The following is a 134966-nucleotide window of genomic DNA, read 5'->3' as shown; positions in this document are numbered from 1 at the left end:
TGTTGATATAAGCGGGATATAAATGCTTTATTTCATTTCATTTCATTTCATTTCATTTCATTTCATTTCATTTCATGATCTCAAATTTTTAGTGTTAAAAGTATTTAATACTATAATAATAGCTTTTAAATTTTTTCAGGTTGAATTATCCAACAGCGTAGTGTACAACGCGACGTTGTCTTACAATTAGGTAACAAGGTGTCTTAAACTGAGTTTCATGACAATTCAAAATGTATAAATCTATAGAATTATCCTCATAGATGGTTTTACAATTGGATGGGCAGGATGACTGGGGCTAGTTGAGCTGGTGTTGAGCTTACATTTAAATAAGATTGCAACAGGCTAGGTTGTGTGTATAAACGACTAACATGACTAGAATAAAGTGACTCAATTTCAATCTGTTGAGCGAAGGATTGGAACCGAGGCATCATACATTCATATCAAACTTCTTCAATATTAGCTGTTCACATTTTGCACCAATGAACAATTTTACGTTCTATGTTTTAGCCACTCGTAATTTTCATCGACTTGTCAAAGAACAGTTATAAGAGAGCACAATTTTTAAATCGATATCTCAAATAAAAACTATATGGTATGATACATTGCACTTGATTCTTCTGGTCCACTTCTCCACAAAAAAGGATATTAAATACGACCCCTTAAATTATAGACCAGTTTCATTAACTTGTATTTTGTGCAAAGTGTATGAAACGTTGGTGGAGGGCGTCCAGGCGTCCATGGACACCCTAAAATTATTTATTATATTATATCTGGTGACTGGTGCTTGAAAATAGAAATAGTTATTAGTAATAGTATTCGGAAATATCTAACTGCAATATAAAGCTCTTTATTCACTCAAACGTTTGAACGTAAGCACACGCATGATCATTGTGAAATTTTGTGTTGTAGGATGTCCAATCCTCGTTTGGACAACTAAGCTGCATAGTTTTAACACATAATTAATTGTAAATGGTACAAAGCACATCAAGCGCATCCCACTACAGGTTATCCATATGATTTGGTCGTCCAGGACACCTTGCAATTTGAACTATTGACTGCTATAATACTGCGCGGCTGAGATTGTGCACGTGTGGTGTCCTGTTTCACCCATGTTATAAGTTTTTGTTTTTGTTTGCTGTCGCCTGTGACACATTACATCAGTCAGTTAAACAAAAATTCAGTTAAACAAAAATTCAATTTTATGCCATTTATTACAGAGTAAACAAGTTTACAATAAATCAATTTGATATTTAAAGGAATCCTAATTCAATGTGTAGTATGGTTGTCACTCTTTAAATATATTAGATATAGGTTGACGGGGCAAAGGAGTGTGCGTGCTGTTCGTTATTGCTCACACCAAACGGCAACCTAGTAAATGTTTTGTATGGACACCGGTCTCCATCACGATACAAAATTAGGATTGTAGAATTTATTGTATAACTTTTAGTGCAGTGGAGGTAGCGGTGTGGTGAATTAATAGAGTGACAGCCTACTGATTTAGAGCTGTTTTTAAGTGAGCATAATGGGTATATTTTTGGACCTAAAGGCTTTACTATGGCGGGGCAACTTTAAAATCGGTTCTTTTAATCATTTATTAAATATCACTTACACATTACACGAGCCCTGTGCACATGTAATGTGCGTTGTAATATTTTAATTAATTAATCAACTCTCTGCTATGCACGGGTCCGTATATAGCCGATTTTGCAGATTTAAGTTACGGAAAAACTAGCGGACCTAGCGGCAATATCGGATAGCTAGCGGAAACTAGCGGGTGTGTTAATGAAGCTAGTACTATTCTCCGCTAGTTTGCGCGTGGCGTCCTCTATACTCCGCTAGCCATCCGCTAGGTATAAATGATGCATTTTAGTGTATCTCCGTTAGGCGCCCGCTAGCTTCCGATAGCTGACCGCTGGTTTTTCCGTAACTTAAATCAGGCAATACGGACCTGTGTATGGTAATGGTATTGTATGCAGTCATCGGTGAGATTAGGGGTAGGGGAGAGGAGCTTGGGGCGGCCCCTAAGCCCTCCGATCCCCCCTCCCCCCAGTCCGTTGCTTCACTATAATAGGACACCCAAACAAATCTGTCAGCCAGCTCCCACGAGCCACCTCTGAGGCAGATTAGTAAAATTAGGTGCCCTGAGAGAGCTGCATACGATCCAATGTTATTGAATCGCACTCAATGAGGCTTCTCACAGCGACAGATCATAGCCAAGACGAATCTTTTAGTACCAAATTTATAACAGTTAAAGACACAAAATTTGTAAAAAATGTGTACAATTTGTACAAAATTTATACAAGGGGGGACCCTTGTGTTCGAGCTAGAAAATTATTTAAGACAATTTGTCTTCTAAAATCACCTATTTGGTACTAAAAGATTCGTCTGCCATTTTTGACCCTTTTTTACGATGAATTTTACTAAGTCGTTTGAGGCCACATTTCATACCTTAAAACTCAGAATTGAGAGAAATCCTGTTCCAAAAAGCTTTCCATGATCATCAACTACACTCACAAGAATTTTTGAGGCGATATCTGATGACCTGGGCGAGTGGTAAAATGTACAACTTTGGTGGTAGGCCAAAATCCCAATTTTTCTTTGTCCACCTTGTTCGGTCTGTAACTTGGTCATTTATTGTTCAATTATATAATCCTTTATAGGGTTGTCTTGTACGGAGTGTAAGTAATATTCAGTAAAAAAATCAGCCAAAACACTTTTAAAATAGCCGAACTATCGGTATTACAGTGACAGACTTCTCCAAATTTTAAAAATTTTCGAAAAAGAAAATTTTTTTTTCTCGATGAGGGAATATTTTTAAAAAATTTTGAAGGTGTGCAATCTTATTCTTTTTGTCTATTTAACCATAATATAAAATAAAATCGATGTTCGGAGCAAAAACGTTTTTGGTGTATCTCCCCTTAATTAACGGGTGATACTCGTAAAATATCTGTTCCATATATTGGACCGTCGAAGAGTCCAACTCGGCGCGCGTCCTGGTAGGTTGTAAACCTACAATATATAGCCATGTGTATACGCCGCGCCTTCGGCGGTCGCGCGCTTCTGTGTACTGCAAGCGAGAGGGTTCTGGTTAGAGCAAGCTGCTCACTGCTGCTCACTGCTGCTCACTGCTGCTCACTGCTGCTAACTGCTGCTCACTGCTGCTCATTGCTGCCATGCTAACTGCTGCTAACTGTTGCTGACTGCTGCTAACTGCTGCTAACTGCTGATAATACTGATTGGAGTGTACGGTGTGCGGTGTGTTTTGAATTTGACTTACGGTTTACCTAGTTGTTATCCTAATTGTATTATCATCGCGGTACATACCATAATGACAAATAAACTACTGGTAAAATTAAATATTAGTGCAAACGTGTTCAGTCAATCGACCCGCTGAACAATTATAAAATTTTCAAGACCCTATTCTTTTTTAGCCATATATTACGGCACGATTGATTCGGAGATTGTAGGTTTACAACCTACCAGGACGCGCGCCGAGTTGGACTCGTCGACGGTCCAATATATGGAACAGATATTTTAAGAGTATCACCCGTTAATTCTGAGATGGCTAAACGACAAACGTTAATCTATACTCTTATAGTTATACTACTCTTATACTTATGGTTGTAGGTTTACAACCTACCAGGCCGACGCGCGCCGAGTTGGACGGTCCCAATATATGGAACAGATATTTTACGAGTATCACTGATCACCCGTTAAACTTATGGGCGTGGTCTAAAATATTCGAATTTTCAAATTTTGATGACGGAATCCTTGAACCAGAAGTACAGTTTGCCATTTGTGATCTGGAAAGCAACAGCTCTCAAATATAAAACACGGCGGAGCTATTAAAGTATTAAAGCCAACACTTACACATGCCCACTGACTTTTGGCTTCACCTAACCATGTGCTTTCGCCATTCACAGCACCGTGGGGCGGGCGCGCGCTACTGCAAGCGCAAGGGCTCTGGATAGAGCAAACTTTTGGCCCACCCTGTATTTTTAAACTATGAGTATGAGCTAGCACTTTAGTCTAAAAATACACTTTTTATATTACTCCTGATTTTTACATTTCACGTAAAACATTGTCACCATAGGTTCAGGTTGATCAATGATCATGAAGACTAACAGCTTTATTTTTTGGATCCCCGGTGGGCAAACGCTCGTCACAAAAGGCTACAGCAAACCTTTCGACGTTTCACCATACGAAGTAAGGAGATTCAAACGCATACTCAGCTTACAACTTTACCCATGGGACGAGACGTTGTGACTGTGAGCCTCAAAATTCTCCAAAATATATAGTACCCGGTATATAGCACAGGAGGAGCAAAGTGCAAAGAAACTGTCACTAACTGCTACAAACTGCCACTAACTGCCACAAACTGCCACTAACTGCCACAAACTGCCACTAACTGTTACAAACTGCCACTAACTGCTACAAACTGCCACTAACTGCCACTAACTGCTACAATCGCGCCCACGCACTGCGCGCGCAGTTTTCAGCAGTTAGTGGCAGTTTGTAGCAGTTAGTGGCAGTTTGTAGCAGTTAGTGGCAGTTTTCTGCAGTTGCGCCGAGCCTTTTAGCAATTTGTCTTTGGCGCCTTACATGCCACATGACTTATTGACATTGTATAATTGGTCTAAAAACAATTTTGTATTATTAGAAAATATATGAATTTGGGACAAATAGTAGAGGCTCTTACGGGCATTGTCTGCTCGATACGTTAGGGACCCCAGATACACCTTACTAGACGTATTTTTGACCGTAGAATCGATTGAAAGTGGTTTCAAGATGATTGGACTGATTGTTTTGGGGTAAAATCGCAAAAAACCGATTTTTGGGCCAAAAATAGGCCAAAAAACCATGTTTTTTGATATTTTGAGCAAGTTAATTTTGTTGGCATGTCGTCAAAACTTGCATAAAGATAGCTAATAGACAGCCGCACAAGATTGTATAAAAATAAAACAAATCCCTCTATTTGTTCTGAGGTAAAAATCCAAAAAAGTGGTAAAAATTTTGACTTTTTTGCTTGAAGTTTGAATAATTTTTTGCAGTTGTATTAAATCAACCCAAAAATAGTCACATCGTGTTTGTCTAAATTTTTCCTTTCCGAGAAGTACCCACTTCATATACTTTATCGAAGTTTGAATATTGTCACTCCGCAAGCGTTTTTGCCAAATTTTCGACGCGCACTACGCGCAAAAGCATTTAGTTGTTATCAATTGGCACCCGCGCGTTCATCATAAATTTCAAACAGCTATAACTCAGCGAGATTATGTCCGTTCTAGCTCATATTTTCACACTAAATAGAAAATAATGTGATCTTATTGCTGACAAAATATGAATATAATTACTCTATTTGCCTTAGAGTAATAGACTGTCAAAGTTTAAAACGCGCATTGGTATAGCACGTGACTAATAAGGCCAAATTTATACTTCTTAACATATTATCGATCCTTAGACATCATACCATTGTGTCCAATTAGCGGTTAGGTCTCTAAACTCGTAGCAGAAAACACGTCTTTTTGCCCGTAAGAGCCTCTACTAAAAATAATTTACTATCGAAGGAAACAAATATTAACTTTTTGACAAGAAAAGCGATTACCAACTAGTACTACAGTTACACAAACACTGCATGGCAATACGATTACAAATTGTTTAAATGTTAAATCCGGGTATCGCTATTAGTATTGTGCTATTGTGCCAAAATTACAATATTATATGGTCAATCGTAATCATTTGCAATTTGGAAGACCCCTCTGCTGATATGTAAACGACTCCTTATACTAACTTGATTGTAGCAAACCGCGTGATGTTTATTGATCATCAGTTCGATAGGACGATAGTTATGAGAAAAGCTACAAAACTACAATTTCCATTACCAAAGTTTTAGAACTAAACGCTTGATTGAGGGTTCAGAACTTTATTTGAATAACAGGGCCTCCCACGGATTGAACAGTTTTGTGCGGAGAAAGAAGTGAAGAGAGTACGAAGCCAAAGAGTTCTCCGACAATTATTCCAGCCAGCCTCGCCGCAGCAACGCCAACAGCAAGCAGGGACTTATCCATGCAACATATATAAGTATATACAACGCTGACCCAGAATGGACATGCCACGGTACCACTATAATATTTGCTTCGATTCTCCGTGATACTGATAGCACTAGCAGTAGCAGAATTTGCTGCTTGTAATTCCTGGGCGTTGCTGAACCTGTCATTCCGCCCTATCTGCTATAGACATATTTTTAATCGCCATAATATGTTCAATGTTAAATCAATGTGTTTAACTTAATAAATGCAAAAGCCTGAGCGAGGTTACCCAGGTAAATTAATCTTTGCAAGTTGAATTTGCGTTTCTGAAACTACTCTCTGCACTGGTAATTGTATTTAAAAGGGAACACAAAATGATGTACGTGACCAAAATTATTCCCCGCGCGACGCGATAAGATTCTCTTTCAGCATTCAGTTTCAGTTAATTCTGGGTAATTCGCGCGTAAAATCATATTGGCACGTGTGCGTTCCATGTTCTCAGAATTAGGCAACGGTAAGTTTATAATCTTTAACTTTAACTGTTTGGAAACAGGTGTTGTTATTTTATGCTGGGAATCCCAAAAAGTGCTTGATCGGCCAGTTCATCATTGTGTCTCGCTAAATACTTGGCTAGTTTCATTATGCTTCGACTAATCATCACTGTTGGCTTGGGGATGGTATTCAACTGTTGAGGGCCTACTGTAACAGCCATTAATACGCTTATAGTTTTCAGACAGCTACTAACCGATATCCAATGGGTCTCAGCCATAGAATAATACAGGCTCAATTCGGTGGCTCGGAAAAGTATAATCTATAATATTGAAAGGTTCATGCGCAAATTTACCTAGTTTAGCCGTCATTGATTAGGTACAGACCGACGGAATTGCTCATCAGCAGATCTTGCGCTTCCGCTGCTGTATCGGACGTCTGTGATCAAAGCAGTAAAGTCGACCTCCCATAAATTGACAACAGGATGTCCCCTGATTCTCCTAGGTTTCTGGATAGAAGTCGACTATTTATGCTCAATTCTCGAGCCGATAATAGTCTTGCTTAGATTTTCAGACAATAGTCTTAAGATTCCTGTTGGTTTCATCGGTGTAATTTATTACAAATATTATCTGTTCACCTTAAAGTTAGCAAATTTTGCTTTTCGCAATTGAAACTATAAAAGCGATATGATTAGTCTTGCCAACAAAAGGTGGCTCGAGCTCCATTCCCCCCTACATAAACATTCAGTAGGGTTTTGTGTTCACCCGGCTTATATATCAGGGATATGATAAACACACGAATCAGGATGTCTGGAAGGAGTTTCTAGATGTCATGGACACGTGGTGTGACGGCGCAACAAAGAAGAAGATACTTTAATTTCGCAGTACACGTTCTACCGAGAGAAAAGAGGCTTATTCTCTACTGACGCTGCCTCAAGTTTTAGCCAAGATTCTGACGGTCCAGTCTCTTGGTGGAGCAACTTCGGTTGAGAGGTACCCGAACTACAGAGTTTTCCAATGAAAGCGCTGTCGCAATCGACATCAGCCTCACCCTGTGAGACGAATTGGAGCTTGTACGACTGGGTGATAAACAAAAAAAGAAACCGCCTCACAGTTAACAAGCAGCGAGACCTTATTAATATTATTATTTATGTTATTATATTTATGTTATTATATTTATGTTAACACAAGTTTGCGTCTTATGAAAAATTCACGAATTAAGGAGCAATAATTTTATTATTATTTGCTTATTGCTATACTAGTGACTTATTTTTATTCATTATTGTTTATTTACTGTCTAATTCCGACAACATAGTTTTATCTCATTGTATCCATTTAAAGTTAAAAACGGACATTAAAATGAACGCTCGGAGCCCGGAGGCATTCAAACGTTTACGTACCTACGGGCGTTGACTTGAACGTAAATGGGCAGACTATTTAACTTTAAGGTTAAACGGATATTAATATATGTACGCTATGCCCTAGCTGGGGCCTCTTCTCAGACTCTCGAGCGTTCAATTTGAATTGGTGTCGATTCAAAATTAAAGTTAATTAAAGTTCAATAAGATAAACTTATCATTGCTGGTTTGATTTTGGAACCTTCTCTAGACCTAGTAATTTTGGATTCGTAAGTTATGTGCGAGAATAGCTTCCCAGTCCCACGTCAAAGTGATTTATAGATTATCCTTATTTTTAAGGGAATCGTTAGGTATTCGTATACTTATAGTATAGTTTTATTATTACACGTACGTGACCAATATTATTCCCCGCGCGATGTTATTACAAATTAGATTCTCTTTCACTTTGATCAGTTTCTTTCAAAAACAGATTCGCGCGTCAAATATATTTAGTTTGCGCGCTTTTGGTACTCCCAAAAGTACGTCAAAATGCAATTCTGTGAATTGCATTATTATAAATTTATAGTCATAGGTAATAGGCTCCATGTCATTGTCCACAGGACTGGTCACCGTTAACCTTGTTTAACTTAAACTGGTTGGAAAACGCGGATGTGTTATGAAAAATTATGTTTATCGCTTTGCCATTCGGCCGGTAGAATTAGATCAGAAAATCATGCGGATACCGATAAGACGATAAAACAGTTATCGAATTTTATACCTTTACCTAAGGCTAATGGTGATGCAACGCTAATGGAATACCTTGATCAGAAAGAAGTAAGAACTTTTGCTTTTGGCAAATCTAAAAACCACGGAAATTTTCAGCGACATCAACGCTAAAAGTAAAATCGGAAACGATTTTCACTTCAAGATCTACTTAGAGAAAGGGTAATCTTACTGTAGTGCGACACGAACTGTAATGCGACACGTACTCTAGTGCAAAGTCCGCCAAAAACACCCTCTGTCGCACTAGGGTACGTGTCGCACTACCATCCAGGTAGCGTACTCTACTGCGACAAAATATCCTGACTTATTTTCAGGTCACATCCTATCCTTCTTATGGACCATTAAGTGATTCGTCGGGTCGGTTCACGTCACTTATTTCGAATTGATCTTGCGAATACGATTCAACGGTTCACATCACGTGTTTCGAAGTGATCCACTGATCACAATTCCTTCGGGTCAGTTCAAGCCACGTATGCAGTGTGTGATCCACCGGGTAACTCTTAAGCAGCATATGATCCTCATTCCTATCACACGTATCGTATGAAGGTATATCTCCGATTTGGATAACAAGTTCATATTCTTGGGCCATATATAAAGTCACGATGATTCTACCAAAGCATCGAACAACATCAACATGTATTCTTCAATCACCTCCATTCCTGGACGCACTACTGGTTCAAGAAACGTTATCCACGACGGATACCGCTACTGCCTGGATAATTAGAAGCGCGACGACAGGACCTACTGGCGATCCACTGGGAAGATCTGCTCCGGACGTCTCAGTCTGATGAACGACACTAGGTACTGTGACCAGTACGAAGACTTATTCCCACCCTCCTACTCCTGCAGCAAACTCTGTCCACACAGCAAAGCAGCATATGAAACGGAAAGCTTCCGATACTGACCTCCCTACGAAACACCTACCTAATTGCTGATGCTGTTGGACATTATGAAGCCCTCTTGGATGAGCTCCTTGCTTTTGGAGTCGACCCTCAATCTGTCATGAGTGACTACGAGAGAGCCCTGATAAACGCTGTGGAGACAACCTGTATACTACCAAGAGAGGATGCTTCTTCCACCACAAGCAAGCACTTTGGAGGAAGATGCAGCAACATGACCTAGTCCCGGAATACAACGCAGAGAACTCAGCAGTACGGAAGTACTTTAAGATGATCGGTGCTATTGCCTTCGTGGACCTAATCTTCGTGGACCTAATCTTCGTGGATTGTAATCTTTGATTTTATATTTAACCCCATATTTACTCATACACGACTACACTCTTGTCATTAAAACTTAAAAATGGAAAGTCAAATTTTTATTGCGTAAAGTGTTTTGTCGCACTTTAGTTCTTGTCGCACTACAGTCCAGGTAGCGCACTGTAGTGCGACAGTGTCGGCCTTGAAATTTCTCTGTCGCACTAGGGTACGTGTCGCACTACGATCCAGGTAGCGTACTCTACTGCGACAGTGTCGATCTTGGAGGTTTCGCACTAGGGTACATGTCGCACTAGAGTACGTGTCGCACTACAGTACGTGAACCGAACTGCTGAAGGTAATTCGTTAGAAGGCTTACATCTCGATCCCGGGGTGCGGATAGAAGAAAAACATTATTTATAGTCTTGGACACTTATAACTAGCTGATAGCACAGACTACGTTTTTGTTAGGAAGAATTAGGGTCCGCAAATATGATGTCATTGTCAAAGTATGAGTATTTACTTTGATAGACACCCGGCTTAGTTGTAGTGAACGTACGGAACGTTCACTAAAAATAGTTTGTGAACGCGTTCGCTAAAAGATTTAACGTTCGGAACATAAGGTAAAGGAACGTTAATCAGATTTGAAATATTAACACGTCGACACGCCATCGTTTCCCGCAATTTTACTTGTTCTAGATGAGTTAGAAGAGTTTTAGCGCGCGTGCATGCACGTGTCAGCAGAAAATATTTTAAATGCTAATAATTTAGGTATTTAATGAAAAAATATGTTAGTCTCATTATCGTATAATGGTCAGCATCCGCAATGTCTATCAGTACAGCATCTCTACGTAATTGTGTACACTGTATAGTACACGGAATGAAGTATCGAGCATTAACAGATATATGTGTCATCATTAATTATGGATGAAAATACCTTTGAACTATTGAAAGTTGATGATCAATAAACGTCATGCGGTTTGCTACAAGTACAGTCAAGTTAGTATAAGATCTGTCGAAATTCGAGTGAAATTATTTTCATTCCCATACATTCAAAAACTGAGCCAGTAAACCTTATTAAGGCCCCTTCCAGCCATTGCCACCTGCCACCTAATTTGGCAGGTTTTACATTAAGACTGATAATCAATTTGAAGTCTTAAAATGATTCCTGCAAAATTAACCGAAAACCTGCCTATTTATCGTATTCGTGCAGAGATTTATCTCACGTAATTATTTAATCGAGTTGTTGATTTATAGAAAAGCCTGCAAAATTAACACAAAACCTGCCTCACCTTTCACCTACTCTCGGCAGGTTTGCTCTATTTTGGCAGGTTTTCCGTTAAATATAAAGCCGAATGCTGCAGATTTAACGCAAATCCTGCGTAAGTTGAGATAATTTGAATCAACTTGTGGCGTGATTAAACCTATATTGGCAGGGGTTTTGGATAATTTGAGTGTACAATGTGGAATACTGTAATGATCGTATAACCTTATTACTAGGTAGGGTGTAGGACTGAGACTTGGTTTGTGCAAAGCTACAGAAGTACAGAATGCTACATGCCTACATGGCTCTATAGTTTATACTTTTATACATGTAGTCACTAGTCAGTGGCGAAACGACCGCCCGACACTCCGGCAACCCCTGCTATGCGGAAGGGGATGGGGGGGGGGGGTGCAGCTGCGGCCTCTTAGGTACGTTTCGCCACTGCATATTATCCACTGTTACCAACACGGGGTCTATGATAAGTTTGAGTATAAAAGTACATATAAAAACCGATTATTGGAAAATAACTGTTTGCTTAACTTCAGTTCTTAGGTTGCCATTTTAAGATTAGATTGCTATGTTCTTAAGTAGTGAGGACAGCACTTTTTCAGTTGCAGTGCCTCTACCTGTTCATTGTTCACATTGTAAGATTTAGTGAATGAAGTGATTCTGAAAGAATCTTCAATTACAATTAATATAATAGTTCTAAATATGCAGTTATTTTCAGATTATGAGATATTTGATCGGAAATTTGTCACACGTTAAAGTGACACTTAATAAGTTGGACCTTAATCGAAATTCGTATTCACGAATTGGAAATAGCTCGTACTATAATTTATAGGTTGACCTCCCACATATGCTCTAAGTGGGAGGTCAACCTATAACTCAAATTATTGCTATTTACCAATATTAATTGATCACTGATGTGGCACTTTCAGCGGAAAATTAGTAATAGAAAGCGGACAAACCAGTTTTGGTGAAGGATGTATATCTTATACTCTTATAGTAGTTGTACACTGTACAGCAATGCTAAGGTAATGAGGTAATGCTGTAATGGGACTACTGCGGACCCTCTACCGGCCAAACATATTATCTCATTATTGAAGGGTGTAGACTGTAATATAGATGTAAGAACTTGCTAAATTGGGAGGTGACTGTTTTAAAATGATCAGATGCTTGCTTACTAACTTATTAAGAATGAGAGGTGATAGTGATTTACTTTATCTTGACAGGACAGTTAAGTATTTAAGCTTAAGAAACCACGTGGAGCTAAACGGTGCAAGTGATATAATACTTGAAAATTGACCCCCCCCCCCCCCCGACAATTGACCAAACAAATATATTTATTATACTAACCCTAACAGTAACCCGATTGGGCGACATCTGTCCGACAGCGACATCTGTCCGACAGCCGAATTGGGGATTTCGGACAGATTTCGCTGTCGGACAGGAGTCGTTTTTGGCGACATCTGTCCGAATTTCGGATCATATTGTAATTTCGGTTCACATTCGTATTTCATTTTCACAAACTCACGGGTAATTTCGTGACGTTGCTCCCATTGTTCGAATGCTGATTTGATCCATTGAGATCTGATCCATCGATACGTGATTGACTATTTAAGGACAGGATTGTGCTAGCCGTACACTAACAAGCTGTCGATCACATCACAGGACACAGCCTACATGAGTACATATAGGATAGCAGCCGTATGGAGATCAGTTATCGCAATCCACAATGGCAACCAATCTTCAGTAAACAGACCCAGATCTGCAGCAAACAGACCCGAGAGATCTGGAAACGCTATCCATTCCTGCAAACTAAATCCTCTCTACCGACAACAGTCCAATGATGCTCTGGGACTCTGGATGGGACGAACAGACTCGTCGATCATTCCTTTGGGGGACTCCTAAGAACGCAGATCATATGGTGGACGCGGAGCATTGCGTAGTCAACGCCCAACGGTACCTTCAAATCCGCACCTAATCTCTTCCATCAGCTCTTCACAGTCCACGGACTCTTCCCTGACGGCTGGCACCTCCTCCTCTTCTAAGGACTCATTCCTGGAAAATCGACGACCCTCTACCGCAACATGTTCGAGGAGATAGACACCTGGGCTTCTGAGGCCTTGGGGCTACCAACCACAATACATTCTCATGGACTACGAGCTCGCCATTCACAACGCAGTTGCTTCATGCCTGCCTGCCTAGGTCGAAAATAAACTAGTAGTACACTATGGCTCAGATCATATCTCAAATTGGCAATGTTACGTATTCAAATTAACAGTTCAGATCACGTCTCTAATTGGAAATGTGTTGTATTGAAATCAGATCACAATTTCTGACAAATGTCGTTTTTTCTGGTACCCTGAGTCGGACAGATGTCGCTGTCGGACAGATGTCGCTGACAGGAGTCGTGTTACCCAGTAACCCTAACCCTAACCCTGACCCTGACCCTGACCCTGACCCTAACCCTGACCCTAACCCTGACCCTAACCCTGACCCTGACCCTAACCCTAACCCTAACCCTAACCCTAACCCTAACCCTGACCCTAACCCTTACCCTAACCCTGAATTGACCCCAGTGTAATTACATGGGGGGTCAATTGTCGGGGTAGATTGCATCAGGGGGTCATTTGTCGGAGGGGGGGGGGGGGGGAGGGGGTCAATTGTTGCGGTACCGTACTATATAAGTATATAGCGTACTATACCTCTCATTTGGAGATTCAGTGCCATGGTTGTCAGCTTTTTATCAACTCCGGCCAATTTCTTGACTGCGCTAATCAACTCGGTTTTATTGACTTTTAGTTTTGGTGCCAAATAAGCAAAATTCCAAATAACTTAAGAACTTAAAAGAAAGATAAAAGAAACCTGCCAATTTATAAATTTAACGCTGCCATAATAAGATTATAGCATTATAATCTATTTGGCATGGATTGATAATTTTATAACAAATCCTGCAAAGTTAATGGAAAACCTGCCGATTTAACTTTATCACTGCCGTAATCTATCCGGCAAGGATTGATAATTTTATAAAAAATCCTGCCAAGTTAATGGAAAACCTGCCGATTTAACTTTATCACTGCCGTAATCCATCCGGAAAGGATTGATAATTTTATAGCAAATCCTGCCAAGTTAATAGAAAACCTGCCAAATAACAAATACCTGCGCTGTTGATGCAGGATCACTAGTTAATTAGGCAGGTTTTGACATAAAAAATTAAGAGAAAACCTGCGGATTTAGTGTAATATACTGCTGATCTGGACAGGGTAAATTAGATTACTAGGCAGGAGTGGTAATTTCGCAGTCTTCGCTATTAACTGGGCAGGTTTTAGGTTAAATTCGCAGTGGCAATGGCTGGAAGGGGCCTTTATTAATATTTAGACATGATAAGTAAAAGTAACTCCAATCATTCCAATTTTTCGTCTGGTGTATGTGAGTTTTTTCCCTCCAAATACTTTACCGGCTGATAAACATTAATATATTTCATGTACACATCTGTTTTCCAAACAGTTTAAGTTAAAGACTAAAGTTACCGGTACGTGACCAGAACTGCATTGAGTGCACACGTGCGAATTTGATTTTACGCACGAATTAGTATTAAATGTTAGACTAAGAAATTGATCTAACACACAACTGTACTTCTGTACACTTCAATGATTGGGCTGATGACTCCAGTGAAAGGGCTGGTGACTCTAGCGAAAGTGCTGGTGACGAGGAGAAAGACCATAAACCAGGGATTCCTTCGGGAGCATGTAAGATTATATCCAAAGTTTGTTCGCCAATGGGGTGTGTCTGGGTGTCAAAGATCTTCAAGGTGGGTGCTACTTGTGATGAACTCTAGAAGGATGGGATGGTAATACTCGGTCTGGCCGTCTGGAAGCCCATATAATTCCAGTTCAGAAACCGATTAAGGAGGTGCGGCTACTGATGAGAAGTCTCCTTAAAGTTTATTTGGGTTAGAAACGCCATCTGGGTCCCTACCCTCGCACAAGATTATTCTCAATTTTCTTGTTGTGTTCCACAATTCTACCAATAAGTATACTTACCTTTATGTACATGATATCTTTCTATAGCATATTCTCTATACAATAGTGTTTCTCCTATAATAATATATTGTACATGACAGACATAGAACTTATCCTGACTGTCATCTTTTGCGGACCCTAATTCTTCCTATACTAACAAAAACGTAGTCTGTGCTATCAGCTAGTTATAAGTGTCCAAGACTATAAATAATGTTTTTCTTCTATCCGCACCCCGGGATCGAGATGTAAGCCTTCTAACGAATTACCTTCAGCAGTTCCATAACTTAAGGTAGATACCATACTATACTACTTGTATCACGTCGCGATCCCCACCGACATGTCATTACTTTCTCTAAGTAGATCTTGAAGTGAAAATCGTTTCCGATTTTAGCGTTGATGTCGCTGAAAATTTCCGTGGTTGTTAGATTTGCCAAAAGCAAAAGTTCTTACTTCTTTCTGATCAAGGTATTCCATTAGCGTTGCATCACCATTAGCCTTAGGTAAAGGTATAAAATTCGATAACTGTTTTATCGTCTTATCGGTATCCGCATGATTTTCTGATCTAATTCTACCGGCCGAATGGCAAAGCGATAAACATAATTTTTCATAACACATCCGCGTTTTCCAACCAGTTTAAGTTAAACAAGGTTAACGGTGACCAGTCCTGTGGACAATGACATGGAGCCTATTACCTATGACTATAAATTTATAATAATGCAATTCACAGAATTGCATTTTGACGTACTTTTGGGAGTACCAAAAGCGCGCAAACTAAATATATTTGACGCGCGAATCTGTTTTTGAAAGAAACTGATCAAAGTGAAAGAGAATCTAATTTGTAATAACATCGCGCGGGGAATAATATTGGTCACGTACGTGTAATAATAAAACTATACTATAAGTATACGAATACCTAACGATTCCCTTAAAAATAAGGATAATCTATAAATCACTTTGACGTGGGACTGGGAAGCTATTCTCGCACATAACTTACGAATCCAAAATTACTAGGTCTAGAGAAGGTTCCAAAATCAAACCAGCAATGATAAGTTTATCTTATTGAACTTTAATTAACTTTAATTTTGAATCGACACCAATTCAAATTGAACGCTCGAGAGTCTGAGAAGAGGCCCCAGCTAGGGCATAGCGTACATATATTAATATCCGTTTAACCTTAAAGTTAAATAGTCTGCCCATTTACGTTCAAGTCAACGCCCGTAGGTACGTAAACGTTTGAATGCCTCCGGGCTCCGAGCGTTCATTTTAATGTCCGTTTTTAACTTTAAATGGATACAATGAGATAAAACTATGTTGTCGGAATTAGACAGTAAATAAACAATAATGAATAAAAATAAGTCACTAGTATAGCAATAAGCAAATAATAATAAAATTATTGCTCCTTAATTCGTGAATTTTTCATAAGACGCAAACTTGTGTTAACATAAATATAATAACATAAATATAATAACATAAATAATAATATTAATAAGGTCTCGCTGCTTGTTAACTGTGAGGCGGTTTCTTTTTTTGTTTATCACCCAGTCGTACAAGCTCCAATTCGTCTCACAGGGTGAGGCTGATGTCGATTGCGACAGCGCTTTCATTGGAAAACTCTGTAGTTCGGGTACCTCTCAACCGAAGTTGCTCCACCAAGAGACTGGACCGTCAGAATCTTGGCTAAAACTTGAGGCAGCGTCAGTAGAGAATAAGCCTCTTTTCTCTCGGTAGAACGTGTACTGCGAAATTAAAGTATCTTCTTCTTTGTTGCGCCGTCACACCACGTGTCCATGACATCTAGAAACTCCTTCCAAGTAGTAGAATAATATTGATTGCTCAATGAAATAAATGATTACGATTAAAATGTGGTATATAAGTCGTTCGTTTTTGGTGAAGTATTATCAGTTGCCATCATCAACAACAACAACAACAGCTATTCCAATTCCTGACATGGTACTCTTCTGTCTAATGGACGAAATTAATGGACCCACCGCCTCCCGTAAGGTTGCTTAATCGTTTAATAAGCCTTGACACCACCGCTGATTGAAATTCGCGTGCGATGATGTGAACCCTGCTTGATTCAGGGGATGATGTGAACCCTGCTTGATTCAGGGGATGATGTGAACCCTGCTTGATTCAGGGGATACTGTCATTATGCAGTAATGATCTGGTAGACAGGTGTTCGTGGACAGTTGTCCGCGGACAGTGGTCGGGCTATCTCGATACTGCCGAAACCCCTTCCAGACATCCTGATTCGTGTGTTGATCAAATCCCTGATATATAAGCCGGGTGAACACAAAACCCTACTGAATGTAGGGGGGAATGGAGCTCGAGCCACCTTTTGTTGGCAAGACTAATCATATCGCTTTTATAGTTTCAATTGCGAAAAGCAAAATTTGCTAACTTTAAGGCGAACAGATAATATTTGTAATAAATTACACCAATGAAACCAACTGGAATCTTAAGACTATTGTCTGAAAATCTAAGCAAGACTATTATCGGCTCGAGAATTGAGCATAAATAGTCGACTTCTATCCAGAAACACTATATAGCGGAGTTTTAGGGCCTGAAAAGTGAAACGTGCATGCATGCGCGCTAAAACTCTCCTAACTCATCTAGAACATGTAAAATTGCGGGAAACGATGGCGTGTCGACGTGTTGATATTTTAAATCTGATTAACGTTCCTTTACCATTATGTTGCGAACGTTAAAATCTTTTAGCGAACGCGTTCACAAACTATTTTTAGTGGTCTGTACCTAATCAATGACGGCTAAACTAGGTAAATTTGCGCATGAACCTTTCAATATTATAGATTATACTTTTCCGAGCCACCGAATTGAGCCTGTATTATTCTATGGCTGAGACCCATTGGATATCGGTTAGTAGCTGTCTGAAAACTATAAGCGTATTAATGGCTGTTACAGTAGGCCCTCAACAGTTGAATACCATCCCCAAGCCAACAGTGATGATTAGTCGAAGCATAATGAAACTAGCCAAGTATTTAGCGAGACACAATGATGAACTGGCCGATCAAGCACTTTTTGGGATTCCCAGCATAAAATAACAACACCTGTTTCCTTACTGGGCCGCGCTCAGCCTGTCATTCCGCCAAATCTATATATGTTAATGAACATAATAGCCTGGGGTCCTCAGGTAACTGTTTCCAAACAGTTAATGTTAAAGATTATAAACTTACCGTTGCCTAATTCTGAGAACATGGAACGCACACGTGCCAATATGATTTTACGCGCGAATTACCCAGAATTAACTGAAACTGAATGCTGAAAGAGAATCTTATCAGTTATCGGCTATCGCGTCGCGCGGGGAATAATTTTGGTCACGTTCATCATTTTGTGTTCCCTTTTAAATACAATTACCAGTGCAGAGAGTGGTTTCAGAAACGCAAATTCAACTTGCAAAGATCAATTTACCTGGGTACGGTATAACCTCGCTCAGGCTTTTGCATTTATTAAGTTAAACACATTGATTTAACATTGAACATATTATGGCGATTAAAAATATGTCTATAGCAGATAGGGCGGAATGACAGGTTTAGCAACGCCCAGGAATTATAAGCAGCAAATTCTGCTACTGCTAGTGCTATCAAGGAGAATCAAAGCAAATATTATAGTGGTACCGTGGCATGTCCTGTGTCCATTCTTGGTCAGCGTTGTATAGGTTGCATGGATTAGGATAAGTTCCTGCTTGCTGTTGGCGTTGCTGCGGTGAGGCTGGCTGGAACAATTGTCGGAGAACTCTTTGGCTTCGTTCTCTCTTCACTTCTTTCTCCGCACAAAACTGTTTAATCCGTGGGAGGCCCTGTTTTAACGTTCCTTATGTTCCAAACGTTAAAATCTTTTAGCGAACGCGTTCACAAACTATTTTTAGTGAACGTTCCGTACGAATTCACTACAAGTACAACTAAGCTATAAGCTTATAAGGGCAAAATCATCGATTAGAGGCTTTTATCTTAAAGAGTGAACCGGAACGTGAAACAGATCCTATTGCACGGTGGAGAACCAAACTAGCAACTTTTCTATTATGAATACGTTCAGTAGGTGAAATTTATTGTCATTAATTTTTACCTGTCAGATACGTAAAATAACAAAGTAATCTCTCCGTTAGGCGTTCGGGTAGGAGAAATAAGCAAGCTGATAAGAGACAATAAAATTACAAACGTATGCAATTAGTGTGTGGCGTGAGGTATATTTACTTTAATTTTTAGTGCCGACTTTATGCTTTAGCTTCAATGATATCACCGCGCACCGTTAACATACTCATAGTCTGGACAGCACCCTTCTAAATCCGAAAAGTGTCATACTTGTAGTAAATATTTGGTAGAATTCGGTCCAGGACAAGCTATTAAATTTTTTGCTGCGCTCCGGTCTATCACAGCAGTTTTCCTAATACCGTAGAGAAGTTTTTTTTATTAACAAATAAAACTCGATTACTAGACTCCTAGCCTGATACGAACTAAATTAAAAATTGCTCATAATGAACTTATCATCTTATCATAAATAAAAATAAATGCTGTTAGCTGTGAGCTTTTGCTGGTCCCATGAATATAATTCAATGGATATGATATAATATAAATATTCATATACTTGCACATTTACGAGTCTTCTGAATCTATTATATTACATAATACACGACTTCTCATTTCATAATTCATATCAAACATTTATATACTCATGCAGCGAGAACAAAATATTTAGTGTCGAAACTAACACAAGCAGTCATATTGCCGTGTTGTAAAACGGCCGACCGTTTACTACAAGTTAAGTCAAGTCAAATCAAATCAAAACATAGTTTTAAAAAACGTATACGCTATCTGCAACATTTGACATCTAGCACAACGTGCACAGTCTGGTTTAGTCAACAATGTTACCTGGGAACCTCAGGCTATCATGTTCATTAATGAATAGAGATTCGGCGGAATGACAGGCTGAGCGCTGCCCAATAATCAACAATGCAGCTCTAAACGCTGCGGACTTGCTATTATAAAAATTGATGAGCGCTCGATTTGAAATCCCGACGCGCATAAAAACTGCCACTAACTGCTACTAACTGCCACTAACTGCCACTAACTGCCACTAACTGCTACTGTCGCGCGCAAATGCGTGGGCGCGATTGTAGCAGTTAGTGGCAGTTAGTGGCAGTTAGTGGCAGTTTGTAGCAGTTAGTGGCAGTTTGTGGCAGTTAGTGGCAGTTTGTGGCAGTTAGTGGCAGTTTGTGGCAGTTAGTGGCAGTTTGTAGCAGTTAGTGACAGTTTCTTTGCACTTAGCTCCTCCTGTGATAGGTTTAGGTGGAGATCTGAGGATGAACTCTTGGTCTGTTACAACCTCGACGTGATCTGATACGTCAATTTTATCTGAGTTTATTACAACCCAAAGGCCATTTCCACTACTGAATTTTCGCGGTCCCGTGGTGGGCTCTTTTACCATAGGTGTGTTTATTGTCAATAATGGTTCTCTGGACCCTTTTGGCCCTAAGAGCAGCTTGCACAAGTTCTGGGATTTCAGCAATTCGCACTTTCATTAAATTTATTTCATCTTTCATCTCAGTCAGCTGCAGTAGAGTTCCTTGTTTGACTTCTATAGTTTGCAGCAGAGTGTCCATCTGGCTTCTGAGCTCAGTTAACTCTGTCTGACAGAGACACACGCTCGTTTCCTGGCCCGCAGAATTGCGGTATTTACTGATCTTTGAATTTGCCTACTTTCTAATTATATTAAAGTATTAAAGATGAACGATGAGATATGTTGTTATGGTAATGCTGGATAAACTGAATGAAGAGATAGCATCACGGGCTCAAAAGTAGTGTCGAGAGCAAAGATTCGATCACGCAACTGATTAAATAAGTCATCACGTACTGTATATTTTTTATACAGCATATGGGGACCTGTTTACATGATAGGCTAGCAATATGATAATGATGTTAAAGCTTTATAACTGAGTTTAAGAATGATCCAATTTATTATATTTCATTACTTAAATCAGTTTAAGTTCCGCCTTTGACAACAGTGTTATATTTTAAATTTTGTGGATAGAGACCGTTGCTTTGACAACATTTGACATACCAGAGCAAACATTTTCTTGGTTGCTGTTCGACTGATGTCATCGAAAATTTTTAATTTTTAATGAATTTAACTTCCTTTTTATTCAAGCATTCCAAACTCTAGATCTACATTATTGCATTTCCTTTGTTGCGATATCCGATTCTATTGAAGAAATTTGTAGATATATAACAGGCCCAACGTTCGACAAATTGAGTAGATCATTGTGTACATAACACTGAGCTACCTGGTACCTGTTAGTTGTACGTCACACATCATACGATTAAGATATCGTACAAATACTCTGCCGTATAAATTTCCAAGGACTTAGGATTCCTATATGGCTAATGCCTGAATCCTGATGTTGTGATAACTCAATCTCCGTCAGACTGTAAGGTCCCTACTGTAACTAGGACCTGATTTTACAGGACAGTTGTTTAATTCTTTTAGCTGGTTTAACGCTCATGCCGTCCTTTAGTAGTCCGTGTTTTTATTTTCGCTATTTAAAAGACGCTATTTTGTTACATGTACATATTTTGTTTTGACCCACAACACGACCGTTCAGACGACTATGAGATCATTCATCGATAATCGTTATTCTTGATTAGGTATCATATCAACGAAGAACAACTTTCTGACATCCAACAATTAATTAGTTGCTAATTCAAATACATTGATAAACTAATACCACTCTGTTCAGATTGATCGATTAGTATGAAAACACGGCTTTCCAAATTCATCTCACAATGACAACTCCTAAACTAGTTTTTATAACAGATCAGAAAAATCAAGCATCGTGTCACGATTGCAGACGTGCAATGTTTTATGAAACGTATCACACTCACAGCCGATCACATACAATTACAAACTCGTGCTTGCTTAAAGTGAGAACGTCCATAAACGTTACTTTTCTTTTGCCTTTTCGCGATCGCATCGTCACTTTTGCTTTTCAGTTAATTAGGCAGATATAAACTATTTTGCACTCATATGTTAGTATCTTTTTATCCAAAGCTTGATTAACTTTCAAATGTTTCGTTTTCGAGGGCTCAAGTGCGCTCTACAGTTGCCCAATAATTTGTCTGTACGTGACTTGAAACATGACGTTATGAATTAAAGTATATTTCTTTTCCTAAAGCGGAACTTTGAAGGAAATGGCGGGAAAATGTTGGTTTCTGTGCCCTGAATTCGAAATTGATCCAGGGCACAAAAAATAAAATGTTCCCGGCTTTCCGTCGACAGTGATGAAGGAAATTAGGGCGGGAACATTTAAGCATGCATATTATATTTTATGGTGATAATAATATTAATATTATAAATATATACTTATAACATATTACGTGTCGTAGATTTGTACTCGATATTATTTCTGATTGGTGTTTTATCACAGTTTCTGTTGAACAAGTGTTGATCTTATGACGTTAGGCAGAGTGAGTGGTTTGATTCTCGGGGTAAGTTCCTTTCTTCAGATTCAATATTCGTATAATTTCCTGTAAACTGCTGATAGCTGTATAGAATTTAATTTTGCCAGCCCTGATTTTGTGGCAAGCAGTAACATATTGTTCAGCCAACTAGCCAAGTTTAGCTTCAAAGCAAATTGTGAAAATCAAACAGAGGTGCAAGTTCTAAAAATTATGCCACAGATTTGAATTCTGTCTACAATTATTTTATCTCAGGTCCTATTGCTGGGGCTCTGTCAGAGTGAAGATGCCGCTAGGCCCAAACCTATAATAGGTGAGGAAACAATAAACTATTTCTGTCAGTGATTACCCAGTTCTTTAGTTTCCTTGTTTGATTTTGAACCCTTTCATACTTCCAATGTTTTAAATTGAGTTCAGGTATCAATATTACTATATTACTTTCTAATAAACAACTTCTTCTACCGACAAGAAAATTCACAAGAATGCTCGAACATAGTGAACTGTATCGTTGACCCATGCCAAGTAAGCGCCGAGTGTCCCGGATATCCCGACGCGAAATGTGTAGCCAGCTACTGCGGGGGATGTTACACTCGTTTTGTGGACTCCAGTGGCAATGTTATTGAAGAGTGCTCCCACCAGCCTAACCAACGATGTGAAGGAGGACAGAAGTGGAATAAGTGTGGTAGTCCTTGTACCAAGTCCTGTGATGCTCCTAATCCTCTTTGCACGGAGGTTTGCGAGGCTAAGTGCGAGTGTCCCCCAACCAAACCTATTTGGAGAGATGGAAAATGTATTACTGAGGAAATGTGCCTGGAACCTCCTCCTCCTCCTGCAAAAGGTATTTGAAGCCCAATCCTTTTTACTGTCTTATCTAATTTTAAGCTTTATTTAATAGTTAGTGAAGCTTAATTTTAAGGGGGGGGGGGGGGGGGGGGGACAATGGATATTTTTTTGTGAAACTTGATTTCGAGATAGCAGTTGACCAACAAACTAAAACCAGTGACCGAACTTTTGAGGGGGTCCCGGACCCCAACCGCCAAACGGTGCCTGCGGGGCAGCCACGCCCATATTTGGTCCAAAGTAAAACAAATTTTTTTTTAGTAAAACAAATTTTATTTTATACCCACAATCAATTCATATTTAGTTCAAATATTTAAAGTCAAAGTAACCATTTCACATAAGTGGTTATATTATAATAAAATAATTTGTGATAAATTAATAAATTAATTTACACTCAAAAATGAACAAAATATACACAATTTTTTCCTAGTGCAACACTGGTTCAGCGCGCGGCTGATCGAAAAAGTTTGATTTGATTTACTAACTACAGTGTACAGCGTACATGAAAAAATTACTTACTGAATCTATTAATACTAGACACATTTAATTCAGATGTTGTTCAATGAGTTAGCCACAAAAATGTTCAAATTATGTAGGAGGGTAAAGGACACAATTGCTAGTAGTGCTTCTTTGTGCCCGTTGACTACAATGAACATTTTGCGGAGTTTCTCCAGACGGCTTTTATTGGAGTGCGTGTTATTTACTTGGTTATGCACAAGCCAGGCCAACATTTTGTTTTTGTGTCAGCCGTGCTACCAGGTTGCAGAGTATTATAAACACTAAACAATTATACACTATACAAATTTGCTAATACAATATCATGCAGAGTCCGATCTAGCTGCAAACGTCAGACACCACAGTTCAGCCGCCAAGTACCGTTTAAGTGAACACCGAAACACGAGGTTTAGGTGTCATTTTGTAAATCACTTTATGGATGGATAATTCAGTAATTGTTGAAGAAAATTACAGTCACTGCCACCTATAGCGTTATGTCATGGGTCTGATTAACGGTCAAGAATAAACGTACGTGCGCGCTTAAGAAACCCGCGCAAATGTTGAGGTAGGGAGTAGCTGCGGCGCGCTTTTAACATATATTACGTATAGCGCCGTACGGAAACGGCAATATTTAAGTATTTAAGTATTTGTTTACATAAATTCCACGTTTTTATCAATAATCTAGCATGGTCCAAAACTGTTAAAGTTGTCATTATGCCACTCATTATCGAACCTGCTTTGGGCATCTAGAAGAGATCGGTTTAGCCTTGATTTGATTGAGTTACAGGATGTGTTCACAAAGTCAGGTTTATTCTGTGGATTGGAGTCCTTGAATTGATTCCAAAGCCAAGAAGATTTATAAATAAAGTTATGGCTTGGCTTTGGTGGTATTAGACGGTCATCCCTCAGTTCAGACATGTTAAGTAAAGAGTAGAGAGATATGTAGTAGAGGCTCTTACGGGCAAAAAGACGTGTTTTCTGCTACGAGTTTAGAGACCTAACCGCTAATTGGACACAATAGTATGATGTCTAAGGATCGATAATATGTTAAGAAGTATAAATTTGGCCTTATTAGTCACGTGCTATACCAATGCGCGTTTTAAACTTTGACAGTCTATTACTCTAAGGCAAATAAAGTAATTATATCCATATTTTGTCAGCAATAAGATCACATTATTTTCTATTTAGTGTGAAAATATGAGCTAGAACGGACATAATCTCGCTGAGTTATAGCTGTTTGAAATTTATGATGAACGCGCGGGTGCCAATTGATAACAACTAAATGCTTTTGCGCGTAGTGCGCGTCGAAAATTTGGCAAAAACGCTTGCGGAGTGACAATATTCAAACTTCGATTAAGTATATGAAGTGGGTACTTCTCGGAAAGGAAAAATTTAGGCAAACACGATGTGACTATTTTTGGGTTGATTTAATACAACTGCAAAAAATTATTCAAACTTAAAGCAAAAAAGTCAAAATTTTTACCACTTTTTTGGATTTTTACCTCAGAACAAATAGAGGGATTTGTTTTATTTTTATACAATCTTGTGCGGCTGTCTTTTAGCTATCTTTATGCAAGTTTTGCCGACATGCCAACAAAATTAACTTGCTCAAAATATCAAAAAACATGGTTTTTTGGCCTATTTTTGGCCCAAAAATCGGTTTTTTTGCGATTTTACCCCAGAACAATCAGTCCAATCATCTTGAAACCACTTTCAATCGATTCTACGGTCAAAAATACGTCTAGTAAGGTGTATCTGGGGTCCCTAACGTATCGAGCAGACAATGCCCGTAAGAGCCTCTACTAATGGGTACCCTATATTTCACTATTTTAAAAAGTTCAGTTATAGTACGAAGTTTGTAAAGATTGTGAACAGTAAGGAGTTTATGACTGTTAAATAATGGTTTGGTTGATTCCTTGGAATAGAATTCAGCTCCTAGTTTTTGACAACATAAGGGTCTAACAAGTTTATTATGAACTACCGATTTAGAGCGGACACACTTTGCACATGGTTTAATACGTGGATTAACAGAGTTATTAACATTAGACTCAAATTAGGCCCAATTAAGCCAAATACCCTGAACATACCCAAAACCCAGATTTTAGGTGCTCTACTTGTAGCTAGTGGTCTCTTGAACTCGTATATGAAATTTCATCAAGATTGGACAAAAATGACTGAGTTATGGGCCAAAAACCATATGCCCATATTTGGGCATACGCACCAAATTTGGTAGATTTCGTCCCATAAATTGGGCAAATATCAATATTTTTGAATGAAACTTACTTTATAAGAAAGGTAAGCCTAAACTACATATTCTCTGTAAGTTATAGCTTTATATCTGTTTAAATGTGGATACTAAGGCGAAAAAACCTCAAAAAAAATTTGGCGGCCAAATTCTGAATTTGTCCGGGAAAATATTGGAATTTGGCCGCCAATTGTTTTTGGAGGCCTAAATCAAAAATCTGTTCTCAAAATAAGGTGGAAATGCGATTTCGAGTCGATTCCGAAAATTTCATGCAAAAATTTTGAAAACTGATTGAGTTATTACAATTTTAATGAGATCAATTCCGCGAATATCGCGAACCAAGATACAGGCAATTTAGTTTATTTTTTGTGGTTTTTTCGCCTTAGTATCCACATTTAAACAGATATAAAGCTATAACTTACAGAGAATATGTATAGTTTAGGCTTACCTTTCTTATAAAGTAAGTTTCATTCAAAAATATTGATATTTGCCCAATTTATGGGACGAAATCTACCAAATTTGGTGCGTATGCCCAAATATGGGCATATGGTTTTTGGCCCATAACTCAGTCATTTTTTCTCCAATCTTGATGAAATTTCATATACGAGTTCAAGAGACCACTAGCTACAAGTAGAGCACCTAAAATCTGGGTTTTGGGCATGTTCAGGGTATTTGGCTAAATTGGGCCTAATTTGGAACAAATATGGGCGTGGCTGCCCCGCGGGCACCGTTTGGCGGTTGGGGTCCGGGACCCCCTCAAAAGTTCGGTCACTGGTCCTAGTTTGTTGGTCAATTGCTATCTCGAAATCAAGTTTCACAAAAAAACATCCATTGTCCCCCCCCCCCCCCCCCCCCCACCGATTACTGGGCCAAAATTATTAATATTATTGTAAAGTTAAACTAACTCTTTTGTATAATGTACTAGAAACCCGCTAGTAGAAAGCTTTGTTCGAGGAAATTTTAAAAATCAGTTATGTTTTAATTTCTCTTCATCATATAGCTCTGTTATACTGTAGACATAATGGAATTTATCTAACAATGGCGACAGCGTTGTTAGTATTCGGATTCCCAAAACGATGCTTTTTACCGCATCAAAAAATACCAATCACAACCAAAGTTATGAATATAAGTCATAGCGTGAGCGTAAATGTGAGCTAGTTTGGATGATGATTAATCACTCTACACTCGACTGTCACGTGACTTTTTCAACCCTTTCTCTAGCTGGTTCTGAACGACTTTTCGAAACCCTAACCCTCTAATCTGATCCCAACCCTAACCCTAACCCAATCCTTAACAAAAACATATGCTGAAACCCTAACCCTAACGCGAAATTAGACTAACTTCCTTATACGGTCATATCACGTGATCGAGACAGTTTTTCGCCAATATCTCGTCAGGGGAGCATTTTAACCCTATGTCATGGGGGGTGATTCGGAATCAGCGTCCGAAAATACATCGATCGAAGTTGGTTACAACCGTCGGGGGCCCTTTTAGAACAATCTCGAAGATCGACTGTAGAGTGATTTAGCACGCTCGAGCTAGTTTTGAAATTATGACGTAGCATACAGCATAACAACGCGCGTAGTTAAGATGTTCTTGCTCGCGCACGTGCACTTTAACTAGGTAGTGCGCCATCGACAGTGAGCCGCGCGTGCCGACTGTAGGATGGTTTTTTAGCGCTAATTTCGGCCAGCACAATTTTCTTCAAACAAATAAATATTGAGTATCCTTCCCGACCTCCAATTGCAACAAAAATTGGTAAGCTTACTCATAAACTTACAAGGAAAGTGTCCCAAAAATTTAAAGCATATCCAATTAACAGAAACTATGTTACAGCTAAAAGCAGCGTATTTTGCCCCATTTTGATCACTATATCAACTCCGATATCCACCAAATTTTTCGGACAGTTGTAAAAGCCCTATTGGAAGGTCGTCGCCAATTTTCAGAATGATCTCATTTAAGGAACTGAAGATAAATCCGAATAATACGACAAAAATGGTCAAATTTGGACGAATTTGGTCAAATTACGCGACTTTTACAGCTACTTTTGCTCCAAAAGCCGCGCACCATCAAATATGGCACTGATCTTTCCAAAAAGGTATGACAAATTTGGTATTGTGAAAATTCTCACAGTCTCTAGAAAACACTGGTACAAAAATTTTTAAAATCCGAGCAAGTTTATTTTTATCGTGCACCTCCTACTTTAACGTTTCTACGCAACAGCGCAGTAAACCTTTGCTAAAATAACGCCATTATTCTAACGATTATTTAACCTCACTTCCGACGTTAATTATAAAAAATCTAAAGCCTAAATCAAAATTCTAAGAATGCTATAGCCTATTCCTATCCTTTTTCTACAACCCTGCTAAAAATGGCGAGGTTTCAACTCCATTTGCGAGCTGGGTTTGATTTCACCAGAGGGTCATTTTGAGGTCGATTTTCGGTGTTTTTTCTTCTATGTCCCCGTTGCCGGGGAAATTTCGTCAAGTTTAAATTATAATATAGATATATACTTTTTGACTTTGGGTAAATTTATTTTTTTAATTGGGTTAGACATTTCAATTGTAATTTGATTTTTGAATCGTTTAACCCGTTTAATCCTTTTAACTGGCCATATTGTCATAAGTTCAAATGTCCCAAGGGCTGTTCTTGGACATTTCGGAAGATGTTCCGCTCCAACATTAATATCAAAATTCTACCAGAGTGCAAGAGTAACCTTGAATACAATGATTGTGGCAGTGCATGTGTCCGACCTTGGCGCACTTGTAGTCATAAGGAAGACACTGAAGCGTTCTCTATAGCTGAGAGTGGGAAAAAGGAGAATAATCTCGACTGTCCTGCTGTCTGTGTAGGAAGATGTGAGTGTCCTAAAGATGCTCCTGTCCTTCATAACCGTGTTTGCATTCCTGAATCTTCTTGTCCAGAGGAACCTGGTAAGTCAATCTTTTTAAGCAGGTTTATGGAATGATATTGAACCTGATGCGACAACCATTTTCCATACATGAAATTTAATAAAAATCGTTGAAATAACTCTAGATTAATAACCAGATCAAAAATGTTTTAAAATTAAATGTATCATGTTTTACACCTCTCTTCGCCAGAGGAGTGCAAGGATTGGATACCTAAGTGTCCCGTCAACCCCTGTGAACAACACGAATGCTCCTCAAACTCGGACGCAACCTGTAAGCCCTACTACTGTGGAGGCTGTTTCGCTAACTTCTTCGACGGCGAGGAAGTCGTCGAAGAGTGCAGCGCAAGTAAAGAAACTTGTAGTGGTGGCCAGGAATGGAGCGAATGTGGGCTGGCTTGTCTGAAGACTTGCAACGACCCTGATCCGGTCTGCACCAAGAACTGTGTGCCCAGGTGTCAGTGTCCTGCTGACAAACCTATCTGGAAGGAGGGAGAGTGCGTGGCAGTGAGCCAATGTGACTCAAGTCAGTGTAAGAGCAACCTGGTGTTCAACGAGTGTGGAAGTGCTTGTACTCCATCTTGTAGGGATCCCAATCCAATGTGTACAGAGCAGTGTGTACCGAGGTGTGAGTGCCCCAAGGAACTACCTATATTCCATCAACGTGTTTGTACTATGGAGGAGAAGTGCCCGGAGATACCTGAACCTGGTTCGTTAATTTTTCTACACGTTTTAATCAGCTAAACTCATCCTTAGAAATGTTATTGTTCTTCATTTTGTCGATGAATCCCACATCATGATCATAGTCAGTCTATTAAAACCTTCCTATTTCAGAGTGCAAAGGAGGAATGGTATTTGAGGAGTGTGCGAGCAAGTGCACCCCAACATGTGCTGAACCCGACCCATTCTGCACGTTCGAGTGCGTGGCTAAGTGTACATGTCCTCCAAATACTCCTATTCTTCACAATGGGGAGTGTATGCCAGCCAACGAGTGCCCTGAGACGCCAGGTAAATAACTTTAGAGGTTTAGTTTAAAAGATGGTTTCTCCAAGATTGTAGAATTTAGTTTGGATGGTATTATATATTCTGCTCGTGTGTTCAAGAGTGAGCGGATACGAATAAGAACTTGGAAGCCTATTCGATTCCTAGTTAAATGAAATATATGATACTCGAATGGCGCCTAATCAGGTCCTAAAATCATAGTGGAAAACTTAATATATGACGATTTATTAAGTTTTAAATTTTTAAAGGTATTTGGTTTCTAATCATAAGTCGGGTTCAGAGATCCAATATCTGAAGTAAATTTATTCATCAGTCAAGATTCACTTATTACGAACCTCAGCTCCCGATTAAATATGTAGTATAGTTAAGTTTGAGATCCGGTATCAAAACGTGACCACAGACATGGTGGAATGTCTTCAGAATTAACACAGGGTTGAAATGATAATAAGATAATAGGAGTCAAATATCCTGACTAATGACTTCTCTCACGTCAACATTGTGTCTGGCTCATCTTGTTCCAACGAACCTAAACATTGAACCAAAACCCTCATATTCAGAATGCGAAGGAGGGACAGTGTGGAACACGTGCGGTATGAGCTGTACTATCACATGTGACGACCCCCGACCAATGTGCACCAAGGAATGTGTGGAGAAGTGTCAATGTCCTCGGTCCAGTCCCTTCCTGCACGAGGGACAGTGTATACCTAAGGACCGGTGCCCTGCTAAAGGTTTGGAAACACTTCTTTTCACAGTTTAATTGAAAAAGATGAGGCAATCACCCTGAACTTCATCATTTTTAGGGAAACTGTTTTGTGTGAACAATAGGCTTCATTTCACTGTAAAAGTCAATTATAGGTCAATGTGAACACGATGGAAACGTGTATGATGTGGGAGATGAGTGGAATACAGACCCATGTACTTTTTGCTCTTGTATGCAGAATGAAGGTAATGGACGTTCACTGTTAGGAATTAATTTCTATCTGATATTTTCACCAAAGATTTGACCAGTTTCAAAACAAATTATTGCTATTTATTTTTCACTCTGAGATTAAAGGCAATAACAACAAGTTTAATTAAATCTTCAGAAACAGGCGAGAAGATTGAAATGTGTGCCTCTGTTAAATGCGCATTCCCGATCTGTGAAACAGAGGTCATCTATCCAAAGGACCAGTGTTGCCCTATATGTGAGTTCCTGTGATTTCTAAAGTGATTTAATAATAATACATTGATCCCTGTATATGACTACATTTAAGTATTGACTAAGGCGTCTAATCGCACCGATTATTAAACATGTGACCACAAATTTTCATCAAGTTTAACCGTTCAGGTGCTAATCCGTGCAGTGTCAAAACAAGTGAGGGAGAAATTAAAGTATATGAAGCAGGAGACGAGTGGAGCCCAGACCCGTGCACAACTTGCCACTGTGTTGAAACAGGTACTGTGATTAACCTGGGGACCTCAGGCTTTTCTGTTCATGAACAGATTGAAGATTCGGCGGAATGACAGGCTGAGCACCGCCCAGTAAACTGTGATTAACATATCGTTCCTCATGTCTTATGTCGAAATTCCATCAATCAAATCTCAGACTGTTCTCAGTTTTAAAAAGGTTTATCCTTCAACAAAATGCGCCCTTAATACCAAAACATGCACTCAGGCGACGGTAAGATGGAGCAGATGTGTGCTAAGATCTACTGTGACATCCCCATTTGTGAGACAGGAGAACTCAAATGGAGTAAAGATGCTTGTTGTCCTTCTTGTAAGTTTAGAAATAAAGATCGGGTTCAAAATATTTTCAGCAATTCTGCTTTTAGTGTGGAAGATTCAGTCGTTGGTTAAAATAAATCAGTGTGTAACCCTGATAAAAATAGGTGCTGACGAGTGTACACACAGAGGAACAGGATACGAGATCGGTGACTCCTGGAAACCGGACGACTGTACCTCTTGCCAATGTTATGAGGAAGATGGTTAGTGGTTTCAAGAGACGTTGTTCTGTTAGGAGATCCTTACCTTGAGCCTAGTATTTAGTTTTCATGATTTAATATCCATATGTGGTTATCATGCGTTTAATGATCCCTAGCAATGTTTGAACGATGATAAATGCCGCTTGGACGTATAATTATTTGTTTGTATTTCTAAAATATATTTGTACTGACGTTTTGTAATAAGAAGAGCAATCTCTTACTCCCTTTAATCTAATTCTCTTCAGGAGAGAAGAAGCAGATGTGTGCCATGATGAGTTGCATGCTTCCTGGACCTAACTGTAAACCCTATTATGTGCCTGGAGAATGTTGTCCAAGATGCGAGGACGACTGTTCATTAGTGGATTGTGCCAGCACCGACGGTTGCCTCTGGGAAGTAGTACAGCTGAAAGGAGATTGCTGCCCACTTTGTCTGAAACCTTGTTACTCAGTCGAGGATGGAGAGCTGATTTTCCACAAGGAGAACGAGCCGTGGCAAGATACTCCGTGCCGTACTTGCACCTGTGTCCGAGATGGTAGGTAGATGTTTTCTGTACTCTAGGTTGGGAGCTATGTGACGTCATAGTGCTTTACTTCACGCTCATAGATAAATTAGCTGTGACGTCATGGGGCGTGTTTTGAGTCATACCATGAGAAGTTGATAAATTGTAAACATATTGTTATGGTCGATAACACTTTTATATTGATAGTTGACGATCGCTAAAGCCGGCAAAACTAATAATATCATCGATACGCCTCAAATATCGAAATTATATCCAAAGTTGGTACAACGTTTTACACCAAGTTTCCTTAATAACCAAATCTCCAGAGAAAACGGGCTACAGAAACGAGTGTATGGAGATTGCGTGTAGCATACCAATTTGTGGACCAGAATCAGAAGTTATTTATGACGATAAGACAACGTGCTGTCCGTATTGTGAGTAAAACCTTCAAAATACCTTCACTGTATTTCGTATAGCTTGTCAAAATCGAAAGTAAAACCTTGGAAGAGAGCTAAATGCGGCCTTTAATATATTAGCCAAGTATATATTAATATATGTATATGAGAGAGAGGGCGGTACAGGTTTATAGTTTAAATAGTTTTATATAATAGTATTATCATATTATAGTTGTACATATTTTTACAAATATCTGCAATCCTACCGCTATATTAACCAAGCTTATAATGGCAGGTTCTGATCCGTGCTCACTTGGGAATGAAACCTACGATATAGGGCAGTCTTGGAAACCAGACCGTTGTATGAGTTGCGAATGTATCGAGGGAGAAGGTATACAATACACATTTTAAGAACAACATATTTTTCCATGAAATAATTGCCTTTTCAATGTTCTATCATTGTTCTGTGGACATTACTTACTTGTACTTGATTAGGTCTCCTCAATCATTCGAGTGGCCTGCACCAATGAACTCCCGTTTGTGGCGTATCATCTCCCTCCAAAGTTTGCGGTCACTAGCCATCTCGCTCGCTCCTTCTAGGTCTATGTCAGTGTTTCCTGTAAACGCTGCAGCATCTTCCAGCAAACATATTCTCCAGTTCTTTCTTGGACGGCTCCTAGATCTTCTCCCATGGGCAGGGGTCCAATTAAGCAGGTACTTAGGAAGCCTAGTGTCTGGCATTCTGGTGACATGGCAAAACCAACGCAGGCGGTTTGCTCCTATGTACGTCTCTACTGGATTTATCTTTGCACGCTCCAGCACTTCAGTGTTTCTAACCCGATCGAGCCATCTTATCCTAAGTATTCTCCTCAAGCTACGCTGATGGAACACCTCAAAGCGATGTAGCTGCTTTTTGGTTGTGTTCCAAACCTCACTACCATATAACAATATTGTCAAAACCGCTGCCTTATAAATCCTGATCTTTGTATAAGACTGGATGTTGCGGTTTTTCCATATATTACTCAGTTGATTGAAGGCTCCGGAAGCTTTCTGAATCCTAGCTGACAGCTCACGGTCGATAGTACCGTCGCTGGATATAATTGTACCTAAGTACGTAAAGTCACTAACTTGCTGCACTGGCGTGTCTTCAACAGTGATGTTCACTGTGGCTTCTTTCGTGTATGGCCGTTGAGAGGTTGCTTTACCAATGACCATAGCCTCAGTCTTTTTACCATTGATTCTTAGACCTCCCTGGGTACCATACATACACAAAAGGTCAGTCGTTTCTTGAAGACCTTCCTCGCTGTTATCCAGTACAGCCATGTCATCTGCATAATCTGTATCTAACACAGTGATATCATCAACAAGCGGACTGATAGATCTTTGAAGAACCGCTCCATGGGACACCACTTTGTTGCTTTCTGTTCTCTCAGCAGCCATATTGAGGCAGACATTAAAAAGTGGGGGACCCTGAATGTCTCCTTGGCCACTGCCTGAACTTACTTCAAACCATTCTGATAGTTCACCATTGTGTCTAACAGCACTAACAGTTCCATTAAAGAATGCCTGTATTATTCGAATGTATTTACATGGCAGGCCATAATGACTGAAAGCTTTCCAAATATAATTCCTGTCAATGGAATCAAAAGCTGCCTTGAAGTCCACAAAATTTACATACAGGGGGATATTATATTCAATGCAGTTATGTATAATAGTGCGGAGTGAATAAAGCTGATCAATGCATGATCTGTTCTTTCTAAACCCACACTGATTGTCTCGTAGCAAACTTTCTAAACCGTCACTCATGCGTTGTAAAATGATGATTTGATACAGTTTAGATGCTGTATATCTTAGAGTGATCCCCCTATTATTGGAGCAATGAGAGGTATCACCCTTCTTTGGTACAATTATCACGATGCCTTTCAACCAGTCGTCAGGCACTGCTTCTGAATTCCAAACTTTAGAGAACAATTTCTCCATCCTATCCACAAGACCACTTGCCCCATACTTTAACTGCTCATTAGAGATTTCGTCGATCCCAGCGCTTTTGTGGTTCTTTAATTTTTTGAGACAGTTTAAAATCTCAAGTCTAGTGGGGGGACCATCACCATTACCAAGATAAGGAAAGCATGGAACCACTTCAAGATGGTCCAGGTCAGACAGATCCGCATTCGTGGGAGGAGGGTTTAATAGCTCCGAAAAATGTTCTCCCCATCTCTCTCTCTGAGCAGAGGGATCAGCAATCAACTTCCCGGATTTGTCTCTTACAGCAGTTGATTTTCGATTCTTCTTACCGGACAGTGTTTTTATCCGTTGCCATACTTCCCTTTGCCGGCCATGGACAGCAGCTGTTTCCAGATCTGCTGCAACTCTAAGAGCCCAATTCTTGTCGTCTTTGTGGACATTAGATAATTTAAATTTACAGATATCAAGCGGAGAAACTTTTTATGGCTGTTTGTTGCTATTTATCTTGACCGGTTGATGTTTTTCATAATTGGTGTTAGTAAGGGTTGTTTACCTTTTTTGATGTTTTTGTTGATGCACTAGTGTATTGCCGGAATGAAATTATTATAATATACTGACCGGTTTCCCTTCAGGAGGCATTAAACAGAAGATTTGCATGGCCATGGACTGTGCGCAACCCGAGGAAGGTTGCGAATTTGTCTATTCTGAAGACGCCTGCTGTCCCATCTGTGAGACTTTCTTTGAATAACATATTCAATTACCATCTATATTAATCATTCATTGTGAAGTTGATCCAATAATCACGACAAATTGCAGATACAATTAATAATTTAAGAATTTAGTTCAGTAATGGTAATAAGAATAAATACTTTTAGCCTTCTTCTAAAACTTCGTGTTCAATATAAAGTTACAATATTTTAATAATATCAAATCAAATTTTAATCAAAAATGTAGATCAAATTATAAATTCCACCCATATGCAGGTCAGAAGCCGTGTGAGATGTATGACGGAGGTAAAACTATCGAGTACCAGCCTGGTGACGAGTGGAAACCAGACGCTTGTACTTTCTGCTACTGTGGACTCAACGGTAACTTTATTCTCACGTTTGTGATAATTTTAAAGATATTGTATACCAGAGTTTTAGAAAACATCTTGCTGTTGGAACTTTGGAAGTTACAGGAACAAAACATTTTTCAAATATCCATATAAGGATATTTGAAAAATGTTTTGTATAAATAAATTGTATAAATACAATTTTATAAAGGGAAATTGTAACTAGTCGAAGGGGTTTCAGTACGACAGTCGAAATGAGGTTCAGTTAAGGAATATTAATAATGGCTGTAATCAGTTCTAAGCACTGTGATGGCACATATACAATCCCGTTCGGTTGTGGTTATTTGTCAGTGATAATATCAAAACGTCGCAAGCCCCTAAACAGATAATATTTAAAATATGCAGATAATATGCAAATCAGTCTATTTCCAGTGAGGGGGAGCTAAGGCCCTGAACTTGCCACGTCCCCCGAACTTTGGAAGCAAGCACTCTTCTACCCTCTTTATCGACTCCTCCCTCACCCACTTCTTTCCTGGTTCGGTCAGCTTTGTCTCCAGATTCATATACACTGGCACAAGGTATGAAGTTGCCAGAGCACTGTATTGTGCAGCTACTGTGTCGAGTGGCCGCCTGGTTAAGTTATCGTAGGAACCTCCTTGATCTGGGAATATGAGTTGTTTTCCCTTCCCCTCAATATCAACATATTCCTGCAGCTCTACTGAATCAAGGTCTCCGTATGCTAAGATTATCTTTCTGCCCCCATTTACATACCCATGTAAGGTAGGTCTAGCTTGCCGCCTTACAGCTATTTCTGCCAACTGAAGACAGACACAGTGTTTAAGATGAATCCCATAATGATGGTATAGGCATCAGAATCTGGTCTTGGGTCTAAAAAGATCTTCAGTACAGCTTCATCTTCTAGCATTTTCTTCAGACTTGTTTGACACTCCTTTGTATCTACTGATGTGGTAAAAACAGCCGAACCTAGCACCTGGGAAAAGAAAGGATGAAGTACGTTCGGCAAATTAGTACAATGGCACCGGCTATTATATTTATAGCCATAACAAAACACTTATATTTCGTATGAACAAATACTAATTCTAGTGTAATAATTACTGCATACTAATAAAACTTATATGCCATGCCTATTGTTTTGATAAAGTAAACTTACTTGCACATCGACCACATAAGTCGCATGGCTATTCCAACTGAGAGCAAGCAGAACCACAGTTCCGTCCCTTGAAGGTTCATCACCATCTACATTTACTGCAACCTGACTTGGATTTCCGTGATTGAGAAGCTGGACCATCTCTAGCAGCTCATTCTTGGTGGAGATTATCTTCACCTCTTTCCTGCTGATCTTCAGAGACATTCTGCTGCTGAATTAGTTAGACTAAGCTTAGACGTCATTTAAATTCTGCTATCAGTATGGAAAGAACAGAAATCAAAATAACGTGGACGGATAAAAACAACTTATATAAGCAAGCATGGAAAAATCAAAATGAAGGTCATGTGTGGGTTCGGCATGTGACCATTCGACATGTCTTCTCACGAAATTCGACCCCTGGCCCTCCTGATCTTCCATGAGACCTAAACCTCACTCTTAACACAAATATGCAGCACAATTAATTTCAGTAAATGAGTCATGGATATTAGCCGGTTCGTTTTCACTTTCAAGGCTAAACAAAAATCAAAACGCAACAAATCAACAACATGACGAGCTAATATCTCGCCGCATAGTTGTATATATATAAGGCAGCTGCATTCTGGTTCACGCGTTAGACAGCCATCGTGCCAGCCAAACGGGAAATTTCTTATCCACTGGAAGGCAGCTGCATTCACTCGTCAGCCAGCCATCGTGCCAGCCAAACGGGAAATTTCATATCCACTGTACCTTGAGTACATGTGCTGTTCCTGTTATCTGACACTCATATATTATAATTACACGGTTTAATTAATACACCAAGAGCGGGGGCGCGTCAAAATATTATGGCTAGCGTTTATCAACAAAAGTCTCAGGAGGAAATGAACCTACAGGATCTCTTTATGTAATTCACAGTTTCGCTCAATTACCTGCAGTACCACGATACTTTCATTATATCATTTACATGCGGTTATTATAGTTAACAGTAACTTTATAAATCTCAGTTAGTGAGACACTTTGACTTGTGAGAGGATCAGGAGCTACACTTGTTTCGCCTCTTTCTCGGAGTTTAGGTGTAAATATTATGTAGCCATATATAGTACTGTATGCATTTTTTAAAACGATCCTTATATTTGAGCAATTTAGCCGTTATAACTGCTCATGATTATTATTTTGGGCCGTTCATAGTTTTGGATGCCCAAAATTTGGACTGCTTATTGCTTTATTGTTTTCGATCCTAATTGTGTTAAGACAAAAGTGTCTACGGCACTCATTTCTTCTTCATTGATCGTTCATGATGTAACCGCGGCGAAATTCTGGTTTCTGATTGTTTTCCATTTATAGCTGGGCAGGAATAGACAAAAAGACAAAAGAATTCTATTCAATCTATTCTGTTGCAATATTTTGTTTTAAACTGATATTGATAAAAATATTTGTCAGTGATTTTTATAGTGGCGCTGGTGTTAAGTTTATAAGCCCACAACTACGACAAGCTACACTTTTTTAATAATTTACCCGTCAGCTGCCCTCTGCTCATATCAGAACCATCTTTAATCCAGGCTGCTCACAACTGTTTCCGAAAGAGGTTGATAAGTTAAGGGTAGTTGAAAACGATTACGGAAAATGTGGGCTTATAATTGAAAGTGATATTATTCAATGAACTCATGTCAGAAAGATTCCAATCCTGATCTTTTAAGGTTGGGCATCTATTAAGTCGATTATATGAGCTTATGAGTATTTTACGATAAACTTCCGGATCGTGATCAGTTTTGATGATAACCTGATGATTTTTTTACTTTCATAGTCTTTCTCTTATATTGTATTTTATACTGCAACGCGAGAACAGTACCTGTTCGTTTTAGAGTGACAATATGACGTTTTATAACACTATTATAATATATTTAATGTAAGCTTGGCTGATAGTCCATGGAAAGTTTATTAATGTGATTGATTGTGTGTTTGGGCCATTCATCATTTCAATAAAGCCAATGAAGCAATGATACTACACCAGATTCAGAAAAATACAATAAATAGATTCCAATTCGTCACAAACTTCGCAGCCTTTTATAAAATAGTTTCGTCTATCTTTATAAGCAGTCGTCATCAATAATCCAGCGGCCATGTTGAATGCCATTTACTAAAATTATTTGTTACATAGTAGTGTTGAAAGCATTAATCTATATTAATCTATAGTAGTGTTGAAAGTATTAATCTATATTAATCTATATTGTGGGGAAATTGGTAGATCACCGACCGGCTATAAGCCGGTTATAAGCCGGCTATAAACCGGCTTATAGCCGGCTACAATTTTTATAGCCGGCTATAAGCCGGCTTATAGCCGGTTAGTAGCCGCTTACATTTGTTGTTGAGCGACGGCTATTAGCCGGTTATAAGCCGGCTATTAGCCGTTTAGGTATCGGCTATAAGAAATTCAGTGAAAACGGCTATTAGCCGGTTATAAGCCGGCTATTAGCCGTTTAGGTATCGAAAGTGGTTATAAGCCGGTTACAAGATATTAACTCAACTTCATCGTACTGAACGATAGTCAGGAGCCGGCTATAAGAAATTCAGCGAAAACGGCTATTAGCCGGTTATAAGCCGGCTATTAGCCGTTTAGGTATCGAAAGTGGTTATAAGCCGGCTATAAGCCGGCTATAAGATATTAACTTAACTTCATCGTACTGAACTGAGTTAATATCTTATAACCGGCTTATAGCCGGCTTATAGCCGGCTTATAACCACTTTCGATACCTAAACAGCTAATAGCCGGCTTATAACCGGCTAATAGCCGTTTTCACTGAATTTCTTATAGCCGGCTCCTGACTATCGTTCAGTACGATGTAGTTGAGTTAATATCTTGTAACCGGCTTATAACCACTTTTAATACCAAAACGGCTAATAGCCGGCTTATAACCGGCTAATAGCCGTCGCTCAACAACAAATGTAAGCGGCTACTAACCGGCTATAAGCCGGCTTATAGCCGGCTATAAAAATTGTAGCCGGCTATAAGCCGGCTTATAGCCGGTTAGTAGCCGGCTTATAGCCGGTCGGTGATCTACCAACTGGCCATATTGTGTATTGATCTAACACACGCACGCCACAATAACGACATGAAAATAGGTGATTACAGTCATTTTCATTTTCTTTGTTTATTAATTACAACATCTCCGTCTAGTAGTAGTACTAGTACTGATTAACTAAATATCGTCAATTTTGCAAGAGCTTTGTTGTTATTTAATTAGTATGAACTTATGAACTGCTTCGTTGTAAAATAATAATATACAACTTTTAAAAATCTCCCTCTTTGCATTTGACCCGTTTAAACAATATAGTTATAATACAGTTTATGAAAGTTACAAGCACGATCCAGTTGTAAAACATTTTAAGTCAAATAACCGCCCCAGCAAAATTATTCAGCGTGCGTGTGTGATATTTTAAAATATTATGCTAACTGTACTTAAAAAATAAAACTGATAGTAGGTTAACGTTAGAATTAGCTATTGCCAGTATGTATTCACGTGATTTCGTGCTGCTTCTTTACAAGATTCTACAAAGGCAGCTTGACCTCATAGTCGTGTACGTCAAAATTAACGTTTATTATACTTGGGACAAGTTAATAAAGTCTGCGTGAGGATTTTCGATTTCAATTTCGTATTTTCATCGTGATTCTGTACAGCTATGGTTGTCCAACAATACAACGATTGTACGTAGTTATACAGTCGTAGGAGCCAACAGGCTTTTTAAGGCCAGTGACAGTAATTGAGGTCATACTATTAAATCCGATTAGCTTCCTCTATAAAAACTTTAAACTAATTCTGCAACTGCAAATAATTAAATTATTAAGCTATCGAATGTCTACTGTAGCTGACATTACCTGATGTGATTTGATGTGTAAACAGCCGCTATAATAATTGCACCCGAGTGTTAGACTAATTAGAGTACTATAGTTGTTGTGGACTGATATTTCACAGTACGAAGCTTTGGATGCTTTCATGCCGGTTTAAACGCCGCCATATATTATTAGAAGTAATACTAATAGCAAGACTGAGCAAGATTATATGGCTATTGTTATTTAAATGTTCATCTAAAAATTGCAACTTTGAAATTTTGGATCTGACTCTGACTCGCACCGACATTTTTAGAACCCATAAGCACTACTATATAACAAATATTTGATTTCTCTTGGAGAATTTCTCTTTAGACTCTTAACTTGCGAACAAATTGAAGCAGCAAACTTTAGGCTAGAAACTTTATTCTAGCCTAAAGTTTGCTGCTTCAATTTGTTCGCAAGTTAAGAGTCTAAAGAGAAATTCTCCAAGAGAAATCAAGTTCAAATGCGACTCATAAATATAGCCCCCTTGAACTATTTATAACAAATAATTTGAGAAATCTTTTGAGATCATAAATACGATGTTGTCACATTGAAACGTTGAATAATTCCTCTCCTGATATTGATAAGAGCCTTTTCCTTGTTGGAATTTCCTAAATTCTGGCCAGACTAACTAATTATTAAGCCCGGCTAGTCACTGACTAACTACTTCAGTTACATACTTGAGGTACATACTTGAGGTACATACTTCAGTTACATACTTGAGGTACATACTTGAGGTACATACTTGAGGTACATACTTCAGTTACATACTTGAGGTACATACCTGTAGAAATGTGTTGAAGTAGTTAGAGGTGCTGTTGTGTTTCAGGTCACCTAACGTTCCAAAATTTGATTTGATTTAATTGCATTCCATGTTTTCGTGTTCACTGTTCATTTTGACCTACCCTCGTAATTGAGACTATAAGATTAGATTAGGGCAAAAGGTTGACACGGATGATGACTCAAACTGCGTAGGACTCCACCTCCATATAGAGCATGGACTGACTCAGAAGAAAAATTTTAACAATAGTGTTTCAGTGTGTATCCTAGAAAATTCAAGTCCTAGTAGTTTAGATGTTAAGGAGCACCGATATATACATGCCTTAAATTCCCTCCGCCCCTCAGGAATGAATAGTACAAACCCTTTTAAGATTAGATTCCTTTATTGCATAATTGATTTTTATTTTGTCTGAGGGGCTTTCCATAAATTATTTTTAAAAATAATTGGTCCTTTTGTTGATGTTTCATATTTCACGGCAGTTTCCTTTTCAGAGTTTGAGTTTATATTTAGAAACTAACCATACTATCTTTTAGATTTATGTCACTTATGATGGCTCCGGCTGAAAGTACTATGACTCATTTTATCTAAAAGATTGTAGTTTCATTGCTTCTGAAGTAGCTATCAGTTCGCCGGTCAATGTTGGGTATAATACTCTTGAAGATTAGATTTATTTCAATCCAGTTTGAAACCTCATAGAACCTGAACAATGTTATATCATATAATTGTACTGACGACAGGAAGGAGAAAACAGAGCGGCCTCAACAACATAAAATGTACTACAAATACAATTAGAAGAGATCAAATAAGAAATCTTTCGTCACGTTACCTGATTGTGTTTATCCTTCTATTTTCTGGACATAGACAGCAGCATAAGCAGAAAGACAATCAGGTAACTTGACGAAAGATTTCTCCTTTGCTCTCTTCTAATTGTAATATATTTTATGTTGTTAAGGCCGCTCTGTTTCCTCCTTTCAGTTGTCAGCATATGATACAACTCTGCGTTATTTGGTTTAATACTTAATAGGTACTTTTACCTTCTCACGTGGCCCTGCAGACTGCTTTATGACTGTGCGTTTGTTTATGTCCCTGTTTATTGAGCAGTGCCACATCTTGTCTGAACAAATAGCCATCATAGCTTGTAATCTAGGAGTTCCTTTTGTTCATTAAAATTGTTAGCTGAACAAAAGGAACCCTTTAATCGGCCTTCGTTTGGTGGTATATTCATGAAATTCCTGGATCTCTGATGACTATTCATCGATCAGATCCGGATGTTATATCTTATAATGGACAAGAACACGGAAATTGCTAGAATTTAAGTCGCGATCCATTTTTAATTTACCTTAAGGCTTAATGACTTACGTTGCCAACACTCAACAGTACATTCGATTTTTAATTTTCACGGTAATTCTTTTTTACAGTATCTCTGCCCCTCAATCGTAAATTTAAAATGACATTATTCAATAAGCTAATAAGGTAACCTTGACAATTTTTGAAGGAATGTGGAATGTCGATGAGGAAAGTATCCTCAACCACACCGCCCTTGACAATGTATTGGGAGAGCACCACACTGGAATCAAATCCTTTCTCCTTGTTTACAACAGTCTTGTCATAATCTCCGGTCTGGGAGGAAACGCACTTGTACTTCTAGGATCCCTCAAATACAATGCTATCCGGATGGAGCCAAACTCAGTGATCCTGATCGAGCACGTGGCAGTGGCGGACATGTTGGCTACATTCCTCCAGTTTATACCAATGTTAGTTACCTTGGCAACAGAACGGTGGTTGTTGGGGACGTTTGTTTGTTACTGTGGGATACTCAGATACATCCCGTTTTGTTGTGAGGCTATGTTGATTGCGATCATGTCATGTCACAGGGTAAGGGTCCTGGCGTCCCCGCTGAACAGCCCCATGGAACCCTCACGTCTGAAGATGGTGCTTTCTGGGGTCTGGATATTCGGCAGTCTCCAAGAAGCTCGACTGGTCCATGGACCAGTGGTCCATGGACCACTATAGGTGGTCCATGGACCACTTCACCAAGGTACAGTGGTCCATGGACCACCATAAGTCAACTCATGAAGATTATATCTAATTTTTTATTATCAATTGAAATTGGCATCTTTATGATTGCAATATGTATAATAAGTATTACAAAAGTAAATAACATACAATTTACATAGATAGAGGGAGAAGGTCGGAGCTCTTCCTCATCTCCTCTGTCTTTCTGAGAGAGGCAGAGTCCTCAAATAAACAGTATTTACATTGATCACACAGCTTGGTTCCCTTGAACTGATCAGCTAGGTGATGATAGTGTGAGGAGTCGACAAGCTTCATTTCTGCAACAAAACGCCACTTGTAGAACGTTGATCTGGGCATCTGAATCTGCTGAATAGCCTGCCTTGCGCTCGTCCCACTCTTCACCATCTCCAAAACAAGAGGATATTGTTGATGGATTGCTGCTTCCATGTTCCTCCGTGTGGTATTCCTCCGTCTGATAGGTCCTGCCGAGCTCTCTGGTAGTGGTTGAGGAGGCGGTATCTCGATGAGGTTGAGGGGAGAGTCGACAGTTGGGGAGGTAGGTAGACGAGAGGGGTCTCTAGGTAGCAGGTTCAGTGGATTGTCACCACTCTCTAATCTTTCGAGAATCTGCTCAGTGTGCACAGACAAATCCAGGTCTGTATCTGCGACTTGAGAAGGAGGAGCAGAGGACTCTGGAGCTATAAAGGTTGGTGGGAGTGGAGGAGAATCCGGAACGTAGGTAGGGGAAGGAGGGGAAGGGGGAGGAGCAGTGGAGTCTCCAACAAGGTGGGTTGGGCAGAGCTTTCGTTCTGTGATAGTGACGGTTCTTTCGACACCATCAAGGACTGTAATTGTAGGACCCGTTCTTTTCAGCACTGTGCAGTCGGGGCATCTGGAAGGAGGGACAGGGAGAGCTGTAGAATTAGTTGGGATAGGAGCGTCTATGTTGACAGGATCCACAGCAGCGCAGGATATAGAGGCATGGCGCTCACCACAGTGTGTGCAGAAGTTGGGGTGTGCTCTGCTTACCACCAGCGGTCTGCCTCGTTGAGTCGACTTATCCAAAGGAGTAGAGGGTTTGCAGATTGGGTCACAGGAATTGATGCTGTTCAATCTCTTGTCCTTGTCAGATGTGTAAACCATAGTAGGGTAGTGGAGGGTACAAATATGTAGTTGAAGGATATAGTAGACTGTGGTCGATGGCAAAAAATCAATACTTCTCACTGTCTGTTGCCGGGTCCACGAACTGGATCGAGTGGTTGACGGTGTGATGAGTGTAGCCAGCGGTAGTTAGGCTGTTATAGGCTCCCCACTCGTCAGTATAGACAACAGAACCAGGGAGGATCCAGCGTCTAATCAGAGGGAGTAGTGTGGATGCACCTCTGCTGTTGTTCGGACAGGGTAGTAGGAAACAGTTACCGTTGCTCCGATCTACAGCTCCAAGCACCCACTGCCCTTCTCTGTAAGCTCCTTTATTGTACTTGCGTTTTCCGAACTTGGCCTCATCCATCTCCACGACAACACCAGGTCCACCGAGAGGAGAGGGATTGGATACCAGAAAGTCAGCTACTCTTGTATGTATCATGGTCTTCCAGTCACTGATGGTGTTCTCTGATACTCCTATGAGCTGAGAGATAGCTACATTTGCAAGGGATTTGATGCTGAGGTAGAAAACCAGCTGTAGGAATAGTGAGAAGGTGAGCTTCTGTCCAGAGAGAACACTATCCGTTCGTATGTTCCTAAACCTTGAGCAGGGTGAACACCGCCAGATGAGAAGGTCTGAGGACTTCTTAGAGGAGCAGGGTACAAGGTTCATAGCAGAAGAGCAGCCAGGACAGGAAAGAGAGGACTTCAGAATACCACGTTGAAAGAGGAAATCCCTTGCATGCTCATCAGTATTTGTAATCCGATGGATTTCGTTGTGTAGTGAGTGGCTCATATTGAAAACACAGTAGTGGTGTACAAGTATCTGTCTTGTATATCGAAAACGACGATGGCTGTGTACCACAATTCATCTTATATATCTCTGCGACGTTTTTCGTAGTTAATACTGACATCTTGCAATCTTAGCGAAGAAGTCTACCGTATGATTGGATCATATGATAATGGAAGCTAAAGTGCTTGCTGATACCATGGACCTTGTTAAAGTGGTCCATGGACCACTTATTCAGTGATAAGGTGGTCCATGGACCAGTGGTCCATGGACCACCTAGAGTGGTCCATAGACCAGTGGTCCATGGACCAGTCGGGCTTCTTGTAAACTGCCGGATATTCTACGTTACCTCCCTGATCGGTCTGACGGGGATCAAACCGACAATAAAGTACGAACCTTCACACTTGAACTGCAGCCCCTTCGATTGGGACAACATTGATAGCGTATCCACATACCTTCGGATATTGAGGATGATATCTGGATTTTATCTATTTATCCCAGCAATAATCACAGTGATAGCAAACATCATCATTCTCCGGCTAGTGTACGCTAATTCAGCTATCGTAGACTCTGCTACCCGAGAGAGTAACTTTAAAGCGGATGATGATTAATCACTCTACACTCGACTGTCACGTGACTTTTTCAACCCGTTCTCTAGCTAGTTCTGAACGAATCTTCGAAACCCTAACCCTCTAATCTGATCCCAACCCTAACCCTAACCCGATCCTTAACAAAAACATATGCTGAAACCCTAACCCTAACGAGAAATTAGACTAACTTCCTTATACGGTCATATCACGTGATCGAGACAGTTTTTCGCCAATATCTCGTCAGGGGAGCATTTTAACCCTATGTCATGGGGGGTGATTCGGAATCAGCGTCCGAAAATACATCGATTGAAGTTGGTTACAACCGTCGGGGGCCCTTTTAGAACAATCTCGAAGATCGACTGTAGAGTGATTTAGCACGCTCGCTTTAAAGCAGTGAAGACGATATCCCTGATTTGCTGGGTCTACATAGTATCATATATCCCTTCTGTTGTTCTCTTTGCCCTTCCGGTTGCCGGAGTTACAAATATTCCCCGCTACGTCAATGCTATGAACATGTACATTTTATCTTTCAACCTCGTTGCTAACCCTCTGATATACTCCTTCACAAACAAGAGGTTCGCGCTCTTTGCAAAGTTATTTTTGACCGGAAATATCAGGGACTATGGCCGTTTGAAACATCTGAATACAGCGACACGCGTGAGTTTGGTTCTTCGAAACCGTTTTAAGGCTCGGTCGTCGTCCCCTGCAATCTCTATACAGTCGTTGTCACATGTAGTTCCGGTCGTGCAAGCGTCTCCAAGGATGAAGAGATTAGTGACAGAAGCTAGCATAGGATGATTTTGACAGTCAGGCAAATACAGTCACAGATTTATCGTGATGTCCTGAAATTTGATGATACAGAAAAATTTCGAAATATTCTCTTTGAATGACTAATGAAGTAAACTGACTGAATAAATTAAACCAGCAAAGATTTTTCTGATCTCCGGAGACCATTGGGACTTTGTAGAATTTCGCTATTTTATGTTTACCACATGAGATTTTTACTGTCATTAAATGTTTAAATCAAATATGTGTCAGAATATTCGAATTGGAAAGAAACTCCTGATTCATGTTATTTTCATTTGTCTTGTAAAACTTTTCTATGCCAAAAGTAATGATGATTGTCATTGATCAATTCTGCCATGCAGTTCATGCAATTGTTAAAGTAATTGTGATGTACAATACTTTTATATCGACTGTGTGATTATACTCTTTTTATATGACCCAAAGTTCAGTATGGTAGTTCATTTCCAGAATCGAAAAAACGAGAGAAATATAACGCAATTAATACGATTGTAGTGTATTATTTCTAAGGTCGGTTAGTTGCCGTCATATAATAGCTGATTGTTAAAATTTCAGGCGAAGGGGAGAAGGAGCAGTCCTGTGCGGTAGCCGACTGTTGGCAAATGGAGGAAGACTGTGTACCTGTCTACAAGGAGGGAGAATGTTGCCCCATCTGCGAGAAAGAAGGTCTGTAACAGCTTTTAATCATACTAAACATGGAATAGGATTTAGTCTAAGTTTACTGTAAAACCATATTTTACAACTACAAACGTCCCCAGTATTTAGCGCACACCACCAGTTTATTTGCAGCTAACCACTTACTTCCCAGTATGTGAGCTAAAACCCTACATTGATAACGGCAAAGCTGTAGACAAAGCAGGGACAGGCAAGGACGCTAGTTACACCTTCAAGTGTGACGATGGCTACAGGCTCCAGAAGGAGAGTGGTAACACTGCCTTCTGCAACAAGATAGGCCAGGCTGTCTACCCTGTTTGTGAAAAATGTGCGTATTTGAACTATCGTAGCTAACTGTCATGTGCAAATGTGTTTTTAGATTGGGAGCATTTTAATCCTGTTAAAGTGTTAATGAACATAGAACAGAGCTGAGGATTAACAAAAATGCATACTTTTTTGTTCATGCTTATATCTATTGCAGTATTGTGAGGTTTGAATGTCACTATAACTTCTAATTTGTAAACTTACACTCCACGTAGTGAGCATCAGAACAAGGTTAGTGGAACAAGCTGCCCCTGGAACCTACATCCTGGAGATAGCCACACCAGACTCAACTGGAGCTGCTGATAAATGGGGACTGCTCTGTGATGACGGCTGGAGTGATAGAGAGGCTCAACTTGTCTGCAAACAACATGGATATAATGTGAGAATTCCAACTTGAATCGGTATCTGTTGAAGGTATCATAATCCATATTTATGTGCAAAATTGTGAGACCACAAAAAGCAGATTTTTATGCCAACGGAAGAAAAAAAGTGCGTCCATGCTCAAAAGTGAGACACACCACGTATTTCATGTAATACTAAAGTTTCCCCTTTCAGTTCGGCAGAGCTGTGTCTCTACAGAGTGACAGGGTGGACTTCCTCTTCACCCAAATGTATTGTCCTAGAGACGATGACTTCCTTTTCCAACATTGCTCTGTCACCCGCTACACTGATGCCAAGCTTCCTTGCGCCTTTAACGAAGTCGCTGGGCTCTTCTGTTATAATGGTAAATAACTTATCGGGCATAATTCTCACGGACACGTTTTTCACGGACCAAATTTTTCACGGACATAATTATTCACGCTCATGACCGCCCAAAATTTTCCAAAAAATTGTGAAAATTTTTTGGGGATTTTTAATAAGTGTTTTACTCTTTTTGCTGAACACTTGAATGTGACTGAGGAGTGATTATATTTGTCTTATAAGTATACTAATAAACTAATATAGTAATCGGCTACACATATATCTACGCATATGTAGGGACACCCATATTACAATTAATGGAAATAATTAACGGACTTTATTATTCACGGACCTTAATGCCACAGACATTATTTTCACGGACTTAATTATTCACGCTAAGGTCTTCAGCGTGAAAGCAATGTCCGTGATAATTATGACCGATAACGGATAAGGTAACCATAATTTTGAGATGAAATCATGTTTTGGGCCTGTGCTTTATTGACTTTGAGAGAAGTGAAAGTGAAACTATATAAGTTTGGTATGATGGGTAACCACATGGTAACTACATGGTAAGCACTGTATACAGTTATAACACATTTTTAAACTAATAATTTTACTTTCAGGCGGACGTGACTTGAGAATTTAACTAATTACATTAACTTCATATTTCAGCCGCATTTGAGTACAGGCTTAAGGACAATATAAAAGCAAGCTGGTCCAAAAAGACCATCTCCCTGATATTCGAAGTTTCAGTAAGTAAACGGAGTTGTGGTTAGATACACGGTTAACCTAAGTTAATACTTTAATAATACCCAGATATGTTGTTAATAAACCTGACCCATGGTCAATAGAATAGGTATAGGTTAACGTATTTAATCTTTTAATGACATTTCCAATTTTTACATATAATTATTAAAAGATAATACCTTATCGTACTAAATCATTCTTTGATAGGCGCTGAAATACGGTAAGCCACTGGACCTGAAGCGAGGTATCTTCAAACTCGATCCCTCTGACTTTACCATCAGCTCAATCAAGTCCTCCAGCAAAGCTACAAAAGCCAGGGTAAACCTATAAAATAATGAAAAGATTGTAAAATCAATTATAAACGCGTTATCACTTTATCGGCTAATTCTCACAGATATCGATGCGACAAAAAATATAATAATCATGAATTACCTAGCCGGGACCCCAGGCTATAATGCGGCGGAATGACAGGCTGAGCGGCGCCCAGTGAAAACATGAAATGAAGAAAGCATCAATCATCTAAGTGGCTATTGCTAAACATAATTGCAACGCAACTAGCCCAACTTAATCTTATGTACTTTATTCAGGTCAGAGTCAATAATGGTGTGGCTGCTGTAAGAATGAAGATGAAGAAACCAAAGAATTTCCAAACTTCCGATTGTATCTCCCTCAGAATTAAGGGACCATCTCCGGAATACGATTACTACGAGGAGAAGATCTGCAACAAATACTAATGGAATGTTGTAAAATTTTAAAACATTTTAAAAATACGAACATTCTTTTTGAATCACCCTGAAATGTCGAACCAAGAAATTTTGACAAATCTAGATTTTGATTAGTGGAAAGTAAAAACAGATCATATTATTGTAGAATATCAGAAGTACTCTCTGTTTTACCGATACTATACTATACGTTTGTAATAGTTTTGACTTACAGAGTTACAGATACAGATTTATTAGATTTATGTTACTGTTAGATACAAAAAGCATGAAGATGATGTTTATAAGTTGTTTGAGCTGACGATAGAATACAAATGATTAAAATGATAAAAGTTCAAGTATGTTTTATTATAATATCATGTTAGATCAGAAAATAAGACTTTTATATCTGTTGACGAGAGTGTTATATCACGCTTATATAATTAACGACAAAAGAAACGCCATTCTTGGACGTGAGGAGAGTTAGGACTCCTCAAACTACATTAAATTAATTCCTTTTGTAACATCCTCATTTACTATATGTTATCACGCTTATAATAAATGATTGGTACGTATATTTGTAAAGTATGACTCAAACAATTTTTGTTTATTCCGCTGAAAATTTAGAAAGTTTGGATTTCCAGATTTTATTCAGTCTATGTAGGGCACCCCATGGTTTTACCTTCCTAACCCTGATAGGGTTGTGGAAGGTGCTAAAAAACCTTCAGCTCAGGATCCCATCTCCCGATTTGTGGGATAGGCTCTGTCCTTGCCATCCAACTCATGGGGTGCAGAGTAGGGAAGACCAGCCATGACTTATGTTGATAGCCTAACTACGAGCTGACACGGGTTTCAACGACACTGGAGAAATGGGCAGACTTATGGCGGATAGAGTTCTATGGAGACAGCGCATCAATACTCAGACGCTGAAGCCGCCTTAAGTCAGTAAGTCAGTTGCCATCCAAATATTTGAGTTAAGCTCGCATCTCAAACACCGCGGGTAGTTCGGAACGGTTTGGTTAAGTTTTGCACAAGTTCCAGGGAAGTATCCCAATCTTCTGAGGGTTCCACCGAAATATCCAAACTTTATTAAAGCTGCAAAATTTGCCCTTCCAAGTAGCTGACCACCAACAAGTGTGGCATCGGTCGTGTCCAAAATGTCAATCATGGTTTGCGTTTGCATGTTTGTTGTGTTCATAAACATCACGTCGTCATCCAAAATGAAGAAATATTTTGTTTCAACCATTTTGAGGGCTTTGTTTCTCCCCTCTGCTATTCCCAGATCCTCATCGTCACTGACAACGTACGTCAATAACGGATACTGAGCTAACCGATCTCTGATTCTCTAATACCTCGAGGGTAATCATTTGGCCCGTCGTCGTAGCAAGCTATCGGCAAGTCATATCCATAACTATCCCTGACTGACTGAGCTAAACGAGCAACTAAATGGGGCCTACGGGCAGTTTTTACTGCTAGAGTTACACATTCCCAAGTAATTTTGTATTTGATCCGTTGGCTCTTTATCGGAGATATTCGTCTGTTGAACCCACAGGCTTTGAAGTCACAAAAATCTTCGCTGGGTGGTATCGCTGCGTTTTTCAATTAGATTACATAACAGTGGGTGGGCCGATTCATCTCTCATCCCATTTTCGGTCATTTAGTGCATCTTAAGAAGCCTCTTGAATTAATACATAGGCTAACAATTGATTCTAACTAGTATGTTGACAGAGGAAAGGTTTGTGATCTGATAAGTTAGTTAAGGAAAGAACTTTGAACCGTTCACCATATTCCCAGATGCTCGGTGAAACTGCTATGAAGTCAACGACACTTGTCCGTTGTACTGATAGCAGGTGAAGCTCACCAAAAATGCACCAATGAACATTGCCGTTCAATAGATTGAGGACACAAGCTTGCCCAGAAGGTCAAGGAATCTATTACCTCTTTCATATAGTACAAATCTTTACAGCTCGGCAAGGTCTGGGTGCATTCGATTTCTTCTTTTTCATCCAGTCTTTTGTCACTGGGATTAAGGTTGACACCACCTGTACGAGCATTTTAGGTCACCTACGAGCATGATGTCAGAGGTGACCAAGTGGCTCCCCGATAAATAGGAGAAGACTTCACGAGTATTCTCCTCAACTCCAAGACTCTTCATCCTGACCTTATAAGAAGAGTCGTAATTTTATCAGAGGTGATTGTTCTTTTCCGGCCTTTGTTAACGTTTTCGTTCCCGAAATGGATACTACGCTGGATGTCTGTTGAACCTGTTTTCGATTTTGGGTATGTACTTTTCGAACGAACCGTTGAACATCAACCAACTGATGGCATAGTCTCCTGTCTTGAGCCTTGATGATACCCACTGTTTTTGTAAAGCAAGCATAACAGAGCGGTAGTTGGGCTACCACTACGGGGTCTCCCCTTTATGGGGGTTTTTAACCTTCCCACATCTCCATGCAAAAGTCCAAACAGTTCAAAGTTCAAAGGACTCTCTTACTCAATTTTCAGGTTTCGGTCGTTATTGTACCTAAATACATGGTTTGGGGGTGTAGTCGAACAAATTTTTAACTATTAATTATAAAAACAAACCCTTAATTATTGCACAAGCAAAGTCATACTCTCCTTTTTTCATAAAACATCTTTACTTCTAGTCCACTAGTTGTTTGAATTCAAATTGAATTCAAATGCAGAACGCTAATTAAGCCTTAAGGGGGCCGTTTTTGACGATTTTTTGAAAGTCCAAGATAAAAATCAAATAAAAATGTTTAAAGGCCTATCAAAAAAATTTTGTCTGGCTCATCTCTTTTAAATGATCCGTAGAACATATTTCGAAAGTTTGATCAGGGTGATTGCTTTAAAATTGTAGGAGGAGATAAATTTGTAGACTCGATTTTCAGGACGCGCGAAATTGAAAATCGCTCGCGCAATACAATTACATGTATTACTATAACCTGCAACCTGGGGACCCCAAGTTATTATGTTCATAAAGATTCCGGTCGCGCTAAATCACTCTACAGTCGATTAATCTCTTATTTTCATCACTTTTAGTTTCGCATTGGATAGAGCACATGTTATTTGCGCGCGTTACGTGTGATCATATTTGATCCTGATTTCCCAATTATGTTTCTACTACATGCAGCTTACTTCTATTACAAATAAAAGCTATTTTATTTAACGACATTTGTTGGAGCTGTCATATTCGATAACAATTTTAATCTCACAATAATTGTTTATTGCTGACTGTCTGCTTTTTGTATTACATAACCAAGTTGACACAGTTGTCTGAATTGGTAGACCTAGCCTGACAGCGGACAACTAACAAATCCAAAGTAAAATAATTACCTGTAAGTAACTATACCACTTGTGTGAGCTAAATTTGAACGTGACTGATGAAGTACAAATTTATAAAATGTGTTAAGTTATGTCCCGAAATGATATTATAGTCTGACAAATGGAGATTTACTACAATAAATCTTGAAATAGAATTTCAGAGCGATAGAATGCATTTGCTGCGTAGTGCGTGGCATATGTTTTGTACATTGTACAATTTTGGCCATTGCGAATATATTTTCATCCCCTTTTTAGAAGATTTCGTAATCTGATCGGTTTTCCAGGTTCAATATTCTGCAAAATCGATAATCTACGACAATTTATATCACTTAAATTTAGATGTGGGTATTGATTACCCCCGAAATCACGTTTACTGTTTTAGTAGTGCATTAATAAGTCAGTGATAAGATCAAACCAAATATTTAAGAAAGCGATCAGCAATGTAAAAGATTTTCTAAGCTAAAAGGCAACGCTGATAAAACAGAAAGCTCGAGCAGCAATGTATAAGATTTTCTAAGCTAAAAGGCTACGCTGGTAAAACAAAGGCTCGCATGCTGTTCAATAAATACCATGTACTTAGCACATTTTGATGCAACTCTAATATATATATCTCTGAAAGATCAGAATCAAGGTGCTGCTGGGTATATTTATATATAGCTGACCATTAAAAGCGAGAACTTGAAACATGTAAAAGTAAAATTATTATAAAGAGCTTTGTATTTAGAGGTCAGATTTTCACGGCTGTGGTATATTATCGCCACACTGGAGAATGGAGATCGCTACAACACTGCACTGAAAACATGTCGCTTTTGCTGCTCCTCAGACACCGACGTCATGCGGTTATTCGAAGAAATACCATTCTTTGAAACACCAATCCTTTAAACCGAGGACCACGTCATAAATGAATGCCCCAGCTACAACTCCCTCTGGTCCAACCTCTCAGACAACCTTAAAAGCCTCATAATGCTCTAAGAATATGGGGCCATCATGAACTCATTCCATGCAACAGAATTTGGAAAGTACCTCACAGAATCCTTTCACCTTCGAAATCCTCCTGAAAAGAAGTCCTATTCATCACCTCCCGTCTCCTACTCATCTTCATTATCAAATCCCCATGACTCTTTTTAATCGTATTTAAATCATTATATTCGATTTTTGTCTTCTCTTTCGTGAATTTGTAACGCGGTTAATTTTTAAGATTTTATTTTTATAGCTTTCTCTCGATTTTTAGAGTTCTGATCGTCTTTATGAATTCTTGTATTACCAAAACGAGTTCGTTAGTGTTCTCCTTAGTCATGTCATGTTTAATTCCTGTTTCACGTTTAATTCCTGTTTAATTCCTGTTTAATTCCTGTTTAATACCACAAATATTAATTATTATACAGAAAGTTGACCCTATAAATCAAACTATCCCGTATAGTTTGATTTATGGGGGATATTTTCTGACAAAGAAAGTGACATGCGTCATTTGTACGTATACCTTATCGGACCTTATTTGGACGGAAATTACTTGAACGCTGGAGGCCCTAGCGTTCATCTTAATGTCCGTTCAAATAAAGTCCGTTCAATTAATGTCCGTCCAAGTTAAAGTCCGTTGAAATTTTTTCAAAACTTTTTCCATTTCGAACTTTTTGTCCAGAATATGACAACTAATTTGAGAACTTTATTGTGCCGTAAGTTAACGACGGAAAGGTTCTCCTTGGTCTGCCGGAGGCACAGAAAACTTTACTAGTATATAATGTTTTCAAATTCAAGGGTCACTTGGCGGAAAAAAGTCAACGAAATTATGGCACTCAACAACATAGTTCATGAACTAGTCCCCGCCAACATGACAAACTTGTTCCAGCCTCTAGATATTACGGTAAATCGTGTTGCCAAGGACATTGTCCGACGTTGTTATAGCTCATATTACTCAGGGGAGGTAATATGAAACAAAGTGCTGGGAAAGCTCCACGTGATGTTAAGGTTAACCTTAAGTTGTCTAAGATAAAACCACTTCACACCGAATGGCTTGTAAAAGTTAACACTGAAATGCAGGACCGGGGTAGTTTGATTAAAAAAAAAGGTTTCCCTAAAGCTAGAAATCACTGATGCTTTTAAGCATGGACTATTTCATGCACGAAAACCCATTTGATGAAGATGATATGTGATATATTAGACACTGATCATGTACACATATTTTAACATTTTTACTGCTTAATGACTGCTTTTCTTACTTACTGTATAAAAAATGGATTTAAAAATCATTTGCTGAAATTTAAAAAACGTCAAAAAATATTGAAAAAAATTCGGATTTTTGATGGCTTTGAATGCCTTCGAGCGTTCATATTAATGTCCGTTCATAATTGTGTCCGTTCATGTAATGTCCGTCCAAATAAGGTCCGATAAGGTATATCCTAATCCATTAACCAACATGCCTTCCCTCGTAAGTACTTAGTATTTAGTGGTCAGTTAAAACGAGGCAACATATCTTATTATATATCTTACTGCAACATATCTTACTATATAAAGCAAAACGATATATTTGGATCCGTACCATTTTACTGACACCAGGGCATCAACTTTAACGCGACTTTCTGCAAAAACCGTAAAACTAAAAGATATACAACTGAAACTTTTTTTGACTGGGTCAAATGCTTTAATGGCCTGCAAATCAGCATGAATAATAAAAAATTTACCAAGGAATAGGAGTTTTAGAGCCCAAAATTTGAACCCCCAAGTGGTGTCAAAAACGCGAAGTAAACAGGTAATAATTCTTTTAGTCTCTTGAGTCTTGACACCATTTTAGGGTTATACGGGTTCCTGCTAGTTTACCTAATTTGGCTATGGCTAACGTAAATTGTATACATTTTTAAATCGTGTTATTTGGCCATATGACTCAGTATTGGAGTTAGGTAAACTAGAGTGTGGTAATTATTGCGTGAAATTCTTGCTTTCATTTCTAATTTGAATTATGAATTAGATAACTGTAGGGCGTAGGTGTTCCAATCAATCTGATATTGAAATGGATTGTGGACGCTGTTGGAAAATAAAACTCAATGCCTGTTTTAAATACTTATCTGATCCATCAACCAACAAGTTGATGTAGGTATCAGTATCATTCACGGTGTTCCAGTTTATGCCAGAGTGTGTCAAATCTGCTGATTAATGTCCGAAGAAACATGCATATATTGTATAAGAGAGAAAATAAACGCTTATCTGACGGTAATTTAACATAGTTCTATGGTTTCCATGCTTCTACAGAATTTTAACCTATTCATTATGTTTAACCGCATGGCAGAATTTTTATTATTCTACCGTTTTCCGATATAACACCGTATACCACTATAATTTACTGTGTACGAAAATAATTTCAGCTAACCTTCTGAGTTGTGATCCGTAAAAGTGTGCTTATTAAATCAAAGACCCACGAAAAACGGAGCCGTTCTAATTCGTCAAGCAACAAATAAACCACAATATAATTTATTTGGTTTTGTAAGATTTATAGACAAGTAATGCGTGTTACGAAAACCAGATAAAATTACTGATTTGCTAGACTTGAAGATATGATGAAGTTATAGTTTGCAATTTTTGATATTGTTTGGCTTCAAAAACATGTGGGAGTAGCAACCGAAAATTTAAACATTAGAACTAGCAATACTATCTGGTTCAAAATTGTATGTATGGGAATACAATTATTTAATCAGAATTTGATAAAATGATAAATTTATATGTTGGTGAAATCATCTCTATTAAAAAAGTAAAAAGAATCTTCCTCGGTAAAAGAATATCTGACAGGCAAGAAAAGTAGCATTAACCAGTGCACCAAAATTAAAAACTGCTCCCTTTGAAAGATCATGAAATATAAAATCCATTAATATATTTATTCGAAAAGAGAATTGTGACTGGTGCAATAAATTGCGCTTATATTGGCTCTAGTATGTTAATTAACTCGCCAATATTTAATATCAGAGCCCTGGGCTCGTGAGGGTCTCCAGGGAAATCGATTAATATTCAGGCTCCCGGCTCCAATTCGTTTTTGGGATGATTTTTATTTAGTAATAAATAAAGTTGCACAATCTGTGATATTACACTTATCCGTCAACTCAGTACTGTCCAAATATTCGTCAACGTTACCTTTTACTCTACTGGCGCGCGAAAGAGTGACATACAACATTAACGTGAACTTAGAACTTAATCGATTTATTCATGTTTTTAGAAATCTCTGATTTTACTATTCTAATAAAATGATCTTACAAAAAAGGTTTGTACGGTATAATTTATACCATTACACTTTCACGCTGTAAGACTTACACTAGGTTAGTTCAAGAGAAAATGACAGATGTGAAGAATAATGTTAAGGATGCAGTTCTTCTGGCTTTATCAGAGGGGAAAATCACAGAAAAAGACAAGAAACTCATTACTGGACTTAATGAAAATAATAACCAAATGCATGCACATGTATTCAAACCAGTAGTCCCTTATGTGTACCCTCTATTTAAGCTGCATAAATTAAGTCCACAACAGATTGAGGGGAAAATAGTTCCCCCTACCAGGCTTGTCCATGCCACTAAGGAGGGCCCTCTTTACAGGCTAGAAAAGTGGGTTAGCCCATACCTAACAGATATAAGTAGGATTTATTGCCAACAGGAGTTTCTCCTGGATACACCAGACCTTCTCAGTAACATAAAAAACCTTAATGAATCGGCAGACATGTCAAAATATAGCACCATCAACTTGTTTACTTTAGACGTGATCAGTCTGTATCCAAGCATAAAACCTGAAATAGCTATGTCTGCATTGGAACATGCCCTGAACGGTAGTACTATGATTGATAAACGAAAGGCTATTCTGAAAACATTCACGGAGATTATCTTCACAAACTCCTTTGTCACTTTTCAAGAAAATGTGTACACAGGCAAAAAGGGTATCCCAACTGGAAATTGTATTTCGCGTCAAGTCGCTGATATCATGCTTCATTGGGTGCTATTCATCAACATCTGGCCTGAAATGATACAGCTATGGAGTCTTATTTTATTCTGGCGACGCTTCATCGACGATGTCTTTGGAATTTGGAAGGGCTCCAGGAGGCAATTTGATCTTTTTGTGTCGAAACTAAATGAAGCCGCAAAACGATTTGGAATTCAGTTCGGTGATTGTCAGTTTGGCAAATCAGTTAACTACTTGGATGTAGAACTCTCCCTGGGGGAGAACAACAACATCGACTACAGACTATTTAAGAAAGAGACTGATGCCAGGCTTTACCTTAATACTGATAGTTTCCACCCAAACCACGTCTTTAAATCAGTAGTATTCTCACAGATGATCCGAGTGATCAAGCGAAATTCGCAGGATCACACATGTGTGGAGGACCTGGAGGAACTTAAAGAAGACCTAATGAAAAGTGGACACAAGGAGGGGACCTTAACGGAAACAGAGCCTGAAGCAGTCTTGAGATCAATAGAACACGATTTGTATGAGAGGGAAGATAAGAAGCCAATCACTGACAAAGTTGTCTTTTCAGTGAAATTTTTCAAAGAGGTCACTGAACTTAGGAAGTTGGTACACTCTACTAGTGAGGACATCAAACTATTATGCGGAGACGTACAGATATTGTTTGCACTACGTAAACAGCCATCTATAGGCAACACAGTAGTGCGCAATAGAAAACTCAGTTCGTGCTCCGAAACGGATTCTTTCACCGTCAGCCAAAACTGTGGCGGGAGAGGCTGTGCAACCTGTCCCCAACTGTTCAACTCCAACGAAGTTATCACTGTCAATGGTTTGGATTTAACTCTGGATTTCCGGTTGACATGTAAGGACAGCAATATAATTTATGTCGCCCAATGCCAAATTTGTAATAAACTTCCCCAGAGCCTAAAAGACGATACCTATTTCGGCCAAACGGTTTCTCCATTTCATATCAGAATGAATGGACACAGAAACAAGTTTAAAATTGATAATGAATTGTCATTTGAGAAGTCGGCACTTTCCATGCATTGTTTTCTAGCGCATAAATCTGATTTCACTATGGGAGTTTTTAAATTAGGTGTAGTAAGAAAAGTCCGACCAACAGCACTTGATAGAGAAGAGAGCATTCTTATTTCAAAATTTAGAACTAATATTTTTGGGTTAAATAGGATTGTAGTTACTCGCTGAATAATCTGTTATGCTCTGTTGTCCATTCTACCTAGCACATTGAGCTCTTTAGTAAAGTTTCAGATTAAAATCTGTTTTAAATTTTCAAGTTGTTAACTTTTAAATTGCTTTCATTAGTCTAACCTAATTTTATTTTTATAGGCTAGTGATGTAAATATACGAAGAATTCACCTATATTTGTGCTGTCTTACTATGTGTCCAAACCAAATTGAATAGGTTAGTTCTAGTCACTCTCACCGTCCAAAATGAGCAGGCACAATATGTCATTATGTCCGACGACCCCAGGTCCAAATCTTTATAGGTATTCTTATTTTGAAATTCAAATTGGGAAGTTAGGTAAATCTCAAACGTCAACTTCGAATATGTCCTTTAAACTTCACACATCTCTCAACGATTTTCATTAATCATACATTACAATAATATTTTCTACCACCATCTACTTTATCCGAAAGGTACATAACAATATTACAGTTCTTAGGGCCTACACCTTACGGGCTTTATTCGGCGTTTTTCATTACTCTTGAGTGGTCACTAGAGCCGTGTACTGTTATTGAGGTATGTTAAGATGTTATTAATATTACACTTGAGTTCAGACTTAAGAAATTACTCAACACTCAACAGAATCCAGACTCAGGTAAACACAATTTTGTTTTAGTTCAGCAAAAATGTTGTTCAGTAATCAGACATTTTAAAGTTACAGATCAATAACTATCTTTATTATGTGACTAAACACGATCTCTAATCACGAAACGATGATGCTCTAATATTTCCATCTCCTGCAGCTAACCTGATATCTCCGTTCTAATTCTGTAATTAAGCACTTCCCCAAACACTGCACGCTCTCTCAGGTTATTTGAAACCACCCAAACTCACCTCTCTCTCTCTCTCCAGAGTCATGCGCCAGCAAAGTGCCCCCCTGTCCTTCATATCGAGTAGCAACATATTTACCAGCTCCCTTTGTCATAGCAACTTGCAATCACTAAGTATATTTTGGTATTCAAGTATATTTACCTCTCCTCTCCGATATAGGAGGTATATATACCTCTATATTCTCTATATACCGTGCTCTATTTATCTCTCCGTGGCCGTATAATCACATTGCAGACTAGCTGCTGCCTCCGATAGCTCTACTTTTAAATTACCAGTAGTCGCTATTGTTTCCTTGTTATATACACACAGCTTTGCTTGATAGTTTCAGCTTTGTTCCCGTGTTGTTCCAGCTTATCAGCTTTGCTCCAGTGATGTTCCACTCTACGTTTCTGGTTGGGTCGGACAGGTTCCCGAGGATGAGGGATACTAAGAGGGCTCAGAGCGCTAGATCAGCTCCTCGTAGTAGGGCGGCTAGTAGACCTGCTACATCTCCTCTACAAGGGAGCAGAGCAGGGATGCAGAACATCAGACCTGGGACAGAGAACAGCAGACCTTGGACGCAGAGCAGGACTCTGAAGCTACCTCAGCGACCAAAATCTGGTTAGTAATCGTCAGTAACTTTTAGTATTAGTTAGTAATTGAGAGTTATTTGTTAGTTATTGTTAGCTATTTGTTAGCTATTTGTTAGCTATTTGTTAGTAGTTGTAAGTTATTTGTTAGTAATTATAAGTTATTTGTTAGCAATTTTGAGTATTTGTTAGAAGTAGTTAGTGTTTGTACGTAATTGTTAGTTATTTGTTGGTGATACGGTAAGTGATTAGCCGATTACACTGACAATCAGGAGTTAAGTTGGGGGATTGGGTTTCGTGTTGCCCCGAATTATTGATCGGGGTATGAGCTCTCCCTGCAGTTCTTCAGCAGGGATATATACAGTAATTCAGGGATAATTCACTAATCATTCACATAATGGGGAGAGCATTAAGTATTTAACCGTTCATTGCACCAATTCTAATAATGTTTTATGCCGTGTTGCCATGGTCAGAGCCCATATAAAACTGTAACTTCATGCATTTTGGCAATGTTGATGCATTAATGCACGAAAATATCATTTTCCAACTTTATTCCGTTCGCTGAGATTCTCCTTTCAAATTCCAGTCATAATTTTACATATAAAATGTTTCCTGTGAGTATATGTGAACGCTATGTAGCACGTACAAAAAGGCCGAGATGTGTCATTAGTTGACAAGTAAAGAAATGAAAATGTATCTACAATTGCTAAACACTAATACTTAAAAAGTTAAAACAACAATTTGCATCAGATAATCGCTTCGTATATGCGGTTTTTTTTCTGCTTTTGACTATAATAGTATAATTTATACGGGCTGTTACATAATGGTTATCTGTTAAGACATCGGGTTTTACGTCTCGCTAATAGCTCTGGCAATAGAGGAAATGATGGGTGTAACCACGGCAACCTACGACATAACGTCACCCTTGTTATAATTGTATAACCTTTATAAAAACGTACCTGTTCTCCAACAAAGATCCAGTTTATGATCAGGCTTTTGTCCATTTTTCGAACCTACCCTATAAGAATATAATATAGTAGTATATGCTGTTAAGGTCTGTATCTACAGACCAATATCATTATCTTTTCAGTCCCTTATTTCTGCCTATCACAGTAAACATGTCATGGTATGTGAGTATGTCATAACTTTAAGTAACAACCTCTAAGTTTCATCTTAAACAGTGCTACTAGTGCTCGTGGTATCGTAACGTTTCAGAGCATCATAAACCGTGCTGCTCAAATTAACAGCTCAGCTTTTTAACATGGTAAGCAGGACCCGCTATAAGTTGTGATCGTAGCTTTTTCAAACCTGCGTCAGTAACTGACCAGTTGTACGTGGACAACTCACGACAAATGCACAACTCATGACTTTTAAATTAAAGTAGTTGATAGAGTGCTTATACAGCACGTTATCTCTCTCTCTCTCTCTCTCTCTCTCTCTCTGATTGAGAGTTATTTCTCTAACAGTATCTTCAGTCAGCTGCGATATTGTTGTCCTTTAATTAATTGTTTTTAGCAACCTACGTCAAGAGATATGTGCACTTTATTTCATTTGTCATTTGTGGGAGGCACCGTCACGATGTGTTTATTCTTGCTCTGCTTCTTAATGGACCAGTTTTGTGTTGACGCTGTGTCTTTAAATATTTTGAGCATTTGAGCATTTTTAAGTATTTAGAGCAGATGATTTGCTTGAGCGATTTATAGTGATATTATATGTTACAAGCCGCCAGCCTAGAGTAATCAATCGTGCTTTCCTGGTCTGAAATTTGAAAAAAACGTCTAGCGTTTTGTTTTACTCACATTTAAGAAGTTTTATTTATCTTACATTTTTTACAAAAAAGGGCTCCTGCATCCGGTGTTAAGTCAAGCATGCTAGTGACCTATCAATCGTGTTTGATTAATGCTGTGCAGAAACTTGATAAATCTTGCTTGATAAACTTGGTCCATGTGTTTGGCTCATTGAATGTTGCAGTAATCACTAAATCCAATCTGTATGGACGGTAGTAAATATAGCGACAACTTATGTAAAAGTTGAAGTTAAGAGTTTGTCAATATTAAACTAAAAGCGAACGGAATCACTATTTTTAGTTGAATTTATCTGTAAGCTTTGAATGAATCAGCCGGCGTCTATTAACTGACTATACACGTATTATAACAGTCCATAATTAAAGTAATTGACTGCTTAGTAGATCAACTAAATGCGAGCCTTTAATATTTGCCATCCTATGATATCTTACAATAGATAAGTCAGTCTTACTTAATTCAGATTGTTAAATTATCATGATGGTCTTCGAATAAAATGTTGTGTAGTTTTTAAGTTGTAACCTTTTTGGTTTTGCGAATCCCCTTGAATACAGTTTGAAGTTGTAACCTTTACAACACACTAACAGTCCCAGTTTCACAGTGATGTCAGCTCGATCAACAAACAGAATGACCAGCGGTGTTCCTATAAACCCCACACGCAGGAGGGTCCAGTTCGCAAAGACACCCCGAGCCAGCACCACCAACAGTGTCACCAGCACCACCCCCTCCATGCCCTACTCCAGCACTGCTATCTGCCCCATCAGCAGTGAAGACGAGGATTTGTTTGGGATGAGTCCAAATTATGGCTGGAGAAGAGCCAGTGCTGCGATTATCTGTGGTCTGGAGAACAAGAAGAAGAAGGTGAAGAGCTGGAAGAAGATAAGTGGTCGGATAGAGAAGAGGAGACAAAGAGAGTTGGATGATCAGATAGCTAATTTCAGTGAAGCTCACTTACCTGCTCTGGATAAGAACGCTGTTAAGCGCACCACCTGCAAGATAGTGGAAAGAAAAAGGATAAAATCAGCTCCTTCTGACAAAGTGGAGGAGCCGTTCCAGCCGGAGGATATCAGACACAGACCCTCCACAGAACTGAAGAACAGACTCCAAGAGTACCAGCTACCCATCAGTTACAACAACTTCATAGTAAATCAGCTTGAGATGAGGTTCAGAGGTCAGGGGTATGATGTGCTCAGGACCTCCTGAGACTCTAGTCCTGTTGTTCCTGATTGGGAACCTCTGCTGAGGTTCCTTGATGAGCGGTGAAATGAAAAAGACTGGATGTTATTCCGTGTACGATGTTGTGAAATGTTCTTGTGATGAATGTTTCGATGAGATTTGTCTGCATATTTTACTTGAAGAATGTGGAATCGTGCTTTGTGTACAGTTTGAAAAAAACGTGGGATGATCCCCCTCTGTTTTTAACTTAAAAATATTGTCTGATTGTGGTTAAAAACAAGTGTACAATTATTGATTCATTCATATCTAATAATTTCATTGTAAAAATTGCAGTCATGCAGTGTTCTTTTCAAATAGTCACGACACAAAGACACCATCAGAAATTCACCAAGCAGCAATGGTTTGCGCTCGCATAATGAATGCCTTTCATTGCTTTATAGACAATTAAATCCTCCGTTTCGAGCCTATCATTGAACGAACTTTCGATGCGAAAGAAAACGGCACACTTTAAGTTCTCCTCGAATACCATATAGTTTAACAAAGCTAATAACTAACGTTATTCTGTTTCTGCATGCGAGTAAAACCTACCTGTAAATTTTTAACTTTGTAGTCATAACCTTTGGGCTGATTCGCAGCTACCATTACACTTGACTTTAAATAACGAGCAGAGCGAGCCGTTATCACCAACTTGATTTAAAGTGGTAGCTAAAACAATCATAAGATCAAATAAAGATGAACTGAAAAAACAATTTTTTAAATTAGAGAAGACAATGATTTGAATGCAATCTAAAATGCTATGAATAATACTTAAATGTGTCCACCTTATCATGGACCACATTATAAACAGATAGCCATAAAGTTGCTTTAGTATGCAGCTCTTTTCATATGTCCCTCGTTCACATTTCTCATTGTTTATGAACTTGCTTGCAATTCGAGTGCACGCTGAACTGTTTACTAAGACTAGGAGCTAGCGCATTAACTTGGTCAGTGTTTGTTTTATCCGCTTACTTTTCGAGACTCTTCGAGACTCTTTGATCCTTATTAAATGCTTTTTATCGAACTGCTGTTACGTTTTGTCAAGTTGTTTGGATGAAATTTGAAAAAAAAAGGTTGTTTGTAGAACTAAAATAAACTCGATTTGACATGCCAGGTACTTAAATACTTTTTTGTCACAACTTAATATAATATTAATACATCATGTATATATTGTATAATACAGTTAGTAATATAGTTGATATGCGTCGTTAAATCTTAATAGTTATTAGTTGTCGCACTCTGCAATCAATGAACCGAACGTAGCATAGTACAATTTTACAATATGTAGAATTAACAAAAATAAGTTGACAAGTTGCTATGTAGTACACTTCATCGCTTTCGTATTAAGTTTAGAGCTTTCAGCCTCGTTAAAGTACTAACTATACTAGTTTTGATCATTAATATTATTAAACCCTCGAGAACTGGCCTGTGTGGCGTGTGCTAGGATTCTTCTCTATCTTACAGCGCGTTTACCCCCATAGAAACAGTGACGCTATTGCTAAATGTAGTTGATCTCAAATCTTCCATCAAATGGTGGACTACAATATCATTGCATCATATCACAATCACCACAAATTTCTTAAAATTCCATGCATGCTGGCTTATGCAGCACTTGGGTTATAAAATTAAATCACAAAATATTAAAATTTGATCATCATGCAATAAGTAAAGATATTCAAGCTTAGACGGATGAATATCCACGTTTCCTTACCTGCGGCAAAGATCGGTGCTAAGATACCACAGCACATGCTAGAATGAATGAACTTGTTAAGCCTAAGGGAGTATCACAATCAAGGGAGAACTAGGAAACTGTGGAGTGTCTTAAGATTACAATGACGAAATGACCAAAATCTCTGATAAGAAATCCTCACGTCACATTAAACGTCACATAGAACCAGAATTGCAATTAATTGTCGAGTCAACTTCAAGTATCTACTCAATAACAACCGCAGTTGATCTAAGAGTTGTCTTGGCACTAATTACTAGAAACTTAATAAGAAATTAAACAATTACAAGCCGCAATTAACTGCACTTCATTTAACCTGATCTCACTAACTTGACTTTCATTAATTGTTCTATGTTGACGTCATTAGTAAACCATTAGAAACACAGTATTTACTAGATACCTCGCTCCAGGCTCATATGAAACACAGTATTTACTACCTCGCTCCAGGCTTATATGCGGCAAAGAAACACAGTAACTACTACCTCGCTCCAGTCTCATATGCGGCAAAGAAACTCAGTATTTATTACCTCGCTCCAGGCTTATATGCGGCAAAGAAACACAGTATCTACTACCTCGCTCCAGTCTCATATGCGGCAAAGAAACTCAGTATTTATTACCTCGCTCCAGTCTCATATGCGGCAAAGAAACTCAGTATTTATTACCTCGCTCCAGGCTTATATGCGGCAAAGAAACACAGTAACTACTACCTCGCTCCAGGCTCATATGCGGCAAAGATATTGTATAAGATGTAACTGAATAATCTACATAATACGGTGCCCATGTCTGCGCGGCTCTCCTTAAAAAACTTTCTTTCCTCGTCGGAGCAAAGAGCTTAAGACAAACACTACACGGGTCTCATAAAATAAAAATACACAAAGAGTAAAAAGTCGAAGTAACGACCGGGCTTTTAAACATCATAAAGGTCTAAAAGTGAAGGTGGTAGTGGTAGGATTAAGCTCAAAATGACGATATTGCAAATGGTGTCGTTAAAAACGTCAGTAGATACCGTCAGCAATACCGCTCCAATACTAAAGTGTCCTGTAGATTTAAAGGAACTTTGTCACACAGCTAGGAGCAGTCAGATTGCATTCAATTTAGCTATGGGGTCTGAACTCTAAAACTCTAATATCTGTACTGATTATTATCCTACCAAGACAGGACGTTCCACTGTCACAATTAATTTATAATTGCAAGTTGACTAGTATGTCTAACTAAATGGTTTAAGTTAAGGCTGTGATGTTCTCTAAGTGACTGTTAATGAACTACTAAACTGGTGAATGGTTTAAGTTAATACTATCTTTGTCTCTAAATGACTGTTAAACTAACCAACCTCTTCCTCAGCTCTCTCTATCTCTGACGTCCCCCAAGTCTGTGACCCGGAGTACCACGAGAGACGTCCCTCGACCCGGGCTAAGTCCACACAAGCTGGGTCCCGCACAGTGTCCCGACCCAGCACGGTAGCACGACCCCACACGGTAGCCGCTACCCGGCCTCGCAGTATCTCCACCACCAGGACCTGGTACTACGGGAGACCCCCTCCTAAAGAGGCTCACGCAGCTGTCATAGACTGGAACAAAGCCAGGCTGATAAAAGCCCCCATTATCAGAAGGAGAGCTAAGAGTTCCAATTCCTGTAACAAGGAGGTTAATGAGAAAACCGAGGTTAGCGTTCTCCAGCCTTACCCTCTCAACTATAACGCTTTCCTTGTTCAGTCTCTGAGGAAGGACATGGGGAAGTTGTACTCTGTTCCCTCTAATATCATTATCAGACGATCCAATAAGTCTAGTCAGGACGGCTCTGAAACTTCTTCAGATGATGATGTGTCCATCGGGGCTTATTGTAATGACCACTGGAAAATGACCTGATCGCGCAAGAAACAATCATGTTTACCTCTGACTTCGATCGTCACTAATTTTATGTGGTATAATACCATAACACTATTGAAACAAAAAAGTATCTCAATCAGTTTTGCTGATAGTTAAGGACAATTCGGATGCTCTTGTGTACGATATTCTGATCTGAGAGCTGGCTTGTGTTTGACAGATTTTTGATAGTTATGCAATGATTTCAGCGAATAAAGTTTAGCCAGCTGTATTGGTAGAATATTATTTATACGATTATGTCGAAAACAAGTGTATATAGAACATCACGATACCTATTTTTAATAAACGGAAGAAAAATACATTTTCTTGAAGCATGGCAAACAAACTCAAATTAAGTAATTTGTGATTTATGAATATCAGATATGATTATTATGCTATTATATATATTGTGATTTGTACATACATTTTAATCAGAAAATTTGTAAAATACGAAATTTGACGCTCGACTTCCTTCTTAAGTTCTAACTTAAACAATAATTGAGAACGAGATACCACGATATATAATTTCATCAAATAAATAGTAGGAATTCAATATCGTTATTTTGAAAGCGGCCAGCGTCGTGAAATTCTATTGAATCATAAAACAAGTAAGCTGATCAAATCGTCCGGTAAGATTTTACGACGATTCATTCTCGATGGGTGGGAGCAGTGCTGCAGTGGGCTGAGAGAAGTTCTTGCCGGGCTTTTGGGATCCGTAAAGGTTGTTGAACTTTTTTATCGACAACCTATGTGGAGTCAAGTTAGTATTTGGAAAATTGGCAACGGAAATATCAAATCTTACGTTTGCATTAAATAATTTTTTTCCTCGCTACAAGCACTTTAAATCTATTTTGTCGCTCATTAGCAATGACTGAGTTAAGGAATCCCTTTCTTACCCCTTGAGTTTCTTGATGAAGTCTAGCTCTAGAGCGACCCTCTTTTCTCTAGCCGCCTTCTCTTTTCGTATTTTCTTCTCCCGACTCCTTTGTTGGTTGTGTTTGTATTGCTGCTTCTTGTGGAACGTCACATCCTTTTGAAACTGCCTATTAGCCTGTCCAAGTCTCAGACACGCCTCCTGCTTCAGCTCCTGTATTAGGTTTATAGTCAGAACTTGGTAAATATAATTTGTTTATCAATCATCAGGGTTTGATCACCGACACATAACATTGATACAATTTACCTCTTACACCTCAATCGCGAAACAAACCTTGAAGAAAGGCTTGTCCTGTTCAGCTTGTCGATCGTACCAGAACTGGGGGAAGGTACAGATGTTCGCCATATACCGCTCGTTAACCTGCCATTCATCCAACCACACTTCTTTGCAGTACCGTGTCCCTTGCGAGTTAATCCTCTTGTGAATAGCCTTGTTCTCAAACGCTATCTTCTCTAGTTCCCGCTGACGTTTTACCTTGTTCAGACTCTTGTGGATGTACTTGTTGTCTATGTGGTTGTCCACAGTTCCTTTTGTTCTCATCACGTTGCTCATTTTGTGGAGGAGTATTCTGTTGTCTCGCTCTACAGTAGCCAGCCGCTCCTCTTCCATTTGAAGCTTCTTCAGTTTCAAGTGGAGGTGCATGTAAGTCTTCGGGGCAGCATTGTCGATACGCCCTTCAGCGAACAGGATGTTCGTTCGGTGCTAAAATAGTTCATTACGTTGTAGGAACCTTAAAATTGATAATGGAGTATCGGTAAAGTGCGCAAATTTATTTTATTCTCAATTTCATGATCATTCTTAAATCTTAATTATGTCAGTGCAAGTGTCACTGTCACACAGTTCACCATGACCAAGTACTAATAGGTTCGAATTGGAGTAGATAATTAAAGAAGATGAATTTTTGTTTTTGTGCAAATCTTATACTTCAATTAACTAATTAAAGTATCGAAGAAAAATATGTTTCCATGCTCATGAGCTAAAACTTCAGTGAAAAAAGGTGGATGTAAAATTTTAAGCATAGTAAGACTCAAAGTAAATTACAATATACCTGATTGTAACGTGTGTCATCCCAAAGTTTCTTTAGAACTTTGTTGTTGGCGGGAGTGATATTTTGATAACCTCTGTGCATTTTACAATCGTTTGTTTCAACAGTTAAACGTGCAAGAAATGAAGCGCGCAGAGATTCATTGACAGAAACGGGGATTGTTGCCTTGGCAACGTAACGACCCCGCGTGCAGTTTAATATAATTGTTAATTTTGATTGCGACGCGCGTACTAGCAGATCAAAATTATTGTTTGCGGATACAGGATATTGCTCGAGCTGCATTATTTTTTCGATCTTCTCATTTCTACTCCACAATTTATATTCTGCTTCATTCATTTCCTTTTGTATTTTACAACAGAATACAAATGTGGTCATCGACCCAAAATAGAACACATGCGTGATGCGTTAGAGTGTCAGTGTCACTGTCAGTGAAATGTAACACAGTATGCCATGCAGTATGAATTAGTTAACGTAATATTTTGATTAATTACATTCTGTCTGGCTGCCATGAGATACGAACCACTCTCAGGTTTCGATATATTATGTGCATATAATAGTATTGCAGTGTTCCATATTCTTATTTATCTTCACTGAATCTGATCAAGTCATTTTGTTCTTGTATCCGAACCCAAAAAGAGAAAGAAAGCACTTTCACCAGTATAGCGAATCGCCACTAATATGATGTTGCTATAGTACCGCGCGGCCCAAGCATATTTGCAGGTTAAACTTCCAGCGTTTTACTTTCATCTCAAATTCGTTTTTCAAATTAATAAACGCATGACGAGATAAGCAAAATGCTCATTTCCCTTATTGCTCATTCCCCTTATTGCAGTGGTTTGGTTTGACAGGAAAGCCTCGAGATGTCCCACAACAGCTCCAATTTAACTGAACGCGGAGTTTCCACTAAAGAAGAAGTGTTCCTAATAATTTGGACTGGTTGGCTAATGATTATCCTCCTTGCCTCTTTAATGGGAGACATTATCATTCTCCTAGCCTCTATAAAATACAAAGCGTTTAAACTCCACAAGGTTATAGTGGTCTTCGTCCAGCACATCGCAGTGAGTGATATAGTGGTCTCTGGAACGTGTATCCTCCCTCAAGCAGTGTCCAGAGCAGCAGATCGGAACGTGTTTGGTAGAAACTTTTTGAGTTACATCCTGGCATACGGTCCTTACTACGGCTTCCTCTCCAGCAAACTCCTCATTCTCGCACTGATAATCATGAAGTGGCTGCTGATAAAGCACCCTCTGCGATCTAGAAACTGGTCTGAAACACGAGCTCACAAACTGTGTGCTTTCATTTGGGTTGTCAGCTTACTCTGCCAGGGTCGGTTCTTCATAGGGGGAGCGGATGACATCATATTTGACTACGGGATTTACAGATACAACTACGCCTACTCAGCACCAGTCTGGAAATCCTGGCTCTTCCTCACCTACTTCGCTCTCACCACCTACCTTCCAAACTTGGTGATATTCTCCATCACCCTGCTGCTTGTGCAACACCTGCTGAAAGCAAGGAAGGTGACAACTAGAAGTGGGGGTAACCTCAGGTGGCAGGGTCTCCTCACAGTCATTGTTACTGCGTCTGTCTACAGTGTCTCTTATCTACCTTACGCTATCTACTTTGCGGTTGGGGCCCACGTGAAGGGAACTTATTTCTACAGATTTGCAGCGACTTGTGGGTACTTCAACACTGTCGCTAACTTCTTTATATACAGTTTTACTGTAACCAGCTTCAACACCTTCCTCAAGGAGTGTATTCGGAAACTTGCTAGCTGCTCGGGTATGTCACATGTTATTATGTGGTTATGATTTTAGTCAACCATTTAAAATTATGATTTTCATACAAACTCTTCATTCGAACATTGCAACAAATTATCGTTGATATAGGTAGATTGGTTGTTACAATTCGGCGAGCTATACTAGTTTTGCGTGATGGATTACCGCTCATTTTCCTGTTTGTATTTTACTTTTTTCAGAATGTGGGCTAGGAAGGTCAAATGATAAAAATGAATTATTTTTGTATAATTCGACTCAGTTGACGATGAATTATTAAAACAAATCGTTCAATATTAAGTTAAGTTATCTTCAGGTTACTCAGGAGGTCGAGTTGCAGCATCCGGAGAAAGTAGAACAACAAAGATAACGAGGAACTACCAGGAAACAACCCTGTAGAACAAGTTTACGGAGATAGTAGGAGAATGAGAAACTGAAAGAATAGAACGCGGAAGTTCGGAGTCACGCAAAAGGTTATTCGGGTTAATTACATTGATAAGCCCGGGTTGGAGGACTTCGCCGCTTCGACGCGCCGCGCGAACTAGCATTCTTGCTTCGCAGAGCAACGATCTCGATGGGTTGACATCGTCAACCAAAGCCCGGGGAAAAAGTCTATCGTTGCTGATTCGGGCAAGATCTCATAATGATATATTGATATAGCTTCAGTTAGAGTACGTAGTTGTGGAAAAACTTTACGAACTCCGGCAGAATCTAAATACGGTACCTAAAATAGAAAAATAATCATTTTACTATTATATGTTTCAATTCGACTATACTTTTTTGTTTTCTGTTAGTTTTGTATTTAATGAAGTTATAATCTTAATTATTTGAAACTTGGAATGTCAGCGTACCTCTTGCATCAAAGATATTCGTCTATAATTTGCTTTGATTGAATAAATCAAGAAAATACCGATTTAACGGTATTATATTACTATTAGCTAAAACTAACAAAAAATGCGACCGCTTTTCTTTTAGTTTTGTGGATGGCCGTTCAATTTCCCGATCCGTGATGGAGTATTTTATCATATTCCATACCACCTGGGGACCCCAGTCTTTGCTGTTTATAAGCATGCAGATATGGCGGAGTGACAGGCCGAGCGCCGCCCAGTTGATAAAATTCCATATTGAATTTGAATGGTGTGTTGCTGTGACGGGCACGCATGGGAGTAACTACTACGACCAGAACGTCTGACGCTTCCAAGAAGCCTACAGTTTTTCTCTTCAGCTTTGTTTTGTTCGGTTTTTTTCACGGTGGCATCTCTCCACTTCGCCACATGGAATGTTAGAGGCATTAGTCAGGAACACTCGCAGCATCTAGCTGCAAATGATTGCGACAGATACAACTTGGATGTTATAGCCCTCCAAGAAACTAAGGTGTCTAAACACTCAGACACTGTTATTCCCGGCAACCACAGGCTTCTTTTGTTTAACCAGAAGTTGTCTTGGCATGGCGGACTCGGTTTTATTATCAACAGTAAATTTGTATCAAATGTTGTCTCGTACCATCAAATCAGTGACAGAGTAGCATACATGGACCTTTCTCTACCATCAAAGTGTCATGGGAAACCATCACTGAAAGCCCGTATTATAAACTGCTACAGTCCAACTAATGTCAAATCTATACAGAACCCACGCATTGCTGATGAGTTTTACTGTGGGCTCCAGGAAGCTATCAGAATTCCTGCCAGACATGAACTTTTCATCATGGGTGATTTTAATGCTAGGCTAGGGAAACGGACTAAATCAGATTTTGAAAGTGGTCTTCAAACTAACATGGGAAGACATGGTATTGGTCGGCGTAACGAAAATGGCGAAAGGTTGCTAGCTTTCATGATCACTAATGGACTCTATGCAGCCAACACTGCATTTTCACATGCGAGCAGACACACCAACACTTTTACAGGATGGATTAAAGACCGTAGATCCAAAAAGTCTGTACCCTGGTTTTCTCAAATTGATTATGTTTTATGTAGATCTAGAAGTACCCCTCTGCTTGTTGACGCTAGGTCTTACGCTGGTGCAAAACTTCAATCTGATCACAAAATTGTAAAAGCAACTTTTGACCTCAGTAAACGTTACAAACTTTACAGTACTGCCAAACACAAAGTCAAGCAGTATAACACCAACTCATTGGTTTGTAGCAAAGATGTTCAAAGTTCTTTTCAACAAAATGCTGCTCAGAAGATTGAAACTGATACATCTGCCCAGTCAGTCACTGAAAGTTTTAACAACCTTTTCGAGGCGGTTAAAATTGCTGCATCTGAAACAGTGGGTATGAAAGGAAACACAGCCAAACGTCACAGAACATCAGACCCACAAGTCGTCTCTATGTCAGAAAAGAGACACCAATTACTACAACATTTAAACGACAACAAAATGCGTGACAGAACTATCCTGCGTAAGGAAATCAACAGACTCAAGAATGACATTGCAAAGCGCCTTATTACACTTGAAACCGCTCATGCCGACCTTCTAGCTGAGACGATCAACTCCACTGATGATACCAGAAGAATGTTCGAAGCAACCAGAGCAATTTCAAGCACAAAGGACACTCCTCCTATTTCAGTATTCCTACCAGAAACAGAAGAACTTGCTCTCAATGACGAAGATAAGGCAGACATAGTCAAGAACATTAGATACGCCTATAACTGCACTTGAAGTTGAGACAGCAGCCAAGAAACTAAAGAACGGTAAAGCCGTTGGTCCTGACAACCTCCCTAACGAATTCCTTAAGTATGCACCTCCTTCTTTCTACATGAAGTTTGCATCACTTATCAATGAGTCCTTTGAAAAACAAGAGCACGTTCAATCGTTCACTGAGGGATATCTTACCCCCCTACAGAAGCCTGGAAAACCAAAAGGACCAGTTAAGAGTCTGCGTCCCTTGTGCCTTCTCAATGGAACTAGGAAAATCCTTTCCATGATAACACTCCAGCGTATTCAACAACAGATAGCAGACTACACTGGGCCATGGCAGAATGCCTATAAATCAGGACACAGCTGCTCTAATATTGTCTGGACACAAAGGGTTCTTATTTCTGTTGTCAAGGAGAAACATTGGGAGTTTAGTAAAATGGGGATAGACATGTCATCAGCCTTCGACACGATATGTCGGTCAACTCTCCTCAGGCTACTCGAAGATGCAGGATGCTCAGAAGATGACATAAGACTAGTTAGATATCTGCTCGCTAACACCAAGCTCAGAATTAAGATAAAAAAGACGACATCGGGAGAGTTCGAAGTCACAATAGGAGCCTTTCAAGGTGACTGTTTGTCTGGCTCGCTGTTTACCATGTACCTAGCTGGAGCACTCTACCACCTTAGAGTTGTTGTTATACATCTACGCCCAAATCCCCCATATCTGAAAGCTCCCTTCCTTTAGAATGGGAATATGCTGATGATGTGGACTTTGCTGATGAAGATGAGGATTCGTTACACCAGCTCCTTCCAATTTGCAAGGAAATTCTCTCAGAATGGAATTTGTTTGTGAATGAATCTAAAACCGAGTTTGTAAAGTGTTATCTGGCTGGAAGTAGTGAGAAGGACGAAAAAGGAGAACCTCTAAGAAATATAGAACCTTGGAGGAAGTGTGTGTCCCTAGGCTCTAAGCTATGTAGTAAAGAAGACATACAGCATCGTATAATCCTTGGAAATGTCGCATTCGAGAAATACAAGAAAGTTTGGATGCAAGGATCTAAGATTCATCTGAAGACCAAGATTAAGATATACGAAGCATACGTTACATCTGTTATGCTCTATAACTGCAATAGCTGGGCTACCCCTCAGAACCTATTTGACAAACTTGATGCATGTCATAGAAGACACCTGCGTCAAATATTGAAGATGACTTATCCCATTATTATCAGTAATAAAGCACTCTATGAACGCTGTGGTGTAACATCGTTGTCAGAGCGAGTGACATATGCTCGCTGGAAAATGCTTGGACATGTCCTTCGCAGTGACTGCTTATCACCAGCTCAGAGAGCTCTTCAATTTGCTGTTAATGCGTTATTTACCATGAAAGGACGTGTTGGTCGACACCAAAGTAATCTTTTAAAGTTTATTATAAATGATTTGAATAAAAGAAACCTACCATTACGTGATGTTAATGATTTTTATGATCTTAGGGTTACTGCCTCTAACAGAGTTTTGTGGAGAAAATTATTTACCTCATAATTAACCTTTATTTTTCAGAGAACTGTTATGTTTTTTTGGGCACTTATCAGTCTCTTAAGATGTTTCTTTACTATTTCGAGATTGTTTTAAAAGTTAGATAATAATAATTGAATTTGAAAATCGTGTATATTTCTATGTAACCATATACCGTATGTTTATTGTTTATGCAACCTGACACGGATCTGTGCAAAATAGTAATACTAACTCAAAATAATAATACTATGCTATCAATTAATCCCTAGCGGGATGCGTACATGGTGAAATTTTGCTCTATCCAGAGCCCTTGCGCTTGCAGTAGCGCGCGCCCGCCTCACGGCGGTAAAAGTTTTCTTGACTTGTGAAACAAGCGCGCCCGCAGTGGCGCGAAAGCACATGGTTAGCTAGGTGAAGGTGAAATTAACAATGTACTTGAACATTTCAGCACCACGCGCCAACAATTGTTTAATTCAGATGATCGCGCGAAATAACTTTGCGCAGGCAGACACGTGGGCGACACGTACGCTCGCAGGCACGCAGGTATAGTACGGACAAAAGCTACCATATACAAAAAAAACCTCGTTCGCTAACCCTTGTCCTTGACTCTTTTGTGCCTTCGGCACTTTGAGTCATGGATCGGGAAAACATTGGTGTAGCCTAATTCCATACAAAAATGAGTGATATATGAAATGAAATTATGAAATGAAATAATGTGCTTATATCCCGCCCATATGGATAGTAGCAGGCGCCAGGCACAAGTGCTATTAACCATATCAGAACGACTCTAAAGGGTGAATGAAAAAGGCTAGCATGAAAATGAATATGAAAATAATTTAAATCACTAAATTACTAAGAAATTGTCCTCACAACAAATAATACCACTTCTAATATAATAGCATCTATTCAAATCTTCCTTTGCCTTCTGTTTCATCTCCAAAACGAGCATATGGTGTCTGTCTTGCTCTTCAGGTGGCTTACTGGGCCGCGCTCAGCCTGTCATTCCGCCAAATCTTTATTCGGTTAATGAACATAATAGCCTGGGTCCTCAGGGACAGGTGGCTGGTCCGGAGAAATGAACACAGTAATACAAGTATCTACGATATAATAAAAAGTATTTTGAATTTGTCTCATACGTAGCTCTGCCGCAACTTTTTTTAATTTCAGTGAAAAACGTTAGTTATTTCTTCGCACTTTAAAAAACTCTTTGGTTGGCCCTATTTTCAACTCCTCGGATGTGTATGTGTGTACTCTGGTATAGTAGGGGTGGGTTTGTGACACCTTAACATGCTCAAAACCATGCATGTTATTATGCGTCCAATATTATCGCTCCCGATATTTCGAAAATATAGATTATATTAGCTAGCTAGCTAGCTAGCTCTAGGCAATTTAATTTAGCTATACTAGCGCGCTAGCTATATATATATATATATATATATATATATATATATATATATATATATATATATATATTATATATATATAATTTAATTAAATTAAATTGCCTAGCTATGGCGCACATGCATTTACTAAAAAGATGCCGCGCCTTCCAAACAAATATTAAGAAGACCTTTTCGCAGAGGATGTTTGAGGAGGTTTTCTCGGTTTTTGTGCCCCCCACCCCCCCCCCCCCCCCCTTTTGTAATTAGCCTATTATTTACTATCGAACTATTAACAGTATCATCCCACTTCATTCTGACTTCAGGTATTAACAACGACTTCAGCTATTAACAAATTATTGATCTCTATTATCGAGAATTGAGCATGTAATAAGCCTCGTGGCTCGTTATTAATTATTCAATTAATCAGTTATTTAATAAATTACGGCCGAGCTTGCCACCAATTGTGGTAAGCTTGCCCCCATCTATATGTGGCCGTTTTAGACTGGTTCAGTGTATGTGTTTTGGTAGAAAGTGGCCCATAAGTGTGATCTGAAAAAATATGTAAAGCAGATTTAAAATGACTAATTTAAAATCGCGTAAGCAAAATTGATTGGATAATCATATGATAGTTTGTTACGACACCCTAATTTGGCTTCCTGCACGATTCCCAAAGTGCGGATCTAGTCTAGTGTTAACTCAGTCACCTGACACGTCAACCGGACACGAGGGCGGAGGACACAAGGGCGGTACTCTCCTAAAGGAGTGGACACGGTACGAGGGCGAATCACATGGCTCACTTTAACATGAACTAGTAATAAACTTGTAACATCACACAATTTCAATTTGAGCTTAGCTCAAATAAATAATAATTCGATGATGACGAATGAAAATATTACACCTCTGAGGTTATCCAGATTTAAAAGTAAGATTTGTAAGACTCATTCGCAGTCTGATTACGGGAACTGATCACTGATGTATGGTTACTATGAAGTTTTGTAGGCCCAATAGAGAGGTGAGAGCAACATTACTCAAGCCTTTACTTGTAGGCCCAATAGAGAGGTGAGAGCAACATTACTCAAGCCTTTACTTGTAGGCGTAATAGAGAGGTGAGAGCAACATTACTCAAGCCTTTACTTGTAGGCCCAATAGAGAGGTGAGAGCAACATTACTCAAGCCTTTACTTGTCCCAATAGAGAGGTGAGAGCAACATTACTCAAGCCTTTACTTGTAGGCCCAATAGAGAGATGAGAGCAACATTACTCAAGCCTTTACTTGTCCCAATAGAGAGGTGAGAGCAACATTACTCAATCCTTTACTTGTCCCAATAGAGAGGTGAGAGCAACATTACTCAAGCCTTTACTTGTAGGCCCAATAGAGGTGAGAGCAACATTACTCAAGCCTTTACTTGTCCCAATAAAGAGGTGAGACTAACATTACTCAAGCCTTAACATGTAGGCCCAATAGAGAGATGAGAGCAACATTACTCAAGCCTTTACTTGTCCCAATAGAGAGATGAGAGCAACATTACTCAAGCCTTTACTTGTAGGCCCAATAGAGAGATGAGAGCAACATTACTCAAGCCTTTACTTGTAGGCCCAATAGAGAGGTGAGACTAACATTACTCAAGCCTTAACATGTAGGCCCAATAGAGAGATGAGAGCAACATTACTCAAGCCTTTACTTGTCCCAATAGAGAGATGAGAGCAACATTACTCAAGCCTTTACTTGTCCCAATAGAGAGATGAGAGCAACATTACTCAAGCCTTTACTTGTCCCAATAGAGAGATGAGAGCAACATTACTCAAGCCTTTACTTGTCCCAATAGAGAGATGAGAGCAACATTACTCAAGCCTTTACTTGTCCCAATAGAGAGGTGAGAGCAACATTACTCAATCCTTTACTTGTCCCAATAGAGAGGTGAGAGCAACATTACTCAAGCCTTTACTTGTAGGCCCAATAGAGAGGTGAGAGCAACATTACTCAAGCCTTTACTTGTCCCAATAGAGAGGTGAGAGCAACATTACTCAAGCCTTTACTTGTAGGCATAATAGAGAGGTGAGAGCAACATTACTCAAGCCTTTACTTGTAGGCCCAATAGAGAGGTGAGACTAACATTACTCAAGCCTTAACATGTAGGCCCAATAGAGAGATGAGAGCAACATTACTCAAGCCTTTACTTGTCCCAATAGAGAGATGAGAGCAACATTACTCAAGCCTTTACTTGTCCCAATAGAGAGATGAGAGCAACATTACTCAAGCTTTTACTTGTCCCAATAGAGAGATGAGAGCAACATTACTCAAGCCTTTACTTGTCCCAATAGAGAGGTGAGAGCAACATTACTCAAGCCTTTACTTGTAGGCCCAATAGAGAGATGAGAGCAACATTACTCAAGCCTTTACTTGTAGGCCCAATAGAGAGGTGAGACTAACATTACTCAAGCCTTAACATGTAGGCCCAATAGAGAGATGAGAGCAACATTACTCAAGCCTTTACTTGTCCCAATAGAGAGATGAGAGCAACATTACTCAAGCCTTTACTTGTCCCAATAGAGAGATGAGAGCAACATTACTCAAGCCTTTACTTGTCCCAATAGAGAGATGAGAGCAACATTACTCAAGCCTTTACTTGTCCCAATAGAGAGGTGAGAGCAACATTACTCAAGCCTTTACTTGTAGGCCCAATAGAGAGGTGAGACTAACATTACTCAAGCCTTAACATGTAGGCCCAATAGAGAGATGAGAGCAACATTACTCAAGCCTTTACTTGTCCCAATAGAGAGATGAGAGCAACATTACTCAAGCCTTTACTTGTCCCAATAGAGAGATGAGAGCAACATTACACAAGCCTTTACTTGTCCCAATAGAGAGATGAGAGCAACATTACTCAAGCCTTTACTTGTAGGCCCAATAGAGAGGTGAGAGCAACATTACTCAAGCCTTTACTTGTAGGCCCAATAGAGAGGTGAGACTAACATTACTCAAGCCTTTACTTGTCCCAATAGAGAGGTGAGAGCAACATTACTCAAGCCTTTACTTGTCCCAATAGAGGTGAGAGCAACATTACTCAAGCCTTTACTTGTCCCAATATAAATAGAGAGGTGAGAGCAACATTACTCAAGCCTTTACTTGTCCCAATAGAGAGGTGAGAGCAACATTACTCAAGCCTTTACTTGTAGGCCCAATAGAGAGGTGAGAGCAACATTACTCAAGCCTTTACTTGTAGGCCCAATAGAGAGGTGAGACTAACATTACTCAAGCCTTTACTTGTCCCAATAGAGAGGTGAGAGCAACATTACTCAAGCCTTTACTTGTCCCAATATAAATAGAGAGGTGAGAGCAACATTACTCAAGCTTTTACTTGTCCCAATAGAGAGATGAGAGCAACATTACTCAAGCCTTTACTTGTAGGCCCAATAGAGAGGTGAGAGCAACATTACTCAAGCCTTTACTTGTAGGCCCAATAGAGAGGTGAGACTAACATTACTCAAGCCTTTACTTGTCCCAATAGAGAGGTGAGAGCAACATTACTCAAGCCTTTACTTGTCCCAATAGAGGTGAGAGCAACATTACTCAAGCCTTTACTTGTCCTAATATAAATAGAGAGGTGAGAGCAACATTACTCAAGCCTTTACTTGTCCCAATAGAGAGATGAGAGCAACATTACTCAAGCTTTTACTTGTCCCAATAGAGAGATGAGAGCAACATTACTCAAGCCTTTACTTGTCCCAATAGAGAGGTGAGAGCAACATTACTCAAGCCTTTACTTGTAGGCCCAATAGAGAGATGAGAGCAACATTACTCAAGCCTTTACTTGTAGGCCCAATAGAGAGGTGAGACTAACATTACTCAAGCCTTAACATGTAGGCCCAATAGAGAGATGAGAGCAACATTACTCAAGCCTTTACTTGTCCCAATAGAGAGATGAGAGCAACATTACTCAAGTCTTTACTTGTCCCAATAGAGAGATGAGAGCAACATTACTCAAGCCTTTACTTGTCCCAATAGAGAGATGAGAGCAACATTACTCAAGCCTTTACTTGTCCCAATAGAGAGGTGAGAGCAACATTACTCAAGCCTTTACTTGTAGGCCCAATAGAGAGGTGAGACTAACATTACTCAAGCCTTAACATGTAGGCCCAATAGAGAGATGAGAGCAACATTACTCAAGCCTTTACTTGTCCCAATAGAGAGATGAGAGCAACATTACTCAAGCCTTTACTTGTCCCAATAGAGAGATGAGAGCAACATTACTCAAGCCTTTACTTGTCCCAATAGAGAGATGAGAGCAACATTACTCAAGCCTTTACTTGTAGGCCCAATAGAGAGGTGAGAGCAACATTACTCAAGCCTTTACTTGTAGGCCCAATAGAGAGGTGAGACTAACATTACTCAAGCCTTTACTTGTCCCAATAGAGAGGTGAGAGCAACATTACTCAAGCCTTTACTTGTCCCAATAGAGGTGAGAGCAACATTACTCAAGCCTTTACTTGTCCCAATATAAATAGAGAGGTGAGAGCAACATTACTCAAGCCTTTACTTGTCCCAATAGAGAGGTGAGAGCAACATTACTCAAGCCTTTACTTGTAGGCCCAATAGAGAGGTGAGAGCAACATTACTCAAGCCTTTACTTGTAGGCCCAATAGAGAGGTGAGACTAACATTACTCAAGCCTTTACTTGTCCCAATAGAGAGGTGAGAGCAACATTACTCAAGCCTTTACTTGTCCCAATATAAATAGAGAGGTGAGAGCAACATTACTCAAGCTTTTACTTGTCCCAATAGAGAGATGAGAGCAACATTACTCAAGCCTTTACTTGTAGGCCCAATAGAGAGGTGAGAGCAACATTACTCAAGCCTTTACTTGTAGGCCCAATAGAGAGGTGAGACTAACATTACTCAAGCCTTTACTTGTCCCAATAGAGAGGTGAGAGCAACATTACTCAAGCCTTTACTTGTCCCAATAGAGGTGAGAGCAACATTACTCAAGCCTTTACTTGTCCTAATATAAATAGAGAGGTGAGAGCAACATTACTCAAGCCTTTACTTGTCCCAATAGAGAGGTGAGAGCAACATTACTCAAGCCTTTACTTGTAGGCCCAATAGAGAGGTGAGAGCAACATTACTCAAGCCTTTACTTGTAGGCCCAATAGAGAGGTGAGACTAACATTACTCAAGCCTTTACTTGTCCCAATAGAGAGGTGAGAGCAACATTACTCAAGCCTTTACTTGTCCCAATATAAATAGAGAGGTGAGAGCAACATTACTCAAGCCTTTACTTGTCCCAATAGAGAGATGAGAGCAACATTACTCAAGCCTTTACTTGTAGGCCCAATAGAGAGGTGAGAGCAACATTACTCAAGCCTTTACTTGTAGGCCCAATAGAGAGGTGAGACTAACATTACTCAAGCCTTTACTTGTCCCAATAGAGAGGTGAGAGCAACATTACTCAAGCCTTTACTTGTCCCAATAGAGAGGTGAGAGCAACATTACTCAAGCCTTTACTTGTCCCAATAGAGAGGTGAGAGCAACATTACTCAAGCCTTTACTTGTAGGCCCAATAGAGAGGTGAGAGCAACATTACTCAAGCCTTTACTTGTCCCAATATAAATAGAGAGGTGAGAGCAACATTACTCAAGCCTTTAAGCCTTTACTTGTGCGCTTGAAGCAATATAATTACTTGATTTTCTGCACGAGCCAGTTTCATTGTCTTAAATCTTATAAAGGGAAAAGAACAGAGAATACAATTTCTACAACGATGCCTCATGCCTCTGCATAAAATCATGAGCTGAGGGAGAGCCTAGCTGATTGGTCCAATAATTCAGACCCCTTGTTTCAATAATATGTCTATATTGGGGATGATTCACAATCTATAATTCTACGCCCATGGGGCACAATTAGCTTTATCAGAGTAATAATTTTTTCACTTTTGTGAGAGTTTAACAAAATGTGTACTCCTTAACATGACTATACATTGAGAACAACCTTTCTTTCTTCCAGAATCAAACATCACCATCCAGTTTGTCAGAAAGGCTATGGAGTGAAGATAGCTCGGATACGCGCAAGGGAATTCAGCAATCTTGCTCACATGACATGGTCTCCGGTAAATGCTCCCTGTTTCCACCAAGGATCGGTTTCTTTGATTTTAGTCCGGGGCTGATCGCGGTTGTGTCTGTCGGGTGTTCTTGTCTTTTTATCGGGTTGTGCTACACTTTGCGGTCACGGAATGATAATAAATAAATTGCAGGAAAATCGTGAATAAGGGCAGTGAACAATCTCGGCCCATGTTGATGGATGACAGTTACTAAACTTTCTCTCCACAACACAGTGGGCCTAGGTGTAGCTTAGTGGAACACGATGCTAGAAAATTGGAGAAATACCTGAAACATTGTACATGTTTATAACGTTACCCTAATTTCGTAATTTTTATGATTAGTTTAAATCATCAGAATATGATTAAATAAAATTGGTTATAATAATTGGAAGGAAAATAACATTATTCACGGTTTTACGTTTTTAAGTTAAAATTTATAATAATATTATTATAATATCGCTTTTTTTGTTATACCGCTTAGGCCGTATAAGGCGACCAAAGTACCAAAAACAATGGAGTTGTTACTGGCCCAACTAAACAGGAAAACCATAAAAGCAAAACCGATCGAAGAAATTTGCTGTTCAATTAGGAATGCTTGATATTACCATTTAATGGAATCGTTACATATTACACAAGTCAGTGTTTATGGTTATAGAGTGCACCTACTGCCGAAAAGTGTGAACACTGATGCACTGATAATTGTATGTGTGTCTTTAGGACACTTTTACGGCCACCTTACGTTCTATATATTTCCACGCCATAACAGTTTCACTTCAAAAGTCCTTCTCCAAATAATGTCACAAGAACCTACTCTAACCAAGGAGAAGATGCTTCTTTTTATCACAAGCAGGCCCTTCTCGCTCCTTTGACGGATCCAACAAGATTTTGTCGGGTGCCCTTTGCCCAAAATTATGCTACAAACGTTTATCATCCTTGACTAGTCAAACTTCCATCAGGCGTATATTAACAGTAGGACAATGAACTTTATTAATCTGAGTAGACGTGAGAGGTGATAGGTTACTCCTTATTTCCTTTTGTCATTGTTTGACAAAATGAATTACCATAACTAAATGAATAGCTAACTAGACTTAAATAGACATTTTGTGGTATTCCGTTGGATTTAGATTGATTGCTACCATCTCAACGTATTTCAAAAGTACTGTAGATCTATGTTAAGAATTGACACTCTCGTGACAGATATGATATTTGTGTCCCGCAAGGCATCACGGGTCAATTTTTTGTTATGAAGCAAGCACATTCAACAAATTGTCATTTCTATAAAAAAGTAATCAAATCTAGCTTCTCTTTCAGTTTTCGGTCTCGTATTTCCTTAACTACTCAGTATTTTACGGCAGTTGTAGTTTACTTTTGTATCTACTGGTAGTGTGTTAGTTGAGTATGCACTTCGATGTTTCAGAATTTTTGACAACCCCCCACCAGGTAGGGTCCTTCGTTAGATCATTTTGCACCTAAAATCAATCCAGGTACGCAATCTTGAGGGCAAGGTGGCCTGTGGTTAGCGCTTCCGCCTTCTGCAAAGAAGGTCCAGGGTTTCGAATCCGGCTGCACTGCTCGTTACCTAGGATAAATTATGTCCCACGAATCTTTTGGTACACAATTACTGGAGCTTAACTGTTGGTTTTCTCTGTTTCTTAGTAAAACAATTCTGCGCATTATATAATTGATGTCTACAGTGTTCTTTAATTTTCGATAAGATAAAACTACCATTTTAGCGAAAATTTTTCATTTAATTTAAAAACATGTTTTATTTACTTTTTTTTAATAATATGTAGGTAATAAAAAGGTTAAGAAATCATTGGTAATTTCAGATTGCTTTTCTGGTTTAAAACACCTTAATTTTAACTTAGGTTGCGAAGGTTCCATGTTGAAGGAAAACGTTTCACTTGCCTTTCCTACCATTTCTCGATAATGGGTATAGACCAAATTTTGCCGCCCAGTCAAACAAATCTAGCATCTGATGATGCGATCATTTTCGAACGTGATGACACCCCAGAGCCTTGCTTCCAATAAAGAACAAGAGCCCGCTTGGATTCTATCCCGGGACTATAAGTTTTACAGTATCTGGGAGGGAAAGAAGTGTGCTGGAAATATTGCAAGGTGATGATGGAATGCTCTTCTTTCTCCATCAATCTCACCTCACTACATGTCCACTACTCGGACCTGATGGCGTACAACAACAGAATCTCACTTCCAGGATGAAAATCTGTTGGGTTAGGGTCAAAGTCTGCGTGTGTTAGGGGTTCATCAGATCATGTCCAGAAGCGGCTTCTTTGGCGGAGGTGACGTTCTGGGGAGGGAATCATAATCCATGACTTCCATCAGCAATGCTTGACGATCACGGAAAGGCACATAAACGTGCCGATACTACGTTTCGTTTCATTTCATGGAATAGGTGTTTACCAATGCAGACCGTTGGTCTATTAATAAGCTTGAATTAAAGGCACGGAGTACGTGACAATCTCACTGGAAGAACTGTGATGAGGTGTTAGGACAAGGTTTACGAGCAATGATGTTATCCAACACTTAGCCCTGGCTCCCTGCAAAAAGATGCCCCTCTCAAAGAAATATTACCTGATCCACTCCAAACCTTTCATGTGTTTTCTCCCTCCATAGATCCATTACTATAAAAAAAATTGAAGGAACTGGACAGGACTCGGAATGTTTATATTCAAAAGTGGTCGGTTGAACCAGGGTTGCATTACCTCTTTAGATTAGAATATAAGTGAATGGGAAGAACCATGCCGAATAAACATCGGTAAATAGCGAAGGGTGCAGTGACTAACATTGAAGTCAATCCTTTCTTTCTTCCAGGATCAAAACATCACCTTACAGTGTCCGAAAGGCTATGGAGTGGAAGATAGACGGATCGCAAGGGAGTTCAGCAAATATTGCTCACAAAGATGGTTCTCGGTAAATGCTCCCAGATTCCACCCAAGGATCCGGATTTTCTTTAATTTAGTCCGGTGCTGATCCTCAGTTTTTGTCTGTTGGAGTTCTAGTCTTTATATCGGCGCTATAGTTTGCGGTCATTGGAAATGATGAATACATAAATCGCAGAATATATCGTGAATCAGGGCAGTGACCGATCTACAGCCCACAATAATAGCTTGAGTTCTCATACGATCAACACAGTGGCCTGGTGTAGCTTAGTGGAACCCAAACCAAGACAATTGGAGGAAAACACTGAACAAGGACCTCATCAGTTCAGGTTTATGATCTAGTTCAAACCTTATTCGGAATTGATATGATTAGTTAAATATCACGTTATCAATATGTCAGATTTCACGCTGTGTTCAGTGTTTCAAGTTTTAATGCCATCGGGAATTTAAGGAATTGTCATTTGCGTCAGATTAATACACGTAGGTGTTTCATTTGGAAAAGTTTCTGTCCCAACTTATTGGTCTTTGCTTTAGAGAATTAATTTTACTATAATATTAAACCTGGCTTCCTTTTGTTTTTATTTTTCAGTTTTTCAGACAGATTAGGCCTGATGTGCTATTTGATTTTGTAGCATTCGTTGTCGTAATGTCGTTCAGAAACACTGCTTGGTCGGTTTTTTTAAAAAGTTTGTGGTTTTATACAAAATGATTCCCCTGACCATTTGAACAGATGTTAACACTCGGCGACCAAATTCAAACAGGTTACCATGCAGAAATGTACTTCTGTTCAATCTTTCAAATAACATAAATGAGGTGGAACGCAATGATACGTGTGGCGCATTGCAATCAGCTTTCGTTCAGCAGAAATCTAAATTTATAAAACTAGCCTGTTGCGAGAGTAGCAAGACAAGGTATCGGTAGATTTATTTTTCATTTAATGTCTAGGAACTCTATGATTAAAGGCAGGAATATGCTCACACCTTAAAAAGGGAGCAATTATTAGGGGATCGTAACTCATTATGTTATTAATACAAGCATTCGGAAAAGATAGTATTTTTCAATTTAATTGTGGTCGTGCACAGGATATCGATGTTTAAATCTTGGTTATCTGACTTATTTTAAAACTTTCAATAAAACATGTGTAATAGTCAATAGTGATCGAGAAGTTTTTGTCGTTTCGAATCTTTAAATTATTTCGATTTACTCTATTTAGGTAATTTCGCTGACCATAAAAATGTGATGTAATGTTGTAATGTTCAAATTCTGCGCAAATTGTTTTGTGTTTAGACTTTTTTTGAAATGGGACAAACATAACAAAGAAATAAGTGTTATATAAATTTCACCTTATGTAGGTATTCACTACACATTGGACAATTTGTAACTTATATATCATAAAATTAAAATTTCTTGACCCGTTATTAAGCTTATATTTTTTGATGACCTTGGGGACATCGCCTAACGATTACCTATCATTACGATGGGTTGACATCGACAATCAGGCATGGACCACCCCCACTTTCTTATTCAATAAATTAAAAATTGAGAAGGTATTCAGGGGTGTACGAATGATTTTTACTTCATGGGTGGGGAGCGGGGGGGGCCATAGAGTGTCAAAAATCGCGAAACATTCATTGTCTAGACAGGCTTGCATATAATAAGTTTTAAGTTTATGGCAGGACTGCGATAAAAAGCTGCGTCCTGTCCAATTTCTGTTAGCAGTTGTGTATTATTGGCCGAACATTGCTCGTGGCAAATGTAGTTAGCAATTTTGGCACTAGAGATCAATATTCAACACAGTTTTAAGTAACGATTCAATTATTTACGGTTTAAATGCAATATTAGAGCCTGCCAGCACGCTGTTGGGCTAAATATAAGTGTGGTTCGAAAAAATGGATGCATATTTGTATTATTTAAAAGAATTTCAGAAAGTTTGCTTTCAGGATTTTAATATCTAGCATTTAAATGTGTAATGATAAATTCCAGCAAGTTTTGGCTTTGCAGTTTCCAATTTTAGGGGTCAAATGTTAGGTCCTGCAAATTTTGAAAAATATTCTTACAGTTATAGGTCTCAAAAGGGTGTCAAAGAGAAGAATCTGAACTTTTTTTGCTTTAATATGAATGATTTCCAAGAATGAGGAATTTATCGTTTTTACTACACTTTAACAGTAAAAAATTTGGTAATAGCAATGACGGAATTTTTGTTTTTTATACACTTTATCAGTATAATGATAATTTGGATTAATGCAATGACGGGATAGGCCAAATTAGGCCACCAAAATTTTGGCCCCTTTCGTCCTTCCCGAGATTATATGGGGGGGGGGGGGGGGGGGGGGGGGGGGGGGGGGGCGGTCGGTAGTTGGTACAAAGATGAATAGGGGTTTTAAAACTTTGAAATGTCTGGGCGATTGCTTATGACAATTGTTGAATTTGATTAAAATCACAATTTTGCTCTCTTTGCTAGGTGTTTGCTTATTAACTGCAAACTTATCTTTTTAAAATTCATGATTTCTATATAAGCTCTTAAAGTTACATCAGAAATGAATAATAACGTAATTATATATCTTAGCACTATCTTGTCCTGTCAAAAGTCGATGTCCTTGCACATGATATATTAAAAGGTCACCAAACGAAGATTGGGATTAAAAGATGTATATTTAAACACAAATTAATTTATGGGAGGAAAACTTTGGGATGTAGCTTTGGATGTAACGTTTTCCCTTTCGAGAATAATAAGTTTACCATTTTATTTATCGGAATGTTAGGCCTCATTAAACTGTGACTCGTTAGTTTTGTCACTCTGGTCCTCTTGCGGCGTGCCCCAGGTGACCCCGATACGTTTATTCAGTGTTCCAGTAAATGTGAGTTAGAGTAACCGAAACCCTTCCTTTTCAGACCAAAATATCCTCAATATAATCTCTTAAAGCTGAGTAGAACTGAGGTTTAAAGTACCGATATGAAATACTAAGCAATATGGCGGTAACAAAAGCAAAGTGAGTTCGACAAATGCAAACTGTTACTGCATTTGTGTGAAGGAACCACCATGATCATTCTCATTTCTAAGAAGCGGCCCCACCCTTCTATAAGATGTCTCGGTATATAAATACTCTAATCTAGGTTCTCACCTGTATCTTCAAGTTTATCGAAGTATTTTCTATTTTTAGTATTCGACTTCGCAGTTGTAGTTGGACCCCAACAGCAGTTGTAGTTTTGGTCCATCGAATCTTTTGGTGCCAACAAGTTGCCTGTAAACTGCTGGCGGTTTTGGCTGTTCTAGTAAAAAATCCGTTGCATAATATTATAATCGTTTATAATTGTTGGCCCAAGAACGTGATATTTATTTTTATTTAATAGTACTTTAAAATGTCTAAAATCATGGGTCTATCTTGGGTTTTGGCTGGGGCCTGGGTTTTATCCTTTCTGTGAATTACTATACTAACATCACAGCAGGGTTGATTCGGTTGAAGTATGTTGAGAGTAACATTTTCACTAGACTTTTCTGCCATTTCTGGATAAAGGGTCAGACCAAATTGCTTGTCAAACAAAAGCAAGCACCTACCGTGTCTGATGCTATCAATTCGAAACGTGATGCCCTCACAAAGGCCCTTGCTTCTTTTATTTCAAAAAAATGCCCTTCAAGGGGTTAATTACCCCGCTCAGTGTGTTTTACAGTACTAGAAGGGAAAGCAGTGCTGGAAATACTGCAAGCTGATGAAGGGGATATGCTCTTCTTTCTCCACATTCAATCTCACCTATAATATGTTCCACCTATTCGGACTGATGGTGTACACCAACGAAGATCCCAGTCATGATGAATAAAACAGCTGTGGTGGGTTCTATAGTCAGCGTGTTGGGGTTCGATAGGACATGTCCGGAAGCGGCTGAAGGAGCACGCTCTCTGGCGGAGGTGGCATCTGGCAGTGGACTCAGCATCAAGACATTCCATCCCATTGCTTGACCGTCCTCGGACTGGCACATTAAAACGTTGCCGATTTACTAAGTTTCGTCATTTAATATCATGGTATAGGTGTTCCAATGCAGGGACCGTTGGTCGATAAAACAAATAGTAATAATGATACGGAGTACGTGAAATCTCACTGGAAGGAACTGATGGACCCAGTGTTTGAACATGGTTTACGAGCAATGTTTGATATCCCAACACTGCCCTGGCTTCCCTGCAAAAAGATGGACCCCTCTAAAGAAATATTATGATCACTCAAGCTTTTCTTGTGTTTTTCCCTCCATCAATCCATTTCTAATAAGTAAAGTGCTGGAAAACCCCGTGTTGGAAATCCTCTTTCAGATTTAGTAAGAGTATGGGAAGAGCGTGCCGTAGGAAACATCTGGAGTTAGCGTGGGTGCAGTGTCTAACATTGATAGACAAACTTTCTTTCTTCAGGATCAATATCACTTCCAGTGTCATAAAGGCTATGGAGTAAAGATAGACGGGATTACGCAAGGGAGGTTACTGCTTCTTGCTCACAAGTCATGGTTTCGGTAAATGCTCCCTGATTACTCCAAAGGTTCCGGATTCTTTTGATATTAGGGGGTCCAAGTGCTGTTCGCGGTTGTGTCAGGTCGGAGTTCTAGTCTTTATATCGGGTGCTACACTTTTTGGTTCTCGGTATGATAATAAATTAAATGCAGGAAAAAATCGTGAATCAGGGGCATGTGAACAATCTACGGACCATGTGATGGGGGACTGGTACCAGTTTGAGTTTCATTATATTAACAACAAGCAGTAGCCCTGGTGTCGCTTTAGTGGAAACCCAAATCACTGAGCATGGATCATTACTAAAGGTTTATAAACGGTCAACTTAATATGTTAATGATTATGATTTAGGTGAACATCACGCACTCTGTTAAAACAACGCGAACGTATAATCTGTTTTAGAATAGTAAATCATATTAGATGTATATTGTGGAAAAATTAATATTATTCAGTTGTTTTTTAAAGTTTAATTTAATTGTAAGATACCGGAAAACTGTTAAAAGCCAAAACCAGTATCCGACTCATGTCGGACAAGCGACTCTTGTCCGAAAACGCTAATCCGGCTCTCGGGGTCAAGAGTCGCTCTCGGACAGGAAGTCGCCCAATTTGCCAAAAACGAGACGATATTTTTGTTCAAATTGGAAGCTTACCATTTGGGATCGTTTCAAATAAATTTACAAAAGCCAGCTTAGGGAGGGGGGGGGGGGGGGGGGGGGTTGGAAATGAGTACAAAGTGGGATGTGGGCGTTAACCCTAAGTAAGAGAGAGGGGTGTTTTAAATTTGCCGAAATGTGGCCACTAGCTATTTGCGCCAGATGGTTTTGGTTCCGTTCTCTGAAAAAAAGAGTCACAGATCATTATAAAGAGAAACGCCATTTTTGAAAGTGAGGAGAGTTAGGACTCCTTCAACTACATTAAATCGATTCCTTCTGTAACATCCTGAATAAATATAGTTACGAAAACAAAATTTACTAAACATTTTAAAACATTACTGAACACCAAAGTTATATTACTAATGCAAAGATACAACAAGACCAAATAATAATAAATCAAAACAAATATCAACATAATATAACATTTATTATATTATGCTATTTTGTAATGATATCACACATTTGAATTAAAACTCGACTAATTTATTTTCACCTCCATTTCATCTCCATACTTATCCATACTTATGCTTTACACCTGAGCTGGCATGGTGTTATATACAATTATATAAATTCAATGGATATGGGCAAGGATCGACCGCGACTGAAATCCTTCTTTGGATCAGATAAGGACATCCAATCAGCAACGAAGACGACGATTATATTTAACAATTGCAAAGCTTTAAAATTTCATAGCTTTGTTGATCCCTTCCTTTTAAGAATCTCTGTGAATGATAATATTTGTAACTGCTATTGTTTCTACTTGCCATTGTTCAAATTATTGTAGGGAAGACTTGTGGAATTAAGGGACAGCAGTCTTACACAAATAATGCCAACAATACCACCTTTAAATTTTAAGAACAATAGACCTGCACATATTATACCCTCTTCAAGATCCATCAGCACCAGTCAGCGTTTATTGTTGATACTTTGATAATGTTTTCACGCTGTCAATTGTATATTATATCTGATCCCGGTCGATCCTTGGACATGGGTAAAAATGGGGAGGTAGTTTTGTCATACAGTGGCACTAGTTAGTGGACTTTATCGAATCATACTGTGACCTTAACGTGTATTAATTATAATCGCTCTCAAGTGTCATTTGACTTACCTTCTCCTGTTCTGCTACATATCTGACTTGACATAGATTGAAATGTTTACTGAACTTTTAGACATTTCAAATATCCTGAAATCCCAGAGGCACATATTAGGTGCGATGGGTGCGGAATCGCACAATTTACCGTTTTCCGCACATTTTCGCATAATTATTGTTTTTCGCACATTTCCGCACATTTTGTAATTTTCTGCATATTTCCGCATAATAATCTAGCATTTTCCGCGTAATTTCGCATATTCATAATTTTGAAATTTTCGCGTTAAGATTTTCGAGTGTAAAAACCAAAATATGTTAAAAGTCGGGCCCTTTTAGGACCGTGACCCAGGCCCTTTCGGGACCCTGACCCAGGCCCTTTCGGGACCGTGACCCAGGCCCTTTTGGAACTCATGCCTAGGCCACGTGACCTGGTTACCACGTGACCCAGGCCCTTTCGGGACCGTGACCCAGGCCCTTTCGGGACCGTTACCCAGGCCCTTTCGGGACCGTGACCCTGGCCCTATCGGGACCGTGACCCAAGCCCTTTCGGGACCGTGACCCAGGCCCTTTCGGGACCGTGACCCAGGCCGTTATGGAACCCTCGTCGTTACCGTACTTCGATTATAGTGTATCAGTAGTCATTCGTAACTTCACCACATTATCTGATTACTCTATATCACATCACAACGTCATGGACCGTTTCCTAAAGAAACGAACAGCTACAGACAGTGACCCATCATCAAGCTCACCACACAAGAAACAAAAGATACCTGCATCAGCAAAACAAGGGGATATCTCAACAGCATGGCGAGCTCAAGAGTTTGGTTCAATCATGGTCTTAGTACTAAAGAACTACACCCTCAGTAACACATAAACAGACCTATTTATGATAAGAGCGGCGGTTATACATTTAGAATTTCCAAAGTCCTTGAGAAAATGCAAATGAAAACCGCACAATTCCCGCATAAATTTCGAAAAATTGCCGCACATTTGCCGCATAATTGGTATAAATTTACCGCACCTTACCGCACATTTTACCTTTATAGTCGGGTGCGGTACCGCATAATTTCGACTTTTTTACCGCACCTAATATGTGCCTCTGATTAATCCTGTTATTGTTATTAAGATAAGATGATATGTATTAATATTATAATGTTCTGTAATTTTCGTTTATGATTTTGTGATTTGTAACTGCTTTTAAGTTATTCTCTTTCTTCTTGTGTACCATGATATCGTAGTTGTACTCAAAACCTGTCCCCAACATATACAACAACACGTCTCTTCAAAGTTTTGGTCGATCAGTTTTCCGCTTTGTTTTCAAACTCTAGTCTTTAATATTAGACATCGGTTATAACATCATCTTCTTTCCAGATGAACAAATATGACCCTTCAAATTGCTGATTTATATTGTGGTACTGGATGGGTGAATCAAATGGTTTGCTAAATGAATCAGAGGACTTAGAAAATCTTGTAAGTACTGAGGATGAACTTGAGGCTGAGCGGAAGAACATTACTCTTTGGAGAAGTCCTCTGAAAACATTTTACTATTTTGGCTGGCAGACGTTTGATGAACTTTGTAAAGGTTTTAAGTTGTAAGTATTTAGTCTCGTTCCCCCCCCCCCGGCCCTCCCCCCCCCCTCCGGATCTCGTGTTTTTTGTTTTTGTTGATTTTAAGTCCACACATTACACTAGTTACCCTTACTACTATTAGAAGCTACCCAGACTGCATCTTTGCACAGTAGATAATAACCTTTTCTGCTATAAATACATTGAAATTACCCTATTTTTATGATAAGCCCCCCTCACTCCTACAGTGCAAAGCTGCACAAGTTAAATATAGCGGTGACGGCTGGGGTGACTTTAGCAATCTTACTGTTCCTCAACATCCCTGGAGCTCAACAAAAGGTCAGTTGATCCAACATGTGCGATATTGAACAATACTGAGTACTATGATAATACTGAATATATTAAAGCTTTGTAATACGCACAGTCACTACTGCTGGTGTTTTACAAAATTTGTGTGATCTTGGGGGGGGGGGGGGGGGGGGGGGGGGGGGGGGGATATATTGGAGACTATTATCTTATAATATTAGGATGCAGTGAAACTATCGGACGACGGACTACGATGTATGCCAACCCTGACCCCATCGGAAAAATTAAAATATATCGACTCTGTTACATCGCTTTCTGTTAATATAAAACTCCGTAACAAACTGAATTGGAATATTATTTGTGGCCCATACCAGCCTCAACTCCCTAAGTCGTAATCTCTGTCCCGAGACATGTTTTTTTTTTCTTTACCGCTGATGTTGCCCTGGTATGGTTAGACAGATAATAAAATTGACTTTCAAATAAGATTCCCTGAAATGTGGTATTTGGTTACCTATTTTCTAGTCTTCTGCAAACATTAAGGGTTGCAAAACAGCAACAATTGAATTAACAGTGGAATGTTACAGTACGTGGTGTGGTTAAACAAGGAGATCTGGTGGAGCGTCTGGTGGGTTGGGCTGGGGATACTCTCTACTGTAGGACTGGGAACTGGACTACATACCTTCATTCTCTACCTGGTAACTATATTATAGTATTACATACCTTCATTCTCTACCTGGTAACTATAATATAGTATTACATACCTTCACTCTCTACCTGGTAACTATATTATAGTATTACATACCTTCATTCTCTACCTGGTAACTATATTATAGTATTACATACCTTCGTTCTCTACCTGGTAACTATATTATAGGACTACATACCTTCATTCTCCACCTGGTAACTATATTATAGGACTACATACCTTCATTCTCTGATCTATCTGGTAACTATATTATAATACTACATACCTTCATTCTCTACCTGGTAACTATATTATAGTATTACATACCTTCATTCTCTACCTGGTAACTATATTATAGTATTACATACCTTCGTTCTCTACCTGGTAACTATATTATAGGACTACATACCTTCATTCTCCACCTGGTAACTATATTATAGGACTACATACCTTCATTCTCTGATCTATCTGGTAACTATATTATAATACTACATACCTTCATTCTCTACCTGGTAACTATATTATAGGACTACATACCTTCATTCTCCACCCGGTAACTATATTATAATACTACATACCTTCATTCTCTACCTGGTAACTATATTATAGTAGTACATACCTTCATTCTCTACCCGGTAACTATATTATAGGACTACATACCTTCATTCTCTACCCGGTAACTATATTATTACTTCTATTACTTATTGTTTTTTAGTTGTTACACTGTAAAACATATCCCTTATTCATGAGATAAGGAGCAAGTATACAGCCATCACAAGTATTGAGGCCGTATGGTGGTCAGTTACCTGATTGCCCATCATCCCCTCATTCATATTGAGGTATTGATCATGACGTACATGTTACATGCACCCAACACCCATTCACCAAGATTATAGTATTGCCAGGGGGAGGCCGACAAAGGGGGGCCCTCCATTATTAGAGGTCAGATCATATGACGTATAATTAGTGATGTGACGTATAATTAGTGATGTGATCCATCCATGTGATCCATCAGTAGACCCAGAAATTGCCAGGGGTGTAGTTTCATTTTAAAACGTTCACCTTGACAAACCATAACTCTCCACCAATCAAGTCAAATTTCAATTTTAAAATATCAAAAGAAAGTAGAGAATTTCGCCAACAAGAAAGGGGATTCCTGGATGGGTAAGTAAAAACGCGATCTTCACCCTCAAAATCGATTTTTAAAACTTCATACATTTTCCGCCGAAATTATAAGTCTTATATCGCAAAACATCCCCCTACCTCCCTGCATATCAATTACATATTAAGTTGACCGTTATAAACCTGTACTTATGAGTCCTTGCTCAGTGATTTGGGTTTCACTAAGCGACACCAGGGCTACTGCTGTGTTAATATAATGAGAACTCAAACTGGTACCGTCCCCATCCAGGGGTGTAGGAATGATTTTCTTCATGGGGGAGCCAAATTCTAAATATTTTTTGGCGCTTTGCGCTAAAACCTGAATTTCGAGGGTAAGGACAAAAGGAAATTGGAGCATTTGCGGTATCGCGATTTTTCACGTTTGCCGCGACAAGTCGCGATTTTTCAGATCCTGGCCTCACGACAAATCTTGATTTTTTCAGTTCTCCGCGTCAAATTGCGCATTTTCCTTTAAATCTGAGGACCAAATTCGCGTATTTTCCTTCAAATCTGTGGGCCAAATATCACGTTTTCTATAATTAGTATATGAAACCAATCAGTATTACTTCATATCCTCAACCTTCCGAATGTAGGTACGGACTTCAAAAAAACCGAAAAATATATTTTCGGCTCAGAATGATCAGGGTACGTAGCATGAAACATGAACAAAGTAGTTTCCAAGAAAACTTTTACAAATTTTGACTTAGAAAATTTTCGGTCCGAGTCATTCTCGATACGTACTTCTGAAAGCAGACTCTCGCTTCCGAACTCGTATTGCGAAGGGGAGGCCTGCCTTCCGAGATCGCATTACAAAGGGGAACCCTCGAGTCCAAAATCGTATATCGAACTTCGAAAACCGAAAAAAATATTTTTGGCTCATAATGATCAGAGTAGCATGAAACATGAACAAAAGTAGTTTTCAAGAAAACTTTGAAAATATTTGACTTTAAAAAATTTTGACTTTAAAATTTTCGGGGGAAAAAAAAATTGTCCCAAAAATTGTTAGAAGCCTAAATTAAAAAGTTGGCCCTTTTTGGCCCCTTGCCCCCCCCCCCCCCCCCCCGCTTTCTATAACCCTGAGTATTGCTATCTCCTCCGTGTATTGCAACTCTCTCTCTCTCTCCACCAGGGTCCACACATAGCCCAAGTAACCATGGCAGCATGGGAGTGTAAGAGTGTAGAGTTCCCAGAACCTCCTTATCCAGATGTTGTGATATGTCCACCAGAAGGAACCTCTCTCATGCACGTGGATATGTGGGTTATCATGTCCAAAGTTAGATGGGAATCACTCATGTGGGTAAGTCATTTAAGATGAAAATGTTATAATAAGTTGTAATTTCCTTTTTAAATAAGTATTTATAGATTTACTAACCATGCATCCAAAAGGAAGGATCATGACGTTTGCAACAAGAGAGGATGTAATAAAAGAAGGAGACACAGTGATAGTGAGAAGAGAGGGTACTCTTGAACCTCTTGTTGTAAAGCGAGACGCTCAGTACCAACTAACAGCTGGACTATTCAGACACAACGATATCATGGGTAAACCTTTTGGTTGCAAGATGTATTCCCACAACAAGAAGAGCACTATAACCCTGCTAGCACCCAGTCCTGAGCTGTGGACCCTTTCTCTGCCTCACCGGACTCAAATCCTTTACGCTAGTGATATCTCTCTGGTATGTCTAATGTTGGAGTTGTCTCCTGGCAGTGTGGTAGTGGAGAGTGGTACTGGTAGTGGCAGTTTAACTCACGCGCTAGCACGTGCTGTGGGGGAGTCAGGTCACGTGCACTCTCACGAGTTCCACAAGGAGCGGAGTGAGGTGGCTGCTGTGGAGTTTAAATCTCACGGTCTCGACCACATTGTTTCTAGTTACCATAAGAATGTTTGTGAGGACGGTTTTGCGGTGCAGGACGTTGCTGATGCTGTGTTTTTAGATCTGCCCTGTCCGTGGGATGCCATTAAACACACTATCTCTGTGTTTGGTCCTGACGGAGGGAGGATATGCAGCTTCTCACCTTGTATTGAGCAGGTTCAGAAGGCTTGCTCTGCTCTGTCAGAGGAAGGGTTCGAGGAAATTCAGACATTTGAGGGAATAGAACGACAGTACCAGCTGAGTCGGAAGAGAATTTGGGAGCCTTTTGTTGGAAACGAGCGACACAAGAAGTTCCGCTCAGATCAGAGAAGTGGGGACAAAGCTTGTAATGGGTGGTTAAATGCGTATGTGAAGGGCGGACCAAAGAAAGATGGAGTAGGTCACACTGGTTACTTAACTTTTGCTACTCTTCCAGCTAAAGATTTTGTTCAAAATATAGTTTTGGAAAGTAAAGAGGACGTTCAAATGGCCGAGACGGAGAAAAGTGAAAACAGTTAATTTTAATCCTCAAATTTTTATAACTTTCTAACCTGTTTTAATTTTTAATTTATTATTCATCAAATGATAGTGTATTTTAGCTATATTTTATCCACAGTCGGGGAATCATTGTTTTACTGCGTCTCCTATATATTATATCTAGGTTAAACAAGCCAGAAATTCTGAGAAATAACATAATATTTTTAAGCCCAACTTTATGATACCCATCAAATCCCGCATTCACGCTATTACCGAAAATATTTGACACCTGAATATAATATAGACCTGATATGTTTTTCGTGTGATATTGATAACAGCTACATTCCATAACATTGTGTTCTTGAAGTAAAAGAGCGTGTTTCAGGGTATTGGTACAGCAATAGGAGAGTTACCACCCTACTTCATGGCTAGAGCTGGTTAGTTTGATATTTCACTGTTTCCTGCCTTAGGAGTAAAATTATTGTTATAGGGTCCGAGACTTTCTTGATTTTACGAATCTGTATAGCTAGTCAGAAATTTTACTGTTAACAAAGTATTAATTTAAAGCCGTATTTTAAAGCCGTATAATATTGAAGCTGAAATACCAATTGTCTAGTACATTACTATTACTTGTCTCACCGCTTCACGTATCAGCACATTACTCACAGCAAAATAACACAACCACACTTTTCAGCCAGGCTACCTTACAAGACATTTTTATAACGTACGAAATGCGACGGTTTTCCCGAAATTTCGCCATATTTTCGGACCGCCAAAATTTCGGTCGTCGTAATAGAATCCGTCGCATTATTTTTAGCTTATTCCAATAATTGTGGCTTCATCGATTCATTTTGTTCTTGAAAAGTTAGTGATATGATGGTGGGACAAATAAACACAATATTCCATGATGAATTTAATGTCAAGTTATACGTTTTAAATTTACAATAAATTACATTTATGTGCTAACATAAACGTCTTATAGACTAAGTCAAGATAAACAATTTAATACCAAACTCAATAAGTGAAACTGAAAGATTCGAGCCGGACCCCTTAGAGGAAGATGAAGAAATCGATTTATAAGTTTCATTTTGTTTCAACATGATTTTACCGATTTTTAGAAAATTTTGAATTTCCTTTGTGTCAGAAAACAAAATGATGAAAAATACCCTTATTTTCTGTGACGTCCGAAATGTGACGGTTTTTGTTCAATTTCGCCATATTTTCGGACCGCCAAAATTTCGGTCGTCGCAAATTGGTCCGCCACAAAAATGTCTTGTAAGGTATCAGGTAACGAGATGCAAAATAACACAACCACACTTTTCAGCCAGGCTATCAGGTAACGAGATGGACGACAGCTCATATACCGACCTTCAGAGAGTAAAAGACCCTTCTACTCTCAAATGGGGAGATAGATTTAAACGGTGGATACAAAACTTTGTACAAAGTGCCGGCTTCATTGGTATTCTAATCTGCGCTAGCGTAAGTAGTAATGTGACACAATGTTTCGAAATAGTTCTGTTTACATTATGTTATTGTAATATTCGACATTGTGTTGAGACTATATTCTTTGAACAATTGCACCCGCTCTATTGAATTTTAATGCGGCAATGATCAAAGCCATCTCGTAGCTCACAACCATTAAAATAGGGTTACACTAAAAAGAGCAGATATTGTGCAGGTACTCACTGTGTAGGACTTAGTATTTCCCTGGCCAGATTACTTGAGCGGACACATCTACCTTACAAGACATTTTTGTGGCGGACCAATTTGCGACGACCGAAATTTTGGCGGTCCGAAAATATGGCGAAATTGAACAAAAACCGTCACATTTCGGACGTCACAGAAAATAAGGGTATTTTTCATCATTTTGTTTTCTGACACAAAGGAAATTCAAAATTTTCTAAAAATCGGTAAAATCATGTTGAAACAAAATGAAACTTATAAATCGATTTCTTCATCTTCCTCTAAGGGGTCCGGCTCGAATCTTTCAGTTTCACTTATTGAGTTTGGTATTAAATTGTTTATCTTGACTTAGTCTATAAGACGTTTATGTTAGCACATAAATGTAATTTATTGTAAATTTAAAACGTATAACTTGACATTAAATTCATCATGGAATATTGTGTTTATTTGTCCCACCATCATATCACTAACTTTTCAAGAACAAAATGAATCGATGAAGCCACAATTATTGGAATAAGCTAAAAATAATGCGACGGATTCTATTACGACGACCGAAATTTTGGCGGTCCGAAAATATGGCGAAATTTCGGGAAAACCGTCGCATTTCGTACGTTATAAAAATGTCTTGTAAGGTAGTCAGCATTTATATTTGGAATGTAATGTTATCCATTTCAATAGCTGTTTTGTGTAACAGAAGCTGTAACACGTTCAATGTCTGGTCTACTAAAAATGAGGCTGTGTTATAATGATCCGATGATTTATTAAGATGTATGTACAGTGGTTTTAACTATACTACTATGTCAGAGCGGCTGACTGTGAGTGATGTGAGCTTGGGCAAATCTGTATATAATGCGAACAAACGTATTTAACTCATTACTAGACAAAAGTAAAACATATTTTATTGTAAACCACAACAATCTAAGTAACAGCAGAAACTGTACAATTTATTGTTGGTATAAGTAAAAGGTAGTACAGTGCAATAACTTATCAGTCAAGACAAAAAATAAATCCTAGTAAGTACCTATAACCATTAACCAATGACATCAATATTTACCGATAAATTGCTGTATAAAATGTGACTTTATTTACATTATTTATTTACATTATTTATTTATTTATTCATTTACCGTCACATGGAATGGTTTTATGCATAATTTCTAAACGATGTAATAAAGTTACACTCCGGAAAAAGTGGACATTAAATTCAAATCCTCAATTTTCAAATCCTCAACTTTCAAAGCATTATAATTGAAACATTTCCAGACTCAAATACTAAACACATAATTGTTACAGTCCATCAAATATGTGTGTATAGTTTCCAAACGACTGGTATTATATGGCAGTGTAATGTATTTCCCTGATTGCGGCGTGTCACATCCCCGCAGTAGTGTACAGATCACCACTCTCGCTACTTACTCCTCATCTCTCATCTCCAGTAATTTATGTGACCTATTTTTATCTCTCTCTCTCTCTCTCTCTCTCTCTCTCTCTCTCTCTCTCTCTCTCTCTCTCTCTCTCTCTCTCTCTCTCTCTCTCTCTCTCTCTCTCTCTCTCTCTCTCTCTCTCTCTCTCTCTCTCTCTCTCTCTCTCTCTCTCTCTCTCTCTCTCTCTCTCTCTCTCTCTCTCTCTTTCTCTCTCTCTCTCTCTCTCTCTCTCTCTCTCTCTCTCTCTCTCTCTCTCTCTCTCTCTCTCTCTCTCTCTCTCTCTCTCTCTCTCTCTCTCTCTCTCTCTCTCTCTCTCTCTGTTATGACTCAAGCTCGTACGTTGGTTTCCTGTTCAGTAACTTATCATTATATCCCTTTATGAGAAGGGAATTACTTGGACTGCGACATAGTGCTGTGAATAGAAGTCAATCTCAAGTATTCGACGCAAAAATCTACATTTTAACTTAGGTCATAGCAAGAATATCCGATTATAGGCGTTAAAATTGGTCGCATGGGATTTAGGCTTGAAGTAGTGTCAGTATACTGACTGAAGAATGTACAGTGTATACTCTAGGGATGTGGCTTGCAGGCTCTCAGGGTCTGTTTAGCTCTTTAGGATGGGTATACACTACACATGGTCGCATGGTCACATGATGGGTACACATCATCGTATGTGGTGCAAGTGGTAACCACAAAATTAGTGAACTGTGAACGACATGAAGTGAGTAGTATATATACTACTGAAGTGGAACTGAATGCTAATGTCTCGTTTCGCAGGTACCTAACCCACTGTTACCTGTTACCAGGTACCTAACACACTGTTACCAGGTACCTAACCCACTGTTACCAGGTACCTAACACACTGTTACCTGTTACCTAACCCACTGTTACCAGGTACCTAACCCACTGTTACCAGGTACCTAACCCACTGTTACCTGTTACCAGGTACCTAACCCACTGTTACCAGGTACCTAACCCACTGTTACCAGGTACCTAACCCACTGTTACCAGGTACCTAACCCACTGTTACCAGGTACCTAACCCACTGTTACCTGTTACCAGGTACCTAACCCACTGTTACCAGGTACCTAACACACTGTTACCAGGTACCTAACACACTGTTACCTGTTACCAGGTACCTAACCCACTGTTACCTGTTACCAGGTACCTAACCCACTGTTACCTGTTACCTAACCCACTGTTACCAGGTACCTAACACACTGTTACCAGGTACCTAACCCACTGTTACCTGTTACCTAACCCACTGTTACCAGGTACCTAACCCACTGTTACCAGGTACCTAACCCACTGTTACCTGTTACCAGGTACCTAACCCACTGTTACCTGTTACCAGGTACCAGGTACCTAACCCACTGTTACCAGGTACCTAACCCACTGTTACCTGTTACCAGGTACCTAACCCACTGTTACCTGTTACCTAACCCACTGTTACCAGGTACCTAACACACTGTTACCAGGTACCTAACACACTGTTACCAGGTACCTAACCCACTGTTACCAGGTACCTAACCCACTGTTACCTGTTACCAGGTACCTAACCCACTGTTACCAGGTACCTAACCCACTGTTACCAGGTACCTAACACACTGTTACCAGGTACCTAACCCACTGTTACCAGGTACCTAACCCACTGTTACCAGGTACCTAACACACTGTTACCGGTTACCAGGTACCTAACCCACTGTTACCTGTTACCTAACCCACTGTTACCAGGTACCTAACACACTGTTACCAGGTACCTAACACACTGTTACCAGGTACCTAACCCACTGTTACCAGGTACCTAACCCACTGTTACCAGGTACCTAACCCACTGTTACCAGGTACCTAACCCACTGTTACCTGTTACCAGGTACCTAACCCACTGTTACCAGGTACCTAACCCACTGTTACCAGGTACCTAACCCACTGTTACCAGGTACCAGGTACCTAACCCACTGGTACCTGTTACCAGGTACCTAACACACTGTTACCTGTTACCAGGTACCTAACCCACTGTTACCAGGTACCTAACCCACCGTTACCAGGTACCTAACACACTGTTACCAGGTACCTAACCCACTGTTACCAGGTACCTAACCCACTGTTACCAGGTACCTAACACACTGTTACCGGTTACCTAACCCACTGTTACCAGGTACCTAACCCACTGTTACCAGGTACCTAACACACTGTTACCGGTTACCAGGTACCTAACTCACTGTTACCAGGTACCTAACCCACTGTTACCAGGTACCTAACCCACTGTTACCAGGTACCTAACCCACTGTTACCTGTTACCAGGTACCTAACACACTGTTACCAGGTACCTAACCCACTGTTACCAGGTGCCTAACCCACTGTTACCTGATACCAGGTACCGAAACCCACTGTTACCAGGTACCTAACCCACTGTTACCAGGTACCTAACCCACTGTTACCAGGTACCTAACCCACTGTTACCTGTTACCAGGTACCTAACCCACTGTTACCTGTTACCAGGTACCTAACACACTGTTACCAGGTACCTAACCCACTGTTACCAGGTACCTAACCCACTGTTACCAGGTACCAGGTACCTAACCCACTGTTACCTGTTACCAGGTACCTAACACACTGTTACCTGTTACCAGGTACCTAACCCACTGTTACCAGGTACCTAACCCACTGTTACCAGGTACCTAACACACTGTTACCGGTTACCAGGTACCTAACCCACTGTTACCTGTTACCAGGTACCTAACCCACTGTTACCAGGTACCTAACCCACTGTTACCAGGTACCTAACCCACTGTTACCAGGTACCTAACACACTGTTACCTGTTACCAGGTACCTAACCCACTGTTACCTGTTACCAGGTACCTAACCCACTGTTACCAGGTACCTAACCCACTGTTACCAGGTACCTAACACACTGTTACCTGTTACCAGGTACCTAACCCACTGTTACCAGGTACCTAACCCACTGTTACCAGGTACCTAACCCACTGTTACCAGGTACCTAACACACTGTTACCTGTTACCAGGTACCTAACCCACTGTTACCTGTTACCAGGTACCTAACCCACTGTTACCAGGTACCTAACCCACTGTTACCAGGTACCTAACCCACTGTTCGACTTGGCTGGCATAACCTGTGGTTACATGCTTATTCCATTCCTAACATTCTTCCCTGCTGTGCTTCTCGGCAAATCAGTCTTCAAAGTACACCTCCAGGTATTTATATATACATAGGCCATAGCTGCTCACTGTTATATTTCAACTTTTCAGGGAAAATTTTCTTGGAAAGGAATACAATTAAGAACACAATCTGATTTTATTAGTTTTTTAGAAATTCGACACGCCTTATCTTGAAAAGTCTGATACATAGTATGGAACGGGGTTCATTGAAATATTCGTGAAAATATCCTTGAAAATATCTTTGAAAATATCATCCTATCATAGGGTAGGCAAGACGTATACAAGTTGAATATGATGTGCAAATTATTCTATATTATCACGACGTACTACGTAGTAAAGTAGAGCATCCACTCTCTAGTAAGTCTAATCACCCTCTATCCCAGATGGTGTGCGTTGTGATCCTCTTCACAGCAGATAACCTCAAACTGTTCGGAGAGAAGATATCTCACCTCCCCCTCATAGGACCAGCTCTCCATGGTCCCTTTACGAGTATAATTTTCACAGCGACTGCCAGATCGAGCTATAACGTGCCATCGTCGTCCTTCAGACGGGTGTGTCCGAACTTTTTCTGTTACGGTTCAGGAGGCCATAGATAATTTTCCATTGACTTTTAGACAGTTTTTGGTATTTGTCCCACCATTTTTTTTAAAGTACTATTCTTTGGCTAGATCACATGTTTGTGACAAAACTTTTTCTTTTATATCATACGCGTTGCAGTTTTTATTTGTGATGGATTATAGTTTTTTTCAAAAAATATAACTTCTTGCGGTTGCTTGCCGCCTCAAGCCAGGGTAATCCAAGGCTTTGGGTCAGCTCTTTCGAATTTTCTTCCGAACTGTCGCGCTTCAGGGGGGTTATTATGCAGTATTGGATGTTCATGTACGTTGAAAGATGGAATTGAATTGTTCATCAGCGCACGTTGAGAGGTAGCAGCACCCAGTCCGTCACGTACAATAAGCTCTTGAATTTAAGCATGATTAGCTCCGTTAAAAATACAACGGGCCTCTAATTTCAAGCTAGTGTTTGTTGTTCTATTACACCGTTGACTACGAATCGCTCGTTCAAACTAGGTGTGCCTCCTAACCTAATGTCGTGCTAACCGCGAGATGATCTAACATATCCAACGTCACGACAGTACAACTCATAACGTTGTCACGTGATTAAGTATACACTGAATCAATAAGCGTTTGCACTGTGGTCAGTTTACCCGCTAGGCATGGAGACAGTCTGGGCAAACCCCTTATTTCTAGTAAGCGCTTTAAGATCCTGGCTGTAAGCGTCGGTATCGTATTTTAAAATATCAATATTTGCATCACCCAGGAAGACTATCTGCTTTCTGGATGTCTATCCAAGACCCCTGGCACGTTTTCAAACTTTCAAGAATTTTTATGGGCTTGTGGAAAGCGAGCCGGTAGAAATTTACGTGATTTTTGATCTTATTTCCGTTATTAAAATTGTTGATTTTAAGCAATGAAATTCCCCCAAGTAACTTCTTCTGACATCAGATTGAGTTCGAGATCCTGTATTTTAATCGTATTCACAAACGCGTTGTTAACATAGGCGCAGACCACCTCCATTTCCAGATTTACGGTGCAGGTTCTTTGATAAAGGGCTCGTAAAACTGTTCGATTTCAATGTCGTTAAGACCATTAGAAGATAGAAATTTTAGACAGTTGGTTTCATTAAGGCAGATGAGGTCAAATTTTGGAGAAAGTTTCTATTTCCCTTCCTCTAAAATTTGAGATATTCTCACGATGATCTAACGTATAACGAAAGTATCTTCAATCGCGATTGGGCTAGGGGTCTTGAGAATTATCCGGGTGTTGGGACTTACAGGCTAACCAATACCAGATATACAATTGTTGAGATCGATTTCGCTGAATCTATTTCAGACAGTAAGTTCGCCTAATTGATTCAGTATCGTGAGAACGAACTATAGGGGTTTAAAATTGGGGTTATTGTATTGTAATAATCATTTAAGTCGAATGAAGGTTACTCTATAAGCCAGGTATTAGGTTGAGACACATGTAATACAACCAGATATCTTGAGGCATTTTTTATGAACTGGTTTGGTCACATACAGGACAAATGAAAAGTTTCTATGGAGCAAAAGACCACCCGAACAACTGAGACATGTTTTTAAACTAGGTCAACCATTGTTCAAGATGTGAAGAATACCAGATATCTGTGGATAATTAAGTATGATATTAAATAGATACGAGTGTATCTATGGTTGTATAAATAGCTTGTACATCTAAAAATGTATAAAATGCTAATGTGTGTGCTGTGAAGAATGAGAATAAACTTTGTGCTGAAAGCGAAAATGAAAAAGAAAACTTGTTATACCTACCTATCAAGAACTATACACTTTTTCTGTCTCGTGTGAAAGATAGAATCGTAACTAGTCTACAATATTTACAATATTAACATAGCGTCCTGATTTCAGAACTATTCTAAAGTGTTTTAAAAAACTCGGGCAAGATTCTCGAACCTTACGATAAGCTGATAAGAGTCACGGCATGACTATATATTTTTATCGAGGGTTTCATTATCACCATAAAGATGTAAGCTATAATCCCTTAAAGATTTTGTAAACAATTTTGTGAAAATTGTGGCGCGGCAAGTATAATATTAGCTGGGGTACGGCTTTGGTGAGTTTTATTTAACCGTTATTACCAGCAAGCGGGGAGAGCGAGACAAACTCCCGCCTATGGCCAGTGCTTTCGAACTTTTTCTCGCTTCGCAAAGAGATTTTTGAACACCGGTCACAGACAGTACGCTATTCTCACTCTTGGCCAGCTGATAAATGTGAATCCCATTTCCAGATCTATCTAAAATCTCAACACCTTTGTTAAATACACACTACAAATATGGTGGATCGAAGAAACATAAGTTACGATTTTCCGATCAGACTAAAGTCAAACATGCATCGGTTAAACAACATCCAACCTCCTTAGTTAACCAAGCAAATCTCGTTCTAAAAGGGAATATGAAAACAAACACTGTTTTTGGATACTACAAAAACAATAGTTAAAATTGTCCCTAATTTCACGGAAAGTGTATACTTCTATGGTCATATCTCGACAAATCATTAATACCGGGAAGATATAATCCAATAAATCGCAGTTATTCAAAAAAAATTTTCAACTTCATAAAGTCCGCGAGAGTTGTTAACATGTCACGCTTTATGACTCGAAAGATAGAGGGGAAAGATATGAGGTGTTACTATCATAGAGTCAGTAAGTATAGGACAGTCTGTTTGGAGGCTCAGGGGGTCGATGGGCTATTGACGGTCATGGATTTAGAAGGTGCGTGCGCTGGGCGTGCTATGCGTCTAAAGTCACTGACACACGACACGAGGTGACGCCAGTTTCGGTGTATCGCATGCTCCCAGTAAAAACTGAACTCTGTGTCATTGCGTACACTGTGCATTCTTAGTTCGTGTTCACGTCGCTTCAATCAGTGACTAGTTACGAAAGTTAAGGTGCGAGTGGCCCCAAAGCTGGCAGTGATATTTCACCAGTATAAGCTGTTTCATTATCAGAGTGAAACGGGATAGGATCCGCGCCTGTCCTGTAAACTAGTGACCATGCAAGTAACGTTATCCCTATTGCAGAGGATCGGCTAGTTCGTCACTATACAGTCTAGTATCTTATTATCAGCGTGATCAATGTGGTAAGCCTTAGCACGATGGGTAATACTGCGTAACTGTATTTACTGGAGCCGAAGTAGAGACGTCACGTGATCCTATGCGTGAAAGTCCAGTCCACACAACATATGCGTTTCACAACTCAAACTTTGATCGCAAACATCTACTCGGAGTAGCTTCTAGTACTTTCCTCGTGTTCCGGCTGGCGAACCGTGACGAAGATGAGGGATCCGAGGTATGTTGGGAGGAAGTTCCTAGCGACGAGAGAACTAGAGCTCCTTATCACCCCCCCCCCCCTTGTATTCGTCAAGCGTTCACCTGTTCGGCTTTTTCCAGCAGCATGCAAAAATCGAGGATAGTTTACCTGTATAGTCAGCCTATCAGTTGGATTTCTATAAGGATATCATAGTATCTAATTCAAATTTACTTTGCTGTCATGTTATGGTTTTTCGTAGCGTTTTGTTGTAGATTTACAGAGTCCGCACTTAAAGATTCACGATAAAGTTGGTCCGTGATGTGACGGCATACTCGAGCAAGTTCTGCGTAAAAGTAGGTACCCAACAACCAACAAACCTCTGTCTGCGTACTGTGAATTTCGGACGTTTTATCTTACCTTCAGCTTGAGGGTTTGCCGAGCATGTTTTTGATCTCGGCAGTGTTGGGGGCACACTGCCCAGCCACCCCTTTTCAGATGTGTCCTCTGCTCGTGGGACTCGAACTAAGTAGGGCTGACTCCCGAGGACTCGAGGAACAAGCTTAGTTAGTTAGGACGCGAACTAGCTCAGAAACATGGTTAGAGGGTGTAAAATAGGTGTTGATGTAAACTGGTTAACAAGACTGGGCTAAAAGCAGGTCATGCCGCAGCGTTATCAGCTTATCAGATTACTTATCAGCAGCAACAAAACATTTTATGAATATTGGGACATTTAGTATTATTGTGGACATTTAGTGAATTTTTATTTCACTAGCCATGTGTATACGGCATACCGTACTGCTACGTGCTTGTTTCCGGTCGAGCCATGTTATCGCGAGCTAACTGCAACGAGAAGGGCTCTGGTTAGAGCAAACATTTATAGAATCTCCATCTCCAAAATCCGCCGTCAATAATAGGCAACTAGCAAAACACATTTATCATTCCAAAAGGTAATAACAAATTTGGTGTTTGAAAAATCTCACACTACACTTTTTAGAAAACAGTGGTAAACAATTTTGAAAATCTTAGCAAGTTTATGTTTATCGTGCATGACCTGGACCTCCCTAGTCCAACTTGTACTACATAGTACATGATACTGTACAAAACGATGTACAATTATAATCGAATTAGCTGCACAACTTTACATTGAGAGGGGCCGTACAAACCCCCCTATACCAAGAAACATCGAGGTGCACTTTTTCTCTTTTCAGCTAAGTGGCTTAAGGGCCTACTGAGACAAATTCAAGTTCTAACTGACTGTTACATCTAACTCCTCAGTTAGAGAAAATTTTAACTTCCATCCCAAAAATATTACTGCCTAGCCGTTTGCTATCCCAATAAAACACTAGAACCCTACAATTACTGCCACAGCAAGAGCAACCATTCAATTCTCTCTGTGAACGAAAAATTTTACAGCCTACTATAAAGCCCAATTTCTACTCAAATACTGGCCAATGCCTAATGCATAGGACCTCAAAAATAGTATTATAAAACATTTCTATTTACCCTACACATTTGTTATATAACTAAATTGTGTAACCTTAAATTATTTCAGAATTATACTATTGTCATTCAATAAAATAATTATCACGTTTGTAGCCTTGTTTCCTTGTATCCTTGTATCCTTGTAGAACATAACGTAAGTCTCGATTCTAATTCAAGTTTCTTTCATTTCTTCTCCTTTCGACTCCCTATCGAAACCAACGAGCTAATAAACCCAATAGAGCAACAGCCTTGTAAAGTCCTAACAGAGCGAATGTTTTGTATAAAAAACAACAAGAGACACAACCCACGCCTAACAAACCTCCCACATCTACCCCATCCTTTAATGAACCCAATAGCCGTGGAACGAATATCAGTTTGAGAGCTTTCTGGCATCATTAGCCACATTAAAGTGTTGGACCAGCTCGACACCATTTTATAACCACTGATGTTACTAATGTAAAATACGGACCTCGCACAACAAAAAAAACACATCATGGAGACAAAGCGAAACCAATAGGCGTAATAAAATAAAACGCTCAATGTACCAAACATTCACTGTTAGGGCCCCTTTAAGAAAAAAAAATTAATGCTCCAACCGACTGCGACAATTTGTGTAGAAGTACAAATTGGACAACTTCGCAAGGTCCTCTTGAGAGGTTTGGCATAATGCTCGGGGTTCCACTCCTGCGCCACAGATATCGGAACTAAATAGTAGGCAGCAGAGTGATAAGACCATACTCAACGAAGATATTGCTGAAGGAAATCACAGAAAGAGCGATGACGCCTGATTTCCTTATGTTCCTTGCTGAGAAGCGTTGGAATAACTTCCGAACCTTATCGGAGCAGGCACCTTGTGGATTCAATCTTCTAAATTTACTTTACGATCATCCCTTATATAATTATAGCGATGACATAAGACTAAGAATACAAATATTTCTTTAATAAAATACTCGTGAATGGACTCTGAAGTCTGACTTCATAATGCATTAAGTATTACCCAGCTTGTTAATGTTGGTCTATGAGTCGCTTCTCTGATCTCACGGAGCTGAGATAGTACTGAAACGTATGACGAATGCGTGCGGAGGGAATGGTGCAACGGGTATGTATAACTATAAGCATTGAATATCGCTAAAATGTTTGAGTATTTAATTTCGTGTTTGGTTACTTTGATATCATTATTATAGTAACACATGGCTTATAAATCTAACATCATATATATGGTATATTTTTTCAGGGGTTTGATTGAATTTGAAGGTAACTTTGAGGTTTACTCACAGTCACAATTTATTCAAAATTGGTCGGCCGCAAAAATTTTTTGCAGCTTTTCCGGGAAAATTAGATCTGTAGATAAAAATAGGTCTAGGAGTAGGATCGCTCGAGTATGGAGTAGGAAGGTTTCATTTTTCAAAACACACTTTGTGGCTTTGCTTGTAATAATATTTATAAGTTGTGACCACCCGACTTAGATTTTGTTTCCAGCGAATGGTTTAATTGTTAATATACAATCTAATTGTTAATACACAGTATTTGGAATTGGAGGACTTCGCCGCTTCGACGCGCCGGCCGCAGCGCAAACTATCGCATTCTTACTAGTTCGCATCGAGATCGTTGCTGTTATTGTTAATTCGCAAACTGTAGTCAATAGTCATTTGTGAAAAGATTTTAGTCGTTAAATGACGACAAATTAATTTACAGTAGTAAATGGCAGTGAATTTGCAATCCCTAATCCTTGTACCTTGTGGATTCAATCTTCTAAATTTACTTCACGATCATCCTTTATATAATTATAGCGATGACATAAGACTAAGAATACAAATATTTAAAATACTCGTGAATGGACTCTGAAGTCTGACTTCATGGTGCATTAAATATTACCCAGCTTGTTAATGTTGGTCTATGAGTCGCTTCTCTGATCTCACGGAGCTGAGATAGTACTGAAACGTATGACGAATGCGTGCGGAGGGAATGGTGCAACGGGTATGTATAACTATAAGCATTGAATATCGCTAAAATGTTTGAGTATTTAATTTCGTGTTTGGTTACTTTGATATCATTATTATAGTAACACATGGCTTATAAATCTAACATCATATATATGATATATTTTTTCAGGGGTTTGATTGAATTTGAAGGTAACTTTGAGGTTTACTCACAGTCACAATTTATTCAAAATTGGTCGGCCGCAAAAATTTTTTGCAGCTTTTCCGGGAGAATTAGATCTGTAGATAAAAATAGGTCTAGGAGTAGGATCGCTCGAGTATGGAGTAGGAAGGTTTCATTTTTCAAAACACACTTTGTGGCTTTGCTTGTAATAATATTTATAAGTTGTGACCACCCGACTTAGATTTTGTTTCCAGCGAATGGTTTAATTGTTAATATACAATTTAATTGTTAATACACAGTATTTGGAATTGGAGGACTTCGCCGCTTCGACGCGCCGGCCGCAGCGCAAACTATCGCATTCTTACTAGTTCGCATCGAGATCGTTGCTGTTATTGTTAATTCGCAAACAGCAAAGCAACGATCTGGAAGGGTTGACATCATCAATCAAACACAATATGAGTAATTCCTACTTCCTAACTCAATTCCTACTTCCTTCTCACTTTATGGCGACAATAAATAAAAAAAGGGACCTTGGCGTGCCACACCCTTTGTTTTAGTTTTACAGAATTTTCAGGAAATCTAAGTTTGACCCATATCACATATCGGCATATTTATATTTTCTGAAATTCTTAAGTAATTCTGATACGAATTACGTGAGTTATTATTAATATTATCATTAAAGGGTTGCAACTTGCGTGTTGGTACTGGTCGCTCCTACTAAATCGCTCGCCCAAATTTTAAGAAAATTCTTGTGAAAAGGCCCTTTTTGGCTAGTAAAACGTGTATTCGATTATTTAGGGCTCGGGTTAGGGTTAGGGTTGTGGTTAAGATTATGGATAGCTTCGGGGTTATGGTTAGGGTTAGGGTTGGGATTAGGGTTTATGTCAAACCGTTTTGTACGGCTGCAAAACCAAAAAAACCAAAGTCACGTGAAATTTTTGGGCGAGCGATTTAGTAAAAGCCAAATAAACCCGACAGTTGAAACCACCTTGAATCGATGAACATATTGTATTTTTGAAAGCTAAATCCGAATCACCCCACATGACATTGACACAGGGTTATCATTTTGTATTTTTCAATTGATTATAATCAATATTCAATCAGAATGTGTATAGTGTATGTCGAAAAAGTTTAAATTGTGAAATATGCACATATAATTGCTTCACTTTACGTGAAAACAACTGCATTTCATCAATTTTCAATAATACAGTGCCTTCAAAATCATACCAGGTAATAATATAATGCGCTTTACAACTACAACTTACTTGGTCTCAAAACAGCATGAAAAATGAAAGCAAAACTGAAAACAATGTGATATTTTTAGGATATGCAGCATCAAACAAAAAAGTAAAAATAAGGTGAATCTTTTGTAATTTCTTACATCTCTGCCACAAAAATTAAAAAAAAGTGTTTTATAATCTTTTTCAGGAAAACACAAGACGTGAAATGCAGTGCACAGGAATTGTAATCGTTTTACTTGTTAATGTTTTTAGATTTCACTTCGCAGTGGCATGGACAACAGTTTCCGGACACAGTACTTTTGATGTTGACTTTGACTTATATGACTTAGAGATGAAACTGAAAGTGTCAGGAGTTAGGCAGTTTGATATCCACGGTAGAAATTTTGGTGGCGGCCTCATGGAATTCAATACTGACAGTTATAGTTCAACATTTCAATTTCAAAATTTGTGTAATACAGAACAAATATCGAATGTCCCAGTACCAGCTTCCAATGAAAGAATTTGGAGAATGCAAAAGACTTCAAGTGAACTTTTTTTGTATTGTGATGAGATTCTTGTTGGAAGTTTTAGCAGGTCATGGTCATTTAGCTGCTTATCTGATTATCAGTGGAACAATTTTGGACAGGACTTTTACTTTTTTGATGATGCAGTGACACATTATCGAATAATTTCTTCAAGTGAGTGATCAATAGATTGCAAAACCTTTTTTTCGTTGATAATCCAAAGCGATAACAAAAATTTTAAGATATGTATATTTAAAGAAAATGACCCAACAAATTGTTCAGAAAACAGCAGATCAGCAATTAACGGAGGTTGGAGTTCATACGGCTCATGGTCTACCTGTTCAAGATCTTGTGGAACAGGAACAAGATCAAGAAGCAGAACTTGTACAAATCCTTCTCCTGCACACGGAGGTGCTAGTTGTTCGGGAACATCTTCGGAGTCTCAGAGTTGCAACACTCAAAGCTGTCCAGGTAATTCAATCAGTTTTTATTTGTTGTAACGAGATCGGATCTGTTAATAAAATAGTAGCTCTGTTAAATAATTTATCGATCATACCCCATTTTTGGTAAATATAAGCGCTGAACCTGTCCTAGATATCTTTTGCACAACCAGTCCCTTCAAAGTGGGCTGTGTCATCAACGGTTTGTTTCTTTTCTAAGTGAAGTTTTCAATCAAAATTGTTCAGCTGAAACACGACAGTTACTGTTAGAAAGATATAGTGATTTATTAACCCAAACATTCTATTCAGTAAACGGAGGTTGGAGTTCATACAGTTCATGGTCTTCTTGCTCAAAATCTTGTGGAACAGGAACCCAAACAAGAAGCAGAACTTGTACTAACCCTTCTCCATCTCATGGAGGAAGCAGTTGTTCTGGATCATCTTCAGAGAGTCAGAACTGCCACACTAACAATTGTCCAGGTAAAGGAAACAAAAACGCCGAATATTGAACGGTGGTTTTTGGGGACCATTTATGTCTATTGTCACAAATCCTTACAATATCGTTGGCCTGTAAGAAAAATAAATGTATTTTCCGCTGTAAAAATTGTGTTCAGTTAACGGAGGTTGGAGCTCATATTCTTCATGGTCAACCTGCTCAAAATCTTGCGATGGAGGAACACAAACAAGAACCAGAACATGTTCGAATCCTTCTCCGGCACATGGAGGAAGCAGTTGTTTAGGAATGTCTTCTCAGGGTTATAAGAAGAGTCTCAATATATTTAGGCTAACTTGTAAATAATTAATAACGAAGTCATATGCAAAGTGGAAACGCAAAATTTAGCTGAAAAACAACGATTACGTGAAATTTGATCGTAGAAAATGAACATTCGATGGCAGAGATTGCAATTTCATGTTCTATTTCAGTTGTGACTGCGGTCAATAAAGAACAGCTGGCTGGTACAAGAGCGTTGATTTCTTGTACTGTTACTGGTCTGACAAGAAAACTGGATAGTGTGAAATGGACGACTTCTAACAAAGTAGCTATATCTTCTGGTCAAAACATTGTTTATGATGGTGGATTTGATAACACAGCTGACGGTTCTCAGACCACGATTCTGACTGTTCCTGGTTCTCAAAACAACCGCGATACGATTTATCATTGTTTGATCACATCTGCTAGTATTGATCGAGTAAACAAAACAATAGTCGTCATCTTGAAAACATTTAGTAAGTTTTCCATTTCATATAAGTGGATATTATGTGTGTCAGTAGTGTGATGAGGACATCTGTTTGATTAAAGGTTCAACGGTGAACTCTGTGAACTGCTTTCTTTTCATGTTTCCCTTCGACCTTCATTTTAACTTCTATATTTACATAACTTTTTTTCATTAGAAATGCCATTTTTGTTAGAAGTCAAAAAGCAACGGGAGAAATGTTGGATAACAAAATTTAGGCACAAGCACTAATTCTTTAGCTGACCTTGGGTCTTAATTCAGTCATCAGACTGTGAAAATTTACAGAAATAAAGCACATTTTCGATGGTCATGTCATAAAAATCAAATTATGACGCGATGGTAAATACCATTACCTGCTAACCAAATATTTCAGATGTTGCCTCAACTCCCAAGGATTTGACCACCGCTGTAGACCAGACATTGACTTGCAATATCGGAGGGCTCGACCCTAGTGGGACCCCTGCTACTGTAACTTGGAAGGATAATGATGGTGCTAAAATTTTGACAGGGGATACCACCAACTATGGTTCCAGTCAAGGATCGGTAGATGGAAGCGGAAAACAGGTAGCAGAACTGACCATTAAAGAGATCATGAAGTGTAAATTTGCGAATTCTTCAAATATACTCGAAACTTGGGTAGTGAGCTAGGCTTGGTAATTCTGCCACAATCCCAAAATAGCTCCGTCGTAATTGCTTCACAAGCTGAGATAATATGGGGTATATCAATTACATTTTTCCAAGTTGTGGCTAGGTGACGGGATAGCATATACGACATGTGTAAAAACGCCTGATTTTAATTGTCCATAACAAGTTTTCTGTTGGTTTTTTTGTTGAACCGACAAGATTACCATCAGGTATAAACCATTATATTTCACATATCTTCCTAAATTTGGTGTACAGCGATTAATCTAGTAGTTCCTACAAGCAATTAAAGACAGCTCACTTCATGGAATTTGAATGTAGCACGATCAGTGTTCAATTTGTTTACTTTCGTTCTGTACGGTCTTTGTATTTTAAAGCTTGCGAACATGTGTGCTTTCTTGAATAACGTGTAATGTGTAGACACTAACCTAACATATGTATCCGTAGTCTGTACCCCGTAGATAAAAGTCTTATCTTCCAATTAAAGAATTAATAACTAAGTCAGAGCTGTTACAAATTTTCGCGTTTGTTGTCGACTGCGGCACGTGTTTTCAGAGTATAGTAGGTCAAGCTTTGCAATTATGACATTACTAAATATATTAGTTTAGCTTCATTCCATTATCACTGCAACAACTCTTTACTAGTTAAAATTTATCAAAATATGGTTGATGGTAAGACATTGTGCAGTCGGAGGTTGTAACAACCGTGAGGGAAGAGACACCAGTAGTAGGAGAAGCTTTCTGGTTTTTCATATGGTCTTATCTGAACAAGGGCTTAGATATTCAAGATACCTGTTTAGTTTCACCATCAATGATGCTGTAAAACGGGGAGACTATCTAAAAGCACATTTGAAAACCAAAAAAGTGGAGATATTTAGCCTACAAATCATTTGTGAGTTTGATAAGCTCCCAAGATTTGGATAGAAAGGTTCGATACGTACTTCCATCATGTGTTGTGTCGGCGATCCGAGAAAAGTTTCCAAACACAGATGGATCAAGATATACGGGTTTTATCAGTATCGGAACTGATGATGGACATATTTTGCCATGAAGTTAACAAGTAAATGTTTGTATCCAGAAAAAAACTATTTATAATTTAAGGTTAGTTTAAGTAATAGGTTCTTACAAACGTGTATTGTTATTTAGTGTTTGGTAATTGAATGTTTTTCTTCCTACAACATAACACAGCAGTACGTAAACTTATAAGACAATTATTTGATGCTTGTGTATATTATGCACATTATTCAACCACAATTTTCGAAAGATAAAAGTCAAATCTATCAAGTGTCGCTAATTTGAAGATTTTATCAATTAAATTGGCGCCACAGCACATGAATAAAAATGTGCGTTTTAACACTGTTTCTATTGCGGTGTCTGACAGTTAGCCACAATCCAACACATTTGGGCGATCTTCCTGTATCGATTTCACGCGACATAATTAAGTTACGAATCTGGGAATTCCGAGCCCTATTGTTATATTAGTGTTTCTATGTGATAGTATATGTGAAATGTTTTGACGATTAAGTCGGGGACACTTCATGATCCCTTTAAAGCTGCTAAGCTGGCTGATTTTACTAGTCTATCATCAGTGACCTACAAGTGCTCAGTCAAGTCTGGCCAATACACAGATTCTCCTGCATCCGGAGACATAAATGTCAAAGCTACCATTCTAACACTGGGTGAGCGTAAAATATCTAGGTTGACAGTTTTATCTGCCATACTACTGCTAATCTAGGAAGTTAAAGGATTTTTATACAACAATTTATCCGATAATGGGTCAAATTATTGTGTATGATTGCTGCTCTTAGACAATAAGATGTTGGCACACTTGGTGAGTCAAGTTATTCTAACCAAATATTAATTTCAGTGGTAACTGCTGTGAACAAGGAACAGCTTGATGGAACTGAAGCAACGATTTCGTGTATTGTTGTGGGATTGACACAGGCACTCAGTGCCGTAAAATGGACGACGTCTGGGGATGTTGATGTGACGACTCTGAACCAAGGATACATCGTCGATGTGGGATCGTTGGTAGGACCTTCTCAAACTACCACTTTGACTATTCCTGCTGATAAGAACAACGATGATGTCACTTACTCGTGTGTTTTCACTTCTGCTGAACATGCTTCAACTGACCAGAAAACTGAAGTTACTTTGAAAGTCTTTAGTAAGTATTCTGTGTTGTTGTTGTTGTTTTTGTTGACACTCTCTAGCCTCCAAAGTAATTAAAAGTACCCTATTGGATCAAATTACTATTAGAACTATTCTAATTAGCACGGTTTAAGTTCAAAAAGAGAAAACATTTATAAACTTGAAAACGTTGACTAAGTTTTCTTCATTAGACCAGGGTGAGATATTTAAATCAATAATAGCCATCGCCCATCGTCAAAGGTTTTAAAAGACTGAATGATTAACTATGACATCAGCTAATCGTTTATTAACATGTAAATGTTTCAGTTGTAGCGTCAGTGACTAAGTCAGTGACTACTATAAGTAAGGATCAGACGTTGACCTGTACAGTAGGAGAACTAAACGTAGGTGGAACCCCTGTTAATGTAGTCTGGAAGGCTCCTGATGGTACGACTGTATCTGTCTTGGATATTACGAACTACGATATCAGCAACGGTACAGTTGATGGAACCGGCATACAGGTGGCAGAACTCACCATCAAGGCTACCAAGCTTGTTGCTTTTGCTAACCAGTCAACATTCACATACAAATGCTCGGTAACATCAACACAGTACCCAAACTCACCTGTATCTACCCACGGAGTTGTGGTCAATGTTCTAGGTGAATTAATTAACTTTAAGAATAATGTTCTACAAAAGTTTAAGACAATTTGTGTAGATCAGAGAACTCGATCAAACATGTCCACAATCTTGTGATTCTCTTTTAGATTATAGTTTTCTTATATGTTGCAGTGAACATAAAACTGCTTTTTGCTAATATTCTCCGTTGTGGTAATATACAACTGCAATAGTGTAGTGACTATCAATGTTTGAACTCAGATAAAAGTACCTTTGATCACCTTCCGTAATAATAAAGTGAGCCTTCCCTGTCTTCAAAATCTGGATTATAAAATTAGAATTCATTTCTGAATCATGAGTAATTACTAATCAGTAGTCAATGACTAGAAAAGGTTATTATAATGAAAAGTTACAACGAATGATATCGTCTGGACTTGGGACCAGCTCACAGTACATTACATTAATGCCCTCTGAATACCATCAGGCTAGCTCAAATGATGTGTTATAAGTTCAAAGTCACTATACAAAGTGTTTAAAGTACTCTGATGGCTTTGAACTGTGAAGCATTTTTTGCCCCTTCTCAGGTTTTACCATTCAGAACCATGTAGCACGTCCGCTATTAAAAAGGCATAATGAACCCCTGTTCTTATTGATTGATTATAAAATGATCAGTTGCAGACTTGAAGTATTCGCATGATTTGTGACACTTTCAGTAACGACAAATTTCATGCAGATTTTAGTCTGATAGATTGGAAAGGCAGAAGTGTTGGTGTGGGAGTACGAGGGTTACTGATAGTCAATGAAGGAACAGTTTGCAACGACAATTTCAGCAACAACTCTGCCAATGTTATTTGTCGTAGGATGGGGTACAGTGGTCAAATTAGTTGGACTTCTGGTGACAGATGGAAAATTCAAGATGATCGACCCATTGTTATGGATGATGTGTCTTGTAACAGTGGTGACTGGAGTTCATGTTCGTATGCATGGTCTCACAACTGTGAGCACAGTAAAGATGTATTTCTTCAGTGCCAGGGAGTTGGTGAGTTGATTACTGAAATTATAATATGAAATTAGATTAGTAGATTCTGTACCGAATAAGAAATTTACTGAATAAAAATCGGCAAGGATCGTATGAAATATATATGTATACTGAAAATCTGGGTTTTACTGTATATATACAGGGTGGGCCAAAAGTCAGTGTGCAAACGTTGGGTCTTATACCTCCGCTGAGTTTTATATTTGAGAGCTGTTGCTTTGCAGATGGCATACTGTACTTACTGGTTCGAGGATTCCGTCGTCAAAATTTGAAAATTCGAATATTTTAGACCACGCCCATTCAATATTAAAACACCTATATTGTTTTCTCTGAAAATCAAATTTTTAGAGACGGTAGATTATCAAATGTTGCATATGATCTGAAAAAATGAGGCAAAACGGATTAGAAATGACTAAGTTAACAAGCATTTTGTGTATCTCGTTAACAAATTGACTGGGTGATTATGTGACACCGTGACACGACACCTTAATTGGGCACCCTTAACAATTCCCATAATGTTTAACGGGGTAGTTAACGGGGTCACCTTATCACGTGATTAGGTAAACCAATCACCTGATCACACGTAATGAACAAGCTTGTTATGCTTCATATCTCGGTCATCTGAGAAGCTATAGAACTCTCATTCTTTCAGGGCAAACGTAATTCGAATGGCCAAACACAATTCAATAACATTTAGCTTGATCCGATTATCCAAACTATCAAAAAAATGTGAAAACCTCCATTTGAAAAAAATGAACGCGAATATTTTTCGAGTTGACAAATTCCTCGAACCATGGTGGTGGTACTAAGTCATACCAGTATTTCAATTGGGCACTCAGTGACTGAGCTATTAAGGCCAACGTTTGCACACTGACTTTTGGCCCACCCTGTAGTATAAATATATATATATAAAACATATATTCTGAAATATATAATTCGAAACTTGAATATACTAATATATGATTCTTTTCATTTTTCAATAGTTGAGGTCACTACAAAGAAAAACAAGTATTAGGCTTCTTATTGGAGTATTTTCACTATCAGATCTGCTTCTTATTATTTTTGAGAGCTAAGAAAGTTCTCTTCTTAGTTCTTAGTAACAATCCATATTTCAGAGTATGATACCTGGAGTCCCGTGATACGAGAAAAATATCTCAGTGCTAACTTTGAAACTTCGCATCTGCATATGACAACTAATTTGAGTAGTTCTGTGGGAAATGAAGGGAGGATTAAGATATGGTTTTATGATACAGACCTATACCAGGCTGGATCGTTCTATATCTGGTTTGTATCCACAAATTCGGTTAGATATCTATTAGGGGAGTGTATGCGGTACTACAAAAGTTTCCCAGTAAGTTTGCCTGCAGATCAGGAAAGGACCTGGATGATCAGTAGGCGTGGCAACACGATAAAAGTATACTGCAATGGAAGCAAAGTTTTAGAAGTCGCTGCTTCCTCAGAAATATGTGACAATCCAGAATTTAGTACCACATGGGCTACATATTACGGACGAGAAGCAAACACAATATATTTCCCAATGACCCACACAGCGTCAGACTCATATTACGTAGGTAACCCCTTTCTGATAAAAAATATGATGTTAAAATTTGCGTAGGGACTTGAGTAAATATCACAATTATTGATGCCAGGACTTTCATTGATCAATACTTGTTCAGGAACTTTGGTTCCAAAATGTACTGGACTAGATACTAAATGGAGTAACATGGTGGCAAGCAATGAATTTCCAGTACTCAATGGAACAAAAGTTTTTCTCGGATGTGAGGATGGATATCTTCAATTTGGGGACAGTGAGATCACATGTCAACAAGATACGCAGTACTATTATGTGACTGAGCCAAAGTGTTCATGTAAGTAGAAATTAACTGTTAACATGGATAAATAGTTATATAAGCTTATAAGGTACTCCACGAAGATATATTTTGCAAATATTTATGAAGAAGCCATAGTGATATACAATTTGTATATGCATTATGCATGTTCACGGAGATGGAAAGTAGGATGAGCTATACCAGAAAAGTATATATTTTGTATCATTGCATCGATCTGGATTACGCTTTTATTGTGGGTTTTTCTTTATCTTTTGTTTCCTTGCAACACCTACCGATTTGACTCTTACAAGCAAGCGATTATTAGTTGATCAGATTCCTGCTGAGGCCTAGAGGTTCTTCCTATATCCCATTTTCACAGGGGATATCTATCTGGTACCACTAATTCCATATCAGCAGTTGAGCTGGGGAGTGACCCTACGAAGATAGACTGCCTTACATCCCTAGTTGTAGTGATTTATCCGAACCTGCCCCTTATTAAGTCATTACGAAGCTCATGGTATTGGACAGGACGTTGCGTTATTTTTGTACGTATAATTTGTCATATATATTGCAGTATCGGTAAGCACTTGGCAATGAGCTGGAGCGAAATATGCTGCCAATAGACCACCAGCACGCTTTAGGAGTAGGACTCCGCGCTGCAGCATGTGCCGACTCGAACTCCTAATCTTACACTTATGATATCTCGATCACACCACTGGACCGCCATGCACATTGTGCTCGGCTTGTTGTACGATGGTTTGTAAAATTTCGTACTCAAATACTCTGGCAATTAACCAAAAAGCTGACTGATATAATATTAATGCAAAGTTCACATATAATTATATGCTTCCATTAGATTAGCTGTGTGAGACTGACGCCTTGCAATCAAGCTTGATATCAAATCACTTATAGACAACAGTTCACTAAACACCAGATCACTGGATATCAAATCTCTAGTTCACCGGACAAAAGATTAGATGTGGCACAAGCAAATTGTGCTAGTGTAGGGGCTATCAGAAATCATGCTTATTATTTATTCAGATGTTCATTAATCGATTGTAACGAAAAATCCAACTAAATATCCAGCAGTGGGGTAAGGTAATTAATTATCAAATTATCAGTTGCAGACTTGAAGTATTATCAACATTTGTAACATTTACAGTAACAACACCTGATGCAGATTTTAGTCTGATAGATTGGAAAGGCAGAAGTGTTGGTGTGGGAGTACGAGGGTTACTGATAGTCAATGAGGGAACAGTTTGCAACGACAATTTCAGCAACAACTCTGCCAATACTATTTGTCGTAGGATGGGGTACAGTGGTCAAATTAGTTGGACTTCTGGTGACAGATGGAAAATTCAAGATGATCGACCCATTGTTATGGATGATGTGTCTTGTAACAGTGGTGAATGGAGCTCATGTTCGTATTCATGGTCTCACAACTGTGAGCACAGTAAAGATGTATTTCTTCAGTGCCAGGGAGTTGGTGAATTGATTACTGAAATTCTAATATGAAATTAGATTAGTAGATTCTGTACCGAATAAGAAATTTACTGAATAAAATAGTCGGCAAGGATCGTATGAAATATATAATTCGGAACTTTATGGACCATCATATCTTTTCAATGGTTGAGGTTGTTACAAAGAAAAACAAGTATTGTTGAAGTATTAACACTTCCAGATCTAATTTAATTATTAAGGAATTTAATGAATGACTACTGTATTACTGACTGAATTAGCGAAGTTACTGACTCTCTTACATTTCACATCCAAGATAAGGGGCTTAATTTGGAGTCTAACTTTTTGTGAGAGCTTAGAAAGTTCACTTCTTAATAACAATCTGTATTTCAGAGTATGATACCTGGAGTCCCGTGATACGAGAAAAATACCTCAGTGCTAACTTGGAAACTTCGTAGGTATCTGCATAAGACAACTAATTCTAGTAGTTCTGTGGGAAATAGACAGACAATTAAGATATGGTTTTATGATACAGACCTATACCAGGCTGGATCGTTCTATATCTGGTTTGTATCCACCAATTCGGTTAGATATCTATTAGGGGAGTGTATGCGGTACTACACAAGTTTCCCAGTAAGTTTGCCTGAAGATCAGGAAAGGACCTGGATGATCGCTAAGCGTGGCAAAACAATAAAAGTATACTGCAATGGAAAAATGATTTTAGAAGTTGCTGCGTCCTCAGAAATATGTGACAATCCGGAATTTAGTACCACATGGGCTACATATTACAGACGAGAAGCAAACGCAATCTATTTTCCAATTACCCACACAGCGTCAGACTCATAAGTCATATTACATAGGTAACCCCTTTCTAATAAAAATATGAAGTTCAAATTTGCGTAGAGATTCGAATAAATTTGACAACAATTTATGTCAAGACTTTCATTGTCAGTGATCAAAACCTTTCAGGAGCTAAAGTTCCAGAGGAAAAGTAGCTATTGGAGAAATCAGACATATTTTTCATTGTAGATACTTTCTACTAGAGGGAGAACTTGAACCCTTTAAGCGATCCTTACACTACCTTTTAGACATTTTCAAAAGTGATGGTGACGAAGCCAAAAGAGCTGTACCAAAAAATAACCATGTTAGTCGTATTGTTTTACCGATCTAAAAGCAGAGAAGTCTTTTATTTTCAATGAAACACCGATTTGATTCGTAAATATTTTCCATCGCCAATAATTTAATTTCAAAAACAGGTTTGAAATTTCGATATTCTCGGGGAATGAGTACAATTAAGCTTATAACATTATGCAAGAAACAAGATTTTCGTCGAATTTTATTTGAAACTTGGTATGAATCTCCCTTTATAAGATAAAGACACCGCACTAAAAATAATTTATTCAACAAACATACGTTTCTTAGACCTTAGTCATGTCTTTAGCACAAGGGACTATTTGTGTATTTGAGTTTTAAGAATTGTATTTCTAATCATTACTCATGTATACACGCTACTCATATATACCCGCTATTCAAAGGGTCGCCTCGAGATACATTGTTTTCATTACTACTTTCAATTGTAATATTGTCTGATATGACATAATAGACCTATATAATCAGATCGTTTTCATATATCGGGCTGCTTCAAACAACTATGATCCTTTTAAAGTTTTAATTAAAGTGATGAGTGATAACAATTTTACAATATTTATGAAAATTGGATTCAGTCTAAAATATTTAAGTTAAAGACAACTATCACGACTACTGGGTTTCTTGTTATATTTAGTATGTATAATTATTGGCAGTAGGCCAGGTTCTCCGATAGGGGGCCGGGCCGCCCCAAACCCCTGGATTTAATCGCCCGAACTCCCCGTGGGGAGCTAAAGCCGCCCACGAGCCACCCAGCTGATCCGGGCAATTCGGTATAATCTGAGAATCTGTCGGTGGACACTAAAGGGACACTTAAGCCACGGTTAGAAAAGGATCCTGATCAAGTTGGAGAAGTTTATGATTTACAGCAGGGCTAGGATTGTGGTCAGAGTCATGGCTAGCCCCGGCCGGGTTATGAATGGTTGGGAATAAGTGTTTATATTGTGAAACCGTTTTGTTTGGCTGCAAAATCGTATAAACCCAACTCAAGTGATATAAGTCTTTTGGACGATTGAAATAATAATACAGGGTGGGCCATAAGTCAGTGTGCAAACGTTGGGTCTTATACCTCCGCCGTGTTTTATATTTGAGAGCTGTTGCTTTGCAGATGGCATACTGTACTTACTGGTTCGAGGATTCCGTCGTCAAAATTTGAAAATTCGAATATTTTAGACCACGCCCATTCAATATTAAAACACCTATATTGTTTTCTCTTAACATGCTGAACGCCTAATTTTTTCAGAGACGGTAGATTATCAAATTTTGCATATGATCTGAAAACATGAGGCAAAACGGATTAGAAATGACGAAGTTATCAAGCATTTTGTGTATCTCGTTAACAAAATTGACTGGGTGATTATGTGACACCGTGACACGACACCTTAATTGGGCACCCTTAACAATTCCCATAATGTTTAACGGGGTAGTTAACGGGGTCACTTTATCACGTGCGCGTGATTAGGTAAACCAATCACCTGATCATACGTAATGAATAAACTCGTTATGCTTCATATCTCGGTCATCTGAGAAGCTACAGTTCTAATTCTTTCAGGACAAACGTAATTCTAATGGCCAAACACAATTCAATAACATTTAGCTTGATCCGACTATCCAAACTATCAAATAAATGTGAAAATGAACCTCCATTTGAAAAAAATGAACGCGAATATTTTTCGAGTTGACAACTTCCTCGAACCAGTGGTGTAACTAACTCTAAGTCATACCTTGTCATACGTTGTATGACCCGCCGCGCACGAGTGCGCGGCTCCCCCTGTACCATAGTGAAACGACCGTGGGGGTCGCAACGTGATACAAAATTTTTCCACTTCGAAATTTTTGTCCAGAATATGACAACTATAAGAACTTTATTGTACCGTAAGTTAACGACGGAAAGGTTCTCCTTGGTCTGCCGGAGGCATAGAAAACTTTACTAGTATATGATGTTTTCAAGGGTCATTTGGCGGAAAAAGTCAACGAAATTATGGCACTCAACAACATAGTATAGTCCCCGCCAACATGACAAACTTGTTCCAGCCTCTAGATATTACGGTAAATCGTGTTGCCAAGGACATTATCGGTATCCGACGGTGTTATAGACATAGTTCATATTACTCAGGGGAGGTAATGAAACAGTGCTAGGAAAGCTCCACGTGATGTTAAGGTTAACCTAAAGTTGTATAAGATAAAACCACTTCACGCCGAATGGCTTGTAAAAGTTAACACTGAAATTCAGGACCGGGGTAGTTTGATAAAAAAATGTTTCCATAAAGCTAGAAATTACTGATGCTTTAAGCATGGACTATTTCATGCACGAAAACCCATTTGATGAAGATGATATGTGATATTAGACACTGATCATCATCATGTACACATATTTTAACATTTTTTACTGCTTAACGACTGCTCTTCTGAATGGAAATTCGGATTTTTGATGGCTTTGAATGCCTCCGTTCATAATTATGTCCGTTCATTTAATGTCCGTCCAAATAAGGTCCGATAAGGTAATCCAACTTTCAGCCGTTTTAGACCCCCTCACCCTCCATCAGACACTTTACAGTTGCACAGCTATTATACAAGAATTACGTTATTCACAATAGCTATGAAGATATCCACCCACAGTGTTAGATCATTTTGCACAAGGCTTTCTCTCCCCCGGTCCCAGTGAACCTCTAGGCTCTGACTCAGGTCCTTAAACTGAGATCATGATATCATGAGATTCTAATGAATCACAATTAGGCGCGTCAAAATTCTTATTTTTATCAGACTCATGACATTAGTGAGCAGCAAACAATTCTCCGTTTAATGTCTAAATATTATTTCTTGAGAAAAAATTATATTGAAATAAACAGGATGAATATTCGAAAGCGAAAGCTTCAAACTGTGAAGATCAAATAGAAATTTAGCTGAAAATATTGCCAAAGTAGATATTTTGTGCGTACCAGGATATCAGCATCTTTGTAAAATAAACTTTAAATTTGATGTGGGAAGTGAAAGAGTTAAAGAATTGTTTAATATTCGATCGCAAAATTAGGTTTTCAAGGTGCAGGGGAATTTCTTGAAATGAAATCGAAGCAGTTGGAATTTGTTCAGATCACCATGAAATCTGCCGTTCAGGACGCTGTACAAGCTTGGATCAAGACATACACTAGTCATTGTCAATTTTTATAAAAAACTTCGCTATGCGCACTAACAAAGAAAAGCTTTAAAAATTTGATCTTTGGTATGAACTTAAAGTAGATTGGCGACAAACAATAAACATCTGTTAGTGCTTGATAAAGTAAGCATTAAGTATTGGATATGGAACAAAATCAAATTAGAGAGCTTGAAAAAACGTTTTTGGCTTTTGCATCAAATTCAAATTAGGTGGTAACATTTTTGTTTGGGTAAGAATGTGGAGTGATCTATGTATGATAATGACAAATATTCAACTTCAGGTGTCCACTGTATATTATAAATTTTAATTTCAAATTAATTATTTTGCGTTAAAGAATCAAGAATCAAATTTTTCTATTTTTTCTAATTTTGACATGGTTACCCTTTTTAATTCGTTCGACAATTTAACGTGAAAGTTAAACAGAAAATTTGTCGCATATGAGCAGGGTAGTAAATATTGTGCTTTTTTCTTTCTTTTTTGCCTAAATTATACTCCATTAATATTATTTGGAGCTGACCCAAATCGTACGATGTTACTCGTGGAACAGTGTCAATCATAAAACCACGATATTAACCACGACCTCTATATAGTTCGAAGACGAATACAAAATTTCTTAAATAAGATACTCGTAACTGCAGTCACGAGTATCTTATGCATGTATAAGAAAAAGGGCTTTAAATGTTGCTAACGTTTTTTAGTATTTTGTTACTTTTGCTAACATTCAGGGGTTTAATTCAAGGAAGCTTTGAGTTTAACCCACAATCCATCCGAAGTTGGTCAGCTGCCAACAAAGTTTACAGCTTTTCCGGGACTCCAGGACAATGAGATGACCAGATCAGTGCACTACAAAAAATTCCAAAAGTGGAAGGTTTCGAGTTTTAAAATAGTAACCGTCGCAAATTTTCAGGGCTGAGGTATCCACTTTGTGGCTTTGCCTTTACTTGTAGTTAGTCGTGATCGCCTGATTTAAATTTTGTCTCTAGAAAATGCTTTAATTTATTCTTACATGGTAACTATTCGAACACCTTTTAGCATTGATTGAATGACAACAAATGAAACATGATGTAATTTGAAAGATACCATTACCTGATGGTTTAATAATAATACGATAATCTTTTTGCCTCTGTTTTTATTTATTAACTGTTCATAACTGTGACCATGACCAGCTAGAGCTGAACTGACTGAGTGACTTGCTTCTTGCAAGTTGAAACATTTTAAAACTTTTTTTACTGCAAATAAAGTGAAAATGTCGAAAGGTAAAATCTGTTTCCTTAAAAAATTATTTCGTCTGCTAGGGATAAAATATCAAAATAGGCGCACATTTTAAGCATAATTACTTTTTACAAAAGGCAAATCAATTTTCATACCTTTGAAATAATTTCTTAACTTGCCTGATTCTGTGTAGTTTGACGATCCTTAGACTCGAAATTGAAACGGGGATCCGAAAATTTTAAAATTCCCTGACATAATGATTAAACTTAACTTCTTAACTATTTTATACTAGTGTGTCAACTAATAAGTATATTATTGATGATAACAATATTATCCATATTAATTGTTTTTTTGATTCTAATTATTTCATTTATTATTCGTTATCAAAGTTGTAAGTGAGTGGTAATCTCTTTATAAATCAAGTGCATTTAAGTATTGGATATGGAACAAACGTCAAAGAGGCTGAAAACGTAATTGCATCAATAGTAGTAAACATTTTTGTTTGGGTTTTAGAATTGGAGTGTTCTTCATGATAATTAAAAAATATACAAGGTCCACTGCATATTATAGATTTCAATTTCAAATTAATGTATTTTGCGTTAAAGAATCAAATAATCAAATTTTTATTTTGTTGAGCCGCTGATCTGGCATGGTTAGTGTTACCCTTTTTATTCTTTTGATAATTCAACTTGAAATAGTTAAACGAAAATTTGTCGATATGACAGAGCAGGGAAGTAAATATTGTGCTTTTTTCCTTTCTTTTTTTTGCCTATATTATACTCTCATTAATTTATTTGGAGTGACCTCAAATCGTACGATGTTACTCGTGGAACCAGTGTCAATATAAAAACCACGATATTAACCACGACCTCTATATAGTTCGAAGCCGAATACAAAATTTTTCTCTTTGCCGCTCTGTGTTTCTCTTATACAACTGTTCTAAAACTCTTACAATGACCAGCTAGAGCTGATACTGGACTTGCTTCTTCCAAATTTAAACATTTTTAAGCTTTTTAAAACTGAAAAAAGTGACAATGTCAAAAAGGTTAAAATCGTCTTCTTAACAAAAATTATTACGTCTGCTGTGATAAAATATCAAATACGATTCGGATTTTGTAAGTATGCTGACAATCCCTGTCTCTGGAAACTTTTTAGATACAGTATAACCGATGATAACATACCCGGATATTCTTTTCCTTCCTACCATTAAACTTGGGATCTTTTCGATTCACTCCCTTAAATGTTCAATTAGATTGCCGAATTGATTTATGTGATGATTTTGCACACAAAAATTAAGGATGCCTTCGAAGGTTCGAAATGGAATATGAAACGTAGTATAACTTATAAGAGCCTTTGCTTTATTCTTCATCTCGCTAAGATCGCTCTCAAACTCTCGAAACATTGTAACATGATTATGTCTCACGTGTGAATAATTTTCCTATCATGATCAGTATCATTAAACAATTATGGAATTGTTTTCAAAGTCTTAAAACTGTTACAGGGGTTTTCAGTTACATTTCAAAATAAATGTGGACTGTTGCAACTAACGGCAGAAACACTGGTAAGCGACATATTATTATGATCCTGACACACTGGCATCGAGTAAAAATGCTCTTTTTCATCTCATTCACCATCCATCATGGGTCAAGACCGAGTTCTTAAACAAATATAGGATATAAATAAATTAATTTAAAAGTAAATTATAAAGAATCCGTCATTCTGAATTGAAATAAGTTATCTATTTGTTAAATAAAACTCGGTCCGTTCTCATATATATCAATTAGCGGTTCAATATGGCACTCTCAGTACTGTTCACCGATCGTACGCGGTGTGTACTTATATGAGTTTTCAGCTTGTTTCATAAACAGAAGTTTCTCGTAACCGTTCACTGGAGGACTATAGTGCAAAGAAAATGCTGCTAACTGCTGCTAACTGCTGCTAAACTGTGCTAACTGGTGCTAACTGCTGCCTAACTGCTGCTAACTTTCAGCTGACTGCTGTTGACTGCCTGCTAACTGCTGCTTAGAACTGATGTTCACTGCCGCTCAATGCTGCTAACTGCTGCTGATGCTGCCTAATGCTGCAAACTGCTGTACAATGCCGCTCATACTGCTAACTGCTGCAAGGAGCTGGAGGACTATAGAGCATAGAAACTGTGTGCTAACTGTGCTAAACTGCTGCAAAAACTGCTGCTGACTGCTGCTAACTGCTGCTAACTGCTGATCCACTGCGCTCACTGCAGCTAATGGCTAAACTGCTGCTAACTGCCGTATGGGCAGCGCGCGGCGACGAACAGCAGAGTGATGCACGCCGCCGCGGACGCCGCCGCGCGGCACCATTTTCACACGCCCGCCACGCCGATACCTCTCACGTCGGCGTGGCGTGAAAGGAAATAGGAAAGAGTACCGGAGCCAGTCGGGGTTGATTTTGACCACTGGAGATCCAATTAGTTTCTAGATCGCTCTGAACGACAATGTATAAAGATTTGATTTTTCTTAAATATAATTGAAAAAACCACCCAATATAATTGTAAAAACCCACACTTATTCAATTCATTATTTTCTGCACGCACGTAAGCCACAATTTTAGTGGGCCTGGAATTCAAACCTAAATTTTGACAACCCAATTATGTTCCACGCCGCCGAAGACGCCGCCACCGCCGGGCCATTTGGCACGCCGGCCGCGGTTGGCGAAAAAGAACCGGCGTGCATCACTGAAACAGCAGTTAGCAGGAAGTTAGCAGCAGTTCGCAGCAAGTTTGCAAGCAGTTATCACAGCAGTAAGCAAGCATGTTTAGCAGCAGTTTAGCAGCAGTCCAGCAGCAGTCAGCGCCGTTAGCAGCAGTTTATTTGCACTATATAAGTCCTTCCTGTGCGTTGGATCTGCCCACACTGTCCCATTGGGTCCTGGCAAGATGAATTATGATGATGATTATTGATAACCCTTGATTACATTACATCGTCTCGTTGGCTGGCATGTTTACTATAAACTCTATATAAGTGCACTTAGTGCAGGAACAACCGAAATTCTAATAGCTTTAAATTGCTCAATATTACACCACTTGCATGCAATGCACAGGAGGCCCAATAATTATATTGCCAAGGATATGATCAAAAAAATGTAAATGTGTACTTTCTGTGTGAGTTTACTTGGACTGTATGATTATGTATCTGATGAAAAATGGACTTACTGCCTTTCTAGAGGGGAATCAGTTGAAATCGATTCGTATAAAGTCCGCAATTCCCTCATAAAAGGATGTAAGTCCAATGCGGATGGGAAAATATTTCAGTTATTCTGGAGAAAAGTGGTTTTTATAGATCAGTATTGGTGAATCTATGCTTTTAAGCATGTTAAGGGCATTTAAAAAAAGAGAGAGGCTGGGCCAAGATAGCCCACGAGAGGATAGCATTGAGATGGGGTGTGGCAACCCTGGGGAAGGTTGCCGGTGAAATCAGAGTGAATGGTTGAAGGATGGTGTAAATAGTGACATGAGTCAAAATGATACGCTTAAGTGCCAGCTGGGTTTGGAAAAGTAAAACGAGACGAGACAGCATATGAGTTAATACTTTAAGTCACCCCGGTCTGATCCAGCTCTTCCGGCACAATTAAGCGTTTGGTGCAGTTTGCGAAATTGACAATCGTGGTGATGTGTTGGTTGTGGAATATGTCATTGACAGAGAGGTAGTAGTCCTGGAAATATTGACCTCTAATTTGGGCAATAGTCGGACATTGTCCAAGGAAGTGTGAGACAGTTTCCTCTCCGTCGCCGCACATAGGACAAGCACTGGTGTTTGATTTGCAAATGGTGTGAAGGTGTTTGTTTAACCCGCAGGTATCCGTGATGAGGTGAACTGCAGTTCTGTAATCTTGTCTGTTGTTGCTGAGTGTAGTGTTGAGGTTTTTGATGATGTTGACGTGCTTGTGGCCGAGTGTCAGTTTGGTATGTCTGGGACCATCAGTTGACCAAGTTTCCTGATTCCAGATTCAGTCTGTTGACTTTGTTGTCGAGTTGTCGATTTGACGTTTGATGTAGGATTGTGGAATTGGACACTTCAAAGTGGATTCACTGATTGTACCAAGCTTGGCCAGCCCACTTCTTTTTCGTTCCCCCACAATCCGATGTGTGCTGCAATCCATCGTATCTCTAGTGTGTTGTTGGATCCGAGTGCATTAAGAGAGTCGTAACAGTCTCTTGTAGTTCTACTCCGCGTTGAATGCGCACAATTAGCTTGTATAGATGATAGACTGTCAGACCATATGATGATATGTGTGTTGGTATAGGTAGAGAGATATTTGCAAGCTTAAATGATGGCGGCGGTGAGCCCTGTTTGGTAAACAGTGCAATAATCAGGGAGCTTGAATGATCTTTCTTCAAGGGTGGTGTTATTGTTGTCAGTTGTGATGATATAGCCAGCCCCGCTACCTGAGTCTGTGAGTGACCCGTCAGTGTAGCAGGTGATCGTTTCACTGGTAATGTTGTCAATGGTGTTTTGAAGTGAATTTGTATATTCAGTGTTATATCAGCTCCAGGAGTTGTGACGGTGAAGTGCCGTCCCAGCATCATGGTTGGTGTTGTTAGGTCTCTCGTTGCTCCAGGTGGGATAATGAGATCTGCCATGAATTGTTTGTTGATAGTGGTATGATTTTTGATAGTTCCCTTCCTGAAGGCGATAGTTTCAAGAGTGAGGCTGCCGTAAGCTTGCAGCCTGGCTGCACCCTTTGCTGCATGTTTAGGGCATATGACAATAATTCATTACGTATGTAAAAATTAACCCCGTTTGTGCGAGTAAAATTACCTAAAAAATAACGAACACGTTTGTCCCATTTTCTTAAAATGACATCGATGTGACTTACTGCCTTTTCTCAGGGAACGGCAGCAATTTTGAAAGCTAAATCCGAATAACCCCACATGACATTGACACAGCTACAGGGTTATCATTTTGTATTTTTCACTTGATTATAATCAATATTCAATCAGAATGTGTATGTTGAAACAGTCTAAATTGTGAAATATGCTCATATAGTTGCTTCGCTTTTCGTGATAACAACTGCATTTCATCAATAGTGCCTTCATATCAGGTAATGCGTTTTACAACTACAATGTACTTGGCCTCAAAACAGCGTGAAAAATGAAAGCAAAACTGTATGAAATTTTTAGGATATGTAGCATCAAGCAAAAAGTAAAAATAAGCGAATTTTTTTATGTATCTTACATCTCTGCTACAAAAATTTAAAAAAGTGTTCTTTAATCTTTTTTCAGGAAACGACAAGACGTGAAATGCAGTGCACAGGAATTGTAATCGTTTTACTTGTTAATGTTTTTAGATTTCACTTCGCAGTGGCATGGACAACAGTTTCCAGACACAGTACTTTTGATGTCGACTTTGACTTATATGACCTAGAGATGAAAGTGTCAGGAGTTAGGCAGTTTGATATCCACGGTAGCAATGTTCCTAGCCACATGCAATTCGATACTGACAGTTATAGCTCAACATTTCAATTTCTAAAGCCGTGTATTACAGAACAAATATCGAACGTCCCAGTACCAGCTTCCAATGAAAGAATTTGGAGAATGCAAAAGACTTCAAGTGAACTTTTTTTATATTGTGATGAGATTCTTGTTGGAAGTTTTAGCAGGTCATGGTCATTTAGCTGCTTATCTGATTATCAGTGGAACAATTATGGACAGGACTTTTTCTTTTATGATGATGCAGTGACACATTATCGGATAATTTCTTCAAGTGAGTAGTGAGTTATGAGTAATCAATAGATTTTAACATGTACAACCTTTTTTCGTTGATAATCCAAAGCGATAACAAAAGTTTTAAAATATGTATATTTAAAGAAATTGACCCAAAAAATTGATCAGAAAGCAGCAGAACAGCAATTAACGGAGGTTGGAGTTCATACGGCTCATGGACTACCTGTTCAAAGACTTGCGGATCAGGAACACAAACAAGAAGCAGAACTTGTACAAATCCTTCTCCTGCACACGGAGGTGCTAGTTGTTCTGGATCATCTTCGGAGTCTCAGAGTTGCAACACTCAAAGCTGTCCAGGTAATTCAATCAGTTTTATTTGGTTTAACGAGATCGGGTCTGTTAATAAAATAGTAGCTCTGTTTAATAATTTATTGATCATACCCCATTTTTGGTAAATATAAGCGAATATATATTGAACCTGTCCTACATATCTTTTGCACAACCAGTCCATTCAAAGTGGGCTGTGTCATATAAACGGTTTGTTTCTTTCCTAAGTAAAGTTTTCATTTAAATTGTTTGGCTGAAACACGACAGACACTGCTAGAAAGATATTGTAACTTATCGACCCAAACATTCTATTCAGTGAACGGAGGT

General features: G+C 38.9%; 9 protein-coding genes across 10 annotated transcripts; 8 read left to right on the top strand and 1 right to left on the bottom strand.

The window, feature by feature from the left end:
- Nucleotides 1–22491: 22491 nt before the first annotated feature.
- LOC134812135 (cysteine-rich motor neuron 1 protein-like) lies at nucleotides 22492–50755 on the top strand. The gene is made up of 24 exons (XM_063819352.1): nucleotides 22492–22615; nucleotides 22841–22898; nucleotides 23055–23423; nucleotides 28868–29098; nucleotides 29267–29782; nucleotides 29908–30081; nucleotides 30633–30803; nucleotides 30931–31020; nucleotides 31161–31259; nucleotides 31403–31510; nucleotides 31730–31831; nucleotides 31944–32039; nucleotides 32282–32569; nucleotides 32863–32970; nucleotides 33227–33322; nucleotides 35529–35624; nucleotides 35880–35984; nucleotides 47645–47755; nucleotides 47898–48071; nucleotides 48283–48446; nucleotides 48623–48791; nucleotides 49421–49500; nucleotides 49703–49813; nucleotides 50083–50755. The coding sequence occupies exons 1-24, from the start codon at nucleotides 22580–22582 to the stop codon at nucleotides 50227–50229; spliced, it is 3699 nt and encodes a 1232-aa protein (XP_063675422.1). The 5' UTR covers nucleotides 22492–22579; the 3' UTR covers nucleotides 50230–50755.
- Nucleotides 50756–57834: 7079 nt separating this feature from the next.
- On the top strand, nucleotides 57835–60515 carry LOC134813179 (uncharacterized). The gene is made up of 2 exons (XM_063820867.1): nucleotides 57835–59061; nucleotides 60507–60515. Exons 1-2 carry the CDS (start codon nucleotides 57835–57837, stop codon nucleotides 60513–60515), a joined length of 1236 nt encoding a protein of 411 aa, XP_063676937.1.
- Nucleotides 60516–60663: 148 nt separating this feature from the next.
- Nucleotides 60664–68151, top strand: LOC134812133 (uncharacterized). 2 transcript variants are annotated; one of them, XM_063819350.1, is made up of 2 exons: nucleotides 60664–61128; nucleotides 67179–68151. In XM_063819350.1, exons 1-2 carry the CDS (start codon nucleotides 60900–60902, stop codon nucleotides 67700–67702), a joined length of 753 nt encoding a protein of 250 aa, XP_063675420.1. In that variant the 5' UTR covers nucleotides 60664–60899; the 3' UTR covers nucleotides 67703–68151. The 2 variants fall into 2 exon arrangements, with proteins under 2 accessions (XP_063675420.1, XP_063675421.1); XM_063819351.1 differs by lacking the exon at nucleotides 60664–61128 and adding an exon at nucleotides 64970–65225 and having other exon boundaries at nucleotides 67179–68143.
- A 46-nt stretch (nucleotides 68152–68197) lies between these two features.
- Nucleotides 68198–69812, bottom strand: LOC134812132 (uncharacterized). The gene is made up of 4 exons (XM_063819349.1): nucleotides 69682–69812; nucleotides 68907–69335; nucleotides 68596–68786; nucleotides 68198–68445 (listed from the first exon to the last, which is right to left on the bottom strand). The coding sequence occupies exons 1-4, from the start codon at nucleotides 69760–69762 to the stop codon at nucleotides 68337–68339; spliced, it is 810 nt and encodes a 269-aa protein (XP_063675419.1). The 5' UTR covers nucleotides 69763–69812; the 3' UTR covers nucleotides 68198–68336.
- An 834-nt stretch (nucleotides 69813–70646) lies between these two features.
- LOC134813178 (arg8-vasotocin receptor-like) lies at nucleotides 70647–71852 on the top strand. Its single transcript, XM_063820866.1, has 2 exons — nucleotides 70647–71460; nucleotides 71770–71852. The coding sequence occupies exons 1-2, from the start codon at nucleotides 70647–70649 to the stop codon at nucleotides 71850–71852; spliced, it is 897 nt and encodes a 298-aa protein (XP_063676936.1).
- A 1131-nt stretch (nucleotides 71853–72983) lies between these two features.
- On the top strand, nucleotides 72984–74111 carry LOC134813177 (craniofacial development protein 2-like). The gene has a single exon (XM_063820865.1). It carries the CDS (start codon nucleotides 72984–72986, stop codon nucleotides 74109–74111), a length of 1128 nt encoding a protein of 375 aa, XP_063676935.1.
- A 19470-nt stretch (nucleotides 74112–93581) lies between these two features.
- Nucleotides 93582–106158, top strand: LOC134813176 (vacuole membrane protein 1-like). Its single transcript, XM_063820864.1, has 9 exons — nucleotides 93582–93798; nucleotides 94021–94111; nucleotides 94663–94773; nucleotides 97054–97221; nucleotides 98637–98688; nucleotides 99576–99730; nucleotides 104459–104575; nucleotides 104923–105090; nucleotides 106045–106158. Exons 1-9 carry the CDS (start codon nucleotides 93626–93628, stop codon nucleotides 106156–106158), a joined length of 1149 nt encoding a protein of 382 aa, XP_063676934.1. The 5' UTR covers nucleotides 93582–93625.
- On the top strand, nucleotides 97315–98390 carry LOC134813088 (tRNA (adenine(58)-N(1))-methyltransferase catalytic subunit TRMT61A-like). Its single transcript, XM_063820767.1, has one exon. The coding sequence runs from the start codon at nucleotides 97319–97321 to the stop codon at nucleotides 98291–98293; it is 975 nt and encodes a 324-aa protein (XP_063676837.1). The 5' UTR covers nucleotides 97315–97318; the 3' UTR covers nucleotides 98294–98390.
- Nucleotides 106159–117579: 11421 nt separating the features above from the next.
- LOC134812364 (uncharacterized) lies at nucleotides 117580–123557 on the top strand. Its single transcript, XM_063819755.1, has 8 exons — nucleotides 117580–117708; nucleotides 117897–118196; nucleotides 118487–118819; nucleotides 119510–119815; nucleotides 120928–121383; nucleotides 121489–121680; nucleotides 122804–123127; nucleotides 123493–123557. Exons 4-8 carry the CDS (start codon nucleotides 119638–119640, stop codon nucleotides 123555–123557), a joined length of 1215 nt encoding a protein of 404 aa, XP_063675825.1. The 5' UTR covers nucleotides 117580–117708; nucleotides 117897–118196; nucleotides 118487–118819; nucleotides 119510–119637.
- The last annotated feature ends 11409 nt before the right edge of the window (nucleotides 123558–134966 follow it).

The sequence above is a fragment of the Bolinopsis microptera genome, chromosome 3, assembly GCF_026151205.1.
Source record: "Bolinopsis microptera isolate Bmic1 chromosome 3, MBARI_Bmic_1.0, whole genome shotgun sequence".
Taxonomy (NCBI): Eukaryota; Metazoa; Ctenophora; class Tentaculata; order Lobata; family Bolinopsidae; genus Bolinopsis; species Bolinopsis microptera.
This window is presented reverse-complemented; position numbering and strand designations above follow the sequence as displayed.

Coding starts and splice junctions, on each gene's coding strand:
- LOC134813088 (XM_063820767.1), top strand. CDS start 97,319: ATGACGTTTGCAACAAGAGAGGATGTAATAAAAGAAGGAGACACAGTG.
- LOC134812364 (XM_063819755.1), top strand. CDS start 119,638: ATGGGGTACAGTGGTCAAATTAGTTGGACTTCTGGTGACAGATGGAAA. Junction 119,816..120,927: donor TCTTCAGTGCCAGGGAGTTG/GTGAGTTGATTA, acceptor TCCATATTTCAG/AGTATGATACCTGGAGTCCC. Junction 123,128..123,492: donor TCTTCAGTGCCAGGGAGTTG/GTGAATTGATTA, acceptor TCTGTATTTCAG/AGTATGATACCTGGAGTCCC.
- LOC134813179 (XM_063820867.1), top strand. CDS start 57,835: ATGACAGATGTGAAGAATAATGTTAAGGATGCAGTTCTTCTGGCTTTA.
- LOC134813178 (XM_063820866.1), top strand. CDS start 70,647: ATGGGAGACATTATCATTCTCCTAGCCTCTATAAAATACAAAGCGTTT. Junction 71,461..71,769: donor GAAACTTGCTAGCTGCTCGG/GTATGTCACATG, acceptor AGTTATCTTCAG/GTTACTCAGGAGGTCGAGTT.
- LOC134813176 (XM_063820864.1), top strand. CDS start 93,626: ATGGGTGAATCAAATGGTTTGCTAAATGAATCAGAGGACTTAGAAAAT. Junction 94,112..94,662: donor TCCCTGGAGCTCAACAAAAG/GTCAGTTGATCC, acceptor GGAATGTTACAG/TACGTGGTGTGGTTAAACAA. Junction 94,774..97,053: donor ATACCTTCATTCTCTACCTG/GTAACTATATTA, acceptor TCTCTCCACCAG/GGTCCACACATAGCCCAAGT.
- LOC134812132 (XM_063819349.1), bottom strand. CDS start 69,762: ATGCACAGAGGTTATCAAAATATCACTCCCGCCAACAACAAAGTTCTA. Junction 69,336..69,681: donor ATGACACACGTTACAATCAG/GTATATTGTAAT, acceptor GAACTATTTTAG/CACCGAACGAACATCCTGTT. Junction 68,787..68,906: donor AGGACAAGCCTTTCTTCAAG/GTTTGTTTCGCG, acceptor AACCTAATACAG/GAGCTGAAGCAGGAGGCGTG.
- LOC134812135 (XM_063819352.1), top strand. CDS start 22,580: ATGACGTTAGGCAGAGTGAGTGGTTTGATTCTCGGG. Junction 22,899..23,054: donor TAGGCCCAAACCTATAATAG/GTGAGGAAACAA, acceptor TCTACCGACAAG/AAAATTCACAAGAATGCTCG. Junction 48,792..49,420: donor TGGGCTCTTCTGTTATAATG/GTAAATAACTTA, acceptor TTCATATTTCAG/CCGCATTTGAGTACAGGCTT.
- LOC134812133 (XM_063819350.1), top strand. CDS start 60,900: ATGTTCCACTCTACGTTTCTGGTTGGGTCGGACAGGTTCCCGAGGATG. Junction 61,129..67,178: donor ACCTCAGCGACCAAAATCTG/GTTAGTAATCGT, acceptor CCTCTTCCTCAG/CTCTCTCTATCTCTGACGTC.
- LOC134813177 (XM_063820865.1), top strand. CDS start 72,984: ATGGACCTTTCTCTACCATCAAAGTGTCATGGGAAACCATCACTGAAA.